This window comes from Ambystoma mexicanum, chromosome 1p, assembly GCF_040938575.1.
Source record: "Ambystoma mexicanum isolate Mex_15411 chromosome 1p, UKY_AmexF1_1, whole genome shotgun sequence".
In the NCBI taxonomy this organism is placed as follows: Eukaryota; Metazoa; Chordata; class Amphibia; order Caudata; family Ambystomatidae; genus Ambystoma; species Ambystoma mexicanum.
The window spans coordinates 103,373,628-103,517,806 of NC_090921.1; the positions used below are offsets into that span (position 1 = coordinate 103,373,628).

Genomic DNA, 144,179 nt, shown 5'->3' on the forward strand with positions numbered 1-144,179 from the left:
TCATTTGTCTCAGTCAGATGATGTCACAGGATGGCCTGATGACAATTTTCCAAGGTAGGGGATGGATTGGACTTTGTCTTACGATGCCATGGGGCAGGGTCGCAGTCTGATGATGTCACGGGTTGGCCTGGTTACGGTTCCCTAATAAACAGAGGATGGTTGGGACGTTGTCGTTTGAGGACAACGTGTGGCAGGGTCTCAGTCTGATTATGTCACAGTGTCCCTTGTACACACTGTTGAGCCAGAGTATGCTTGGTCTTTGTTTGGTGGTGTCTCATTCTGATGATGTCAGAGGGTAGCCTCGTTACAGTTTAGTGCGAGAGATGATGGTTCTGTTTAGTCAAATGATGGCTCAGTTCAATGATGTTAGTGGGTGTCCTAGTTACAGTGTAGTGGGTGAAAGCAAGGTTGGCATGCAATTACGCCCTTACGTGTGGGGTCTGAATCCCAGCTCAGCCCTCTGACACTCGTTGAATTTAGTCAAGGAACTACATGTCCTTGTTGCCCCATTACTCTATTGTCCAGATAGGCACCTCTGGATAAAAGAAGCGCGCCACGGGGTCGACTTCTGTCATGGTCCTTAAATGTACCCCACAAAGGGCATAACTTTTAATTGGCAGCCTGGCAGGCAATATCAGTCCTAGCTCACTGGCACAGGACAGAGTTCCACCGCCAGAACCACTCACAGGAGACAATTGGCGCTCAGCTGCCAAGACCTCATAGTTACCCCTCCTCTCCCACAAGCCACCACAACACCCCCTAGCAGCAGGGATGAGGCCCCTTTCAGGACACCCTTCATAGGGGTCTGCAAGCTATGGCTCGTCTGATGTTTTGGACTACATCTCCCATCAACCATGCTCAGCATAGTCAATGGCGAGGGATCATGGGAGTTGTAGCCCAAACCATCTAGCGTGGCAAAGGGTACTACATTTCACCCTTAATGAGCTTCTGGTGAAATTCGGGGCACCGTTTAAAGGAATTCCAAGCCCTTTTTTCAACAGAAACACAGAGGACTTGTGTGTCGATAATGATCATCACAAAAAACAGAGGAGACAACCCCTACATCCCTTGGCCAACAGAACTTGGAACAAACCCAGCCCTATCGTCGATTGTAAAAAACCTGGGAGTCCTGACGGACAACAAACTTACTCTAGAGCCACAAGTAAACGCTCTAACCAAGAAATGCTTCTTTCTCCTGCGAACGGTAAAAAGGATCCTACCATTCCTGTCATTCACCAACTAAACACTCACCGTCATCGCTCTCGTCATGTCGGGAGTAGACAACGCCAATAGCCTATAGTTGGGCACGCAAGAACGACTTCTAAAAAAACTCCAATGCATACAAAATACGGCAGCCAGACTGCTCCTCAAACTACCTCGAAGAGAATACATCACACTGGCAGAAAACGCTACACTGGATACCCATCAAACAGCAGATCAAGTTCAAATCAATGTGCATAACACACAGAGCAATCTACGGCCAAGGCACAGAGTTTCTTAGAGATAAATTAAACGTACACCGGCCAACAAGGCCACTCAGATCCAGCAGCGACATCGATTTGGAACCAAAACCATACAACAAAAGAAAATGTGGAGGATCCTCTTTCTCTCACCTTGCCCCAAAAACCTGGAACGAGCTACCAAAAAACATATGTAACACAAGAGATCACCTGCTATTCAGAAAATTCCTCAAATCTTGGCTCTTCACTCCATAACTAGAACGAGTGGCTATGGGGGCACATACACAGCTGAAACAATGCTGAGAGAGGAAACCGATCGTCCCTATCTCCCTAAACTACCGCCCATCAAGAGAAGTAAGGGAAGAACAATCTACGGCATATCACCTTACCTGTCGAAAGATAGATAAGCTAGAAGAATATCAAAGAACGATCGCGGAGAGATCGGGATGGAAGGGTAAGGACGATATGTCAATAACACCTTAGCCTACAAAGTAAACCCAGGCAGCAACGGACCACAGACAGGAAATAGATAGGAAGGGAGCGGTGATACCAGAGTGGGGGACAGTACACGCCTGAACCTGGTACACAAAGGTCGAAAATAACACAGCTGGAAACTTTCCAGGCCATCGTTCCTAACAATTAGACGGACAGGAAGGGAAAAGAGAAAGATAATGCCCGCCCCATAGGACGGCCGGACACACAGAACAGGAATTAGAAGGGCTAAGAGACATATAACCCACTAACCCAAAAGCTCACATCTCTGCATACCTAACTCACACAAAAAGCCACACAACCACCTCCTCGCACAGCAAACCGCACGCACCTCACCACACAGCAACAGCAAAAACATAAGTCATGCAAACAGCAGGACTCGCATCGATTCATTATTCACACCCAAGGTCAGCGCATGGCGAAAACAACCGCACTGAAGGTGCCAACAGGGCACCGCTTCTCTCACTTTCCTATGCCCTCTTCACCCAATTAACCCCCCCACGCCCCCCCCCCCTCCACCTTCCTGTTTGCAGATCCGCTTGAGGATCAATTTGTTGGTGACGGTGCGCAGTAAAATAACTTTAAATTAACATTCATAGCATTTATTTATTTAAAACACACATTTCAAGACAGCGGCGGAGGTTTGTGGGGGCCCGCAAAGGGACGCGCTGCTAATTACCCTAGACATATCCTTGCGTGCTATTCCGCGCTCATTTAAAGGACTCCTGCACACATCGTGAACAAAAGGCGCATTTCTTAAAGCGCCCGTGAAACGCGCCTGAGGCTTTGTTCCGAACGGTGCACTCTTGTGAAAAATAGTTGCACACATTCTGCGAGCATTTGAAAGAATTCGAGCCAGCGTTTCACAACTGTTATCAACTTTGAAATGTTTCCGGGCGATCGGTTGAATAATCGCGCGCTGCGCCGTCAGAGAAGGCTGCGCGCTCCCGCTGTTCCCGCAGCACGGCCCGCGTTGTCCGTGTATCGTTGCTCCGCTCGCCGGGTAAAGCCCGATCCCCAACTTCGAAAGGACCCCTCCCTGGAGGTTAAAAACAACAACACCCTTTCCGTAGGCACAGAACAACTGCATTTCACAGGCGTGTGCCTTCATTTCCACCTTCACTCGCCTCCTTCCCGAGTCTCAGGAGCGGGCGAAACTGACGCGACCCATGTAACTGACGACGAGAATAAGTCTGTTGCACGCTTCGCAGGACAGGGAAATAAAAGGTGCACGAGTGGGCGCCTAGGGACGTCGCTGAAAATGCGCGTGCGACGCGCCAAAACAGCCGCCAATGGACTCGAGGCGCATATTCCTTTCTTAGAAAAACCAGGTCACAATCAGCCTTCTCCAGAGGGACTAAATGTGAGATCATCACTTTTATTGTTACACACCAAGAACAAAATGATCTCGTGCCACGTTCGATGAGACGTTTTATTAATCCCTCGCGCGGACGTGTTCAGGTCACCGACCCCTGTTGAGTCGGTAGCTATGAAGTGGACTCCGGTGACCTGGAGGTTCCACGCAGACCTGTTCAACAGGCGCACAACCCCAAAGAGTTATCCTAAAACTGTGAACTGACTGATAGGCAAAGACCTCTGCAGCAGGCGCGTTAACCCCCTGAGGTGTATCTGCATATGACAGACTCTGCGGCGGGCACACCGCTGAGTTATCTTTCTGGGGCACGCATTTTCCTGCAGCAGGCACATCCATCCTCTGAGCTGTCTTACAGAGGCTATAATAACACGTATGCTGCTTAAAACACAGCGACCTCTGCATAGTAACCCTTCGCATGATCTTAATGGGGTGCACACACGTCTCCCGTTAGTGCCGGCATATTGACCACTTAGCTATGTTACTGGGACTGGATCATGCGCGGCGCCTAACGGAGCAAGTACACCAGCCCTCTGAGCTGCCTTACAGCACCGGAACTTCTGTCCTGCTTAATAAATACCCTTGTCTGTATCAGATGTAGCGCACCACTTAGATAACAAACTTGATCTGCGTTAATCACACTGATGCGTGGAGCAGGCGCACCCACCCTCTGAGCTATCTTATTGTGATTGGGACTGCGGCATGCCTCAAAGAAACAGATGCATATATGCGTTTTATCAACCCTCTGTACTATCACAGTGGAACTGGAAACTGTGAAATGGCTGATTTACATAGCGAGGGAGCAGGTGCACCAACCATTTGAGCTATCTTACTGGGACTAGAACATAACAGGCCCGAACTAGCGCACATATCTACAGAGCAGGTACAACAACCCTCTGAGCTACCTTGCATGACTGGAACATATGGCATTAGTATGGGTCAGTCATACCATCCTTATGAGCCGTGTGCTCTGCCTAATGCGTACATGTCCACAGAGCAGGCACACCAGCCCTCTGAGCCACGTTACATGATTGAAACCCAGACTCTTCCCAATAATCACAGATGTATGGAGCAGGCGCACCAGCCTTCTGAGCTACCTTACATGAGTGACACCCATAATCTTCCAATAATCACAGATGTATGGAGCAGGCGCACCAGCCTTTTGAGCTACCTTACATGAGTGACACCCATAATCTTCCCAATAATCACAGATGTATGGAGCAGGCGCACCAGCCTTCTGAGCTACCTTACATGAGTGACACCCATAATCTTCCCAATAATCACAGAGGTATGGAGCAGGCGCACCAGCCTTCTGAGCTACCTTACATGAGTGACACCCATAATCTTCCAATAATCACAGATGTATGGAGCAGGAACACCAGCCCTCTGAGCTACCTTACATGAGTGAAACCCATACTCTTCCCAATAATCACAGATGTATGGAACAGGCGCACTAGCCCTCTGAGCTACCTTACACGAGTGAACCCCATACTCTTCCCAATAATCACAGATGTATGGAGCAGGAACACCAGCCCTCTGAGCTACCTTACATGAGTGAAACCCATACTCTTCCCAATAATCACAGATGTATGGAGCAGGCGCACTAGCCCTCTGAGCTACCTTACACGAGTGAACCCCATACTCTTCCCAATAATCACAGATGTATGGAGCAGGCGCACCAGCCTTCTGAGCTGTACTAGCACAGGCGCTGTGCAGCACCGTGTCTGGACGTTGGGTGTACAAGGATGGGGGCGTTGTTTAGGCAGGCGGACCCTCCCTTCCCCCAACGGTCCCCGCCCCCAGTTCCCAGGACCTCCTCCCCAGTAGTCTCGGCAGCCAGAGCTCCCAGTTTGCACTTTCCCTGTTCCTGGAGAGGATAGTCCGCGGTCCCAGTGCGTCCCGCCTGCAGAAAACTTTGCGGGAGTGTCGGCAGAAGTTCCCCGACTTCCACCCGCAGCCGCAGCAAACTCCACCCGGGACCAGGCGGACCCAACGCTCCCGGACTCCGCATCCACGCGGGGGAGAAGAGTCCGCAGAGAGGCCAGATTCTTTGTATCGCTCCGACCCTCGGAGGGACTCGCTCGAGTTTCGTTTTTTTTGGCTGTCGATCCGGACTCAGGGAGTTCCATCGAGGTTTTTTTTTACAAGTTGTTGGCTTTGATTTTGGTGTTTTTTTCTCTGGACCCGGACCCACATGTTGCCCGGTTCGCGGGATGGACTCAACTCGGCGGCGACGGAACCGTGCGGGAATATCCGATTAGCGCACGGTGCAGGACGGATCACCCATAACCGCCGCGGAGCGAGAATAGACGGCGCTGACGCACGCAGCCCTACCCGGACCCCGAGTCTCCGCTTCCTGGATCCACGCCGGTGATTTTGGGATTCGTTTTGGACCCCCGATATTTGCGGATTTCTACCTGCGATGGCGCACGCTTTGCGGCTGTTCGTGTGGCTGCTCCCCCTCTCCCTGGCCCTGGAAGGTATGTAAGCCTGGGAAATGCTTCTGATATTCAAAGCGAGTGTTCACTGTCTTCTTGGCAGTTCTGTTTTGGTTTATTAACCCGCTCGGTCACAGATTCCAATTGCGACAAGATAGCACGGTGGGATCGTGCGCCTGCTGCAGAGGTATGTCTTCAGCCAGCAGGTCACAGGTTCAACTACTGGCAGGGTGTACCTGGCCTTTCACTCCTCTGCTGTGAAGGAAACGAGTACTGTGGAGTACTGGTACTGCACGGGCTAGGAGACAGCTCAAGTCGGTGTGGGTGCTCCATGGATTCTAAAAGAAGGGCAGCGAGCAACCTGTCAATGATGTCATGCGTTGTATGTGTTAATGTGTAGCTCATTCATTTTCATAAAGGATGTGCGCGTGCAAAATATCCACGACAAAATATCGACCTCCGAAAACAATACCCACACTGGGGAGGTGTGGGCGGGGGGCTATCCACCACTGTTCATGCCTTGACTCAGACAGTCACCCTGGTCTCCAGCTTTATCCATGCTTGGGGCCAGCGTATGGCACAATCCATATCTTGCTTTTAAGTTTGTTTTCTGGTTTTATCGATAACATCCACGCGAGGTGGTCTCCAGCTTTATTGCCCCCGCATGTGCTGTGTGGTCTCCAGCTTTACATGTTGCTTGTCGGCGCTACTGCCCGCGCATGTGCTGTGTGGTCTCCAGCTTTACACGTTGCTTGTCGGCGCTCTTGCCCCCGCATGTGCTGTGTGGTCTCCAGCTTTACACGTTGCTTGTCGGCGCTCTTGCCCCCGCATGTGCTGTGTGCCCTCCAGCTTTACCCTTACATTCTTAGTGTGACTGCCCCCCTGCCATGTCATACTCTCAGCTCATTGCCGCCTCAATACCGTTGGCCCCGCGTGCTCTGTGTAGTCTCCAGGTTTACCCCCCCTCCCCCACACTCCTGTCCTTCCTGGGCCTCCTGAATCCGGTGACTGGTTTCGCCTGAGCCCCTTCGGCTGCGGAGGTCCTTCGGCGATAAGATGCGCGGTGTTTCCGAAAGTCAGGCCCTGGCGCTTTTATATGAAACTCCGCGTCTCCTCGAGGCGCTGGCACGGGTAGGGCACAGTAAGGGAGGAAGCGGGCAAAGGGGCATGTGGGATAATGCACAGAAGGTTCATCCTTGACCCATCCATGCCTTGTCAGGAAAGGGGGTGCTGCCTTGGTTAAAGCTGTCGCGGGAGCGCCCAGCCAGGGCGCAGGCCTTCACCTAAAAACAAACGGTGCACCCTGCTGGCTTCTAAACAGGTTTTTACATACTGGGGGGGGGGGGGTGTCAGAATACTGGAGAATTGCATAGTGTTCGCTAATGAACTCGCGCGGAAGAGGGGGGTCCACTGCATGCCGAGAAGCGCTCGCAGCGCGGGCCTTGGTCTCAAGCTTTATCCTGGAGTTCTCAGAACTTTACCGGACACTGTTTCAGTCTGAAATTTCCAAAGAACTCCAAGGTTTTCGCCTCTTCTGGATTAAGTGGGTTGCTCCCCACAACCCCAAGGAAAACGTATTTTCTGTCGTCACCCCCCGCCCCCGCCTTCCGTTACCAATTCATGGCTCTGGGAGTTGAGGGGCGTCACACTGAAAAATGCAGTATTTTGAGCCTTTGTTCGTGACTTGGGAGTTTGGAGCGTGTTATCAGGTGCCAGGGGAAAGGAACTGGGCACTGGCTGAAGGCATGTGCCAGGCTTAGAACCCAGAGATGTCTCCCAGTGAAGCCTTCGTGTGCTTTGCATTTTTAGGTTTTTTTTTGTTGCGGTTTTACTGTTGTTTTCTTAATGGCTTGCTTCTGGTGCTTCAGGTTGGTTTAAAGGTTTGAATGTTTCCTGTTCCCCTGGACTGAAATACTAAGGTGTGGAGTATAAGGGGATCGGAAGTCAGAACACTTCCAGTGCACCTCTGCGGGGCATACACTAGAACTCTCATTGCAGGTCTATGGGGGCCTAAACTAGAACTCTCATTGCAGGTCTATGGGGGCCTAAACTAGAACTCCTGCAATGTAGGTGCACGGGGACATAAACTAGAACACCTGCAGTGTAGGTGCACGGGGACATAAACTAGAACACCTGCAGTGTAGGTGCACGGGGACATAAACTAGAACACCTGCAGTGTAGGTGCACGGGGACATAAACTAGAACTCCTGCAGTGTAGGTGCACGGGGACATAAACTAGAACTCCTGCAGTGTAGGTGCACGGGGACATAAACTAGAACTCCTGCAGTGTAGGTGCACGGGGACATAAACTAGAACTCCTGCAGTGTAGGTGCAAGGGGACATAAACTAGAACTCCTGCAGTGTAGGTGCACGGGGACATACACTAGAACTCCTGCAGTGTAGGTAGGTGCACGGGGACATAAACTAGAACTCCTGCAATGTAGGTGCACGGGGACATAAACTAGAACACCTGCAATGTAGGTGCACGGGGACATAAACTAGAACTCCCGCAGTGTAGGTGCACGGGGACATAAACTAGAACACCTGCAATGTAGGTGCACGGGGACATAAACTAGAACTCCTGCAGTGTAGGTGCACGGGGACATAAACTAGAACACCTGCAATGTAGGTGCAAGGGGACATAAAGTAGAACTCCTGCAGTGTAGGTGCACTGGGACATAAACTAGAACTCCTGCAATGTAGGTGCACGGGGACATAAACTAGAAGACCTGCAATGTAGGTGCAAGGGGACATAAAGTAGAACTCCTGCAGTGTAGGTGCACTGGGACATAAACTAGAACTCCCGCAGTTTAGGTGAATGGGGACATAAACTAGAACTCCTGCAGTGTAGGTGAAAGGAGACATAAGCCAGAAAACTTCCCCTTGGTCGGCCTTCACAGTTCACACACAAGAGGTTCCATGGCACTGCCCCTGGACACAGCTCTAAAATCTCCCGGCCTCATGCAGAAAGCCTTGGATGGCACTGCCCCGGACACAGCTCGAATCTCACTCCGCTTCACGCCTGAAGCGTTTTTATGCCACTGCTTCTAGACCCAGCTCTAACCCCCCCCCCCCCCCCCCCGGCCCTCGTGCACAATGGTACTTCCCCGGGACAAATGCTCTGAACTCCCCCATTTTCTCGGCCTGGACACACATATGATGTTATATGGCACTGCCATGGAAACCCCCACCAGTGGCGTGTCACCAGGACTTATTTATTTTATTTTTTACATTTGTATAGCGCACAAAAAGCCCTTGGGTGTCGTGGCGCTGTATCTCCTTAGACTGTGAGAGAACAGAAGCAAGCATGGGGGTGGGGGGTAAAGTGGAGGAAAGTTAAAGGCACATGAAAGGTGTGTACAGGTAAGAAAGGGGCTGGGGCAGGGGTGGCCCCAGTGTTTGGGATTGTTTGCAGGACTGTAGAGCCTGGGTCAAGGCAGATCTCAGCACAGAAAAGGGCAAATGTTTAATACTCCTGCCAAAGAAAAAATCAGGACGATGAAGTCAGGGGGCGCTCTTTGATGGATTTCAACCCAGAATCCTCTCCGCGATGCCATGCAATACGCGCTAATAAGGGACCTGGGGGTGACATAAGGCACACGACAAAAAACTAAACTAAATACACCCGCCTACATTTAAGGGGATGTAATGAGTGCTCTCCATGGAAGCCTGTGCGCATAGAAGCCCCAGTAGCCTGTATGTAGGTCAATGGGGATAGAAACCCAGGAGCTTTCCATGGAGGTCTGTGGGCATAGACACTCCAGCAGTCTATATGTAAGCCAATGGGGATAGACACCCGGGTGCTTTCCATGGAAGTCTGTAGGCATAGAAGCTCCAGCACTCTGTATGTAATCCAACGGGGAGAGAAATCCGGGTGTTTTCCATGGATGTCTATGGGCATAGCGGCTCCAGCAGTCTGTATGTAAGTCATTGGGGATAGAAACCCGAGCACTTTCCGTGGAGGTCTATGGGGATAGACACCCGGGTGCTTTCCATGGAGGTCTGTGGGCATAGACACTCCAGCAGTCTATATGTAAGCCAATGGGGATAGAAACCCGAGCACTTTCCGTGGAGGTCTATGGGGATAGAAACCCGGGTGCTTTCCATGGAGGTCTGTGGGCATAGACACTCTAGCAGTCTATATGTAAGCCAATGGGGATAGACACCCGGGTGCTTTCCATGGAGGTCTGTGGGCATAGACACTCCAGCAGTCTATATGTAAGCCAATGGGGATAGACACCCGGGTGCTTTCCATGGAAGTCTGTAGGCATAGAAGCTCCAGCAGTCTATATGTAAGCCAATGGGGATAGACACCCGGGTGCTTTCCATGGAAGTCTGTAGGCATAGAAGCTCCAGCACTCTGTATGTAATCCAACGGGGAGAGAAATCCGGGTGTTTTCCATGGATGTCTATGGGCATAGCGGCCCCAGCAGTCTGTATGTAAGTCAATGGGGATAGAAACCCGAGCACTTTCCGTGGAGGTCTATGGGGATAGAAACCCGGGTGCTTTCCATGGAGGTCTATGGGCATAGAAACCCGGGTGCTTTCCATGGAGGTCCATGGGCATAGAAACCCTGGTGCTTTCCATGGAGGTCTGTGGGCATAGAAGCCCAGCAGCCTGTATGTAGGCCAATATGGATTGGAACCCGGGCGCTTTACGCTCCATACACGAATGGGGACCGAGGCCCCAGCTCTCCCCGGGGAGGTCTGGGGGGCCAGGAGCCACAGCACTCTCCTTTCAAGCCTGTGGTACCACATGGCCGTTCTCAAAACAAACAATGGGATTTACAGAAACAATAAATCCGCAGTAAAACACCCCATTAAAACAACAGGGGAAGGGCAGCCATAACCGCAGCCCTGCAGCTTGGGGCTAATGGACCCGGGTCTCCAGCTTTGCCAGAGGTAGTGCCCGGGATGTCCATAAAATGGGGGCTTGAATTAGATCTCGCCGAGCCCTTGGTTTTCATCTCCCTTTTAATCGGGCACAGATGCCCTGGCATTGGACCAGCCCCGCACCCTGGCGCTCGCAATGAAACCCATTAGTAGCCCCTCAAGGGCACAACACACATTCCATTTGGCTAATTGGAGAGATACTCCACCGTAGACTACCAATTGGAGCCAGACCCACCCGAACCCCCCCCACCACCTGACCTCCAAAAATCTTGATAATTAACTTTAGTCTAATGCGGTGGTCTTCAAACCGTGGGGCTGGGCCTTACAGGAGCTCAGATGATGTGAGGGGGGTGGGCACAAGACTCCTGAAAGAGGGTAGTAAAAGTGTTTCATAGAAAATACAGGCAGTTCTGGCATTTGGGGGGTCGGGGGCGGTGGGGCAACAGTATTTTTATCCAAGGGGCTCAAATGTTTGGAAGCAACAGCACTGATGGTCCCCGGCTCCATCCTGAGCGGAAACAAGGAGACCAATGGAAAGACCCATCGGAAGGACCTCCATGTCAGGGGTCCAACCTGTGCCCTCCCGGCTCCATCCTGAGCAGAAACAAGGAGACCAATGGAACGACCCATCGGAAGGACCTCCATGTCAGGAGCCCAACCTGTGCCCTCCAGGCTCCACCCTGAGCTGAAACAGGGATGCCAATGGAACCACCCATCGAAAGGCCCTCCATGTCAGGGGCCCAACCTGTGCCCTCCTGGCTCCATCCTGAGCGGAAACAAGGAGGCCAATGGAACGACCGATCGGAAGGACCTCTATGTCAGGGGCCCAACCTGTGCCCTCCCGGCTCCATCCTGAGTGGAAACAAGGAGGCCAATGGAACGACCCATCAGAAGGCCCTCCATGCCTGCCAGGGGCCCAACCTGTGCCCTCCCGACTCCATCCTGAGCGGAAACAAGGAGGCCAATGGAACGACCGATCGGAAGGACCTCTATGTCAGGGGCCCAACCTGTGCCCTCCCGGCTCCATCCTGAGCGGAAACAAGGAGACCAATGGAATGACCCATCGGAAGGCCCTCCACGTCAGGAGCCCAACCTGTGCCCTCCCGGCTCCATCCTGAGTGGAGACAAGGAGGCCAATGGAACGACCCATCGGAAGGACCTCCGTGTCAGGGGCCCAACCTGTGCCCTCCCGGCTCCATCCTGAGCAGAAACAAGGAGACCAATGGAACGACCCATCAGAAGGCCCTCCATGCCTGCCAGGGGCACACCCTGTGCCCTCCCGGCTCCTTCCTGAGTGGAGACAAGGAGGCCAATGGAACGACCCATCGGAAGGACCTCCGTGTCAGGGGCCCAACCCGTGCCCTCCCGGCTCCATCCTGAGCAGAAACAAGGAGACCAATGGAACGACCCATCGGAAGGACCTCCATGTCAGGGGTCCAACCTGTGCCCTCCAGGCTCCATCCTGAGCAGAAACAAGGAGACTAATGGAACCATCCATCGGAGGGCCCTCCATGTCAGGGGCCCAACCTGTGCCCTCCCGGCTCCATCCTGAGCGGAAACAAGGAGTCCAATGGAACCACCCATCGGAAGGACCTCCATGCCTGCCAGGGGCCCAACCTGTGCCCTCCCGGCTCCATCCTGAGTGGAAACAAGGAGGCCAATGGAACGACCCATCGGAAGGACCTCCATGTCAGGGGCCCAACCTGTGCCCTCCCGGCTCCATCCTGAGTGGAAACAAGGAGGCCAATGGAACGACCCATCAGAAGGCCCTCCATGCCTGCCAGGGGACCAACCTGTGCCCTCCCGGGCTCCATCCTGACCGGAAACAAGGAGGCCAATGGAACGACCCATCGGAAGGACCTCTATGTCAGGGGCCCAACCTCTGCCCTCCCGGCTCCATCCTGAGCGGAAACAAGGAGACCAATGGAATGACCCATCGGAAGGCCCTCCACGTCAGGAGCCCAACCTGTGCCCTCCCGGCTCCATCCTGAGCGGAAACAAGGAGACCAATGGAATGACCCATCGGAAGGCCCTCCACGTCAGAAGGCCCTCCTGGCTTAAATGGGCCAGGCTCCTTCCGTCGAATTGGCACAAATTTGTCCCGCTGTAGCATCCCAAATGGATTGCAGCCCAGGCATTGCCCCCCGATGACCCAATTGTGCCTCCCACCCTCATCGCAACAAGGCCAGCATATAAGAATTAAATACGAACAAGTTAGAAAGGAAACCCTCCTTTATCGCAGTTAGAAAAAAATATGCATATACCACCAAAATGGTGGTTAGGCCATCTGTAGCCCCATTCCCAAAGTGACCCAACGGCAGCCCAGATTAGGGCGACATCTGATCTAACTTCACCCTGGCTCGAGATACAACTATAGTTGGAATCAGGTTAAACTGTTCATTTATTTAATTATTTGCACGGTTTTTGGCATGGTCTAGTATGTCGCCTGACTTCCACTCCAGAGCACTAGGCTACACCACTAGGCCACAAAAGGAGACACTGATAGCGGAGGGTAGTGGAGTCTTCGGAATGTGAAAAGAGATCCCCATCTGCTATTCTCCAGTCGCTAAACCTCTTTCATTCCTACTATACCCTCTATTGCAAATATATCAACTTGGAACGCTCTCAATTGGAGCCAGACCCAACTATGGACCTAGATGTCGAAAGGGACCAAACTATATCGTCCCAATAAGAGCACAATGAAACTATAGGCTACCAGTTGGACAGAGGCCCCACTGTTCTCTCCCATTTGGCATCTATAGTCCCACAATTTGAACGGGATCCCAGATGTTGAACAACCCCAGTCGAAACAAGACGCTTGTATAACCTCCCAAATAGGACGAGACCTAGCTGTACCCCCACAATTCGAAAGTGGGCAAACGTATAGAGCTCCGATCAAAAACTGGAACACGGCCAAACGATACTCTTCCAATTGGCTCAAGACTCAACAAGAGCTCCACATTTAGAAAGAGACTAAACTATAATCCGCAAAAAGGGAAAAGTTGGAACGAGACCCAACTTTTGCTCCACAATTGGGAAGGGACCAAACTATATCCTCCCAATATAGAACAAGACCAAACTATAAATTACCAGTTGGAACGACACCGAACTATTACTCCACAATTGGAAAGGGACCAAATGATATCCTCCGCTTAAAAAACAAGACTCAGCTATAACCTACCAGTTGGAACGAGACCCAACGATTGCCCCACAAATTAGGAAGGGGTCAAATGTATCCTTCCAATTAGAACAAGACCCAACCAACTATGACCGAACAGTTGTAACAAGACCAAACTATTGCCCCACAATTATAAAGGGACTATACTATATCCTCCCAATAAGAACGAGATAATCTACCAGTTGGAACGACACCCAACTATTTACCCACAAATTGGGACAGGGTCAAATGTATCCTTCCAATAAGAACAAGCCCCAACTATGACCGACCAGTTGGAATGAGACCCTATTATTGCCCCCCCCCCCAAATTGGGAAGTGGTCAAATGTATCTTTCCAGTAAGAACAAAATCAAAGTACGACAACAGTTGGGACAAGACCAAACTATTGCCCCACAATTGTACAGGGACCAAACTATGTCCCCCCAATAAGAGCAAGACTAAACTATAATCCACCAGCTGGACCGAGACCCAACTATTGCCCAACACATTGGGAGAGGGTCAAATGTATCCTTCCAACAAGAAAAAACCCCAACTGGGCGCGAGATCCAACTATTGTCCCACAATTGGAAGGGTACCAAACTATATGCTCCCAATAAGAACAAGACCTAGTTATAGTCCCACATTTGGAAAAGTACCAAAGGGAAATCCCCCTCCCCCATCCGAACAAGGCCCAATAGCCTCCTAACATGAATTGAACCCTAGTAGAGCCCCGAAATCGAATGAGACCCAGCTGTTGGACAACATGGAACTATAAACCTCGGAACTGGAAGCCCACCCCACAATGCCGTTGTGATTTGTGTTGCGTTTTTGCTGGCATCCGTTTAATTCCGAACGGTGACGATGGTGGAGCCGTGTGTCCAGCACCCCCTCCACCCCCACCCTCTGCAATTGGTATGCTTGGCCCGCGGTATATTATACATAAAATAAATGACCCCAGAACCCCTGGCCCCATAAAAAAAGAGGCTATGTAGGCTGTGTATATCCTACTAACAACTGTGCTAAGTAAAAGAGTAGAGCTGGAGACCACGTAGGAGCGCAGGATGACCTGGGCAGCCATTATCCCCCTTCACATGTTAGGTCACTTCCTAATCCGTAGAATGTTTGAACCTGTGCTACTGTTGCGAGTCACCGGTAAAGCGCTTCTCTGCCGCTGGCGCGGCCTCGCAGCGCCGGGCTCTGCACGGGAGTGATCTATTCTGCGAGGCGGCTGCTTTTGAAGATCATTCTGGGAGAGCCCCTCTAATCTGTTTTCCTGACCACTGCCCCACTCCCCGCCTCACACGAGCACAAATAGTTTCCAATTTGCCTCTTTTTAAAATGAGGGGAAGGGGGGATAGGTGGTGCCGGAGTCCCGAATTAGCCCCCCTGCCCATTATCTGAGCTCTGGGGATCAATGCGCCCCTCCTCCCTTAATCTCTGGTCCTTTCTGTCCCTCTCGCCCACTGCTGTCAGACCCCCTGGCCGCCTTCTGCTTCCATCTGCAGGTTTTAACGGGGGGCGTGGAGGGGAGGGCGAGAAAGGGGAGCACGGAATCTCATTCAAAAGGGATTATATAAAGGCTCTGCTGGGTTGGGGCCAGCCCCGCGCACCCCTTCTGTGGGAAGGCCTCTTTGTCGAGTGACATTTTAGCGGGCGCTCCTGCTGCCCGCCTCAGCTTTCGAACCCAGAAAAGAGATGCGGTGGCAGGACAGAGCTGGAGACTCCGCAGGGCCTGTGTCAAGATAAGGCTGTGTGAGGGACCCGGACGGGCTAACATGCCAGCGGTCCAGTGTGCTCCCCGTCACTGATTACTACAGTGCTTAGAAGCTGATAGAAGTGTGTATGGCGCGTGATTACAATGCTCACATTTGTATTAGGACCCCTGATGACATCCCTTGCATTGGAACCCATAGCCAATAAGGACACGTAGATTTAGGTTCAGGTCATGTTGTACTATGAAGAGAGAGAGAGGCCTGTATGTGTTCCCGGGCGCTTTGAAGGAGCTGAAATCAGGCATACAGCGCTTTACTAAAACTCTAAAAAATTATTAGTACCGGGGTATGATCTGTGCGACTCATTCAGGTCAGCAGAGACTTGGGGGAGAGGGGCCGGGCTATAATGGGTCTTTATATGTCTGTTATTGACCGGAAGGGCAAAATGAGGGCCTCCATCAGTCCAGAAGGGTGTGTTAATGCCTTCTGCGTCTTGTTGGAACAGCAGAGGCCTAAATGCCCCCTCGCCCCTTTAGCCTGAATGAATTCATACATTTTAAAATAAATGTATCTAGCGCGAAATCCGCACAGAGGGCTTTTATTCAACGTATGCGACCGGTGGCTGGCCAATCAGACTGCATCTTAGCATCTCAGCGGTTTATAGCTCGGGCGTAACATCCCCACAGTGTCCCCTTTACCCCTGCCCCCCTACCCGCTTTTCTGATCTTCCATTAATCCGATCTTTCCTTAATCCTCTGGGAATGTTACTTTTTTTTTATTCAGAAGTGGGGAGAAAACACGCCCACCCCTAGAAACCCAGGCTAAACACTCTCTGCGTAATTAGTCACAGGTCGGGATTTTTCGGGGCTTTGTGGCCCGCCGGAGCGTGTAATATTTTAATTGAATTTTCGACCAGTATTTTGTAGCAGACTTTCTCCCCCTTCTCTTTGGGGGCTCTGTGTCGGAAGAAAGGGGGTCCTCTTTTGTGGGGAGGGTGTTGGGCAAGGGTGAGGCGGCCCTGCATGTCTTTGGACGGCGGTACAAAGCGGCTAGGCCCGGGAGGGGGCACTCCTCTGAGCGTTGTCTCTGTGTGTGTTGTTTTTCTGCCTTTGTTGGGCCGCATTCCGGGGCCTGTGTCTGTCGCTGAGCCGCCTCCTCGCAGCTGTTGCGGCAAATGGCGCACGGGGTGCACTTTGGGCCTGTGTTGGGGGCTCTTCCGAAGGCTTTGAGAATAATGGACACGTTCCAGCCTGGTGTCAGGGGTTGGGGGTGTTAAATTCGCTCAAAGTGCGGATTGTGGAAGGTTTTGGGGTTCTTCTTGTAGCGTACGGGGAGAGAGGGACGCGGCCTCTGGCATTGTGGAAACGCGGGCTGACCCCTTCTTTCTCGCCCACGCTTAAATTGGGGGTGGGCTCCGTGCCTCTTATGGGGGCTAGGACTCGTACCTGTTATGGGGCCAGGCCTCGTGCCTCGTTTGGCGCTCACTTAAAACACAGACTGACTGCCCAAACTCATACACAGAAAACATGCTCCCTTCCGGAAATCGGGGGTAGGCCCCGGCCTTCAAACGGGCAATCAGGACCGGTCTTTAACCTCAAAGACACTAAGAAGTGGCTTCCGCCTCACTCGACAGCAACAAAAACAGGAACATACTTCTGAGCCTTAAACCAAGAAATCCTACACGTGCTCCAGCTCGCAGGAAGACATCACGGGACTGACTGCCTGCCATCCAAATTTACACCAAGACATCAGAGCAGAGGCCTCTGACCGAATCACTGAAAATCGAGGCCAGACCTCTCAGTTTACTGGAAGAAATCAGTCAGACTTCTCCTTTTATACTAAGAAATCAGGAACAGACTTCTCAAGGTATACTAAGAAATCAGAGACAGGGCTCTGAACTTATACCAAGGAATCGGGGATGGACAGCTCAACTCGCACTGAGCAATTAGGGACAGGCCTCTCAATTTCTACAAATAAATCATGGACAGACCTCTCAATGCACAGGCAGGAAAAGAGGACAGACATCTCAATTTACCCTAAGAAATCAGGACCAAACCTCTTAATTTATGCTAAGAAATCAGAGACAGGGCTCTCAATTTATAACAAGGAATCGGGGACAGACGTCTCAAATCTACTAAAACATTAGGGACAGACCTCTCAATTTACTGCAAGAAAGCAGAGACAGGCTTCTCTTTTTATACTAAGAAATCAGGAACCGACTGCCCAACGTATACTAAGAAATCAGAGACAGTGCTCTGAACTTATAACAAGGAATCGGGGCCAGGCGTCCACTCTACTAAGACATTAGGGGACAGAGGTCTCGACTCATAGCCAAGCAAAAGGGACATGCATCTCAACGCATACTAAGCAATCATGGACAGGCGAAATCAGGAAAACACATGTATATGTACACCCGATAAGCCTCTGAACTCAAGGCCAGGAAAGGGAGGGCATGGTGTCACCGCGCGAGATGAAACCTGGGGCAGGTTCCGTCTCGCAGTGGGACGTTTTGAGCGTGCAGCTCCGCCCTCACATGTGTGTCTCACGCGAGACCCGCGCTGACCTCTGGTCCCAGGGATGCGCCAGACATCTTGGCGACACGAGAACCTGGTGGATAGGTCAGAGGATGTCCAAAATTGGAGTAGCCGCCGAGTGCTGGCCTCACTTGCCAGGGTAGGTCAGAAAGGTCAGCAGACCGGCCCATGCCTGGCAAGATAGGCCCCTCCCCCTACCGCGGCAAGTGACAGCTGCAGGGTCTCCAATGTGCCCCTCCCCAGTCCCATGTCACTGCCTAACAGAACAATGCACCCCAAATGGACATTACATTATATTATAAATCACTGGGTTGTGTGCTGCCTATGCACCCCTTAACTCCAGAAGGGGCCTGCAGAGTACCCCCCCACATCCTATGGTTGCTTTGTGGAATTTCACTCCAAAAGATTCAAGGCCAGCCTTGCGTTGTGTGGGAAGCGCCTCAGTCTTTGAGGTAACGCATCTAAGCGCTTTACCTGGATGCTGGATAGGCCTCAGATGGCCACGTCATCTCCGAGGACGGTCCCGACTAGAGGACTATAATACATCAGCCAGGCAGTGCGAGCTGTGAAGTCACAGTCCGCTGATCACAGAACATCCAGCAATGACACTGGCACTATGCTGGCATCATGAATGCATAGGGTCCAGGAGTGGTGGCTTCGTTCTCTACTAGGCATGACGCTGCAATTGATATCACCAAATGCTAAGCAGAGATGCTCGGATGACTAATCAATAATCTTCATTACTCATAGTCTTACACTTACTCGTCCCAGTAGCTACTGGGACGAGGAAGAGGGACGTGGAGGTAAATCCCTTTCACAGTGATTATAAGAGGAGCTGTGCGTGAGCTCTCTCGTTGTATAGACGTGTCACTGCATGCTGGATATAGTATCAGGGTGACCAGACGTCCCGGTTTTCCTGGGACTGTCTGGGAATTTGGTGCTCTGTCCCCCTTTCTCAAGATTATTTTTCCTTTGGAAAATGCAGTGGTCCCGGTTTTTGGTAGTAGGTCGTCACAGAAGAAATGCTGCATTTTAGGAATCAAGATAGTGTTCGTTGGTGATGAATTAATTATAATATGAGTTTCTTCCACCAGTAACACTTGAACCCCCTTCTCCAACCGCTACTGCCGTGAAGCGCCTGGACAGCCACTTTCAACAGTTAGTCCTACTTTTATGTTAGTTGCCCTGTCCTGGTTTTTTTACTTTTCAAATCTGGTCACTCTATATAGCAGACGTTGCGCTTGATACATCCTGTGCTGTGGACATACCTCTCAACCTTTTTTGATACCAAGGCGGGTGAAAACCCAGAAAGGCCATAAACATAAAAGTAGGACTGCTGTAAAAACATGAAACGGCAGTCCTACTTCTATGTCGCTGACCTTTTACGGGAGGGGGTGGGGAGGAATGCTCCCAGGCACAATCCTCTCATTGGAGGAGAGCGCCAGGGAGGGGAAGGGGGAGGAAATGGAGGAGTGAAAAGCATGACACTTGCTTTTCACGCCTCCATTCGCGCAGGAAGAGTCGCGCCGGGACCCGATTTCGGGATCTCGAAATCAGGTCCTGGCAAAAATATGAATCGTAGCTCCCACCTTTGCCAAGGCGGGTGAAACAGATGAGCTGGCGGGTGGGCGGGTGTGTAGATGCTTTGGCGGGTGACACCCGCCAAAAGCGGGTGAGTTGAGAGCTATGGCTGTGGAACATGTCATCCCACGCTGCGTACGACTTAATCGAACCTGTTGGCAATAGGCGTTGAGGTACCATATCAGACTTTTATATATAGTAGGATCTGCCAGAAATGTCTGCTGAGATAAGAGGCATGTCGCTCCACGGGACTGAACGTTAATAGAACTGGGGGTGTTGATGCCTAAGGGGTGCCAGGCATCTCTTGCACTGATTGTTACAGGAGCTGCAGTGATGACGAGTATTCCTACCATGTGTCACGCATACATGCCAACATTTTTGATCCCCTGGGCGGGAGATTATATAACTGAAAGCGGGAGAATGAAATTTCCCCATTGAACTGCATTGGGGTTCGGCATATTTTAGGAGGGAGACAGTCAAAAATAGCAACATTTTTGACATACAAATTGGGAGTCTCCCGCCTAAACCGTGAGGGTTGGCACATATGGTCACGTGACGCGTCGGTCCTGCAGCCTCCGATTTCCCCGGCTGCTGCTCTGTGATCGCCTCTGATGCCTGGAGGCTAGGCCGATCGATCGATTACCAATCCTCGCATCTGCTTTGATGTCCCCACTTCTTCTCCGCTCTGATGTCTGCGCTTTAGTCTTTCTTCCCTCTCTCTCTTGGCCGTCCGCCCATCTACATTTTCTTTGTACAGAAAAGATTACCATCGCTGTTGCTCCCCCTGGAACCATTTCTTGGATGAGATATTATGGGTATATTGTAATCACTTCACTTCACAATTGTGTGAATAAATGAATGCTATTTCTTGCGACAAGGTTAAAGAATGTGTATTGTGCTAGAGAAAATATAAAAACTGAAACATATGGTACTGGAAAAGCAAGAGGAAAACACGTTTAAATAATTGCGACGCAAGCGTTATGTCTGCGACAGGTTGTAATATCGATGTTATAAGTTATGGTTATTAACGTCTACCAAAGAAAAGTACGTTTTCGGCCTACTTGATTATTGTAGCAAAGCGTGTTTGAAATAAGCAATTCTGTTTCTCGCGCTACCTGGCTTTTCCACGATGCCACATCGCGAGATGTCGAAACCACTGTTTTTCCACAAAGTGGGTCTATATACACCAGTGGTTAACATTTCCACCAGCGACCCGTGTGGAAAGGGCGCAGCCGTGCTGGATCTCCCTTACTCTGTTCGGTGGCGTTGTTTTATATATATTCATAAAATAATAAATTAGGTGTGTAGGATGAGGACAAACCCGTTTTTTTTGTTGAAAGGTACGCCGGGTTGCCAAAACATATACACCAGTTTAGTTTTGTTGGAAAATGTAAACTTAACGTGTGAGTGCAAGGCAGCGGCGGCCATTTTGCTTTCTTTCCATCTCACTTTCGTTAAATGATCCGTCTAATGCATTTCTAAAAGTGTCGGTTATAAACCTGGTTCCTGCACATGGGGGCCAACGGGGAGAGGCCTGCCTGGCCTACATGGCACCACAGAGGTTTAGCCACAGGCCTTTGGGCCTGAAGGGCAGAGTATGATAGGTTATTTATAACGCAATTAATACCCAGAGGTTTCTAAGCGCTGACCCGGGATCGAACCTGTAGTACTCCGTGTTGTCTTGCGTCCAAAGCGAGCACTTTGCCCCTTGCAGCAATGCATGGCCAGCCGCGGGCCTGCACCTTGTTGATGATGGGTGAATGTTTTTTAGGGGAAGAGCTGGTCTTTGAGTGACGTGTCTCGCTATGTCCGTTGTGCGCTCAGCAGAGTTTAGGATGTCCAAAACTTTGGTGGGGGTTGAGGGCTGGTCCAGTGAGGGTTTTTGGCGGGTGGTACAGGGCACTGAAGCTGTGGGTGGTCCTTGCCGGCTCAGGCCCTACCCTGTCTACACCCCTGGCTCCATACAACCTTTACAGAATGAGACCCACGAGCTTGTGGTGGGCTCCGAAACCTGTGATTGGCTCTGGGTTCTGTCGGCTTGTGGTGGTCACTGCTGAAGCTTGCACCCATTTAAGATGGCGGGTGCTAAGTCCTGTCTCAGCTTCTTCTGGTTTTTGGAGGGCGCTGGGGACTTTTCGTACTGAGGGCCCGGGGTGTGCAGAGGGTGCAGAGGGGCAGGGTTTGGCGACGAGGGAGAATGCTGAGGGTTTTTCAGCTGTATCTATTACTGTTGGGCTGTTTACACCCAAAAGGAGAAGTGGGCACTTGAGGGTAAGGGCATGTGACCCAAAGACTGACCTGGTTCTTGAAGGCTTGTGGTTGGCATCCGGAAGCTGGGGTTGGTGATGGTGGACTAGGATAAGTGCTGCAGGCCCAATGGCGCAACCAAACCTACATTTATGTGCAGTGGGGGCTAACCCTTCAATTGTTAGGTGAGGCGCTAACGTCAGAGATGGTCAGGGAAGGGCACACATATTTGTGTGGGGGGCATCTACATATACACATTGTAAATGAGACTATTCTAGTGCAGCTTTAATGTTACAAGCAGTTAACTCTCTCCTTTAGGTCTGACAGCACCCACTTACGGACTGCTGTGAGAATGAGCGGTCTCGCATCACTCCCACCATTCCAGTCACTTCCATGGCATGCCCTTACCCTCAACCCCACATCACCATTTCAATTGCCTAAAAGTGTATGCATCTGAATACAGGTGCTAATAGTGAAATGCTTTATGTTAATATTTTATTTATTTATTTAATTGATTGATGTATACCGCGCCGCAGCCCACAGGCATCGGGGCGCACCAATAAGGGAAGACATCTTACAGCCAACACGGGACAAAAGTTTACTCCGTTTACTGTTTCTAGCCTACTGTCAGAAGGTATTTATTTGAAAAGGTGTGCTTTCAGTTTTTGCCGGACCTTTGTTAGCAGGGAAGCCCAGGCACCATTTAACGTCTGCGTCCTTTTCTGTCTGCCCACGGCTCTGTAGGTCAGCCAGGCCGAGTCAACATAGCCCAACATTTTTTTTGGGGGTGGGGAGGTTAAGCCTGGTCAGCTCAATGGTGGTGTGCCACTGTAGAGGAGGCCCTGTATTTGGCACAGTAGCTTTTGGCGGGCACTGGGGTTTTTGTGGATTGTGGTGAATACAGATGCTTGCCGTGAGATCTGAGGTGTGGCACACAGGGCTGTCCTGGGTTCTGAGGACATGTGGTGGTGACCGGGACCTGTCCGGGCCTTGGCGGACCTGTGGTGTGTGCCGAGGGCCTCTAAACGGTTGCCCGGTGTAACATGGCAGTCCACGGTATTGATACTTCCTAACACCAATAGCGGATCCCCTTCATTTTAGGTTAAACACCCTTTCAACGCCACTGTTCTCGTATGACCCCAAGATTGCTCTCCGTGCTCAGGACCTCCCTGGGTGCTGGATATCAGGTATTTGGGTCCGATTTGCGGGTCTTGGGGATGGCAACTTTTTCCACAGGGTCGCCAGCATTTTCTCCAAACACGCCATAAAATATTGGGATCTCAGATTTCGTTTTTATACTTGCAGACCTGACAGGAAGTGTTTTATGGCCCCTGTCTATGTGGCTATATGGGGTACTGAGACAGTGTGCACGTTCCACGGTTTACGTGCACGTTACGCGGTCCATGTGGCTATATGGGGTACTGCGACAGTGTGCACGTTCCGTGGTCTACGTACACGTTCCGCGGTCCATGTGGCTCTATGGGGTACTGGGACAGCATGCCTGTTCCGCGGTCTATGTGGCTATATGGGGTACTGCGACAGTGTGCCCATTCCGTGGTCTACATGCACGTTACACGGTCCATGTGGCTATATGGGGTACTGAGACAGCGTGCACATTCCGCGGTCTACATGCATGTTTCACCGTCCATGTGGCTATATGGGGTACTGCAATAGCTTGCACGTTCTGCGGTCTACGTGCATGTTCCGCCATCTATGTGGCTATATGGGGTACTTGCAACACCATGCACTTTCCGCGCTGCAGTTTACAGTGGAGGGCCATCAGACCACAATCTGTACTCTTGTGTTTCTACGGAATCTGCCATGGACACACCTCAGAGGAAGCTAGGCAAAGCCACACGGTCCTGTGTATGCCACTCCCTCGCCCCCAGGTCTCGCCCTCTCAGGCCCTCCCACCCCCCTCCCTTCCCTACCCTCTGATGCCGCCTCTAATCCCTGGAGAAAGCGTCCCTTTACCGCCGCAGACCCTTACAAATCACCCCTGCTATCTGTCTATCAGAGATCACGGCGCTCTAATGCTTCCGCGGCTTTCGTGCTAATCCGCCCTCCTCCTGCGACTCCCAGGCCCGACTTTCATCTGCTCAAGACTTGGCAGCTTCCTCCCCGCTCCCTGCGAGCCGCCTTATCTTCCCCGAGCCTCTCTCTCGCTCCTTCCCTGCCCCCTTTCCCTTCCTCCTTCGCTGTCCCGCGTTTTTCTTTTTCCTTGCCCCATTCTCGCCCTGCCAGGCCTCTCCTCCTTCCACATCGGCCTCTTTCCCTTTTGCCTTAGTATTGCCCCGTCCCTTCCATTAACATCCCACTGCCTCCAACTCTGCTCTCTCGCTTGCCTTCTGGTTCCTCCTTACTTTTTGCGGCTCTTCCTGTGTCCCCCCTCCCTCTCTCCCCTTTGGCTTTTCCTACTCTCTGTCTCCCTTTCTCCGATTCGCCCCCTCACTTCCTTTCTACACAGCACCATGCGCCGTGCAGTTTCCCCCTTTCTCTTCCGGTCTGCTGAGTGTCTCCGCATCTCCCTTCCCCGAGGCTATGCCGGCATGAGGCCATTTCCTCAAAACGAACTAAATTACCCGGTCACTCACAAGCACTCCCTCCTTAAACTCTCAAAAAAGTTGCATTAAGTGTGAAACTATAATGAATAATTTTAGTCTGAAGCTGAGAGAAAAAAAAACTTTTTTCTCGGTGAGCCCCTGCTACCGCTGCCCCGATTGTGCTTTCAATGTCTTCTAGTTGTGCCCTAATTCTCCTTCATACCCCGACCCAAAAACACAAAATGAATGGCAACTAGGGGAATGGTCATGGGACAGTTGGCCTGGGACCAGGGTCTGCGACCTGTGGCTCTACTGATGTTATGGACTACACGTCCCATGATCCCTCACCATTGTCCATGCTGGCTGTGGCTGACGGAAACTGTAGTCCAAAACCTCTGGAGTGCCAAAACTTGCATTTCACTCCCAGGGGAGTCAACAGTAGCACCTAGTGGCTGCTGCTGTCAAGCTAACTCGCCTGTCCTGGGCTATATGCAGAAGCCAAATAAACAGCTCACAAAAATGAAGCTCTAGGCTGTATGCCTTGTTCTATAGGAAACAGACAATACAATGACAGCTATGCACTTACAGGTTTGATTGACCCAACTGATAAACATATAGGGATCTAATATAAATCATATCAAGCACCCCACAGATCCTGCAAGTGTATATCTCACGAAGTAGGACCAACTCTTGCTGGCCTGCAGAGACAGGCTGCTGCCTCGTTGTGTCTCGGATGCCTATCTTTCTTTGGTAGCCACTCTCTTCCCTTTCCTGCACTGGGAAGGTCCCCGGATGCTTTCGGAACATTAGATTGGTGTGTGTAGGGGGAGGAGTGTATCTGTTGGTTAAGTCATTCATGGTTAGTTGATAATCAGCACAGTGAAGTGAATAATCCCCGTAATCTATAGAGGGAGGCGGGTCCCTTCTCCCACAAGACCGCGTGAAGGTGTGAGAGGGACAGAGCATGCCTGCTAGGAATGCCCTCGAAAGGGGATCAGATCAGTGATGTAAGTTCCAAATAATCCATTTGCAGGTGCACACAGCATCAGAATGCTACTTGGGGTCCTGATGAAGCCATTGAACATGCGAAACACTTGTTGACTCTAGTAGAGTATTTGAATCAATTTCATAGGTAAAATGGACAAGTAATCTTAACAAACGTATTCATGAACACTGCTTCTCCTAATCAAGGATATTGTTAAACTGTTGAAAGGAAAATGGCGATAACAAACCCACTGGCGGCACTCTAGTGCTTGGGAATGAGATCTCTCATGAATAAGACACAGCTGTGTTTTCTCCTACTACCACCAAAGATAAAATTGTCAGTAGATCCAATTCACAGGGGCCTGTAACAGAGAATTCCTCTTTGCCAAAGCGGGCATGTGATATGTCTTGTGGCCAGGCCATGGCTTCAGAGTGGCTCCCTGCCTCCAGTGGTGGACTGGCCTGGATCTATGTGATTTTTGCCATAGCACGGAATGTCGATTTAGAAAATGCCGAATTCGAAAAGCGCGCTGCAGTGAAATCGAGCATGATGTCGGGCTCATTACACAGCATGATCCCCCACCCGACCCCCTGCTTACCTGTCGGCGGTACACCTCGCTATGTGCTGCCCGCTCCCCATCTTCCTGCGGCGCTGGTTCCCTTCACTTACGTGGATGGAAAGTGGGGGGGACACCCGCAAACCCCAGTACCACTGTAGCGAGCAAAGGTGCGGGGGACACCCCCACAACCCCTGCTCCCCTTGTTCGCAACAATGGTACCAAATGGTAGATTTGATCAAAATGTTCACCTCTACGAAATTTTCGTACAGCAGAAATTCGATCAAATCCACCATACGTTTTTTAAATTCGAGATTTTGTGGCGATACCGACTGCCTCCGGGGAACTTTGGAGATTTCCTGCGGGCCTCTGCACCACGGGCTTCTTTTGTGTGGAGACACAGGTTTATGCTCCTCTTAACCTCTCTCCCAGTCCCCACGCCCCTCCTTTCCTTCTCCCCCTCACATCCCTATGAAGTAGAGAATTTGCCAGGAATCTTGTAGTGTGCCATTCCTCACTCTGAACAAATCTTATATTGCAGCTTTTTTGTTTTATTACTTTTTAATCTTTCTATAGGGACACGTGCTCTAAAAGTCACAATTTAGACCCATTTTACCCCAAGTTTCTTGGGGGGGAGGGGGTGGTTGTGGAGGGGTAGACCTTCTGCTGCATTCGACAGCACAGTGGAATACTCGGCTGCTTGGAAAAACATGTTGAGGGACACACTTTTGGTTCCGAGTCCACAATTGCCTGGCTCCAAATACACCACCTTTGTTACCTGATCGCCCCCACTCCCCTTGCTCATGGCCCAGCCTCAAAGCCTGTTCCAGAAATATCCTTGGGGGGCAATTTGTGACCATTGCTAAGACCACTTCCCAGCTGACCAGCAGAGGGCACTGGTGGGCAGAGGGGAGACTGTTGACAGAGAAGGTTTGTGAAGGAGTTCTAAGTTTAGACTGGGTCAAGCGGTTTTGATGCTGACTTTCTTTCTACTGTGATTTTAGCTCTAGCCAGAGCGTGCTTAAGCTCTCTGATGGTGAACCCCCTACATGGATTATGATTATGCCAGCTGCTTTCTGGCTGCATTCTTCCTGTCCATTGGGTAGCACGTGACCTGCCTTCAGTGTTTGCCATGCAAGCCTTGAAGAGTCAAGATTGAAGAGTATAGGCCTCAGCAATCTGAAGGCGTGGACGTGCAGGGGTGTTGCTAGGTCTGGAAAAGATCCGGGGCTACGCTCATGTCGGGATTTGGGGCTAACAAGCCTTTTGGTTTCAGGCCCTGAGCTTCTATCCGGGGCTCCAACCAAAAGACCTGGGGCTATAGCCCCCTTAATACCAGGGGTGTTGCTAGGTCTGGAAAAGATCCTGAGCTACGCTAATGTCGGAACTCGGGGCTAGCTAGCCTTTTGGTTTCTCCCCCTGAGCTTCTATCTGGGGCTCCAACTAAAAAGCCCGGGGTTATAGGGCCCTTATACCACCCCCTCCCCCCAGCAGCGCCTCTGCTGTAGGGACTCTTTTACAACATTTCTCTAGGAGCTCTTTTCCTCGAAATTATGCATGGAAACTGCTGTGTATTTTGTGCTCAGCGCTAAACAGGCATTGCCTACAAATAGGAACATACAAGACAATCTAGGCTGCCCTCCCCAAACCCAGAAACGAGCTTAGTCTCCAGATCTGTCTCGACTTTTCGCTATGAATGTTGGCGCTCTATTTGAAAACCTTTGTCCACACTCGAATTCATAATCCTCTCAAATAACTCTTGGCTACACACGTGTCCGTCCTCTTTCAGTCTCACACATAGACAGAAACTGTAATACTAAACATTCTCTTACAAACAGTGCTTTGCACATTCCTCACCTTACACAAACAAAACAGAAAACACATTCTTCGTGTTCACCGCACAAAAGCCTTCTACAATAAAGGCGATTCCAGACGCATTGCGTTTGCCAATTCCTGCTTTCCGCTACTGTCTACATTTGTTTTACGAGTTGGTGCATTGTGGTCTGTAACTCCACTCCGTGTGATTGGTCGTGTGTGAATAGGCTCGTCTTTAGAAATGTCCTGTATAGATTTGGCAGTACTTGCGATACTTTCACTTGCCAATAAAGCAGGTTTCAACTGTTTTGAAAGTGATTTTCTGAAACAAGGGAGTTTTTTTTTTAAGTGGGGATGATCGTACGTTATTACCATAGTCTGGAGGATGCTAGTATATGAGTTCCCTAGTCTGGAGGATGATCGTACACGAGTTCCCTAGTCCCGACGATGATTGTTCCTGAGTTTCTAGTATGGAGGATGACTGTATCAAGGTTCTCTAGTCCGGAGGATGATTGTATGTGAGTTCCTTAGTCTGGAGGATGATTGTATGCGAGTTCCCTAGTCCCGACGATGATTGCTCCCGAGTTCCCTAATTCTGAGGATGATCGTACACCAGTTTCTAGTATGGAGGATGACTGTATCAAGATTCTCTAGTCTGGAAGATGATTGTATGTGAGTTCCCTAGTCCGACGATGATTGTTCCAGAGTTTCCTAATCCCAAGGATGATCGTACAGGAGTTTCTAGTATGGAGGATACCGTATCAAGGTTCTCTAGTCTGGAGGATGATTGTATGTGAGTTCCTTAGTCTTGAAGATGATTGTACGTGAGTTCCCTAGTCCCGACGATGATTGTTCCTGAGTTTCTAGTATGGAGGATGACTGTATCAAGGTTCTCTAGTCTGGAGGATGATTGTATGTGAGTTCCTTAGTCTGGAGGATGATTGTATGCGAGTTCCCTAGTCCCGACGATGATTGCTCCCGAGTTCCCTAATTCTGAGGATGATCGTACACCAGTTTCTAGTATGGAGGATGACTGTATCAAGATTCTCTAGTCTGGAAGATGATTGTATGTGAGTTCCCTAGTCCGACGATGATTGTTCCAGAGTTTCCTAATCCCAAGGATGATCGTACAGGAGTTTCTAGTATGGAGGATACCGTATCAAGGTTCTCTAGTCTGGAGGATGATTGTATGTGAGTTCCTTAGTCTTGAAGATGATTGTACGTGAGTTCCCTAGTCCCGACGATGACTGTTCCTGAGTTTCTAGTATGGAGGATGACTGTATCAAGGTTCTCTAGTCTGGAGGATGATTGTATGTGAGTTCCTTAGTCTGGAGGATGATTGTATGCGAGTTCCCTAGTCCCGACGATGATTTTTCGTGAGTTTCTATTATGGAGGATGACCGTATGCACGTTCTCTAGTCTGGAGGAGAGTGGTCGGGAGCGGTGCTCCTCTACTTTTTTAAATTACTTTTTACAGCTCCTATACTTTTATTTTAAAAAGTAACGGTTCCGGAATGGTTTCGTTTTAAAATAAAAGTGTAGGAAGAAGTTGAAACTTGCACTTTCAGTGCACTGCACTGAACATTCTCTTAAACAGCAGGCGCACGTGTTTGGTGGAGTGTATTGTGTGTGGGAGGGGACATGAGGGTAGGGTTTGTGGGGAGTGGGTGTAGGCCAGCAGGGAACATAGTTCCACTACTTCTTTTCGTACACTTCGACCACTGCTGGAGGATGATTGTATGTGAGTTCCCTGGTATGGAGGATGATCGTACACAAGTTTCTAGTATCGAGGATGACCGTAGGCACATTCTCTAGTCTGGAGGATGATCGTACAGGAGTTTCTAGTCTGGAGGATGACGTATCCATCCCCCAGTCTGGTGTCTGCCAATCCAAATTCCCTACATTTTTGTGGTTTTCTTGTGGTGAGATGTTTGAGCCGTGAGAGTGTAGGTGATCTGTGGTTGCACGGTGGTGTTCTGGACTTAGTTATACATATGGTCATGTGGGCTTTTTGGGTGGTCATAGAGGTCCGACCAATGATTCCACCTTCACACACGCTCGACGTGGGCTTCTGGGGTGGGATCTGAATGCTTTGTACCCTTGTAGTTTTCTTGGATGGACAAAGGGCCTTCTCTCCTTCTGTGGTCATGCACTTGCTCGTCTTTTCATTTTATTCAGGAATGCTTGTGGTTCACTAGGAGTCGAATGTTATCTGAGCTGCTCTGTTACCGGGTCTACCTGCTCCTGCACACCTATAGCTAGATTCGCATTGCACGCATAATGTTTTCAACTTGCCTTTATTTGTTGCTGGAATGCCTTTCGGTAGTGGTTGGGTTGCACAGGTGTGTATTTTCTGTGCGCGTGACTCTTAGGAGTTTGTGTAGCGTAACATAGCCATTTAGGATAAGATGAATCAAAGATTTAGTTGACAGGGAATATGAAGAACTGGTTGCCATGGGTGTGTGAGTGAATGACACTTGCGAGTGGGCCATAGATGGATTTTGCGGCGTACTCCGTGGTAAGGATTGGTGGGGGATTCATGGAGGACACCACTGGTGCGGGGTCGCACTGGGGCATGCAATTGTCTCGGGTGCCAATGAAAAAGTGTCCCACAGTTGCAAATGGAAATTCATTCCTTTTGTGACAGACTGTTTGAATAGTACCCAAGGGGTTTTTTTTTTGGATAAAATGTGATGCAAATTGTGCATTTTAAAGAATATTTATTCAGCAACACTGGTCAAAACTACTAGCCGCATAGTGAAGTAACTCAAACTGGACCACATTGGCCAAAAAATTGCCCCACTTTGACCAAAAAGAGCTGGCCCACGGCAGCATTTTGTGTTTTTAGTTCAGGCCTTGCCTTATTGCCCTATAGGCCAGTCTGAGCCTGCACTGGTGAAGGCGGTTTCCAGGGCATTGACTTCGCCATTGCATGTTTTAGATGCCCTGTTGAGAGAGGAAGGGTAAGACTCAATTATTGTGTATGCCCGATACTCCGACTATGTTTCATGAGTCCACTGTGACAAAGGCCACTCAGTGATAGGCCTTAAAAGCACAGGATTTATTTTATTTTGTATTTATTTATTTGCAATTTTTTAAAGCGCTCACACAGCCCTCGGATATTTGTGGTTTCCACTTATCGACATCTTTATTGGCAGTCACCCTCTCTGTATGAACAGAAATCCCTAACTTCTGATTGGAAGAGCGATGAAATCAAATCGAACTTCGTATAAGTACCAACAACCAAGTTATCGGATGAGGGGCAGTCGACTACTTTTATGTTCTACGGTTCACCTGCCGATGTACCTTAGTGTTGCAAAAGTATTCTTCGGCTTCCGATTATGGCCTAGGGTCTGCTGCCCATTGCACTGGCCCACCTTAACTTTATAATCACTACTGTTGCAACAGCATTCTTCTTCTACCTATGAGGGTCTAGGCACCACCAGTGCATGCTTCTCCTTACTTAGATGACCACTAGTGGGGCAACACCATTCTTTGGCTTCATTTTATGGCCTTGCGTCTGCTGGCTATTGTGTGAGGCTCCTTACCTTCAAGATCGCTACTGTTGCAACAGTGCTTTTGGACTTCCTCTGATGTCCTTTGGCTTCCTGGCCAGGATTCCCAGGGAATCCCTATGACGGCCTAGGCTCCGCTGGCCAGTGCACTGTTCATCTGACTTAGATGACCACGAGTGGTTCAACCCCATTCTTTGACCTTCTATGGTGGCATGTTGTCTTCTGGCCAGCGTACAGGGATCCTTACCTTCAAGATCACGACTGTTGCAAGAGTGGTCTTGGACTTCTTCTGATGTCCTTTGGCTTCCTGGCCAGGGCTCGGGGATCCTTTCCTTGATGACCACCAATTCCGTAACAGGCGTCCTCTTCCTATGGCCGCCTAGGCTTCGCTGGCCTTTACTGTTCTTCTGACTTGATGACCACGAGTGGTGCAACACCATTCTTTGACCTTCTATGGTGGAATATTTTCTTCTGGCCAGTGTTCAGGGCTCCTTACCTTCAAGATCACTACTGTTGCAACAGCATTATTTGACTTACAATGAACGCCTGGTTTACTCCTCGCCACCATGCTTCACATGACGTCCACGGCCTCGGACTGTGAAAACCTGAAAGGCGAGCTGAGGTGCCATCTACACATTTCACCTACCATAATAGCTCCTTGTGATGGCCTACTTAGGAGGCATATTTTTTGTTTGCTTTGTGTTGACAAAGCTGTTTGCTTTTGGGCCTTTGGCCGTGTCAGTCCTCATGGTGTCGATTTTGAGGGCATTTCTCTGCAACATTCTGCGGAGGGTGGCTGCGGGGGTGTTCCGCAGGTGATTACAATCCTGGAAATTCTTTTTTGAAGAATTTTCGCTAGATCAATTTTTCGGGTGTGGATCAGTTCTCTCCCTTCAGGTGTAAATTCCTGATGGCGTCTCTTTTTTAGGGGCGTATTGGTTGTAGAACTTTATGGTAATCGTAATAGAATTTCATTCTCGTTCTCTCTATTCCGCAGTGTCTCGTTTGCTTTTAGTTCTTGGGTGAACAGCACTTTGACTGAGTTTTCGTCTTTCTTGTGGATCCAGGCTTGCTGGAAGGCTGGGGCGGGATTTTTTTTTTCTGCGGGAGTTTCCGCTCCTTTGCCATCGAATGGATTGTGGGTATAGTTGGGTGAAATTGTCATACCATGAACAGAATGGCAGACAGGTAGAACAATCCACCCCTTCTCCTCCCACGGTTCAAAAACCGTGCTACTGTCATTTGGCATACTCGTCTTTTTTGTAGGGTTTTATTTTTTGCTCTCTAGGCGTATGATCATTTTGGCCACTCAACGAGCAATGAAATCTTTCTGCCTTTTAATTGCCCAAAATTCAAAAAATGTTACCAAGATTTCTTTACGGACCAAAACAGCGAAATCGGCATACATCGAGCTCTACTGGTCCAGAGGCATTATGGGTAGAATCTGCCAATCATGCTCTGACAGATATTTCACCCGCCCCTATATGGGTGTGTGGGGCCTGGGGGGTGGTTTAGTGGTCAGTAGCGGGAGATTCTTATGTTCTCTGCTCCTTTGCAAACCTTGCCTGCCCCCTGGGTGACTTTAGCTCTGTGGCGATGCCCCATGGGTGACTTTGATTTGATTTTGCATTTATAGTGTGCATATCTCCAAGAGAACCTAGCAGCCAACTGCCTCTAGGCGCAGATGATCACAGAGAAGTGTCTATCACTCCAGGTAGACGGGGGAACTACCAGCAGACATCTGTCCATCAAACACAGTGGTCGAAAAGGTTTATAGTTTTTGATTTTGGATATTAGATAGGCTGGGGCTAGATCATGAACACATTTAAAAACCAAACATAACAATTTAAACTGTATTCGTTCCTGTACAGGGAGCCAATGCAGGCTCTGCCGATAGCCAGATATCAAATCTTTACGAGACAGTAAAAAAAAAAAAATATCGCACTGCAGAGTTCTGTGTCACCTGCAGCAGTTGGAGTCGATATTTAGGTTGACCAACCAACACATCAATAAACAAACAAACAAACAAACAAAGCATTCAATACTTTAGCTCTGTGACGATGATAGTCGACATCCAGTTGGTTGGTTTGGGGCAGACCAGTTAATTGTTCATCCTGTGGGTTGGTGCTGTTTTTTCGTTTGGCAATGATAAGCCTGTTGCCTGCCCCTCGAGGTGTATTGCAGTGTTTTTCAGGTAATGTTGATGTGTGCTTTCGTATCTATTCAATGCTTGCAATCCATTCAGTTTGTTTTGGAAGCTCTAAAACCTAATCACTCACAAAGAGAATTATAAACCCCCGGACTATTGGTTTTGTCTAATTTGGGTTTTGACATTGGGGGGTTTCAGAATTCATGTCAAACCAATGAGAACTAAATGGTATCTGGTCATTACATCGAATGCAATACCATTGAATGCCTTTCCATCTAAAAAATTGCATCGAAAATAAAAGCATTGAATGCATGTTTTTTTAAGGTAAAGGGTTTAGTTTAATTCTAATGGGTTTTAAAGTGTAAAAAAGGGGATTTGAGGGAGATTCCCCATTAAAAAAAATGCATTCGATGCAATTTGTTTCGATGCATTTTTTTCGATGGAATGGTCTGTCAATGGTAAGAATTCGATGGAATGACTATAAACCGAACTAAATGGTCCTTAAAGTGGGCAGACAATATGGCTCCTGGTACTATAGCACTCTTTTCACAGTACCAGGCTTTGACTTTGCCATTTACAAACTCATTGGGTTCCCGAGTATCAGTCTAATAAATGAACGTCCAGGGAAGGAAATGGGGGTGCCTCGATGACATGGGGGTTCACTAGGCAGCTGGATGCAGGGCCGGACTGGGCATCCTATAGTCTGTGGCTTCAATACAAAAAAGAGGGCCACAGTCACAGAGCCAATTCATTCCTTTTGTGACAGACTGCTTGTGCAGTGCCTAAGGGGGAGCTCTTTGTAAAATGTGTGCGAATTCTGCATTTTAAAGAATATTTGTTTGGTAACTAACACTGGTCAAAATTGCTAGCTGCAGAGTGAAGTGACTCATGAAACTGACCCACTTTATCCAAAAAACGAGCCCACTTTGCAACAAACGTGGCCCACTTTAGGATGTGGGGCCTACACCTCGGTATTACCATGTTGCTCTACAGGCCTGCCCGACCCTGCTTGGAAGTGGTTGCAGGAAGGCCCGCTCCCTTCCCAAGCTGTAGTTTCACACCAAAAGAATCCAAATGCAGCGTGGAGGTGTGGGTTTTCGCCATCGGTCCTGAAAGTGCTATTTCAGCTTTACGGGGACATGTGCACTGTCAGGGAGCCTGGCTTTTTATGGGACCGTGGGGGGTCTTGGAAAGGGAAAGCTCCCTGACAGTTTGGGGGTGCACCTGGCATTCATGAGAGGAGTGTCTAACTTATCTGGGCCTTGCGGATGGGATAGCCTTCACCGTCACAATAAAATGCACGACGGTGAAGACTTAAGGACGATGGGAGAAGAAGAAGGCCAGGCTGACGCCACCAGTAACCCGTGCCTCAAATCTAACTCTAACCCAGGACAGCCGCTTCCAGCAGCGAAGTGACATTGTGACACCGACCGGATATCACACCAAAAAGCTCAGCGAACAGTGTTAACCGAATTGAAGCAGCCAACAGCACATCTTAGCGCCTTTGCTCTTTCTCCCAACTTTGTCCTACTAACATACCACACACCCACCCCCCTTTTTTTATCTGAAAGTGCACCAGGGATCACTCCGGTGGTGATAGCGCACTGTATAAATATCCTTTAACATTAACATTATTGCAGATGTTGTGATGACATGACAACTATGTGAAAGAGGCCCATGCTATACGAGGGCACACAATGATGTGTCACAAAAGTGGGGACACACACACCCTTGTCCCCCTGATCAAAAATTACACCCATGGCTTCCAGTCCAGGCATTGTGACATTCTCAAGACCCTATCTCTCCCCATCTCAAGGCTGCTAGTAGCTGTCCATAGGAAGCGAACAAGGCGGTGTACCACCAGCTGCCCTGCAGAGACCGCTATTGTGCAGCAGCGCAAGGGGTCACCTGGCCCGCAGGGGCCAGCATAGAGCTCAGATGTGAGGGATCCGCTGGGGCATATGGGCCAACATGCAGCTTCAGTGTGATGGAACGTCTGGCCCAGAGAGAGGAGGACAGTGTTCAGGTGAGACCTTTATGGTCCAGCACGGCGCTCGGTTGAGCGGGATCCCCTGTCCCTTAACATCATGGTGTTCAGGGTCAGCCACGCCTCTGGGATGCTGGTTAAGCAATAATGCTGTATTTCAAGGGCATCGCTGTCCTGTGACAGTGCATTGTCTGCAATGGAATTGCAACCATTCCAATGCTCTAACGTAGCATTAAGTACCTGTTTTGGTTTACCATGAAATGACCGAATATAAAAAATCAAAAGTAGAAATGACCAAATTTGTTTTTCTTCTATGAATGCAGGAGGGAGTGTTATTGGAGGATAGGGGTGGTCCAGAAGGAAAGGAATGAGGGCTCATAACAGATATTCATGCCTGCGTTCCAAGCCTCATCATTGGCCGGTACTACTCACCTGGGTGCTGGCTGACAAAATTAGCAACTTCATAGCAAGCGTGTTCCGTGGAGTAGCGCAGCACTGCCTGCGCGCGCTCCGCGTGTGCCACGAGCCCTGGAAGCTTTAGCTAGTCTTCCCTCTGCTTGTGATGTCCCAGTTGTTGCGGGACGCAGACACCCACTTTGGGTTTAATCAGAGCGGTACTCCATCTTTCACCAGTCCTTGGTTGGTTAAGCAGCACTAAAATAAATAAGCTCCTTTGGCGCGAACTAGTCATTTCTACCAGGGATGTTTTCACCCCATGTTGGTTTTAGGGTATGCTATTCCATTGACGAGCCCTGGGAGCCAAGCATGGCCCCGGTTACTAGCAGTTATTAAAACTGAAAGGAACAATTCAGCGCTCTGTGAATTATTTATATCATTATTGTCACTTAAACAAAAGCCCAAGTGTGCCTCTGCCAAGAAAGGAACACAACAGGAGACACAGCGTACATTGAAATTCACCTGAGATGAGGAGGATGATGCCAAGGGCAACATCAGTTCTTTCGCCCGCCCCCGCTTTGGCATCAACCCGCACAGCTGCCTCGCCTTTATCTATTTCTCTGGTGTCTTGTTTTCTTATAATTTGGGAGGGATTAGATTTGTATGATGTATGCCACTGCTTAGTGCACCTTCATGCTATCCTTGTCACTAGAAGCTGGTGGGCTAGCTCAGTGGGTTAATAGCCTGGCAACTGCAGGGCTTCCTCTAGGCAATTGATACATTTTTGTGAATAAGAAACATAAATAATTTAGTATTATTGGAATTGTTTGAGAGGATACCCATAGACACTTTTTGATTCATTGGAACTTCTTTTTGTATATGACATAGCTATCTACTGCAGAGTAAGACGTTTGTTTATCCCCTGCTGCGGTATATGCCGTTTTGAGAACAGAGCACTTATAAAATGCAACAACAAGGCAACACATCTGACTTCTGCATGAGATGGTGAATATAATGTAAGTCTGTGCCAATTACATGTGATCCATTATGCTCCAGGAGCCTTCTTAGTGTGTCGTAATGTCCCTTTAGACATATACATTCCTTTGCACCGTCCATCTCTGCCTCTGTGGTCCAACCTTTCTACTGCACCATCTTATCAAACATTGTCCCATCAGCATCTTTGCTGTTCCCGTCAGCTTCTACCCACAATCCACTGCTTCCGCTACTCCCTGAAAAGTGGCAGACCCTTCTCTGTGCCGGCTCCTCGAGAAAGGCATCATCTTCCTCTTCGACTTGGGCTCCTTGCATTTGCAAGAAACATCTCTAGACGTTTCCTTGCTAGCCATTGCCAGAGGATTATCTAACAAGTTGGGCCTGAAGCTAATGTAGTTGGGCCCACTGCAGTGACATTAACACCTGTAAATGCCCACATGGTGCTGCTGAGTGGGCATTTACAGATGTTAGGTGGGCCTTGCCAGCTCAGGCCCTACCTTGTCTATGCCTCTGGCCACTACACATTTCCATGAGTTTGCAGTTGCCTCAGAGCCAAGAAACCACTTTAGTTCTCCAGCGCTTTATCAAGGAAATAACATAACATTTCCAAACACACAGAGTTAATGTCACATGGTCATGTATGTATGGCACCCTTTGGCATTGCGAGGGTTACGTTGTAGGAGGGCGGTTGCGGCTCAGCCGGCCTTTTGACATTACTCTGCCATGCTTCCCTTAAAGCGTTGCAGATGTTACTATGTTCGAGTGCTACATTTAACATGTACACGGTGTCCTTCCTGTGGACAGCTGCAAACATGGTTGCTTAGCACCATAATGGGAGAGTTCTTGGTGGAGCAAGGATGGAAGTCAGGGGGTCCTTTAGATCCCGCTTGCAGCTGCAGTAAGATCCGGCTGTGGTTTAGATGGGAAATAATACAGAGAGAATGCAGATGTGACACCTCTGTGGTTAGACAGCGATTGCGATAGTGAAAGCTACAGAGAGAAAGCTGCTATGCGATCTCTCTGGTGTGCATTGCTTTACATGGCGAAATGCTACAGCGAGAGTGCTGAAGTGAGACTTGTCTGGACTGACAGTGGTTTAGAAGGGAAATGTTATAGAGAGTGGTTAAAAGTGGTTGAGAGTTGAGGTGGGGAAAGCTACAGAGCGAGCGCTGAGTGGAGACCTGTGTCACCTGACAGCGGATGAGATTGTGAAAGCTACTGAGAGGACGATGCTGTGAAACATCTCTGGTCTACCAGTCAGTGCTGCTGTTGAGACAGATTTTCCTGGATGCAGAGGCCGGCAAAAAATGGTCTCCCTGGATCTCGGAGCTGTGGAATCCATTTACCTCCTGAATTTATTTTGTGCATGATACGAACCAAGATTGGATCAGGGGAGAGGCACTTGTCCACAGTACCACTTCAGCAGTTTCGGCGAAGCTCTATGAACTTACTTGGGAAGATTGTACTCTGCTGGGGAAAATGTAAGTACAGCTTTTTAGTTTTAAAAGGTGTGCACATTTAATCCTTTGCTTGGAACGTTATAGGAAACACTCCTTTTGGTTATTTTGCAGGTGCTTATGATTTTAAAGTGTACATAGTTGAGACCGTGAGAGCTACAGGGAGATCCTGCTGTGAGACCCTCTCTTGTCTGACGGTCGTTGGGGCTGGTGAACTCTACAAAGGGACTGCTGCTGTGAGACCTGTGCGGCTAGAGAGGCAATGCTCCGTCCATATTGGGTTGGGGATTGCTACAGAGAGACTGCAGCCACGAGGCAGGCCTGAGGGCGCGTGCCGCGGCCGGGTCACGTGTGGTGGGGGGAGCGACGCACGCGCCACGCACGCAGTAGACGCAGCGTCGGGCTGACGTAATGCGTCATGGCCGGCGGAGTGTTCTCTTTTCGCCGATCTGAAAATGATCGATTTTCTTTTGTACTTTGAGAAGATGAAAGACATTAAGATGGCTTTGAACTCGCTACTCCCGTCTCTGTATTGACGGTGCTTTCGACGAGTCGATAAAACCTATATTTGAAGGGGATTTTTTCTTCGTTTTGAAGTGTTTCCCCAGCCAGTGTGGCGAAAGCTCCTCCGCTGCCAGCGGCAGGCGGGTCATTGCCCAGGCGCTATCTGGAAACCTTGGCTTCCTGGCCCTCGCGCCACCGGTGGGGGGTCAGAGGGAGGGGGGGGGTTAGTCCCCTGATGGCCCTGCGGGTGGCCTGAGTTTGTCAATCCGAAGTCCAAAACAAGCAGCTTTCACTGCAAATATTGAAACGCTCTTATCGAAGGCCCAAGGGATGGTGAAAGTTTGTTTGGCTGAAAAGGGGAAGGTTGTCCGAGGACCAGGCTGGGTCATTCCCTGTGTTTATTCAATGCTTCAAAATTAAGCTTTTAACTTTTGACTCCATGTCAACAGGGCTGCACATTGGAATGCTGATTCGCCCTTTGCGTTATTAATTAAATCCAGTGGATTCAACTGAAGTGAACCAAAACCATGCATCCCAGAATGTTCCTTGATGCCATATACATGGCCAGGGCTGGCATCCCCAAGTGCAGCGACATGGAGTCACATTGTGCCCATCAGCTGTAAGCTAAGACTGTTTTTATTTTTATTTTTTTTATTGTGAATTGGTTTAGAGTAAACCTGACACAAACATACATTAAACAAAAAACAATTATTTACATCTATTAGTACAGAAAACAAAACAAATTCATTTTTTTCCTTCCAGTAATACTTCAGTTTCAATCAAAAAGCGACATAAAGTGACATAAAGCAATAATTAACCACATTTCCCTGGACCACAGTAAGTCTCTAGAAAAATCCATATCAAGGCTTAGTCCAACTTTCTCAAATATTCTTTGCCTATTGATATTGATATTTTATTTCTATTGCGCTCGAGCACAAGTGTTTCAGAGCGCGACAAGGCAAGGGAGGGGAACAGGGGAGAACAAAACAACGATCCTACTAGGCCCAGTGACATTGAGAACGCACAAGTGCATGGGAGAGGGGGAGGAGAAAAGTGCATGGAAGGGGGGGGGGAGAAGTGAAAAGTGCGGAGCAAAGGAGAAAACATAAAAAATAAAATAAATAATAACGGCAACACACAATGGTTGTGCAGCCAGGAGTGGCAAATCCTGAGTTTAAGGCAGCAGACAGGGTAGGTCTGAAAAGTGCAGAAAAAAAGGGGCGGGAGACTGTATGGGTACAGATACAGACCCCAGTGCAAGTTGAGGCCCGGCGGCAGTGCGGGAGGGTGGCAGGGTGAGCAGGTACCTGGACCCGGAAGACAGAGGTTAGCCAGATGCACAGTGCCGTGGTTGGTAGAAAGGGACGGAAAGTCATTGACCCAGTGGTGTAACATGCCTGGCAAGACCCCTAGTCCTGCAAAAATTCAACAAATAGTATTTGATTCAAACCAGAAACCTTTTGCACTCAGAGGGCCAAACTAATGCACAAATGTCCTCGCAGAGACCTGTCAGTAACTAACTGGTAGAGCCTGTGCAAAGTTAGTTCAATGGTACAAATGTAAGTGTGCACTCATTTGATCAAGTGTGGTACTCATTAGAGTTCCATAATCTAGGATCATTTGTTTTCAATAGCAGGAATAATTTGCCTCATTTTTATCCTGTTGTAAAACGTGACAAGTGCACGGAGCAGTAGCTGCGGTGCACAAAGCCACACATCTGTTTGTGTGCTATTTCAATCCCCATTTTTGTACCAGTGTGTCAGCCTGGCTTCCCTAGTAATCTTAGGGCTCCACTGGTGCTATTTGAAGTTCTGTCCAATCTGATTCTCCAGCCTTCTTTTAATGCATACACCTTACATGGTCTCCAGCTTTACACTTCATTACTCTGTTCTCTGCATTCACTGCCTTTTGAATGGAGGGAAAAAAAACAATATTCAGCTTACTCCAGGGACTGAGCCTCGAATATCTGGTGTACGCCAAGATCCCCATGAAATCCTGACAATCAGTTAGGCCAACGTTGTGGCATAAGTACACCACGTTGGCGTTATTAGTGCTAAACCCGCTATCTGAAGTGCTATGGTGTGCTTAGGCCCGTGCATCTCCCCCGTAGACCCATTCCAGTTTTCGACCCACTGTGCATTATGGTTTCTGGTTGTCATAGGGTACAAAAAAACACAGCATCAAATAGGCTTATGGGAAGCGATTGCTGCTGGTTTGGCGTAAGCTATTTAGTGTTTTTTTTCCCTCCTTTTCAATCAATGAATCTTCTGTTCTTTAGATACCTGAAGTTGGCGCAGTGCCATTTTTTCTTTTTTTTTTGAAGTTGGCTGCGCACTGTTCAGATATCACTTTACGGAAGGGGACCTACTGGGGACTGGCAAAGGGATGGCAGAAACTGGAGCAGGAGGCAGAAAGCGAGACTCCCTTGGAATGGGCTGGGAGGGGTGTGGGTGGACAGGGGCATGGAGAGGCCGGCTCCAAGGGGCCCCGAGACACAGAACGGGACAGTTTTGTGTTTAAAAGGTATGGCTGTTCCAAAAAATCAACTACATCGATAGGAGGAGGCAAACGACTGTCGACCATGTTGTCAACCACAGGCCCTAGTCCCACTCCACAGGACCTTTGCTGCCCACCACGGGCCCTCATGGCCCCCACAGTCCTTCACCAACCACCCCAGGTTGTAGTCAACCAGCACAAAAATCTGATGCCCACCATAGATTTTGTTGACGATCACAGGCTCTCATAGTTATAATTAATTGTTTCTAACGCGCTTAAAACCAAAGAGTTTTCTAAGCGCTGACCTGGAATTCGAACCTTTGTTGCTCGGCGTCATCTTGCTTCCAGGACTAGCTCATTGCCACTGAGCTATACTACCCGTGTCATCATCTGCTGTAGACTCCCATTGCCCACGACAGGCCCTCGTCGCCTGCCGCTGGTCCTAGTAGTTCACTCATAGACCCCAGAACCCGTCTCAAACTTTAAGCACTGACCACAGGCTATCGGCGACCACCATAGGCTTTCAATTTCCACCAAATGCCTGTAAATTAGTAAACATAGTCATTAACGCTGTACGGTAAAAAGATTTGTGAGCTATACACAAAGTCTCGCGCTGTAGCATCAGCTTGCTCAGGCACTCTGTCATCTAGCCAAAATGCAAGAAAGGATTACGAAACCCCCGGAATGGCCAGAAGCCGCAAAATGGTGGGTGGGGCCGTACCGTCTATAGAGGGGAATCTGGGGTGCATTCAGCCATGTTCTTATGTGGAGGATGCCCCGGCCCTCTGGCTCCTAAAGGGCACAAGCACAAAGAGCTCCTGTGTGCTGCCCTGGTGACTTCCTCCACCAACTGACAAACGCTTCCCTGTCCCAGCCTTGGCATTGACTTTTGGGGTGCCTGTCTTCTTGATGGCATTTTCAAACTCCTCCCACATCCTCCCAAGCAAGTCGGCGTGGGAACTGCAAAGTTAACCAGCTTTGTTAAACAGACACTTTAGCATGTAGCGACTGCACCGGGCACACTTGATTAGCACTCCACACTGTGGATAGCCATTTTTTTAAATTTCTCCCAGTATGTGCAATGGGAACACTGAGACACAGGCACATATATCGATGCTACAGAAACCAGTTTGTTGACACCAAGAAGTTGGGACTAACACCCTGGTCTCTTGGTTCCACAGTCAATGTGGGTTACATTGGACCACATTTGCAGAAATGCTTGTGATGGTGGCAGCGGTGGGATGTCGCTGGCTGATCAGTCAAGCAAGGACCAAAGGCCGTGCAAGGCAGTCTAACCTTTGTCCGCAGGTTTCTCTGTGCGGAAATGATGTGTGATCTTGAACAATTGTTCTAAAAATGGTATAATTCCTTGGTAAACTGGACTTGTGGTTTGCTTTCTCGTTCATCTCATGGTAGGCGACTTGTGGAGCCGGAAGTAAATGTGGCCTAGGGGTTAAGTATTCATCTGTTGGGGCAGGCATTCTATCCCAGGCTTTCATCTTGAGCCCACTGCATAATCCTGTGCACCTCAGATCCCTATTTTGGGAGTGCTTTGAAACATACTATCCTGGGTTCTTGTGCAAGCGTTAGTTGGCCCTGGTGAACCGACCCATCACCTATGCTCATGCCGCACAAAGTACACAAGTACATTCATAGTTACACATTCCATTATGCCAGACCTGTGTGGAAATTGCAAAGAAGTACACTTCTGCTTTTAACGATTATCAAGGAATGGCTTAAAAGGGTCGACGGCTTAGTTGGGGTTTTCGTTTTCCAGGGTTGGGAGGGTTGTTTGGGGAGGAGTGTTCAGAAACAGTTGCGGGGGGCAGTCTTGGTTAGGTGGGTACATGTTGGGGGTTCGTTGGTCAGGATCACGCAGGACCTTGGTGTAGATCGAGCAGCACCAGAGACAAGATGGCTTCTGACTTCTCAGGGTGGAAGGGAAGGGTGTACAAGCAGCTAGTCTCAGGGATCCAGCGGGAAGTGGTGGCTTCAGGGACAGACAGTATATGGGGCAGGGTCTACTTCAGCTTACCCATGGGTTAAGGAGCTTGATGATGATTCAGCACCTAGGTCTCTGGGGGTGGGTAGTGGGAAAGGGGCTATATTCTGCGTGTGGTTCTTCTCAGAGTGCTATTCCCACTGTGCCAACGAGTCATTGTTTAACCAGTAATGCTGACCTATCGGCCACTTGGCTCTAGCCATCTCTTGTTCTTTCATCCGAAACACTCATTATCTTAATGGGAAAAAGCTGAGCCCGCTGGCGCCTCCCCTTACACATTCTGCGGTGTGTACCAATTTGCCCACTGTTCCTGAAAATTCCTAACTGCCAGTCTATCCAGCCTCCCTCCGCCCGGAGTAATGTAGCTCCAATCTGAGTGTTTTTCCACTTTTCTGCCGGTTTCACTTAAAATCGACATCCTTGGAGCTTGAGTTCATTTTTTGACCGCCTCTTTGGGGGCCATTTTGGCCTGGGACAGTCCACGGTACGACACGAGGTCCTTGTATCGCTTGCTTCCCATGGCCTTGTTATTCACATGAAATTCATGTTTGCACGCAGCATTTGCTTGTTCTGACGGGCAGGCCATGTGTTGGCGATTAGGGCCCTGACTTTTGAACACAAGAGATTTCAGGGTATTAACAGCGAGCTTTTGTTCTCTTGGATACTGTATCAAAACCAGACTCCATTTTATGTATTATTTTCAGCAAAATCTCTTTCAAAATACCGCTATTTTTCCAGTGTGCTAAGCAAGCTGTGACCTAGAAGGTTTCACGCTGCTTTGTTTAGGGTGACCAGACGTCCTGGTATTGCCGGGATTGTCCCGAAATTTTGGCCCTCTGCCCCCTTTTTTTCTTTATACGCTCCCATCCCCCCACACTGACAGCCCGGTTTTGAGAATAGGCAGGGTGAACCATTTGAAGAAACACAGGTAAGACTATTTAAGCAATAATTTATGGTACAATTATAAACGAAATGATTACTATTATAGTTCAGTAATTTTATATTAAGCTCTCCTGCAACGTTCGGGAACTCTCAACCTTGTGGTAAACAGCAACGTGCCATGGAGAATGCTAATGTAAGGTCTTCATAGCAAGGCCTTAAATAGCAAGCAGAACACAAGTTGCTTTGTTTTAAGCAGGCTTGCAAGCCACAACCAAACCTACACAATGGATATCCAAGGGAATGAGTGGACTCAACCTCCTCCTGCCCCCCCCATCATCCCACCACTGATGTGTATGCTTGGCAGTTAACTTTCAAAGGTGAGTCCTACTTCTATGTCGGTGGTCCCTATCCCAGGTTTTTATTTTTAAAATCTGGTCACCCTAGCTTTGTTGCTACTTCTCAGCCTAGGATGATCTTGGCACGTGCCGCCGCATCGTGTGTGTGCATGTGTGTGCTGCTAGGTGGTTTTGGGGATCCTCTCCAACTGTTATTCGATTGGGTAATGGCACCTTTCATCATGAAACATGCCTACTACATGTCCCATTTGTTTTTACCGAAAGCTAAGCAAGCTGAGACTTATTGGTATGCCACCTTTTCAATTTTTTTCTGTCTTAATTTCTCAAGATAAACTGTCCCAGCTGCTGCACCTCCTTCAGCAAGAGATAGGCCTTCTATGCCACCCTAATGCACCCTCCCCGGACAGTCTGTCTGCACTGTTCAAGTGTATATCAACAGTGCATTGCCAATGAGCTCTAAGACAGTGCAGCATATACTAATAAAATAATTGAGCTCATATGGAGCCATTGTCAGGGCCCCAGACTTAGCTGGGTGAGACCATCCAGCTTTTTGTGGATTAATGCAGCATATCCTCCCTTATCTGCCATGGAAACCTGCACAATCTGGCAGTGAGTAATTAGACATCTCTGCAACATCAGCGCACAGCTTTCACAGAACGCTAAGCAAGGTGGGAGCCAGCAGGCACGGCACCTTCGTTGCTCATTACCCTCACTCCTCGAGGCCTGCCTCAAAATCGAGGCCACTGCCTGTGTGCGCCTTCTTGGTGCTATCTTCAACTTTGGCAAATGGCGCCTCTTACTACTGGGCTTTGAAGGGGGAGGGATTATGGCATGAAACGCTGTTTAGGGGCATGATAATATTGGGGGAGTATCTCCCCTGGCCCGCCTAGTGCAGTTGTACAAATATGAAATTGTTGTTCTTGTTCCGATGATCTGTTGTTGTAAAAGAGTGGGCTGACAAGTTGCTCTTTGCTGAGCACTCTGGGAAGGAGCCCTTTAACATTGTCCAGCTTCAAACCAGACAAACAATTGGCTGCCCCTCCACTCAGACTTGCTTAGGGATTTTGTCCAGCCTGAAAACTCATCCCCTGACCTCCGGAATAATAATCCATTTGTATTTCATGGTTGTAAATCACACCTGTTAGGCCCAAAGGCTGAGTCTGCCCCAGCCAGCCTTGGAACTTGTGGCTTGCCATTTTCACCTGAAGCCTTGGGCAGCAGGCACATCAACCCACTGATCTATTTTTCGTTTCTACCAGCCTTCTTGAAATCCCTGTAATCCTTTTCTTATTTTTCTTCTGTGACATAACGTTGCCCGTATTTGTGTATGCTTTTTTATTTATATAGCGCGCCAAGCCCTTAGGCATCTGGGCGCTTTTCTTGCATTGGTGTAGCAATATGCCTGCGAGTTTATTGTGGGATATTTATTTACCCGTTCAAAAAAAGAATTATTTGCAATATTTGTTTTCGTTCCCGCTTGAAAATCTCTCCGCAGATTGCTCTTAAAGCACACATTTAGGGGCCAATTCATGGAATGTTTAGTGCGAGGCGAAGTGACTTTGCACTGCCAACAAACACTGTGAGCCTGGCCTAATTCACAGACCGGCGCAATGTGTATTCTTGCTGAGCATAGTGACTTTGCACTGCCTAAGTACTCTTTGCACCACGCTAAAAGGACCTAATTTACAAAAAAAAAGCACTAAGTCTGTGCTACTTGGTGCTTCTTTATTACACAGGCCCATTTAGCACGGTGCAAAGAGTACTTTTGCACTAAAAAGTCACTTTGCTCTGCAAAAATCCACTTTGCACTGCTCTGTGAATTAGGCCCGGCTCAACGTGTTTGTTGGCATTGCAAAGTCACTTTGCACCGCGCTAAACGTTCCATGAATTAGGCCCCTAGGGCCTGATTCATGGAATTCTTTGCACGGTTCAAAGTGACTTTGCACTGCTGAAAAGTGACTTTGCACTACTGACACAAACCCTGATTCATGGAACTGCACAAAGTGTATTTTTGCAGCGTAAAGTCAGTACAAAATGACTTTTCACCGACTTTGCACTGCGAAAATACACTTTGCTCAGTTTCATGAATCAGGGTTTGTGTCAGTAGTGCAAAGTCACTTTTCAGCAGTGCAAATTCACTTTGAACCGTCCAAAAAAATTCCATGAATCGGGCCCTTAGTGTCTTCGAAATCCTGGACCCTTTATGATGTCAGAGGAGCCCGGCACGGCCTGTCTGTAACCCCTACCGAACAGGTGGACGTGCACACACGCTGGGTGCTAAGCAAAGAGCACACATGCAAATGTTCATGTAAACTTTACTGCAGTCGGCGCACTGGTGTTCAGGCGGCCACCTGCAGAGGTTGAGTGGCAGGTAGGGAAATTGGGCCATCTTCTAGCAGGCTGGTGACTCTAGAGAAGGCTAGCGGGCGTGGGCAGGGTCAGTAATAACTCTTGTTCCCGTGACATGTGAGTGACTGTCCCAGTCTTGTACCTCATTCTGAGCCTCTGACCTACCCAAGAGAATCTTTTATGTTCCCAGTAGACTAGTCAGCCTCTGGACATTAGAGCAGAGTGCATTCTTTCTTTTGACTGCTGAGAACTTTAGAGAAGCACATCCCTAACTAAGATGGCCGACAAGATACTTGTCAAGACAGTCAATTGAGCTCTGCAGCAACAAAGATGGACAACGGAAATCTCGTTAGCCATCTTTGTTTTTAGAACTTGACCGTGTCTTTGTTGGCAAGTGTCTTGGTGGCCATCTTTCTATGCGAGAATCTTCGCACAAGTCTTTGCTGGCAGGGGTCTTTTCGGTGGCACTTTATTTGTCAAATTTGTCGCACGTATTTGTTGTGGTATGTTATTGGGATTCATCCAATGCACTGCTGCCCCCCATCACCACTCCCTCTCCCACGGGCAATGCAAACCCTTACACAAACGCACCTGCTGTTTAAGAGAACGTTCAGTGCCGTGGACTGAAGTACAAGTTTCAAGTGCTTCCTACACTTTTATTTTAAAACGAAAGCAATGGTTTAGTTTCAAAATAATAGTATAGTATAAAACTATACTTTTTTAAATTAGTTGAAACTTAATTTGAAAAAGTAGAGGAGCACCTCTCCCAGCCGCTCGCCCTCACTTGGACCACTGTCGGGAGGGTGTGTTTTCTAGCCTGGTGTTGATTTGTACAATGTGTGTTCGATTGGTTTCCAAAGTGATGACCTCCAGTGTTTGAGTTGTCAGAGTGCTTTGTCCGATTGGAAAGATTTGCACTTTGATTCTAGAGATGGAGTTTTGAGGGTATTGTAGGAGGGGGGGTTTTCTTGGTGAGCATGAGTTGAGTGGGTTTAGATGATCATGAAGTTGTGTGTGGGTTGGGTTATTTCTGGGGGGTGTGGCTATGTTCATCCCGACATGTTAAGTTCTTCCTTGCTGGCCAAGAGTGTTTGCGAAGGTGTTGAGTGATAGGTTCTTGCCCTTCCTCTAGCTTTCGGTTATCTGGCTTCATCGCCTGCGTCTGTCTATATGGCACGCTAGTCGCGTTTTGATGTTGCTGGCTTTTGAGTTGTCCTGCTGGCTTCTTCCTTGCTGCCTGTTTGTTTCTTCTTTTCTACTTCATAGAACCTTTGATTCTTTGTCTGGTTGTCCATTAGTGATTCCAGATGAGCGGCACCTGTGTAGCATGTGATTAGAGTTCATGGTTAAGCAAGTCGAGTTTTCTGTAGGTTTGTTCCAGGTTGAGTGTTTGTTCCTGGAGTTCATATCGTTGGGGATTCTGCTGTTGGGCAGGTGTCCGGTCATCTGACGGTGATGGGCTATGATTGCGTTGTGTAAATTTGTTTGTCTCTCACTTGGTGGTCAAGGGAGTTTGACCACCATTCGGAGTTTGACCACCATTCATTTGCCAAGTCTCTTTGCGGCCATGTAAAATGGTGAGATTCCCATGTGCCATTTTTGTTTCAGTGCACCATGCCAGCCATCTCAGTTGGCAAGTGTGTTGGCTTGTGTCTTGGCGGTTTGGGTCCATTTGACCTAAAACTTTTGTCCTAATCACATTTGATCGAATTTATTTGACCTTTTTTTTGGTCTAAAATGTGGGGGGTGACCTCAGCAATCCCCACCCCCCACTTCCGCTCAACCTAATCTATACCCTTACCCACCCCCATATATATATTTTATAAAATTGGACTGAAAAAAAGGTTAAAAAAATCGATCAAATGTTTTAGGTCAAATGTTTTTAGGTCAATTATGCTAATACCGTCTTGGCCTCATCAATCAGCACAAAGGAGTAGTAGCAATACCTGTTCTGGAGATTAAGTAAAAATGTTACTTCAATAGTGAGTAAAGTAAATGGATAAACTGAGTTAGTATATAAATGTGGTTTTATTTTGAAGCATTTCAATAACTTTGTGTTTTTTTCATAAATAAAGCATTTCAATTGCAAACCTGAACCGGGATTAACATGAGCATGTCTTTGCCGTTATGTAAAAGTTAACAATTTCTCTTTAAGAAAGAAAATCATTTTCCCATAATTTAGCTTTCTCTTTTGTGTGTTAAATAGGATGTTGCAGCAAAAAAAGGTCCTCCAAGAGAGGAAGTGTACTGTTGAAAGAAATCTTGCCTAGAAATTGCATTGTTTTTTCCCTGTCTGCTTTTAAAGACAAAGGGTTCAGAATGCAGTCAATGCCTGTAGTTATTAACTGCAGTCTGATAATTCTGATTGGCTGAGGGGAGGGCAATAACAATCTCTAGGTGCTAATAGTTTCTAATTCTTAACTTGTCAGAAAGGGAATGGTGGGTGTTTCTGAGATGGGAATACTATTGTGCAAAGGACAGTCTGTGCTTTACAAGAGGATAATGCCTGAACTCTGACCTCTCCATCTTTTCTTCCAGAAACGCTCATGAACACCAAGCTGGCCACTGCTGATCTAGATTGGGAGACGTACCCCAAAGGCGATGAGCAGGTGAGTGGTGGTGAGCTTGGACTGTTGAGCCTTTCACTGCCTTGAAATTTGGGGACAAGAACATGATGAGAAATTTGCCCCAGAGTTGCACGGGGGGTCTGGCATGTGAGTGGATCCCATTGTATGAGAGTAGCAACCAGCGTGGAGTTCGCTCGCTGTGGCAAAGCATGTGTGGTGAAGCGTAGGGGAGAGAGACCTTTTGGCCATGCTCCAGCCTAGATATCCTTTCGAAATCATTTAAAGTGGTGTGGGGGAGGCTATAACCGTTGATAGGAGGAAGGCAGTGGCAAAATGACACACTTTACTTAACGCATTATCCATTTGAAAAGAATTTGCCTGGAGTTTTTACCAGGCTTTGACCCAGCAGACCTGTGGCCACCTGCAAGACTTTATAATTTTTCATGACTCCTACATGGTAGCCAACTCGCTTTCAACAAAGATGGAAGCCAACTGAAAAGATGATTTGCCAACTGTGCTGCCGCTTGCTAAAGCATGATGGGAGCACCGTCTTAAAGAGACAGTGCGTTTAAGGAAAGCAATTTCATGAAGTTTCTAAAAATTAACATTTGAACATAGCAAAGTCAACTCTTTTCCCTCTGATCAACCCTCACAGGTACAACTTGGGTCCTTCCTATCCTCTATCTCCCTCTCTACATGTGGTGTTCCCCAGGGGTCTAACCTCTCACCCTGGCTTTTCAACCAATACCTGGCAACTCTTGTCTACTGCATTTCCATTTTCTGCTCAAATTTCCAGTGCTATGCTGACAACACCCAACCCATTTTCAGGGTTCCCTCAGCCACCTCCTCTCCTTCCCTCATCTCTGACTGCCTAATTGCCATTCAAAATTGGTGTATGGCAAATGATCTTTGTTTAAATGCCATTGAGACTGAGATCCTCCTCATTGGTATACCCCCTCCATTTTTTCCCCTCACAGTCTGGCCGGCCTCCCTTGGCCCTCCTCCTGCCCCTACATGCAAAGCTAAGAACCCCGGGGTCATCTTTGACTCCACACTTTCCTTCTCCGCACACATCTCTGACGTCTCCAAAAAGTCAAACTTCTTACTGCACCTCCATAAAGGCACTCTTCTGTTCCTCTCCTTCCCTCAGAAGCTCCTTGTCTCCCAAGCTCTGATTCTCTCTAGGTTGGACTACTGTAACAGCCTCCTTCAAAATCTACCTGCATTCACTCTCCGCCCTTTACACCTAATCCAGAACAGAACTGCAAGACTTGTCCTTGCCCTCAAGCCCTGGGATCGTATCTCTCCAGCTCTGAAATCCCTTCATTGGCTCCCTGTGGTTGCAAGGATTACATTTAAAACCCTTTGCATTGTACACAAGGCTTTCTAGGGCCTTGTTCCAAATTACCTTCAACTATCCCTCCGTAAATACCTCCCCTCTAGAGTCCTTCCCTCCTCTACCTCTAACTCCCTCAGGGTCAGTCGTTTTTCAAAGAAACGAGCTGGTGGTAGATCTGTCTTCAGCAGGGGCCTCCCTCTGGAACTGCCTACCTGCCACCTTGAAACTTGAGGAGAACCATCTACGGTTCCGGAAGCTCCTCAAGACCTTCCTCTTCGCCACTGCCTTTGTTCCTCTTCTCCCCTGCTGATCTGCTTTCTCTCTTGGCACTGCTGCACCTGGCCACCCTCTGCCCTTCGGGCCCAAGTACCTGCTCACCCTGCCACCCTACTGCACTGCCTCCTGGGCACCCCTTGCACTGGGGCCTCTATGTGTACCCATACAGCCCCCCCCCCACTCCTTTTCTGCACTTATCTGATACTCCCTATCAGACTAACCTTGCACTTGGCCACTCACAGGCTGCACTTCAACTGTTTTGGATCACCTGATTTATTTACTTATTATTTATCTTGTCCTCACTTATGCTCTGCACTTTCCAATTTCTCCCCCCTCCCATGAACTTCCCCCTTTTCCCTTCCCCACGCACTTGCGTGTTCTCAATGTCACTGGGCATAGTAAGATCGTTGTTTTTGTTTTCTCCTTGTTCCCCTCCCTTTGCCTGTTCGCGCTCTGAACACCTGTGTACGAACGCGATATAAATAAAATAACATATATCATAACTATGCATAAAAACAAGTGTTTTGTAAGCGATGTAGATTTTCCTCATACGATGTCTGCCATTGTTCTTCAAAAGTAGCTCTGCAAACATCCCTAAACAACTCTCTCTTTTTCTCCCCTGGCAGTGGGAGGAGATGAGTGGCCGAGATGATGAGGGCACCAGCGTACGAACCTATGAGATCTGCAACGTTCAAAAGCAAAACCAGAACAACTGGCTGCGCACCACGTACATCACGCGGCGCAGGGCCACACAGCTCTACGTGGAGCTTAAGTTCACGATGCTCGAGTGCTCTTCCATCCCCAAAGTGACACGTTCCTGCAAGGAGACCTTCAACCTCTTCTACTACGAGGCCGACTCGGACATGGCCAATGCCGCTTTGCCTGGGTGGATGGAGAACCCGTATGTGAAAGTAGACACGGTGGCTGCCGACTTCTTGACGCGCAAGAGGGTGGGGATGGAGGCGTCGGGCAAAGTGAACGTCAAGACTTTGAGGGTGGGTCCACTGTCCAAGGCGGGCCTCTACCTAGCCTTCCAAGACCAGGGGGCCTGCATGGCGCTGCTCTCAATACGTGTCTTCTACAAAAAGTGCCCGGCCACCACGGTCAACTTCACCTTCTTTGAGGAGACGGCACCGCGTTCGCTGGTGGAGCAGGTGACCGGCCGCTGTATCGCCAATACCGTCAAGCTCTCAACTGTACCCGTGGGCATGTACTGCCAGGAGGATGGGCGGTGGGCCGATCCACCCATTTCGGACTGTATCTGTGCGCCAGGCTTTGAAGCAGCTGAGGAGAACACCAAGTGCAAAGGTAAGGTTGGTGGCACATGGGGGGGAGGGGCTTGCGGGTGCTAAATAGAGCCCACTGGTTCAATTAATTACCCATGAAGCTTAATTCAAAGATGGTGCCAGAAATGTAACTATGGGTTTCAATTGGCCAATTATCAGGGCTAAGATGCTTGGGATATGATTTTACACCAAAACAGTGGAATATTTGATTTATTTACATTTATAAAGCTCTTATTCCAAAGGGTTGCAATTATGAAAAAAGCAGTAACAAAAGTACGAGCAAAAATAAAAAATGGGCTCGAACAAAATTATGTTACAATAGTGATGGGCAAGAGGTGAGGAGTTTGAAACTCTACACACAAAAAAGCAAGGGTGGAGCCAGACTGTAAGGAGGAGGGAGACATTACAGTGGGGCTGTGAAGGGACTATGAATGAAAATGGGACAGCGCCCATTGAGGGCGAGGAGCAGCCAACAGAAAAAGCCGCAACCCAAGGCCTGCGACGTCGCTCCTCTGGGAGTGCTGGGAAATGACAATTCAGGGATGTGAATCCAAGTCGCGAGACAAGCGCTCATGGGAGACTTGCAGTTTGGTTGGCCTGCACTTTCACCCCAAAGTGCTTTTCCAAGGGTCTCTCTAGCTTCCGGCATTGCCCTCCCATGAGACCGCTCCAAGAGCATAACGAGGGCATGTAAAAACAAGTGGCGGCCATTTTGTGACTGTGAATCTCTACACCAGGCTGCCATTTGCCACAACCTTAAATGAGGCTAGGTCTGCTACAGCTCTCTCTCTCTACAGCATCCCCTGTAAACGACTTTTCTGTGGTGTACCCAGATGCAGAGTTGGCTAAGCCCCCCCCTCCTCATTTGACAGACTCCTCAGCCTACTCTGAAGAGGCAGCCATGGGCCAGAGAGAGCCTCTTGTTAACTCTGCAAGGGAGCTGAGTGCAAGCTCTTTGGGCCAGGCCACGACACTGCGAGAGTTGTCTAACTTGAGGGGGCTATTCCAACTGTCCCAGGCCTGCAGCTGTGAGATGTGTGCATTAGAATCGCGCTGCTGTCTTCTTCCAGAACCAGTAACATGGGTGCAAGCTGAGTGATGGCGCTGCAGTCTCGGGCCTGGGGCTATCATTTCTGATGGGAAGGGTTGCTGTGTTCGGTTTACAGGTGCAGCCTGTGCATACTGAGGGGTAGTCCTGCTACTTTAGGCCCGAAAGTGTAAGATCTCAGTAGCCTATGGGCGTGCGTCTATAACCAGAGCCTCAGTACACGATTTGAGGGAGGACGTCGTTGCATATTTTGGGAGTCAAAGCACTTGCATGTTTCCTTGAAAGGAAATCAGAGTGACTCGTTGGGTAAGGGGACAGCTACACCGTGCCTGCTTTTTCATGTTCAAATCTGCCAGCACCACAGAAGACAAAGGTGCCGCTGGATTGGCAAATGCCCAAGTCTGGCCCCAGGGAGTGGCGCGAGGGACTCTGTTAGACGTGGAAGGAGCATGCGGGCATCTTGAGACTGTAATACTTCTGAAGCTCCACACTTGGAACCACACTGCAATCGATGGCTGTCTTTCACTTACTCACTTTTTAAAGACATCCAAAAAGGGCACAGGTGCCCACTGGTGCCGCAGGAGGGTAAACACTGATGACTAGCGCCCAAGTTGCCTAGAGTTCTGTGCCATGCTACGAGGGAAGCTTGCAGCATTGCTCGCCACACAAGTCTGAGTGCAGACAGCATGCACTCTCCTTGCCCTTCAGTTCATTACATGGAAGCGTGTGTACACGTCCAAAAGGGTTCTGTGCGGTGGAACATTGCCCTGCCTAATCTGCTGTGCTTAACTTGTAAGAAAATAAGTGGCAGGGCCCAAATGTTTTCCACCACGCTTGTGACACTGCTGGCGGGCAGTTCCCCACCATTGCTGCCACCACCCACTGCTGCTCCCCACAGTGTTGACACATTGGTGGCTAGGCTACAGCTCGCACCTGCTCATTGGGGCTTGATGGATGCTCTGGCCATCATTACTTCATAATCAATCTGAGACAATAAGTGCCAGGGCTGAGAAATAAGTGACGGGGCTGAGCCCTGGCAAACACCCCCGCAAATTAAGCACTGCTTTGCTGTTCAGATGGATGGGAGCTTGTCCTGCCTGTGCTGTTCTGTTTGATGTATGCTTGCCCTTCCTTTGCTGTTCAGTTAGATGGACGCTTGCCATGCCTGTACTGTTCAGTAAGATGGCTGCTTGCCCTGCCTGTGCTGTCCAGTTGCATGGAAGCTTATCCTGCCTGTGCTGTTCAATTAGATGGAAGTTTTCCCTTATAATACTATCCTGTTAGATGGATGCTTGCCCTTCCTCTCCTGTGCAGTTATATGGAAGCTTGTCCTGCCTGTGCTATTCTGTTTTATGTACGGTTGCCCTGCCTGTGCTTTTCAGTTAGATGGAAGCTTGCCTGTATTATACTGTTCTGTTCAATGGATGCTTGTCCTGCCTGTGCTGTTCATTTAGATGAAACCTGCCCTTCGAACACTTTTCTGGTTGATGGACGCTTGTCCAGCATGTGCTGTTCGATTGGATTGAAGCTTGCGCATATAATACTATTCTGTTTGATGGAAGCTTGCCCTGCCCGTGCTTCTCATTCAGATGGAAGCTTGTTCTTGCAATACTGTTCTATTTGATGGAAGCTTGCCCTGCCAGTGCTGTTCATTCAGGTGGAAGCTTGTCCCTGCAATACTGTTCTGTTTGATGGAAGCTTGCCCTGCCTGTGCTGTTCATTCAGGTGGAAGCTTGTCCCTGCAATACTGTTCTGTTTGATGGACGCTTGCCCTGCCCGTGCTGCTCATTCAGATGGAACTTGTCCTTGCAATACTGTCCTGTTTGTTCTAACCTTGCCCGGCCTGTGCTACTCATTCAGATGGAAGCTTGTCCTTGCAATACTGTTCTGTTTGATGGACGCTTGCCCTGCCTATGCTGTTCATTCAGATGGAAGCTTGTCCTTGCAATACTGTTCTGTTTGATGGACGCTTGCCCTGCCTATGCTGTTCATTCAGATGGAAGCTTGTCCTTGCAATACTGTCCTGTTTCTTCTAAACTTGCACAGCCTGTGCTACTCATTCAGATGGAAGCTTGTCCCTGCAATACTGTTCTGTTTGATGGAAGCTTGGCCTGCCTGTGCTATTCATTCAGCTGGAAGCTTGTCCCTGCAATACTGTCCTGTTTCTTCTAAACTTGCACAGCCTGTGCTACTCATTCAGATGGAAGCTTGTCCCTGCAATACTGTTCTGTTTGATGGAAGCTTGGCCTGCCTGTGCTATTCATTCAGCTGGAAGCTTGTCCTTGCAATACTGTCCTGTTTCTTCTAAACTTGCACAGCCTGTGCTACTCATTCAGATGGAAGCTTGTCCCTGCAATACTGTCCTGTTTGATGGAAGCTTGGCCTGCCTGTGCTATTCATTCAGCTGGAAGCTTGTCCCTGCAATACTGTCCTGTTTCTTCTAAACTTGCACAGCCTGTGCTACTCATTCAGATGGAAGCTTGTCCCTGCAATACTGTTCTGTTTGATGGAAGCTTGGCCTGCCTGTGCTATTCATTCAGCTGGAAGCTTGTCCTTGCAATACTGTCCTGTTTCTTCTAAACTTGCACAGCCTGTGCTACTCATTCAGATGGAAGCTTGTCCCTGCAATACTGTTCTGTTTGATGGAAGCTTGGCCTGCCTGTGCTATTCATTCAGCTGGAAGCTTGTCCTTGCAATACTGTCCTGTTTCTTCTAAACTTGCACAGCCTGTGCTACTCATTCAGATGGAAGCTTGTCCCTGCAATACTGTTCTGTTTGATGGAAGCTTGGCCTGCCTGTGCTATTCATTCAGCTGGAAGCTTGTCCTTGCGATACTGTTCTGTTTGTTCTAAACTTGCTCTACCTGTGCTGTTCTGAGTCATGCCTTTCGTCTGTGGAAGGTAAGTTACTCGGCTTGCACTGGACTGCTACTGTGTGTGGAAGAGTGAGTGCAGGGAATGAATGTACTTGGGTTGTGTTTTATTTGTTGGGAGGGGTGGTAGGTGCCACTGAGACTCCCTGCCCCTCCCTTAGTGAATCTTTTGATTTTCCCAGCTTACAGGAAAGCTCTTCCCAGGGCTGCGGGCTCAGGAGGAAGAGGCCGGTGCTGGGAGGAGAGCTAAAATTAAACCACAATTACACCCTGGGAGGGGTGGGAAAAGCACAGATTTGAACAAAGTGGAGCGAGAGAGGGCGTGGCGGAGGGGGTGCATAGGGAGAATTTGTAGACAGGAGGACTTAAGCAGGGGTGGGGACGTACAGAACGACCTACAAGTAGAGAAATAGAATGACAGTGAGAGAGGGGAGGGGGAAAGAGAGAGAGGTATGCTTAAAAGAAGCGCAGTGCCATTCGGGTGAATAGCTCATGGGTTAAGTGGTTGCCACTGATTTGGGGAAAAAGCAATACTTTGCAAGTTCCAGACCTCAAGCTGGGCCGGCTCAGCTCATTATCCTTTAGAAGTTGATACACGGAGAACAATTACATTGGGTAACACTATTAGCAGTTATTGCAGTGCTTAGAAGCCAGAGGGATCAGCATGAAGCACTACATAGATATCTCATTTTACGATTATTATAGATGGAAGGATAAGGAGAAAAGAGGGGAGATGTGAATGCTGTGTGAGGTGGACAGAGGGAGTTATAGGTAGCATAGCTAGAAACAGATGGGACACATGTGGCCACAGAAGTGGGGGCACCTCTATACTGAGAATGGTAGCAGACAGGGATAGGTATACATGGCCATGTAAGCAATAGGGTAGAAACTGACACTACTTAGGGAAGGTTTGCAGACAGGTAATCACGTTTTCCTGATGTTTGCGACCGCTAGGTTTCCGAATGCCTTACTTGACACGATGGCTATTTCAGAAGAAACTTTACAGCCTTAGCCAGCTGGGCACAACATTGGTGTCTGGTTGTATTTACATATTTATTGAAATATATGTCACATGACATTCAAAAAGATGACCTGGCTTTAAAAATACCCACACAGGTCCCAACCAACCCCCCGGGACAGATTTAGTGAACAAAACCCTTTTTACCCCACTAAGAAAACTCCTTCAATTTCTCCATGCTGCATAATAAAGGCATTGGAGGCATGGATTCCATTTGCAACTCCATACGCCTCTCCCAGGTGTGTTCACACAGGTTGCCTCTCTTATTCCCTCTCCATGAAAGGCATTCGCTGTAAATCCTCCAACCGGGCAGAGGCAGGGGGCGCTCCTGCTCACTTTTCCATCCCCGCGGTATTACTTTCTTCGCAGACATCATTATTGTGACTTGGCTGAGGATTCTACGAACGATTGCACATCTACGTTGCAAAGCTGGCATTCTTGGTGCTATTTGCCTTCTGGGCACCTGCTTCATGATTCGTCCTTAAATGATGCAGTGGTCTGATGAATTGTGTACCTAAAGAGGTTTTTGACTCGTGGCGAGTAAGAAATGGTGTGCTGTGTGTGTGTATGTGTAGAATTGAGGTGGCGAGTGACTTTCTTTATGGCTGGCAAGTCGTTTGCAACTTGAATGTTTGCACCCTGAAAATATATGTTAAATGTTAAAATGTTAAATGTTAAAGGTATTTGTACCGCGCACCGTCGCCAACGGAATTGCTCCCCAGGCGCTTTGGCGGATCTGTAAAGGATAAGGTGGGATGGGTTAGTAAGGTGAAGAGGGAGTAGGATAGTGAGAGGAGTGGTGTTCTGTCGGCAGCTTCAGCTCGGTATACCCCAGATACTGTGCTTTGGTGCGGGTATTAGATCGGTGTCAGTCCGTGTGTGCTGTTGCTCCGGCTTATGTGTTGTTGCAGTGTTGTGATGTGCGTGCGGCTTGTTGTGCGAGAGATGCTTGTGTGAGTTTTTTTAGTGAGATAAGTATGCAGAGTTTGAGCTCATATTGGTTAGTGGGTTACCTGACCTTTAGCATGCTACCATTCACAGTTCTATCCAAGTGTGGCACCTGTTGACCCTCACAATTCTGTCTGGATGCGGCGCAGGCCATTGCTTAGGATTCCATATAGGTGTGGGCATGCCAACATTCACAGTCCCATCCAGATGCAACGCAGGCCAATATCCACAATTCTGTCTAAGTGTGGACATGCTAATATTCACAATTCTGTCTGAGTGTGGACATGCTAGTATTCAAAGTCCTATCTAGATGCAACGCAGGCCAATATTCACAATTCTGTCTAAGTGTGGGCATGCTAATATTCACAATTCTGTCTGAGTGTGGACATGCTAGTATTCAAAGTCCTATCTAGATGCAACGCAGGCCAATATTCACAATTCAGTCCAAGTGTGGACATGCTAATATTCACAATTCTATCTAAGTGTGGACATGCTAGTATTCAAAGTCCTATCTAGATGCAATATATATATAGTGATCTACATAAAGATATGCTGATATGATATGGCATTTATAACGCGCCTATACACAAGTGTTTCAAAGCGCGACTAGATAGCTAACCACAGCGGAGGAGGTCTCCAGAGGAAGGAGGGATTCGTGTGAAGAGGTGGGGAGCAGGCGTGGTTGCGACCTAGTCCCCATCACGCCCCCTCCCCAAGGCCGATGTGTTGACCCCGCTACGCACTCTGTGTCATCCTTCCATGCTGTATTCACCCAGGAAGTGCCCCATTGCAGGCAGCATCATAGCTGTCCTGAGGCAGGGAGGTGACGTCGCCGGCCGGACTTTGCTTGCTGCTTGTGAATTTCCAGGTGTGCCAAGGGAGACCGATTATTCAGGGAAACTCCATGTGAAGTCTTGGGGATAGACACAGAACGTGCTAGAAGGCAAACCCAGCAGAGGAGAGCCACAGCAGTGCTCGCCACCTGACTCCCCGAAAGTACCGTGGCATCAGGGACAGCAGGTTCTTTCCTGCTCTTGGCATGACTCAGTCTTTGCCCCCACCCACTTGTTGAAGTACTTATCCATTATCTGGCTGTCTGTTCGCACCTGAACTTGGAAACCCCCTTTGGACAGCATCAAAACAGGAACCTTCCACCACTTCCATAAGAGAGGGATTTCTGACCCTATGCGTCTCACCTGCGATGAGGCAGCATCCAGGGTCCTCCCTCCCCCACCAGCCTTGCAAGCTGGTGGTATCAGTGAACGGGATCATTGGACCCCCCAAGAGACAGGGAAGGGTCTTTGCTGGAGGGCAGGGAATCCAGCCCCTACTGAAGGGCACACCACCCATCGAAGACTCTTGCAAAAGAAGATGCCTGGAAAATGGCACCCATTGAAACCTGGCACAGGGAACCACGGACACTTGGACCATTGTTCCCCAGCACTTTAACCGTTGTTGTGCCAGCACCTGTTGGCAGAAATAGACAAACCTCCAGCCTTGACTACCAAAAAGATTAAGCACAGAATCCCCCATCAACCCAATAAAGACAGTACCAAAGGACGCCATCCTCAGGTGGAACCAGAGGGAATGTTACGATCAGTGTAGCTTCGAGGGGGCCTGAATACCACATTGATGTTCCGAGTCAACTGCTAAAGACAGGTGAACGAACCAGTGGTCTAGATAAGGATGGACCATGCTGCCATTCAGCATCACCACCAACAGACCTGCCACAGTGTCACATTTAGTGGGGAAGCTTTGAGGCCAAGTTGAAGGACTGTGTGCTACAAGGATGGACTACAAGCCTCAGGAAGTCTGTTGTTATTTGCATGGAATCCAGGCACTCACGTGGCTCTGTAAGAAAAGTGGCTAGGGTTGGTTAGCGAGGGAGAAAGGGATAGGATGACATGTGTGCTCATCTGTTGATGTGTGCAGAGCCAGGAGGAACTGGTGCTTGGGCATGTGAGCTTGCTGGGTGTGCTTTGTCACGTGCACTGGACCTATTGCGTCCGTTGGGGGGGGCGACCCGTGTCTGAGTTGTTTGTAGGTATTGAGTTTGTAGCATGATTAGAGAGGAGTGTGCGGGTTCTACTTTGTTTGGTGGGTTGTTCAAATAGCCCTCTGGGGGCATCTGTAGTGCGTGAGAGGTGTTGAGGGTGTGGAGACGAGAAGGGGGTAGTTAGTTGGTTTCAGGTGATCTCTGGATGTTGAGTAGTTTTATTATTCGTGCTTACTTCTATATTGTCCCACGTTTGCTTTCGTCTTGTATTATGGTTTGCAGAGTGGCGTGCCTAAACTAAATCTAAACAATTCACGTGTGGCTAGATTCAAAAGCAGCAGACGCCAAATCAGTAGGGTTTTATGGTAGCCAAATTCAAAAGCAGCGGATTGCTTTTCTAGTGTGGCTAAATTCAAAAGCAGCGGGTTGTAATTCTAGTGCAGCTAAACTCAGAAGCACTGTTAACAAACTCAGTACAATTGTTGTCCGGCTAAATTCAAAAGTAGGGGATTGCAATTCAAGTGCTGAATTAAAAAGCAGCACGTTACAATTCTAGTGTGGCTAAATTCAAAAGTAGAGGGTTGCAATTCTAGTGCAGCTGAATTCAGAAGCAGCGTTCACTAACTCAGTACAATTCTAATGTGGCTAAACCCAAAAGCAGCAAGTTAAAATTCAAGTGTGGGTAAATTCAAAAGCAGCGTGTTACAATTCTAGTGTGGCTAAATTCAAAAGCAGCATGTTACAATTCTAGTGTGGCTGAAATCAAAAGCCGCGTTTACAAACTCAATTGTGGTGCAACCCACACAGCAGCATCATTCAAAAAGGGGTGACCAACTTTTGGGACATCCTGGTGGGCAAAATGTAAAAAGTGGTGAGATTTAATGTAACAAGCCCCTGTTGGAACATGTTGGGAAGCAATATGTATGCGTGGCACAATACAGAAGTGATAAGATTCAATGAAGAAGACACCCCTTACCTGGAAGTAGCCATAGATGGATAGATGGGCGTCTGGTAGGGCTAGAGCACCAGGCGAACAGGCAAACAGGGATGGTAGGCGCCCTAGGGAAGGTGCCCTTAGCCTATGCCCTTTGCAGGCTGCCCAGTCAAGGCTGTCATGGAAGCGCTGCTTAAGAAATGGAGGATGGGAGGGGAAAGGAGAAAAAAAGGAAACAAGCAAAGGACTAGACCCCAAATACAGGTCATCTAAGAGAAGACCAGCTCAAAAACGGAGTGGAAATCAAAGTCAAAACACAGAAAAATCCCTCCAAAAAGCACCAAACAGGCCAGAAAATGGATTGGAAATCAAAGTACAAACACAGAAAAGTCCCTCCAAAAAGCACCAAACAGACCAGAAAATGGATTGGAAATCAAAGTACAAACACAGAAAAGTCCCTCCAAAAAGCACCAAACAGGCCAGACAATGGATTTTAAATCACAGTAAAGCCACAAATAAATCCCTCAAAAAGGCAGCAAACCGACTCTAAAACTTATTACCAAGTGGTTGTTCTGCAAGATGGCTACAGATTACAATCAGGAAAGGCAGGGGAGGGCAGTAGGAGAAAGCTGCAGAGACAAAAGGACACGGACACCCGCCTGCCTTAGCCAATTACTACGTGAGTGGGAGGGGAAAGGGGAAAAAGCAGAAACAAAGTACTAGACAACAAAGACAGAGCACTCTAGAAACAGACCCAGCCGGCCGTTCAAGACCAGAAGGCCATATCCTCTGGACTGCTCCTGAACGGCATGGCAGAGGCTGTGAAAGATCACTTCTGAACTGGCTCATCTCTAGGTTCACGATTAAAGCAGCATTCATTCATTCATCTCTTGGTTTCCTTCTGAATCGCTGGGCATGTTTCCAGTCTCCACATGTAAGCCTCTTCATCGTGTCCACCTAAGAGCGGCATTTCCTGCTGACCAATGTCTTCGATCTCAGATGCAGGGTGTCCTCCTGCAATCACTTACGCAACCACTGTCAATGGGCCAGCCTGAAGACCATTAGCAGGAAGATCAGCGATGAACTGAAGATGGTGCTTCCTCACTTTCAGTAACGTTGATCCCTCTGAGCCCTCCTGCATGGCCGCGGTGAGGGCCTGAAAGGCTGCTTAGGTATGAGTCTTGTTTGCCAGACGCATAGCATCATAGGACTTTGTCTAGACAAGCTTTGCTTGTGTGCAGTCTATAAATATAGGCACTGTAGAACATCTGGAAGTGCCATCTTAGTCCTTTTAGAGGTTGGATTGTGATGATTAATCTGGAAGACGGTGTTTTATCCAAGTCTTTTCGTCTTCACAAGCTTGATGTTGTGGATGAGCCTGATGGATAGTCGGCTTGAAGGATGAAAGCTCTTGGTATTGCTGAAAGAGCTCATCCCTTGGCTGAGCCAGAATCCCAGGCCTTAGGAAAACCCATGATTCCCACTCCAATGGGAAAAGGACAGTTGCTGGAATGCTGCGGCAGGAACATTTTCCTTCTGCCTCAGATTCTGGATTACAAATTCCCCTCTGATATGAGGAGGACGTACCAAGGAGGAAGGTGTGGGAAAGGCATCAACAATCTTACATTTTACCAGATTGAGTAGCAGGTTCTGCTGGATTTTATTTGAGCAAAGTAGGGCAAAGCATCACCTTTACCATCCGCCCCATGGACCGATAGACTTCAGTGGTTGAAGCAGGGGGTTCATCGCCAGTAGGCCTGACGGGTCTAGTGGACCTCTTGTGCCCATTATTCTGAACAGAGAGAGAAGGGGGCATGTGGAGGACTCCAGGTGGCATGGTTTGCACCTCCTGCTCCCGTCTCTAGAGGAATCTGTACTATGGATACTGCACAAACTTCACCATCCACAGAGTACTCATCCGCCCAGGCCTGCGGCTTAGGAACATTGACCTGTACCAATGACCACGTGCATGGTAAAGGGCCGCATAAGTGGTTCCCTGAACTCTGTCTCACTGTGCTCTGCCCCGGACAAGAACTCCCCACCCCCCACCCCCTGTCCCCCGCAACGGCTCCTGTCATACACACATATTTATGATGTCCCCAGAGCTCCATGGAGGGTGTGTACAACATTTGTCAACCAATTCACACACATCAGTATACAGCAAGGACTACAACAAAATTTGGTCGTGCTGGTCACATAAACTCTCTGCAGACTTACACTGTACCCCAACGGTTCTATTTGATATTTCCGCATTTCAAAAACCGAACAAAAAAAAGACCAATGTGTTTCCGTCATTTTTGTTGCGTTTTAAAATGCAGGAATATCACTTTCTGCACAACCCCCTCCGCATGTAGCAAGGTGTATATTTGGACCTGTCCACTAGTCCACTTTTTCTTTATTCTGAGACAGGTTTTATGATTCCCCTAGAGTAGCATGACATGGCGGCTCAGAACCTCCGTAGGGTCTGCACCCCAGACATTTTCTTTTGGAGTGACCATCTAGTGGCTGTGTACTTGGACTTGTCCACCAGTCCACTTTTACCTTATTCTGAGACAGGTTTTATGATTCCCCTAGAGTAGCATGACATGGCGGCTCAGAACCTCCGTAGGGTCTGCACCCCAGACATTTTCTGCAGTCAACATCCAGTGGCTGTATACTTGGACTCATCCACTAGTCCACTTTTTCTTTATTCTGAGACAGGTTTTATGATTCCCCTAGAGTAGCATGATGCAGCGGCTCAGAACCTCCGTAGGGTCTGCACCCCAGACATTTTCTTTTGGAGTGACCATCTAGTGGCTGTATACTTGGACTTGTCCACCAGTCCACTTTTACCTTATTCTGAGACAGGTTTGACGATTCCTCCAGAGTAGCCGCTGTAGAGCCGGCTCCTCGGACTACTTAGTCTTTGCTATTGACGGTGACAAGATACAATGTTAGAGGAGGGGCAGCAACAGGAAGAGCCAGGACCTGCAGTTGAGGAGCCGGCCCCACCACCAAAGTCACACATAGCCTCGCAAAAAAGCACATGCCGGCTACCGACTGGAAATTCACACCTGCGCTCCACGAAACTGAACTGGAGCTGCCAACGGCACATCACAGCTCTCTTGCTCTTAATCCCACCCAGTCCTACACCTTGCCCTCTAGCTTTACAGATCCGCCAGAGCGCCTGGGGACCACGCAGGTGGTGGTAGTGCATGGTATAAAAATCCTTTAACCTAACATAGCTATTGCCGTGAATGCCAGTGGCCCCCTGCCACCCTGACCGTCACTGTACCCTGGTCCCAGACCATGCCCATGAGGCTAGAGGACCCAGATTAATCCTGAGTTACCCCTCCCTGCTGGGACATCAAGAGTCCCTCTTTCTCCTATGCTTTGGGATTATTTCCTTAGCTCTCTATTCATGGGGACCATTTTGTGTGCTGCAATTGTAAAGTTGCACTTTTCCCTGATATGGCCAGTGTAAACTCCATCACTGCCTTGTTGTTTCTGAAGCCCTGGACATGGACAAACCGGTGATCTTCAGAAAATGGAGGCTATAAAAGGCAGCGCTATGGTATTGCTGTGAAAAACATTGGGCCTCATTACGAGGTTGGTGGTATCTGGCCGGTAAATCCACCCAGATACCACCAAACTGAATTACCATTTCCTCCACTTGGGCCGGCTGGATTACCGTCGGATTACAAGTGTCGGTGGCAGTGTAAATTCCCATTTTTTTTCGAGTCCATAGGACTCTATTGATCTTATTTGGTGGAATTACTGCAGCAGTATTTCCTCTGCAGTAATTCAGCTGATTTTGCCAATTTTTCAGAGGAGAGTTGGAGGATTTAAATCCAGCATTTTGCTATAGGTAAATCATCAACTCCAGGACCATACCTGTAATATGGCGGAGTAGGAAAAGTGGCGGTAATTCTATTACTGCCAATTTTTTCCCGCTCTCGCATACTTGTAATGAGGCTCTATAATGTCTTGTACTGGTTGCTCACCCCGGTTGTCCCTCGTATCCAAAAGGGCCTTCCCTGCACTGTGCCACTAGGAACACATTCTGCAGCCGAAGACCACCTTTCAACATCCTGCCAAACTGCGCTGGCCAGCTGGTTACTAACAACTGGGTGGGACTCTCATGAGATGGCCTTCCTTCAATTTAAAGCGACCATGTCATCGCACAACACCCACTTTTTGATGTTCTTTGTTTTTCTTGCTATGTCCTTTTTCTTGCTATGTTTTGCTTTTGCGATTTCTGTGGTATGTAGCTCGGCTAAGGATATGTTTCATGCTTTTTTGGGTACCCCTGCAGTGCCCCATTATTTCTCCCCGCCTGCTGGTCCACATAGATCTTAGCACTTTTCCTGACTGTTCCTCACAGTAGCGCTTCGAGTCTGCATGGCTGGACTTCAGACTGCTAGAACATAATAAAAATAATAATAATAATAATAACTTTGCATTTATATAGCGCTACGAACCCTCAGGCATCTGAGCGCTGCTTATGATTACCCACGGATATCTGGGAACTAGGGTGGCCTCGGGCTGTGGAGTGGGCTCATGGCTCCCTGATGGATGCTGTCCCTTGTCCAGTCTTGCTCTGGCAGCCTGTAGGGTGGCGATTGTTAAACAGGGATGCCGCTCTCACCCCAGAACACTCGCTCTGTAACATTCACTCTCACCCCCAGCCGTGCGGGCCTCTGCTTGTCATCTATGGGAACAATAGGGCTGTCCCCTGCCACAGCTCTCTTCTTCCCTTCAGCCCCCCCCCACCCCCACAGAGTCATTTATAAAGAGTGGCAGCAGCTGTTGGGGGAGGGAGTTAAGGCCCACTTTCCCACTTATTCCCCTTCGTCCTCCTCTAACCCCCGGGTTTGGTGCCAGCCAACAAAAATTGGGGGACTTCAGAGACTGTCACACCCTGGGCTTTGGGGGCAGGACCAGTTTGTGGACCCCCTTTAGAATCTACCTGTATTGCTAGGGAGTGGGGCAGATGGGTCTTTTGGTTGTAGCCCCGGACAGAAGCTCAGGGGCTATAACCAAAAGACTAGCTAGCCCTGAGTCCCGACAGTCCCACCAGTGGTAGAAGTGTACCGAAAAAAATAGTGGAACTTGTGGTCTCGGCAGGGGAGAGGGTAGGAGGAAACACAGTGTGACCTGTGACAGGGTGTTGCGGCCGGGGCGTTGCAATAGTCTAAGTGACTAGTAACTTAGGCTCCTATTACAACTTTACACTTGCACAGGGACATGAATGGACAAATCGTCTGTATAGAATGGTGACTATCATTGTAAAAAGTAGAGGAATGGTAAACAGAAAAAAAAATAAAAGTAGTGGAACGCTGTTCCCGACCGTTCCAACTCCCTTCGATCACTGGTCCCAATATTAGCAAAGCCCCAGATCTTTTCCAGACCTAGCAGCACCCCACTTCACTGGGGTTCCTCTAAGATTTGTGCAGAGAATACACAAAGATGGTGGAGAGGATGAGACACAGGAGCGGAGTAAAGTAGAAGCGGCAGAGAGCTGAGAAGGTAGGAAGGGCAAGGAGAAAGAGTGAGAGGGGGAGGGTACGAGGAAAGGGAGCAAGAAGAAGGAAGTAGACATGGAAGAGGGAAGAGCTTATTGACAGCATTGGAGGGTACGAGGAAAGGGAGCAAGAAGAAGGAAGTAGACATGGAAGAGGGAAGAGCTTATTGACAGCAGTGTTTCCTGCTCGCACTGTTCATTTTATCCAATCAAATGTCCAGCCAATTATCCTAGCAGCCAAACTCATTGCACACATATATATATATATATATATATATATGTGTGATACTGACGTGCATCCAGGCCACACAAATACAGAGTTTTAAAGAAGCCTACTCCCAGTTCTGAAGTTCATTTCTGGCTAAAGTACATTTAGTGGAAAGCAAAACGCGCAGAACCACATTTGCTGAAAATGATTACGCCCAAAAGAAAACCTGCATAGCCTTCTTTGCATCCCATTTGCACATTTCTAGGCCTCCCCAAATGTACTACTCAGTTCTGTTCAATGTAAATAGGAATTAACGGTGTTTGATTCGAAAAAATCGAATGAGAACACAGCAGACCGCAGGGGGTCTCCAGATTCTTCCAGTCACGCGCATGTAGTCAAACACCATTCCCAGGGAAGTCCTGCGATAACAACAGGAAGTGGAAGCAGTGGCTACTGTCTAGCCTTCCGCACAGGGCATGCTAGTTTCCAGCCTCCTATTTTGACCTGGAAGTAATTAGTTTGCGAGAAGTAATTTCAGCCAATATTGTTTTGCAGGAATATTTCTCTACACCCACTTCTGTGGTTTGGCGGGTGTAAGTTAGCAGGCTTGACTTTTCAGATAAAGCTGTTTGTGGGTTGACATTGTTGACCCAGGACTTGAATGCAGGGAGGGCGGACTTATTCTGAACTCTCGTGACTTGGCTTTATAACGGAAGAGGGGGTCATTTGGGACCCGGCCATGCCTTGTTCTTAAATGTCTCTTTTTTTCTGTTTTTTTCAGCCTGCCCGCAAGGATCCTTCAAGGCCAACCAGGGCGAGGGCTCATGTCAAGCCTGCCCAGCGAACAGCCACTCGGCGACCCAAGGTGCCACCCTCTGCTCCTGCCGCACCGGCTACTACCGGGCCCGGATCGACCCTCCGCACAGGCAGTGCACCAGTGAGTAGGGCAGGCGGGGAGCCTGCTACCCTATATCTTTTACCGGGATCAATTTCACACATAGAGCAGCTATTTATTTATTCATACCAAACGTATAAAACGCACAGTCACCCGAGGGCTTCATGGCGCTACCAAACAAGTAGAAGGGAAGCTAAAACAGATAGATCTTCAGGGATCTCCTAAAGTACAAGTAGTCATCCATCCTCCGAAGGGCCAGAGGGAGGGAATTCCACAATATAGCTCCTGCCACCGAGAAGGCCCGACCGCCAACCCAGGACAGTCTGAAACAGGGAACCTCTACCAGAAAAGCTGCGGCAGAGCGAAGAGAAAGGCGAGGTACATAAAACCGGCACTTAGCCCACAGATAGACCATGCACAGCTAGTCGCAAGCAGGCAGTTTGGCAGCAGCTGCTCACATGCATTTGCACACTGACCCTCTAGAGAACAACCACATGCAGAATAACCGCTCGAGAGGAGTATGCAAGCAGTCGGGGAACAGCCTAACAAGGCAGCACAGAGATCGTCAGAGCCACATAGTGAAAAAGACACTTGCACATGCGCACATACAGGCAGCGGGGAAGAATTATTTTGGGTCTGGTTAGTCCCACCTTAGTGCACAAGATTGCTACTTGTGGTCCATGTCTAAGCTTGATGCAAACCCCATCTTGTGTTTTCTCCATATACACAGGCCCACCGTCGGCGCCCCGGAGCATAGTGGCTAAGATCAATGGCACATCCGCCATACTGGAGTGGAGCGAGCCGCTGGAGAATGGTGGCCGGAACGATGTCACATACACCGTGCTGTGCCAAGAGTGCCCGGAGCGACAGCTGTGTCGTGCCTGCAGCCGGGTCTCCTTTGGTACCCGGCCGGTGAGTCTGACCGAGCGCCGGCTTCTCATCCAGGGACTGCAGCAGTACATCACCTACACCTTCGAGATCCAGGCCCTTAACGGGGTATCGGGGGAAAGCCCCACGGCACCCCACTCTGAGTCTGTCAACATCACCACCAATAAAGACGGTAAGTGACACAGTGGTTGTGTGCCCCTGGGAGCCGTAGGTGTTTGCTATGCTACAGGGTTCTGTGTGTGTGGGTCACTGGTAACTTCAGCAGAGGTGCGAGCCCTGGGAGCTGTGGGTCCTAGTGGGTCCCTGCAGAGTTCCCCTGGGAACTCTGCAGGTTACCTGGTGAGATGTGGTTGAGGGCCCCTCTGACCTTTGATTGGTGCACTAGAAGCTGTGTGTGAAAGCTGGATGAGGCTCCCGGTAGTTGTGGGTGACCGCCTTAAGAGGTGTGGTCTAGTGCCCTTGGGAGGTGTGGCTAATGGCCCAGTGAAGTGTGGTGACAGGATCCTGGGAACTGTGGCAATGGGAGGTCCCTTTAAAGTTGAGGAGAACTCCTGCGTCAGCCTCCTTGCTCCCCTCTGCCATGCACCTGCATGCGCCTGGAAGCCCCTTCATCCTCCATCTTTTCTCACCATCCCACCCGAGGGTGAGAGAGTAGAATGGAACGCTGTCAAGGAGGTTGAGTGAAGAGAGGGTAGCAAAAGAGCAGGGACTGTGTTATCGTACGTTGGAATTCCTGCATGCATAGTCTGTGGTCTGTTGCAATTCCCGCGTGTATAGTTTGTGATATGTTGCAATTCCCGCATGCATAGTTTGTGATATGTTGCAATTCCCGCATGCATAATTTGTGATATGTCGCCATTCCTGCATGCATAGTTTGTGGTATGTTGCAATTCCCGCATGCATAGTTTGTGATATGTCGCCATTCCTGCATGCATAGTTTGTGATATGTTGCAATTCCCGCATACATAGTTTGTGATATGTCGCCATTCCTGCATGCATAGTTTGTGGTATGTTGCAATTCCTGCATGCATAGTTGGTGATATTTCGCCATTCCTGCATGCATAGTTTGTGATATGTTGCAATTCCTGCATGCATAGCTTGTGGTATGTTGGAATTCCTGCATGCATAGTTTGTGATACGTCACAATTCCTGCATCCAGAGGTTTTGATACGTCGCAATTGCTGACTGAATATTAGGGGAGTACGATGGTTGACAACCCAGTGAGTTCCAATGCCGCAGTACTGAATGGGATTCTGGGGTTCCGGTCTGACGCTACTCCCAAGCATTTCACTAGGGGATGGGGCCATCATGTATACAGGATTTGGTGGAACGCGCAGCCTCAGCCTTCCCCATTGGGGTGTTGGGACTGCCCTCCAAACCCAGGAAGTGGCAGACACCATTCCATGGGATTGGTGAGATGTTGTTCTCACCATCTGGAGGGCCAGGATCTGAAGGTGCTCCCCAAGATTTTAAATATTAGGAGTGGTGCAGTGGTTTTTGTGTTATCCAAGTCTAAAATGAATACATTGTCGTTGTTCAATGAAACTATGTCTGAAAGTGTTTCGACGCGGGGAGTGTTGGCCCGTCTTACTCTGCGCCTCTCAGCCATGTGATCATAAGGGGCGGGCATCCTTCAGGCCAATGCTTGAGTTAATGCAGCACCTTCTGTGGACCTGTCCAGTTTAAGGGGGGCTGGACAGTGTGGCCTCCTGCTATGCAGGGTGGGCTGCCTTCACCAGCTCTAACCACCTGGCTGGCTCCACTAGACGAGGGATTTGAAAGGGCGAAGTCCTGCCCAATGGCCCCTCTGTGACACACACTGTGGCTGCACTGCCTCACCTTGAACCTGCGCTTGGTCCAGCCAAAGGGTCATCACTTACTGGGAAATCAGAAGCTTAGGGTGTTAAATTGTGGGGGGCTTTACAAAACTTCACCCATATCTCAGTCATTAGTATCACATTGGGAAACCTCCTATGCCCCCCTCTGTTCCCCCCTCTGTTCCCCCTTTAATCACAGCTTTTCTCTCCCACCATCCAGTGCCCCTCCCAGTGTCCGGGATCCAGCAGACTATGGCTACTCACAGCAGCATCGCCTTGACCTGGCCGGTCATCCAGCCACCAAGCGGCAACGTACTGGACTATGAGGTCAAATATTATGAAAAGGTACGTACATTTATACAGAGGGCCTGTATGGCGAATAGGCGGGGGGCTTCTCTCTGTAGCAAACAAACCACTCCCAGCACCAGGTCCTATGCAGTGTCTGCACACCTGAGGGGCAGGTGGCTTCTCTCAAGAGCAAACCATCCCAGCACCAGGGCCTATGCAGTCTCTGCACACCTGAGGGGCAGGGGGCTTCTCTCAATAGCAAACCATCCCAGCAGCAGGGCCTATGCAGTGTCTGCACACCTGAGGGGCAGGGAGCTTCTCTCAATACCAAACCATCCCAGCACCAGGGCCTATGCCGTGTCTGCACACCTGAGGGGCAGGGGGCATCTCTCAAGAGCAAACCATCCCCAGCACCAGGTCCTATGCAGTGTCTGCACACCTGAGGGGCAGTGGGCTTCTCTCAAGAGCAAACCATCCCCAGCACCAGGGCCTATGCAGTGTCTGCACACCTGAGGGGCAGGGAGCTTCTCTCAATAGCAAACCATCCCAGCACCAGGGCCTATGCAGTGTCTGCACACCTGGGGGGCAGGGAGCTTCTCTCAATAGCAAACCATCCCAGCACCAGGGCCTATGCAGTGTCTGCACACCTGGGGGGCAGGGGGCTTCTCTCAATACCAAACCACCCCCAGCACCAGGGCCTAATGCAGTGACCGCTCACCAGAGGGGCAGGGGGCTTCTCTCAATAGCAAACCACCCCCAGCACCAGGGCCTATGCAGTGTCTGCACACCTGAGGGGCAGGGGGCATCTCTCAAGAGCAAACCACTCCCAGCACCAGGTCCTATCCAGTGTCTGCACACCTGAGGGGCATGGAGCTTCTCTCAATAGCAAACCATCTCAGCACCAGGGCCTATGCAATGTCTCCACACCTGAGGGGCAGGGAGCTTCTCTCAATAGCAAACCATCCCAGCACCAGGGCCTATGCAGTGTCTGCACACCTGGGGGGCAGGGAGCTTCTCTCAATAGCAAACCATCCCAGCACCAGGGCCTATGCAGTGTCTGCACACCTGAGGGGCAGGGAGCTTCTCTCAATACCAAACCACCCCCAGCACCAGGGCCTATGCAGTGTCTGCACACCTGAGGGGCAGGGGGCATCTCTCAAGAGCAAACCATCCCCAGCACCAGGGCCTATGCAGTGTCTGCACACCTGAGGGGCAGGGGGCTTCTCTCAAGAGCAAACCATCCCCAGCACCAGGGCCTATGCAGCGTCTGCACACCTGAGGGGCAGGGGGCATCTCTCAGCAGCAAACCACCCCCAGCACCACGGCCTAATGCAGTGTCTGCACACCTGAGGGGCAGGGGGCATCTCTCAGCAGCAAACCCCCAGCACCAGGGCCTAATGCAGTGTCTGCACACCTGAGGGGCAGGGAGCTTCTCTCAATACCAAACCACCCCCAGCACCAGGGCCTAATGCAGTGACCGCTCACCAGAGAGGCAGGGGGCATCTCTCAATAGCAAACCACTCCCAGCACCAGGGTCTATGCAGTGTCTGCACACCTGAGGGGCAGGGGGCATCTCTCAATAGCAAACCACTCCCAGCACCAGGGCCTATGCAGTGTCTGCACACCTGAGGGGCAGGGGGCATCTCTCAATAGCAAACCACCCCCAGCACCAGGGCCTAATGCAGTGACCGCTCACCAGAGAGGCAGGGGGCATCTCTCAATAGCAAACCACTCCCAGCACCAGGGCCTATGCAGTGTCTGCACACCTAAGGGGCAGAGGGCATCTCTCAATAGCAAACCACCCCCGCACCAGGGCCCAATGCAGCATCTGCACACCTGAGGGGCAGGGAACTTCTCTCAATACCAAACCATCCCCAGCACCAGGGCCTATGCAGTGTCTGCCAACCTGAGGGGCAGGGGGCATCTCTCAAGAGCAAACCATCCCCAGCACCAGGGCCTATGCAGCGTCTGCACACCTGAGTTGCAGGGGGCTTCTCTCAATAGCAAACCACCCCCAGCACCAGGGCCTATGCAGTGTCTGCACACCTGAGGGGCAGGGAGCTTCTCTCAATAGCAAGCCACCCCTCGCTCCAGGGACTATGCAGTGTCTGCACACCTGAGGGGCAGGGAGCTTCTCTTAATACCAAACCATCCCCAGCACCAGGGCCTATGCAGTGTCTGCACACCTGAGGGGCAGGGGGCTTCTCTCAAGAGCAAACCATCCCCAGCACCAGGGCCTATGCAGCGTCTGCACACCTGAGGGGCAGGGGGCTTCTCTCAATAGCAAACCATCCCCAGCACCAGGGCCTATGCAGCGTCTGCACACCTGAGGGGCAGGGAGCTTCTCTCAATAGCAAGCCACCCCTCGCTCCAAGGACTATGCAGTGTCTGCACACCTGAGGGGCAGGGAGCTTCTCTCAATACCAAACCATCCCCAGCACCAGGGCCTATGCAGTGTCTGCACACCTGAGGGGCAGTGGGCTTCTCTCAAGAGCAAACCATCCCCAGCACCAGGGCCTATGCAGTGTCTGCACACCTGAGGGGCAGGGGGCATCTCTCAAGAGCAAACCATCCCCAGCACCAGGGCCTATGCAGTGTCTGCACACCTGAGGGGCAGGAGGCTTCTCTCAAGAGCAAACCATCCCCAGCACCAGGGCCTATGCAGCGTCTGCACACCTGAGAGGCAGGGGGCATCTCTCAAGAGCAAACCATCCCCATCACCAGGGCCTATGCAGCGTCTGCACACCTGAGAGGCAGGGGGCATCTCTCAAGAGCAAACCATCCCCAGCACCAGGGCCTATGCAGCGTCTGCACACCTGAGGGGCAGGGGGCTTCTCTCAAGGGCAAACCACCCCCAGCACCATGGCCTAATGCAGTGACCGCTCACCCCCAGGGGCAGGGAACTTTTCCCACTTTCTAACCACCCCTACTCCCCAACGTGTTGCAGTGTGCCGCGGCTGCGCAAGGCCTACTCTGTGGCCATCAGACCATCCCTTGATTCTGGCGAGGGGGGAGGAGCTTGCCACCACGCAGCACCATTGCACAGCATGTGCTCTGGCAAATAAAAGGGCAGGCTTGTACTGCCACACGGCCCTGTCTTGCCCATCCAGGCCCAGCTTGGCTCCTCGTGCTGTCCGTTTGCCATACCATGAAAGACCTCTTTTGTGTCGTGCCTGCACCCCCCCTCCCTCGTGCCTCCCCCCAACCTCCCTGTCTGCATAAACGGTTCCTTCATAAAACCTGGCATTGGTGAGCAAACCCCGGCCGGCATCACTTCCTGCACCCGCCCGATCCCGCTTTTGTCAACACAGCCTTTGTTGGACCCATTATTATTCCTGCTTTATTTTGGGCTAGGTATGTTTTTTTAAATACATTTTTTTTGGAGGGGTTGTCTTCCCGCAGGCATTTCTGGGCCAAACTGAAGACATGCTAAATTGGGAATGGGCAGGGTTGCTTTCTGTTAGCGCTCAGAAAAGGAGCATCGCTGCCAAGATAAAGGCAGAGGTGGTCCTGTGGGGCTGCGGCAGAGACAGTGGCATGCTTAGACCCGGCTAGCGCCACCTATTCCGTGCCAGGTGAGGCTAGGTTCTGTGCCGCGCACATGGGCCAATTTATGAAAAAAATGGTTGCTGGTGAGTGCGTGGAGCTGTGATTGGCCAGTTTAGGCCTCATGTCCGGCCCGCGACGCGGCTCCGACAGAAAGGGACGTGTTTCAAGATGGAGCCTGGGTGGGATCCAAAGCTTGACCTGCGCACTCGGCCATTCTTGACTTCCGAGTCAGCCATCTTTATTTTGATCAATGAGTCAGCCATCTTTATTTCGATCAATGAGTCAGCCGTCTTTATTTCGATCAATGCCTATGTGACTGAACGACGGGCACTATGAGCTGTACAGGACGGAGGTGTGATTGGGGAAAGACGCCCTCTTCTGATAGGGCCACTGAGGATCAGAGTGTCAGGGTCTCCCCCTCTTTCACCCAATTAGTGTTCTGTTGGTGTGGGTTCTTACTGGTTCGATTGTGAAGATGAGAAACACCAGCTACTTTTCTTTTGAAAAAAACGTCCTCGTTGCTTTTTATCCGAGTTAATCACTTGAGCCATGCGCATGCGCGCCTATGCTGGGCTAAAGGGTCTGGACAGCACTTTCCCCAGTCGGGACCACGTCGAGGATGACTACCCGAATCCTGGGGGGCTCAGACTGGCCCATACGGCAAGGGCCAGAAGGCAGGGCTCCTGGGGGTGGGGGGGGAGCATTGTAATGATTGTCCCTGGGCAGCTGGTTCTTTTAAAGAATATTACATCGACAATCCAATGAACATAATTAATTTCAAACAGGCAGGTATTTGTATTTGTATTTATTTGTAAAGCGCACCAGGCCCGAGGGCTTCCGGGCGCATCCCTTAGTTACAACATGGTAAAAGGTGCACAGTCCAGAAAATGAACAGTGTAAATTACAGTTATATACATAAGGCACAAAGCATGACAGTAAACACGACTAATCAGGAAGCTATATACATAAAGTGAGGCTGAAAATGATTGCAAGGAGAGAGGTAGGCCAGTAGTGCGCGGTGAGTCATTATATATACGTAAAGTGAGGCTGAACATGATTGCAAGGAGAGAGGTAGGCCAGTAGTGCGCGGTGAGTCATTATATATATACATAAAGTGAGGCTGAAAATGATTGCAAGGAGAGAGGTAGGCCAGTAGTGCGCGGTGAGTCATTATATATACATAAAGTGAGGCTGAACATGATTGCAAGGAGAGAGGTAGGCCAGTAGTGCGCGGTGAGTCATTATATATACATAAAGTGAGGCTGAAAATGATTGCAAGGAGAGAGGTAGGCCAGTAGTGCGCGGTGAGTCATTATATATACATAAAGTGAGGCTGAAAATGATTGCAAGGAGAGAGGTAGGCCAGTAGTGCGCGGTGAGTCATTATATATACATAAAGTGAGGCTGAACATGATTGCAAGGAGAGAGGTAGGCCAGTAGTGCGCGGTGAGTCATTATATATACATAAAGTGAGGCTGAAAATGATTGCAAGGAGAGAGGTAGGCCAGTAGTGCGCGGTGAGTCATTATATATACATAAAGTGAGGCTGAAAATGATTGCAACGAGAGAGGTAGGCCAGTAGTGCGCGGTGAGTCATTATATATATACATAAAGTGAGACTGAAAATGATTGCAAGGAGAGAGGTAGGCCCGTAGTGCGCGGTGAGTCATTATATATATACATAAAGTGAGGCTGAAAATGATTGCAAGGAGAGAGGTAGGCCAGTAGTGCGCGGTGAGTCATTATATATACATAAAGTGAGGCTGAACATGATTGCAAGGAGAGTGGTAGGCCAGTAGTGCGCGGTGAGTCATTATATATATACATAAAGTGAGACTGAAAATGATTGCAAGGAGAGAGGTAGGCCAGTAGTGCGCGGTGAGTCATTATATCTACATAAAGTGAGGCTGAAAATGATTGCAAGGAGAGAGGTAGGCCAGTAGTGCGCGGTGAGTCATTATATATATACATAAAGTGAGACTGAAAATGATTGCAAGGAGAGAGGTAGGCCAGTAGTGCACGGTGAGTCATTATATATATACATAAAGTGAGGCTGAAAATGATTGCAAGGAGAGAGGTAGGCCAGTAGTGCGCGGTGAGTCATTATATATACATAAAGTGAGGCTGAACATGATTGCAAGGAGAGAGGTAGGCCAGTAGTGCGCGGTGAGTCATTATATATACATAAAGTGAGGCTGAAAATGATTGCAAGGAGAGAGGTAGGCCAGTAGTGCGCGGTGAGTCATTATATATATACATAAAGTGAGACTGAAAATGATTGCAAGGAGAGAGGTAGGCCAGTAGTGCGCGGTGAGTCATTATATATATACATAAAGTGAGGCTGAAAATGATTGCAAGGAGAGAGGTAGGCCAGTAGTGCGCGGTGAGTCATTATATATACATAAAGTGAGACTGAAAATGATTGCAAGGAGAGAGGTAGGCCAGTAGTGCGCGGTGAGTCATTATATATATACATAAAGTGAGGCTGAAAATGATTGCAAGGAGAGAGGTAGGCCAGTAGTGCGCGGTGAGTCATTATATATACATAAAGTGAGGCTGAACATGATTGCAAGGAGAGAGGTAGGCCAGTAGTGCGCGGTGAGTCATTATATATATACATAAAGTGAGGCTGAAAATGATTGCAAGGAGAGAGGTAGGCCAGTAGTGCGCGGTGAGTCATTATATATACATAAAGTGAGGCTGAACATGATTGCAAGGAGAGAGGTAGGCCAGTAGTGCGCGGTGAGTCATTATATATACATAAAGTGAGGCTGAAAATGATTGCAAGGAGAGAGGTAGGCCAGTAGTGCGCGGTGAGTCATTATATATACATAAAGTGAGGCTGAAAATGATTGCAAGGAGAGAGGTAGGCCAGTAGTGCGCGGTGAGTCATTATATATACGTAAAGTGAGGCTGAACATGATTGCAAGGAGAGAGGTAGGCCAGTAGTGCGCGGTGAGTCATTATATATATACATAAAGTGAGGCTGAAAATGATTGCAAGGAGAGAGGTAGGCCAGTAGTGCGCGGTGAGTCATTATATATACATAAAGTGAGGCTGAAAATGATTGCAAGGAGAGAGGTAGGCCAGTAGTGCGCGGTGAGTCATTATATATACATAAAGTGAGGCTGAAAATGATTGCAAGGAGAGAGGTAGGCCAGTAGTGCGCGGTGAGTCATTATATATACATAAAGTGAGGCTGAACATGATTGCAAGGAGAGAGGTAGGCCAGTAGTGCGCGGTGAGTCATTATATATACATAAAGTGAGGCTGAAAATGATTGCAAGGAGAGAGGTAGGCCAGTAGTGGGCGGTGAGCCATTATATATACATAAAGTGAGGCTGAATATGATTGCAAGGAGAGAGGTAGGCCAGTAGTGCGCGGTGAGTCATTATATATACATAAAGTGAGACTGAAAATGATTGCAAGGAGAGAGGTAGGCCAGTAGTGCGCGGTGAGTCATTATATATACATAAAGTGAGGCTGAACATGATTGCAAGGAGAGAGGTAGGCCAGTAGTGCGCGGTGAGTCATTATATATACATAAAGTGAGGCTGAACATGATTGCAAGGAGAGAGGTAGGCCAGTAGTGCGCGGTGAGTCATTATATATACATAAAGTGAGGCTGAACATGATTGCAAGGAGAGAGGTAGGCCAGTAGTGCGCGGTGAGTCATTATATATATACATAAAGTGAGACTGAAAATGATTGCAAGGAGAGAGGTAGGCCAGTAGTGCACGGTGAGTCATTATATATATACATAAAGTGAGGCTGAAAATGATTGCAAGGAGAGAGGTAGGCCAGTAGTGCGCGGTGAGTCATTATATATACATAAAGTGAGGCTGAACATGATTGCAAGGAGAGAGGTAGGCCAGTAGTGCGCGGTGAGTCATTATATATACATAAAGTGAGGCTGAAAATGATTGCAAGGAGTGAGGTAGGCCAGTAGTGCGCGGTGAGTCATTATATATATACATAAAGTGAGACTGAAAATGATTGCAAGGAGAGAGGTAGGCCAGTAGTGCGCGGTGAGTCATTATATATATACATAAAGTGAGGCTGAAAATGATTGCAAGGAGAGAGGTAGGCCAGTAGTGCGCGGTGAGTCATTATATATACATAAAGTGAGACTGAAAATGATTGCAAGGAGAGAGGTAGGCCAGTAGTGCGCGGTGAGTCATTATATATATACATAAAGTGAGGCTGAAAATGATTGCAAGGAGAGAGGTAGGCCAGTAGTGCGCGGTGAGTCATTATATATACATAAAGTGAGGCTGAACATGATTGCAAGGAGAGAGGTAGGCCAGTAGTGCGCGGTGAGTCATTATATATATACATAAAGTGAGGCTGAAAATGATTGCAAGGAGAGAGGTAGGCCAGTAGTGCGCGGTGAGTCATTATATATACATAAAGTGAGGCTGAACATGATTGCAAGGAGAGAGGTAGGCCAGTAGTGCGCGGTGAGTCATTATATATACATAAAGTGAGGCTGAAAATGATTGCAAGGAGAGAGGTAGGCCAGTAGTGCGCGGTGAGTCATTATATATACATAAAGTGAGGCTGAAAATGATTGCAAGGAGAGAGGTAGGCCAGTAGTGCGCGGTGAGTCATTATATATACGTAAAGTGAGGCTGAACATGATTGCAAGGAGAGAGGTAGGCCAGTAGTGCGCGGTGAGTCATTATATATATACATAAAGTGAGGCTGAAAATGATTGCAAGGAGAGAGGTAGGCCAGTAGTGCGCGGTGAGTCATTATATATACATAAAGTGAGGCTGAAAATGATTGCAAGGAGAGAGGAAGGCCAGTAGTGCGCGGTGAGTCATTATATATACATAAAGTGAGGCTGAAAATGATTGCAAGGAGAGAGGTAGGCCAGTAGTGCGCGGTGAGTCATTATATATACATAAAGTGAGGCTGAACATGATTGCAAGGAGAGAGGTAGGCCAGTAGTGCGCGGTGAGTCATTATATATACATAAAGTGAGGCTGAAAATGATTGCAAGGAGAGAGGTAGGCCAGTAGTGGGCGGTGAGCCATTATATATACATAAAGTGAGGCTGAATATGATTGCAAGGAGAGAGGTAGGCCAGTAGTGCGCGGTGAGTCATTATATATACATAAAGTGAGACTGAAAATGATTGCAAGGAGAGAGGTAGGCCAGTAGTGCGCGGTGAGTCATTATATATACATAAAGTGAGGCTGAACATGATTGCAAGGAGAGAGGTAGGCCAGTAGTGCGCGGTGAACATGATTGCAAGGAGAGAGGTAGGCCAGTAGTGCGCGGTGAGTCACTAGCAGATAGCCAAACTTTGGTTAGGTTTTTGAATCTGTGGAAAGAAGGTTCCACTCTTAGCAAATTAGGGAGCGAATTCCACAGTTTGGCCGCCATGACTGGGAAACTGGTGCCGCCTGATCTTTGCAGGTTGGAACGTGTTATAGTAAGGCAGTTGGTCTGGGCAGTTCTGCGGGGTCGGCTCGGGTTCAATACGGTGAATCTGTTAGCTAGGTAGCAAGGTGCCTGGTTGGCGAGATATTTATGGGCGAGAGCGAGTGTTTTTAGAGAAATTCGTTGAGGGACTGAGAGCCAACGAATATTGCGTCTGGTGTATGAAATGTGATGGCTCCTTGGGATGTTAAAGGCTGCTCTAATGGCATTATTTTGGATAATTTGCAACTTGTTTAGGTTACATCGGTTGGTTCCTAAATAGAGGGCATTACAATAATCGATTTTCGACAACACAAGAGTCCTGGCACTATCATTCCTATTCTAAAAAAAACTCAGCTAATCCTCTTATTGTCTCTAACTTTCGTCTTACCCTGTGTTTCTGAGCTTCTAGAGCTCCTAGTTTACCCACAGACCTCTTCTTTTGTCAATCATCTATCCCTTCTTCCACATTTTCAATCAGGGTTTCGTCCCCGTTACTCAACCGAACTGGTCTGACCTGCGTGCTTAATGTTCTTCCTTCAGCTCGTTACTCTAAACACTCCTCCTTTCTTATTCTTCTTGATCTATCGGCAGCTTTCGACACCGTGGATCACTCTTTACTCTTGGAAACTCTTTCCTCTTTTGGTATTTGGGGATCTGTTCTCTCCTGGTTCTCTTATCTGTCAAACAGAACTTTATCTCTCTCGGGTGATAAAACCTCCTCACCTTTCCCTCTTGAGCATGGTGTCCCCCAAGGGTCAGTCTTGGGTCCTTTTCTGTTCTCATTATACACTGCACTTCTTGCTCCTGTTATTTCCTCTTTTGGACTCTCATCACTTTTACGCCGACGACACACAACTCTTTCTATCTTTCTCTGGAAATACACCACACTTATACAACCTGTCTTTCCGCCACCAAATCTTGGATGGCGTCTCACTTTCTTACTTTACATGCCGGGAAGAGTGAGGTTTTATTCTTTCCAGCTAATACTCTTTCTCCGTCTACTGCACGTAATCTTGGCCTTTACTTTGACTGTAATCTTTCTTTTACTCACCACATTTGTCTTACCTCTTGCTCCCGTCGTTTTCATCTCTACAATAGTCGTAAAGTCTGTCCTTCTCGTACTTTCCACGCTACTAAACTTCTTATCTCTTCTCTTATTTTCTCACAGCTCTTCTATTATTCTGTCACACTATTTGGTCTCCCATATTCTCATCTTGAGCCTTTAAAATCTAGTCATTCTTCAGTCCATGTACTCTGTTCACTCTCCTATTTCTCCTATCGTGACTCTATTTAAGCATCACTTGTTTCACTTGGCTGGTTACCCTTTCATTCTCAACTTAAATTTCATTTCCTCTGCTTAGTCTTTAAATCTCTTTATGGTTTAGCTCTTGACTATCTCACTGCACGTGTGTCCTTTTATACTCCTTCTCGCTCCCTTCATTCCACTTCATTCTTTAGGCTGAATATCCCCCCGCTCCCCCCCTGTGCTCAGTCCTGCTTTTGGTCTCTTACTACTTTTTCAGCTTCTTGCTCCCCTTCATTGGAATGCCCTCCCCCTCTCGCTTCGGTCTCTTACTACTAAACTACTTACTCTCTCTTTCAGCCTCTTTCTTTGCACTGCTTATGATTTTTAGCTCTCAGTGCAGTTGCTGCTTGATCTATTCATTACCATTTTCTGTTGTAATGTTTAATTTTAACTGTGCAGCGCTTTGGATAAAAGCGCTTTATAAATACAATAAAAATACAAATACAAAATATATGCATTTCTCATATTTTCACCCCAGCTACAACTCAGCTGACTGTGCTTCATGAATGTGGGACAGATTAGTTTTAGTGCTAGCCTCTATTATTTGTACTAGTTCATCCCTGCTGCCAGGACCACATCTTGCAGGTTGCTAGGCTTTTACTCTGCAGGCTGCCAGGACCACATGCTGCAAGTTTCTAGGCCTACACCCTGCAAGCCGCCAGGATCACATGCTGCGCGTTGCTATGCATTCTCCCTGCAGGCTTCCAGAACCTCGTCCAGCAGGTTGCTAGGCCTACACCACTCAGGCTGCTGGGTGCATACTCTGAAGGGTCCCAGACCCACACCCTGCAGATCTCCAGATCCGCAACTTGCAGTCTGTCAGTTCCACCCCCATCGTGCTCCTGGGCTTATGCCTTGGAGGATGCCAGATCGACATCTTGCAGGCTGCTATAGCCACACACAGTGGACTGCTATACCCACATCATCCGGACTGCTTCCTCCACACCTTGTGAGCTTCTATACCCACATCTCTCAGGCTGCTATATCTACACCTTGTGGGCTGCTATATCCATACATTGTGAGCTGGTACATCCACATATAGCAGGCTGATATATCCACATCTTGTGAACTGCTATATCCACATATTACATGCTGCTATATCAACACCTTGTGAGCTGCTATATCCACATCTTGCAGGCTGCTACCTACACGCCTTGTGAGCTGCTATACCCACATCTTGCAGGCTGCTACTTACACACCTTGTGAGCAGCGATATCCACATCTTGCAGGCCGCTACATCCACATCTTGCAGGCTGCTACATCCACATCTTGTGAACTGCTATGCCCACATCTTGCGGGCTGCAATATCTACACATTGTGAGCCGCTATATCCACATCTTGTGGGCTGCTCTATCCACATATTGTGGGCTGCTATATCCACATCTTGCAGGTTACTATATCCACACCATGTGCGCCGCTATATTCACAACTTGCGGGTTGCTATATCCACATCTTGTGGACTGCTAATCTACATATTGCAGACTGCTATATTCACATATTGCAGGCTGCTATATCCACATCTTGGAGGCTGCTACATCCACATGTTGTGGGCTGCTAATCTACATATTGCAGGCTGCTATATTCACATTTTGTGGGCTGCTATATCCACATATTTCAGGCTGCTATATACACATCTTGTTAGCTGCTATATCCACATGTTGCGGGCTGCTACGTCTGCATCTTGCAGGCTGCTACATGCACACCTTGTGAGCTGCTATAACCACATCTTGTGGTCCACATCTCGTGGGCTGCTATATTCACATCTTGTGGGCTGCTATATCCACATATTTCAGGCTGCTAAATACACATATTGTTAGCTGCTATGCCCACACCATGTGAGCTGCTATATCACATTGTGCGGGCTGCTACATCCACATCTCACACCTTGTGAGCTGCTATATTCAGATCGTGTAGGCTGCTATATCCACATCTTGTGGGCTGTTATATCCACATAGTGCAGGATGCTATATCCACACCTTGTGAGCTGCTATATCCACATCCCGTGGGCTGCTATATCCACATATTTCCGGCTGTTATATCTACATCTTGTGGGCTACTATATCCACATCTTGCAGGCTGCTACATCCACATCTTGTGGGCTGCTATTTCCAAATATTGCAGGAAACTATATCAATATCTTGTGGGCTGCTATATCCACATCTTGCAGCCTGCTACATCCACACCATTTGAGCTGCTATATCCACATTGTGCGGACTGCTACGTCCACATCTTGCAGGCTGCTACATCCACACCATGTGAGCTTCTATATCCACATCGTGCAGGTTGCTACGTCCACATCTTGCAGGCTGCCAGACTCGCTTCCTTCCAGACCATGCACCATGCTTTTTGTCATAGTAGTTTGACACCCTCCTCCTCACACATTACTAGACCCAGGCCTTTTTGGCCACCACGTCGCCCCTGCACACTGCCAGACCCCTGCCTGGCAGAGCGGCATCATTATCTTGCAGTCTGCCAGGAAGACATCATACAGTCTGATAGCCCACTCCCTATCCTCCTCCAGACCACCAATCTGCTAGGCCACTTTGCATGCCCTGATAATCCTCCAACGTGCAGTTCGGCAAGCCATTAGTACACACAGTACTAGCCCCATAACATGATGACATGCAGACCGCCATAGTTATTCCCACGTGATCAGATCCGTTTTTCTCCCCCCCCCCCCTTGCAGGGAGCGGTCACTGGCACGACAATGTTCCTGAAGACCACCAGCAATCGGGTGCAGCTGGACAACCTGAAGAAGGACACCCTCTATGTGGTGCAGGTGCGGGCACGGACTGAGGCTGGCTACGGGGACTTCAGCCACGACATGGACTTCCAGACGCAGGCTAGTGGTGAGTGCTGCAGGAGGCAATGGGGTGCAAGAGGGGAGGGGCAGAAGCACACCAGCAAGAGAAGAAGTGGGGCAGAGGCAGGAGGAAGAGTAATTGAGGTGCAGAGGAGGATGGGCAGGGTGACAAAGTCAGGAAGAAGAGGGGGAGCAGAGGGGCAGAAACTGAAGAGAGTTGGGACCTGAGGTGAAGAGCAGAAGTGGAGGGAAAGGGTAGGCCCAAGGAGGGGTGAAAGTGGCTAGAGACAGGGGGACAGATAGAGGGAGAGGAGAGGTGGTGCCTATGGCAGGAGGAGAGATAGCAGTAATAGGTTGGGGGTCTATGGTGTGAAGGAATAAGTCTGGAAGCAACAGAAGAGAACAGGCAGGCACAGGAGAGTCCCTTAGGTTGAGGCAGGAGCGCGGAAGCAAGTGGTAGGGGAGCAGGAGTAGGATAGTAGAGCAATGAGAGCAGAGTTTACGAGGCTGAAGAGCAGAAGTAGCTGCAGTGCAGGGATAGAAGGACCCATAGGAGGCAGAAGCAGGGCCGAGGTGAAGATGGCACAGAAGGAGGACAGTGGCAGCGCGCAGGGGTTTGTGTGGCGGAGATCAGGATGCAGAGGCAGGAGCCATGCAGAAACAGGAGGCAGAAGCAGGGTAGAGGAGAACATGGCATAGAAGGAGGACAGTGGCAGTGTGCAGGGGATCGCGTGGTGGGGAGATCTAGATGCAGAGGCAGGAGCAACGCAGAGACAGGAGGCAGAAGCAGTGTAGAGGGGAAGATGACATAGAAAGAGGAAAGTGGCAGTGCGCAGGGGATCACGAGGTGGGGAGATCAGGATGCAGAGGCAAGAGCCATGCAGAGACATGAGGAAGAAGCAGGGTAGAGGGGAAGATGACATAGAAAGAGGATAGTGGCAGCGCGCAGGGGATCACAAGGTGGGGAGATCAGGATGCAGAGGCAGGAGCAACGCAGAGACAGACAGGAGGCAGAAGCAGGGTAGAGGGGAAGATGGCATAGAAGGAGGACAGTGGCAGCGCGCAGGGGATCAGGAGGGGGGATCTGGATGCGGGGGGCAGAGACAGGAGTAAAGAGAGCGTTTTTTTTGGGGGGGGGATTCCGAGATCTATTTACCAGTGGGTAAAGCATCTCTGTGAATGCATGATTCGCCGCCCAGCTGAATACGCCCAACCCCCATTAATAAAGCGTCCATCTCACAAAGGATGAAAAGGTTCCCCGCAAAGAACGAATTAATCTCCTAATGGAGGAAGCCAGTTTGGGGTCAAGGGTCGGCGGTCTCTCAGGGCGCCAGACTAAAGCGTTCCTCCTTTCACCTCAGAATGCCCAGACAGCTCCCACTGGAGGACAGCCGTGAATTTGATCTTGTGTGGGGGTGGGGCTGCGCTGAAGTACATTCCCAGTGCGGGAGATCTTGAACTTCGCCTAGCGCCCCCCCACCCCTCTCTGCTGCCCCCCACATTAGGGCTCCCTCCTCAGCAGGGCCTGGCTCCTGCCCTTGTCCCCCACACTCCTCGGCGCAGGGCCTAGCGGCTGACCTGGATCTCCCGAGCAAGGCCCCGAGGGAGGAGCTGAGACAAAGGGATCCTGAGAGGGGTTGGGGGGCGGGGTGCGAATCCGACCTGGTCGCTTCGCCGAGAGGCCTGAATGGCAGGATTTCCTCCCTGCTCGACACCCCCACCCCCACCCCCAACATGCCCCTCCACCCATCCCTCGTGACGGGAAACTCGGAGCTCCACAGTCCAGGCAACTTACCCTCTCTCCGCAGCCCACAGAAGCTGCAGGCCATGCGCGCTTGGAGCACTCGGCCCTCACCACCCCCGAGTGCAGCCTGTCCTATGGGGGGGTGGGAGAAACATTCGCCACCTCCCCACAGTGAGGGTGCGAGGAACACCCAGCCCTTTGCACCGTGCCTCATATTGAGGGTGTGAGGAACACCCAGCACTTTTCAGCCTGCCCCATAGTGATGGCCATTATGAGGCACGCCCAGCCCCTTTGCACCGTGCCCCATATTGAGGGTGTGAGGAACACCTAGCCTCTGTGCACCGTTCCCCATAGTGAGAGTGTGAGGAACACCAGGCCTCTGTGCACCGTGCCCCATAGTGAGGGTGTGAGGAACACCTGGCCTCTTTGCACAGTGTCCCATAGTGACGGTGTGAGGAACACCCAGGCTCTTTGCATAGTGCCCCATAGTGAGGGTGTGAGGAACACTCAGGCTCTTTGCATAGTGTCCCATAGTGAGGGTGCGAGGGACACCCAGGCTCTTTGCACAGTGCCCCATAGTGAGGGTGTGAGGAACACCCAGGCTCTTTGCACAGTGCCCCATAGTGAGGGTGCGAGGAACACCCAGGCTCTTTGCACAGTATCCCATAGTGAGGGTGTGAAGAACACTCAGGCTCTTTGCAGAGTGCCCCATATTGAGGGTGTGAGGAACACCCAGGCTCTTTGCACGGCTCTTTGCATAGTGCCCCATAGTGAGGGTGTGAGGTACACCCAGCTCTTTGCACAGCGTCCGATAGTGAGGGCTCGAGGAACAGCCACTTAACACACACACTACCCTTGAAGGAGGAAGTGAGGCACACAAAGGCCCTACAGTTTCCTTATGCATAGCCTGCATTATTTAGTTGCTATGAAATGTGGTATGCTTGCGGTGGGCATGAAATGTTTCTCTAGACTCGCTCTCTTTGTTCCCCCTGGCAGAGCACGTGCGCGGGGAGCAGCTGGCGTTGATCGCGGGCTCCGCGGCAGTGGGTGTGGTCCTGGTGATCGCTGTCTGCATCATTGCTGTGGTCTGCATCAGGTAAGGAAACTCAGGGGCACTGTTGCGCCTGGAGAGGATAACATCACGCATTTGAGTGTCACCCACTTCTGAAATCACACATTTGGAAGGGGTGGGAAAGAGGAAAAGAAACCCAAAATCAAATTGTCTCCCCTGATACCCACCCGACACACGGTCCCCAAACACAAGGGAGTGGAGTGACCCCCAGATTTGTATTCCACCCAGTATCCAGACTCCCTGTGCCACCCCTCCATGTATGGACCCTTCTGCATCTCTAGAAGGGTGGTGTTTATGTTAGCCACCCTGCCCACCCCAAGAGCTATAACTAACTAACAGGGGTTGAATACTGTTAAACCTTCTTAAGTGCAACTTTGCCTGCGGACTGCATTTCGAACATATACTTTTCTTCCTCCCAGTCCAAGCCATTTCTGTTTTATTAAGGACTTTTCCTTACTAACCTCTTCAACATAGCATGCATCTGAAGTAAGATAACTATGAAAAGGGGCTGAGCCGGCTAAACCGCAGCGTGCTTAGCAATATCTGTGTGCGGCTAAACCGCAGCGTGCTTAGCAATATCTGTGTGCGGCTAAACCGCAGCGTGCTTAGCAATAGCTGTGTGCGGCTAAACCGCAGCGTGCTTAGCAATATGGCCGAAGACATGAGTCATATCTTTGATAAACAGATCCAGAGCTACACTTACTAACTATTAGTAGTGGAAGGCACTGAGGTACAGGGAGACAGTGATTAGGCCAAGATCGCAGTTAATTGGAGGATGTGAGGAGATTAAAATTCGGGTGTTCTGGCCCCTACTGAACCACGTGACCACCTTGCATCGCTTCTGAGGAAAACTTCCCACAGCCGGCGCCTTCCCGGCTCTCAAGTGTTCCCTTCCTGGATTCAAATCAGTTCCCGCCCAATTGGTGCGTGGCAGCAGTTGCTGAACCTTCCTCTCTGGCTCTCATACCTGTCATTTATTATCTTTCGCTGTTGGGGCGGGGCCTCTGAGATTCACGATGAAGGTGTGTGTTGTGCCTATGTCCCCGCATTTTTAGCCTCGTGTGCAAGGGTCCCTTAAAACGGATGCGGTAGGACAGCAGTCGGGAGTGAAAGATTTTTGGCAGGGGCTCACAGTGAGCACAGGTGGTGACTTTAAAATCCACGCCGAATAGATATTTCAGCTACTTATAGCCAATAACATAGCTCCGTGGGTTGAGAGCTTGCTGCTGCAATCTGTGTGTGATCTGCAGGGCGCAGGTCTGAATCCCTGCAAGGCCCACTCACCCTTTCATCCTTCCGAGGTCACTCACCCTTTCATCCTTCTGAGGTCGATAAATGGGTACCAACTTCAGTTGGGTGATATTTATTGTATGTAAACATGTTCTAAATAAACTGCTTTGGTGCAAGCACTGTATACATAACATATCGCTGTGGATTAATTCATTACTTTTTGTGCCATGTCTTTTCTTTGATTTTTCCTAGAACACCTTGTTTATTTGTAATGCTTAATCGAGCCTAGCCAGCCACCTAAGTCCTAGACCGGCCAAAATGCACACATGCATCTCCTAACCTAAAACTCTTAGAACCTCCAGCACATTGACTACGGTCACCAAGGGCGTTCCAACCACAAAGCGCATTGAGGCCATACAAATGGGGAAAGAGCGCTATATAAATAACCAAATACAATACAATATTAACACCATGATTTTCCATTGACGTATATGAAAAAAAGGTCTGACTTCTGTTTTGGGGTGGATGTCAGGTTGTCGGACTGATGTCACAGTTTACGATTGCGCCCTGTAAAGAGTGGCCTGCTCCTGACACCTCTTCAGAAACCTGTTGGCAGACTACATCAAATCCCCTTGAGCAAAGGCAGTCCTTTGTGTGCATGAGGCTTGGTGGAAAAATTGGAGCTTGAGCTGCCTCTATGAAAGTCTATGAAGCAATAATCCATAAATCGCTCCAAATAGTTCCATGGAAAATAGAAAAGAAATACACTGCAGAATGCGACCTTACAAACAGCAGCAAAGAAAGGGGAAAAAGAGGGGAAGCAACAGTGTACATTTCAAAATGCTTACTTACTCATAAGTCATTAAAAAAAAGTGTATGTGAAAGGCAGAGAGATTATTTTTAAACAGTGCTCAGGATGAATGTGTTGTGTGACGTCCGGTACCTCAACCCTCTTGCAGGACATTGTCTCAGGAATTCTTCTGTCCTATTGTTTTTCACAGGAAGCAGGGAAATGCCAAAGAACCCGAGGCCTGCGATAAGCACAGCCAGTACCTCATCGGACACGGTGAGTGGAGAGGGGGCGCTTTCCTCCCCGGCGGGGTCTGTATCCAGCTGCCTCTAGGTCAACTGCACTTCCCTTGGGCGGGGATTATCGAAGGCGTTAGGTCAGTGAGGAATTTATAGTCATTCTCCGAGCACACCAGACCTAGATGTGGCTTTTATCCAGACAGTGTAGAGGGACATACGTCCTTAAAGCAAAGGAGATTCTGAAGGGTCCGTCATCCCACCGCTGACACCAAGTGTGAGATTTTCAGTGTCCCTGTTAAAAGAACCAAAGACTCAGGAGAGCCTACTATCCCACTTCTGCAACCAGTTCAGAGGTTTTGTGCTCCTTCTCTGAAAACACAAGTGTGAGGAGGTAATTTTTCCCTCTGCTGCCACCAGTTGTGAGGTTTTCTGTCCAATGAAAATGACCAATCACATCCCAACCAGGTCTTCTCAGAGAATAAAGAAAACCTTACTACTGGTGATAGTGGTGCGGAAGAGTTTTTTTTTTTTTTTGCAGATACCTCCATTCTTTTTTAGGGGTGCTGGAGAGTGTAGAGGAAAGAGTGAGCTTAAGGCAAAGCAAAAAGAAAGGGAGTAGGCAGCCTTAATTGTGATAGTGCTACGTCTGCACCATTTGCCCCATTGGATGATTATTTCTTGCTGCCGCTGTCAACATATCCCCTTGCATTTATGGTGGGCCTGTTCTTTCAGAGGTCCCAAACCCCAACACTCTTTAGATCATTTCTAGAACATTGTATTTTGCATGTATGTTTACTCAAAATGTTCACAATAGTGTCTTTTATATTTCAAATTGTTTGATATAGAAAAACGAGACAGGGTATTATGTATAACAATTCAATAATTGGGGACATTTTCTCACGTGAAATTGCCAGGAAATTGTTGCTTGGGTATTTCCTTTTGGGCATAAACCTTTGGGAATTACTTTTAGTTTTCTGTGTTGTATTTTCATTTGTTTGGCCACTTACTATTTTAAACTTTTTGTCTCAAAGTCCATTAACTAAACTAGCCTTTAGTCCTGGTGTTCTGACACATCCTTAGGCTGTCCTTAGGGTCTGTTCAGTATGACACACAACAGGGGCATGAGGGAGGGAAGACATGCAGTCATAGCTTTGGTTTGGGAAAAGTCTGCGTATGCCCAACCCCCACAGTGACCCCAAAATTAATTGAGCTAAATGTGCCCTTGCTGTTTGCTCCCCTCCTCAGGCACCAAGGTCTACATTGACCCCTTCACATACGAGGACCCAAACGAGGCTGTCCGCGAGTTCGCCAAGGAGATCGATGTCTCCTATGTGAAGATTGAAGAGGTGATCGGGGCAGGTGAGTGCCTGGCGCGGAGGAGGGGGCACGGCGAAAGGGACTGGAGGGTGGGATTGCCTGCATTGCAGACCAGTGTGGGGGCTCAAGTGCCATTTCATGCAGCCCCTCCACCATCCAGTGACCGCCCCAACCACCAATCATTCTTCAACTCATCCACAGCTCATCTTTCCATATCCACCGTCCACGCTTTATCCTTGCCATCTACCCATGCACCCATCACCCATTAAGGTCTCTCATCTACCCAGGCACCCATCACCCATTAAGGCCTCTTATCTACCCATGCAGCCATCACCCATTAAGACCTCTCATCTACCCATGCAGCCATCACCCATTAAGGCCTCTGATCTACCCATGCAGCCATCACCTATTAAGGCCTCTAATCTACCCATGCAGCCATCACCCATTAAGGCCTCTCATCTACCCATGCAGCCATCACCCATTAAGGTCTCTCATCTACCCATGCGCCCATCACCCATTAAGGCCTCTCATCTACCCATGCAGCCATCACCCATTAAGGCCTCTCATCTACCCATGCAGCCATCACGTATTAAGGCCTCTCATTTACCCATGCAGCCATCACGCATTAAGGCCTCACATCTACCCATGCACCCATCACCCATTAAGGCCTCTCATCTACCCATGCAGCCATCACCCATTAAGGTCTCATCTACCCATGCACCCATTACCCATTAAGGCCTCTCATCTACCCATGCAGCCATCACCCATTAAGGTCTCTCATCTACCCATGCACCCATCACCCATTAAGGCCTCTCATCTACCCATGCAGCCATCACCCATTAAGGCCTCTCATCTACCCATGCAGCCATCACCCATTAAGGCGTCTCATCTACCCATGCAGCCATCACCCATTAAGGTCTCTCATCTACTCATGCACCTATCACCCATTAAGGCCTCTCATCTACCCATGCAGCCATCACCCATTAAGGCCTCTTATCTACCCATGCAGCCATCACCCATTAAGGCCTCTCATCTACCCATGCAGCCATCACGCATTAAGGCCTCTCATCTACCCATGCACCCATCACCCATTAAGGCCTCTCATCTACCCATGCAGCCGTCACCCATTAAGGTCTCTCATCTACCCATGCACCCATCACCCATTAAGGCCTCTCATCTACCCATGCAGCCGTCACCCATTAAGGTCTCTCATCTATCCATGCACCCATCACCCATTAAGGCCTCTCATCTACCCATGCAGCCGTCACCCATTAAGGTCTCTCATCTACCCATGCACCCATCACCCATTAAGGCCTCTCATCTACCCATGCACCCATCACCCATTACGGCCTCTCATCTACCCATGCAGCCATCATCCATTACGGCCTCTCATCTACCCATGCAGCCATCACCCATTAAGGTCTCTCATCTACCCATGCAGCCATCACCCATTAAGGTCTCTCATCTACCCATGCAGCCATCACCCATTAAGGCCTCTCATCTACCCATGCACCCTTCACCCATTAAGGCCTCTCATCTACCCATGCAGCCATCACCCATTAAGGCCACTCATCTACCCATGCACCCATCACCCATTAAGGCCTCTCATCTACCCATGCAGCCATCACCCATTAAGGTCTCTCATCTACCCATGCACCCATCACCCATTAAGGCCTCTCATCTACCCATGCACCCATCACCCATTAAGGCCTCTCATCTACCCATGCACCCTTCACCCATTAAGGCCTCTCATCTACCCATGCAGCCATCACCCATTAAGGCCACTCATCTACCCATGCACCCATCACCCATTAAGGCCTCTCATCTACCCATGTACCCATCACGGCCTCTCATCTACCCATGCAGCCATCACGCATTAAGGTCTCTCATCTACCCATGCAGCCATCACCCATTACGGCCTCTCATCTACCCATGCAGCCATCACCCATTAAGGCCTCTCATCTACCCATGCACCCATCACCCATTAAGGTCTCTCATCTACCCATGCACCCATCACGCATTAAGGTCTCTCATCTACCCATGCAGCCATCACGCATTAAGGTCTCTCATCTACTCATGCAGCCATCACTCATTAAGGTCTCTCATCTACCCATGCATCCATCACCCATTACGGCCTCTCATCTACCCATGCAGCCATCACGCATTAAGGCCTCTCATCTACCCATGCAGCCATCACCCATTACGGCCTCTCATCTACCCATGCAGCCATCACGCATTAAGGTCTCTCATCTACCCATGCAGCCATCACCCATTAAGGCCTCTTATCTACCCATGCAGCCATAACCCATTAAGGCCTCTCATCTACCCATGCAGCCATCACGCATTAAGGCCTCTCATCTACCCATGCACCCATCACCCATTAAGGCCTCTCATCTACCCATGCAGCCATCACCCATTAAGGTCTCTCATCTACCCATGCACCCATCACCCATTAAGGTCTCTCATCTACCCATGCAGCCATCACCCATTAAGGCCTCTCATCTACCCATGCACCCATCACCCATTAAGGCCTCTCATCTACCCATGCAGCCATCACGCATTAAGGCCTCTCATCTACCCATGCAGCCATCACCCATTAAGGTCTCTCATCTACCCATGCACCCATCACCCATTAAGGTCTCATCTACCCATGCACCCATCACCCATTAAGGCCTCTCATCTACCCATGCACCCATCACCCATTAAGGCCTCTCATCTACCCATGCACCCATCACGGCCTCTCATCTACCCATGCAGCCATCACGCATTAAGGTCTCTCATCTACCCATGCAGCCATCACCCATCACGGCCTCTCATCTACCCATGCAGCCATCACCCATTAAGGCCTCTCATCTACCCATGCACCCATCACCCATTAAGGTCTCTCATCGACCCATGCACCCATCACGCATTAAGGTCTCTCATCTACCCATGCAGCCATCACCCATTAAGGCCTCTTATCTACCCATGCAGCCATCACGCATTAAGGCCTCTCATCTACCCATGCACCCATCACCCATTAAGGCCTCTCATCTACCCATGCAGCCATCACCCATTAAGGTCTCTCATCTACACATGCACCCATCACCCATTAAGGTCTCTCATCTACCCATGCAGCGATCACCCATTAAGGCCTCTCATCTACCCATGCACCCATCACCCATTAAGGCCTCTCATCTACCCATGCAGCCATCATGCATTAAGGCCTCTCATCTACCCATGCAACCATCACCCATTAAGGTCTCTCATCTACCCATGCACCCATCACCCATTAAGGTCTCATCTACCCATGCACCCATCACCCATTAAGGCCTCTCATCTACCCATGCTCCTATCACCCATTACGGCCTCTCATCTACCCATGCAGCCATCACGCATTAAGGTCTCTCATCTACCCATGCAGCCATCACCCATTAAGTTCTCTCATCTACCCATGCACCCATCACCCATTAAGGCCTCTCATCTACCCATGCAGCCATCACGCATTAAGGCCTCTCATCTACCCATGCAGCCATCACCCATTAAGGCCTCTCATCTACCCATGCAGCCATCACCCATTAAGGCCTCTCATCTACCCATGCAGCCATCACCCATTAAGGTCTCTCATCTACCCATGCAGCCATCACCCATTAAGGCCTCTCACCTACCCATGCATCCATCATTCATTATTTATTTCATTTGTAAAGCGTACATACAACCCGGAGGCATTGAGGTGCTCTTGCAGGTACAGGCCAAGGAGGCAAACTAGTCATACATTCAAGTAAGGCCTCTCATCTACCCATGCACCCATCATTCATTATTTATTTCATTTGTAAAGCGTACATACAACCCGGAGGCATTGAGGTGCTGTTGCTGGCACAGGCCAAGGAGGCAAACTAGTCATACATTCGAGTAAGGCCTCTAATCTACCTGTGCACTCATAATCCATCAAGACGTCCCATCTACCCATGCGCCCATCATCCACTAAGGCCTCTCGTCTACCCATGCGCCCATCATCCACTAAGGCCTCTCGTCTACCCTTGCCCCCACAATCCATTAAGGCCTCTCATCTTCCCGCGCACTCAAATTCCATTAAGGCCTCTCATCTACCCATGCGCCCATCCTCCATTAAGGCCTCTCATCTACCCATGCGCCCATCCTCCATTAAGGCCTCTCGTCTACCCATGCGCCCATCCTCCATTAAGGCCTCTCGTCTACCCATGCCCCCATAATCCATTAAGGCCTCTCATCTACCCATGCGCTCATCCTCCATTAAGGCCTATCGTCTACCCATGCGCCCATCCTCCATTAAGGCCTCTCGTCTACCCATGCCCCCATAATCCATTAAGGCCTCTCATCTACCCATGTGGCCATCATCCATTAAAGCCTCTTTTCCCGAAAAGGCATTAACTTCGAGCATCCTGCCACCCTTAAATCCATCCCTCCTTCATTCTGTGTCAGAGCAATGCCAGGAATCCACTGTACAGGGAGTAGGCAGAAATGATCCCCTTTCGCTGGTGTGTTAAAAGGGGGTCCCTGATTAAGAGAATGATTGCTCCAGACATTGTGTTGTTAGTTTCCAGGATGGGCTGGTGGGCTTCCGCGTGGAATGTCTTGACAAGGTCAAGGTGTCTTAAGAGGAAGATATTGCTTTGGGGGTTGCTTTATTTACAGGTGTGGTGTACCCCCTCTTTGTTGAACAATGGGTTTCTGAAAATGTAAAGAAAAATTAGTTCCTGTAGGAACCCCTTCTAGCAAGGCTAAGAGGGTTACACTATTTCCGCATGTAACCCTCATTTTTCCACTTGTCCTCCCCATTCTTAAGCACCTCGCACTGCCTCTTGGTTCCCCCAGAACTTGTGGTCTGTATCTGTAAGCCTACAGTCCCCTCTCTCTGCTCTTATGAGCCACCAGTTGGCTGCACTTTCTGATTACCTGCACTTAGTCACCTGCTGGCTGCACTTTTGATTACCTGCACTTCTCCCCTTACCTGCGCCTGCACGATCTGAATGACACAAGGCCTAGTAAGACCGTTGTTTTGTCCTCCTTTCGTCTCCCCTCCTTGTCTTGTCCCGCCTTGAAACACTTGTCTACAGGTGCGTTATAAATGCCTTTTCATATCATATAGTGACCATGGCTTGGATTTTAAATCTACAAGCCTCTAGTGTTTTATTAAACATTTATTGAGTTCTGGGAGCCAGCAATCTCATTTCTTTAAATCTTGAATTAAAGATGTATTTAAGTTTTACTGTGTTACGTTTCTTTTTCTTTATAATATTGGTCCTACATTAGCAGTGAGTCTGTAGGTTAATTATACAGTACATGGCGCCTCTAGAAAGATTGATGATGCACATTGCCAGAGTGGGCACATTGTTGGCACATTTATGTGTGATAACAAACTATTGGGCTAGTGGAGATCCTATTGAAGGATCGGATAACTTCCCGAAAAGCTGGTGCATCCGAGCGCCATGATTCAATCTACTTTGGTCACCTTACACGAATGAATACAGAAATCGACAATTGTTTCGGTCGCACAAATTAATCACAAAGGCCATCATCAGGGCATTGAAAATGTCATGGTATCATCAGCAAAGACAGATGTGAAAATACCGGCAGCAGAGGATCTCGTGGGACTGCGGTGGCAGTGATGCCAATACTTGCAGGAAGGCCACCTTGCCATGGGCAGGCTCGGGAGGATAGCCAAGGGGCAACGCGCTTGCCTTGGCAGCAAGACTACGCAGAGCAACACAGGTTCGATCCCCGGGTCCACGCTTAGAAACCTCTGGGTATTAAGCGCATTATAAATAACCAATTAGATAGAAAATTTGTGATGGGCGGCATTACTGGCGGAGCTTCAGAATGGCGTTCATTGAGGTATCATGTGCAACCTCCTTACCACTGGCACAGTTAATGTTAATAGATCTGGTGTGGGGTCATTAGTGTGAAAAACAAGGGGAGTCCTGGTCCTGGGAATCCCTCTGCCGGACATTAGTCCCAGTTACGAGAGTCTTACTCAGATTCTATAGCTCACTATCTTTCACAGAGGAGAAATATCCAAAACATATCAGTCTTTGTCCTTCCCTGGGGCACTCCAGCACCGAAATGCTAGGCAATCTCCTCCGAACAAGAGTGCCAAGGTTGAAGAGTGAGTGGTGATGCACAGAGAGCCACACTGTGCTGAGGGGATGGGCAGAGTTGGGGGGTGAGTGAGGAAGGTTGAAGAGTGAATGGTGCTGCCCACAGAGCCACACTGTGCTGAGGAGATGGGCAGAGTTGGGGGGTGAGTGAGGAAGGTTGAAGAGTGAATGGTGCTGCTTAGAGAGCCACACTATGCTGAGGTGATGGGCAGAGTTGGGGGGTGAGTGAGGAAGGTTGAAGAGTGAATGGGGCTGCACAGAGAGCCACACTGTGCTGAGGTGATGGGCAGAGTTAGGGGGTGAGTGAGGAAGGTTGAAGAGTGAGGGGTGCTGCACAGAGAGCCACACTGTGCTGAGGTGATGGGCAGAGTTAGGGGGTGAATGAGGAAGGTTGAAGAGTGAATGGGGCTGTACAGAGAGCCACACTGTGCTGAGGTGATGGGCAGAGTTGGGGGGCGAGCGAGGAAGGTTGAAGAGTATACCATTGTAGAGCTGTGCCACAAAATGCCTTCCGCTGGATGGTGGTGGAGTAGGGTCGCTGCAGCCATTGGGGTCCTTGGCCCTTGTCATCTAATGTATTGTGTTTCCTTCCCCCTTTTCCCCCAGGTGAATTTGGAGAAGTCTGTCGAGGACGATTAAAGGTCCCGGGCAAGAAGGAAAACTACGTTGCAATCAAAACCTTGAAAGGGGGCTACACCGAGAAGCAACGGAGGGAGTTCCTGAGTGAGGCGAGCATCATGGGGCAGTTCGACCACCCCAACATCATCCGCCTCGAGGGGGTGATCACCAATAGCTGTCCCGTCATGATCATCACAGAGTACATGGAGAACGGGGCCCTGGACTCATTCCTCAGGGTAAGCACTCGAACGCAAGACCTGATCACCAAACTCACTGTTGCGCAGTCTGTACATCACACTGTAGCCCGCTCAGTTCTACGTGCCCTGTCGGGTAGCACACGCTTTAAGCACTGGCATCTCGCATCGGGGCAGTTTGCAGTCCGCAAGCCTGAATCCCACAGCGGGTTGTACTTAGCCCTTCACCCTCCCGAGGTTGATAAATTGAGTACTTTTAAATGGGGTGATAATAACACCTGTTATTACAGCGCTTAAAAGCGGGAGGAATCTGGCATGAAGCACAGCATGAGAGCACACATTATTATTATTACTACGCAGTGACTAAGTATAAGGGCTGAACGAAACCTGAACTAGTCAGGGCTGTCTAATCCCTCTGTGTCGGAGAAGGGGCTGTGCACCTTACCTCTGCGCAGGTGAGATTCTCCTGCCAGGTGAGGAGAAATCCCGCCAGGACTGTGAGGGTTTTCCGATCTTTGCTGGTTCAACCCTGACTAATTCCCAGCCCAGCTGAAAGCTCTTCAGAAAGTCGCTGTGCCGGCTTGGTCACATCTTGCTTAGCACTGGATACTGATGTGCTATGACTGGTGCAGTCACGTCTTTGTCATCGGCTGATTCTCTTACTTTTATTAACTGCACAGCTCTTCTACAGCGCCGAGGCGGCCTCAAGGTGCTGAGGGGGGAGAGGATAGGGAGGGAATGAGTGCCAGAGAGACAGAAAAGAGTGAAAGGGGAATGAGGAGTGGGAAGGAGGCACACATTTTTTTTCATGCACTGTTGGTGCTGCATGGTGCTGAGGGGACAGTGAGCGAGGGGGGGTGGCGAAGGATGGGGAAGAGTGAGCAGGACAAATTGGAGATATACATGGGAGGGTATTCTTTAAGGTTGTGTTAGGGTCTTTTGGGTGAGCTAGCTGGTGGTTCTTTCTGTAGGATGTGTGTGGCTCGGTGGTGTCCGGTCAAATGGTAGAAAATAAAAGATCGAATTTTTTTATTTATTAATTTATATATTTTTTTAGTTTTGTTTGGTAAAAAAAAATTCGTATAGAAAAAGGGGTTTTGTTGGGGGAACCCCCATAAAAAAAAGATAATAAAAAAAAATCGACCATTTTTTCGCCCATTTGACTCTCGATCAAATGGCATTCGACCAAATGACCTACAACCTGGCTCGGTTACATGATGGTCTATTATTCTTGGAAAGGCTCCCAGTTTCATGCAGTCTAGGGAGAGAAGCATCTCAGCAGGGGTGCATCGGGAGGATGGAAGGATGGTATGGGTCAACGGCGGCCAGAGACACCAGTGGTAAAGAATGCTTTAGGTGGGGCAACATGAAATGAGATGATGCGAATTTGGAGAGTTTTGGATACAGGGTGGAGATTTCCTTCAGCAAACGACAGCCGCATGCATAGCCGGTCAGATAGCACAACGAGCTAAGCGCTAGCCCCTGACATATGTACCCAGCCTGCTGTGGCAGGTTTGAATCCTGGCATGGTCAACTTAACCTTTCACCCTTTGGAGGTCAATACATTGAGTACCACCCTGTGGGATAATTATGTCTTCTGTTATTTCAGTGCTCTGAGACCTATGAGTGTGTAGCGCTATATAAGAAATACATTATTATTATACAGGCCCAAGATTGCTGGCTGACTCGGCTCTCCTTACCTCCCGCTGCCCTCCACCCACCATTCACCCCGCGCCTCTATCAACAATTCCACTACTCCCAGTCTCTCTATTTCCAAAGGATGCTTTGGCCACTATGAAGAGCCATCCAGAACCGGAATACATTGGATTTGGAGAGGCGTTCATTGCAACCATCCAACAAACGTGCCAAGCATAAGCCAGGCGCGCCAACTGTTGGGCAGGGGGGTTCTGTGCCTGTACTTCAGAGGCAGTTGTTGTCCCTGTGCTTCGAAGCTCTGCGTGACGCAGACAACATTAGCCACAGAAAACAAAGCATCCATTTTAGATGGCGCGCATTCCAGGTGTAGTGCGTCAATGCACTAGATACCATTATATTTGGCTGCTCAGATTTCTCTTCTCTGGAACATTCTTGAAGCATTCGATTACACAGCAACCTTGACGCTGAGCCAGAAAGTGACACGAGCATTTACCATTTCAGGCTCAGCATTACAGCTTGAAGCTCCAGACATTTTGGTTTCACTTGCATCGGAGCCTCGCTCGCGTCTGGACTTAACTATAGGCCCCTCTGCTCTCCAGCAAACACTGAGGCTTAGCTATTTTGTTTTGTCATGTGTAAATCAAAGGGGAGCCTGTGGTGAGTTTTGCTCCAGTCGAAGTTACTTTCAAGCTTTTTTTTAGGTGAAGAAAAATGTAATTCCTATATACAGGGGAGTAGATCCCTCCTCAGCCCTGCAAACCCCAAACTAATGATGGCAGTTAGTAGTATACAGAGGTAATAGAGCCAGGGGTGGACTGTCCAATGGGGAACTCTGTAGATTTCCCAGTAGGCCTCTGCAGCCTGGCCTCTTTTGTGTGGTAAGGTATTTTATTTCCAAATGTTCTCATAGGAAATAGGTTGGGCTTGCTGAAAATGTGTAATATGGGGCCACTTTGAAAATTATTTTCAGAGCACCCCTAGATAGAGCTGAGAGTCCCTGTTGAATTGTAGGGTTCTGCAACCTTTGGCTCACCGGATGTTTTGGACTACAAGTCACCAGCTGCACCCCTCCACCAAAAACATAAACAAACTACAGATTGTCCAAAATAATGCCCTCTGGGCAGTCTGGGGCTTGAAACGCTCCAACCATATCTCACTAGTAATACGCGAAAGAAACTGGTTACTGATTAAGGCGCGCATTAAAGTTCAAAATGCTCTCTATCACTCAACGCTGTCTCCACAATACTGCCCCCTCTTACCTCATCCATCGCATTGCTAAGAAACTCCACCCTCACCTCCTGTGATCCTCCTCTTCCACCGCTCTGATCACCCTGAGATATGCCAGAAAAAGGGCAGAGGTACCAGCTTCACTGTCATCGCCCCCACTCTCTGCACCCCAGACGAACCCTCCTATCTGATCTTCCGGAAAAAAGCAAAATCTGCACTGATGTACCTAACCACTATTACTATGCACTGATCACAAGGACGATTCGCCTCCTTGTCTCCTCGTCTGTCTCTTCATTGCTACAACGTCTGTACCTATCACTGACTGCTCTGTGACCCAACTTTAACCGCATGTTGCTACTCAGTAACGAATACTCTACTGACCGTGACCACATTGTCCCCCCACTGTCAAAATGCATTTACTGTAATGTAATCACCACTAGCACCGTGATATCTCTGGGCGCTAGATATCAAATAAATTAATTACCTCCCATCAGCTCTGGCTAACACAGTCAATATTTATTAATTACATTTGTTGATAGCGCCCAGACCCGGAGGTATCATGGCGCTAGCTACAGAAAGTGCATGGTACAGTTCAAGAAAGTGTAAAAGTCGGCATGCGGGTTTCATCGTAGTGGTGGGGGGTAGAAACAAATTTGGTTTAGCCTCACCTCATGGTACAGGGGGCTAGTTCAAGCGTCCAGGCAAACAACATATACAGCCAAGAGCTGCTAAGGTCATGATAGGTGGGCTACATGTAATATCCATATGCAGCTACGGTTGTGGGTAAGAGGGGTGCACAATCTGGCAGCGACACGCATCATGGTACGGGGGCTACTTCAGGGGTCATGGGATTCAGAGTCCAACACATCTGGAGAGCCGCAGGTTGCAGACCCCAGAATGAGGGTATCTTTTGGTGCAAAGGGCCAGGTGACCGCCCAGCTGTTCAGTGGTTGATAGGAGGTTATATGTAAGAACAGCACGTGCGCCGCTCCTTAACCCATGGGTAATGTTTCTCTCCCATTCAGTTGAACGACGGGCAGTTCACCCCCATCCAGTTGGTGGGCATGCTGCGGGGGATCGCGTCTGGCATGAAATACCTTTCGGACATGAGCTACGTCCACCGAGACCTGGCTGCCCGCAACATTCTGGTCAACAGCAACCTGGTGTGCAAGGTGTCCGACTTCGGCCTGTCGCGGTTCCTGGAGGAGAACTCGTCGGACCCCACGTACACAAGCTCTCTGGTAAGCCATGAGTAAGAAAAGGGGTGCTGGTGATTGTTGTGGGGGAGGATTCGGGAAGTTCTTGGGGGCCAATAGAAGGGTCTGGTGGTTCCCATAAGAATAATTAAGACATTGAAGGTGATATGGACATGTTCGGAAACTTGTCACTCATTCGATGACCTTGGACCTGTGTCATTGTGAAAGATGAGGGACCTATTTATTTATGTGCCGCCGCTCCCTCTTGGCCAATCTCATTTTCTTCCTCTCGCTCGCCCTCTCAATATGTGATTTTTGTTTTCTCTATCCACGTGTTGCTTCCATTCCTCTCCTCCGTTCTCTCCATCCACTTAATACCTTCTCTAGTTCTGCGGCTATTCCTTTCTCTCCCCTCTCTACTGCTCTACTGCCTCTCCATACCTCCCCCGTCATTCTGTCTCTCCTTCACACCGTTTCCCCTCTCACAAGCTACTATTTCTTCTTCTGGATGCACTCGCACTTGGGTATAGGGCAGTATATGTTGTGCGGCACTTACTCTGGGGTTGTACCACTTGACAAAAGCAGGGGTGTTGTCCTATTCCTCCACCTCTTGTGTCGTCGGGGAGGGTAGTGTGTCTATCGCTCTTTCCCAGAGCCCTCTCTGAGCTAGACTGGGATATCTGGACCCACAGATTGAGGAGGATGGGGCACATGGGCAGGCTGATGGTGGAGGCGGGGCCCATGGGCTGACCGTGGACCGACTTGGCTCGTCCATAATGGGTGGCCGATCAGTGCCCTAACATCAAAATTTGTACAACCAGTCCAGGTGTGAGGTGCATGGGGAGAAAATGTGAGGAGTCTAGGGAGGATGGGCAAACAGTGTGGGGTGGTTGCGGGTGGGGGGGCCATACCGGCGGTAAGCCCGATCATCATTACTATGTCACCTTTCCTAAGTGGCAAGGCCCAAACCTCTAAAGAGGACCCGTCCTCAGTGAGCAGAATATGGAAAATATATTCTTGAATTGGTACTGGCCCGTGCGACACATTGTGGTCATACCCAGGCTGTATAGATCACGAAGTACCCACTGCTTCTGCTAGTGGATGCTTTGCCGGAGTGACACTCCTGTCCGAGGTCTCTGCACCTTTAAGGGAGAGACCGGGACGCCAGGCTGGAAGCCGGAGCGAGGAAACAGAAGGGGAGGAGTTAAAGAAGGGAACGTTAGATCCAGTGAGGTATTTGAATAGACGTGTCCCTCACATCTCTGGTGTTGCGTCCTTCTTCTACTTGTGTGTGCCGATTAACAACTCCCTTCTTCTGGTTCTTTCCTTAGGGTGGAAAGATCCCAATCCGGTGGACTGCGCCCGAAGCAATCGCTTTCCGTAAGTTCACATCGGCCAGTGACGTCTGGAGCTACGGCATCGTCATGTGGGAGGTGATGTCGTTCGGCGAGAGGCCATACTGGGACATGTCCAACCAAGACGTAGGTGTCCCATTAGCTTTCCTCATGCTGTTCTGTTGGGCTTTGCGGGAGGACAGAGGGGTGCTTTCAGCTTTGCCCGTTTGTTGATTGTCCTGTGTGCCTTGATGTAGGTGATCAACGCCATTGAACAGGACTACCGTTTGCCGCCCCCCACCGATTGCCCAACCTCGCTGCACCAACTCATGCTGGACTGCTGGCAGAAGGACCGCAACGCCCGTCCCAGATTCGCCCAGATCGTCAACGCCCTGGACAAGCTGATCCGCAACCCAGCTAGCCTGAAGGTGGTGGGCCGCGACAATGGCGGGTAAGCCGCACGCATGCGCCGTGGTACAAGCTGCATCGGCTGAATTTTACGGGATGTGTGCATCTACTTGTTGCTCTCCTCGTGTTTGTGTGCTTGTGTGTGTACCTGCCCGTGTTCCTGCCTGCTCGTGTGTGGTCTAGCACTGTTATAATGTAGCAGAGGGGTTGCTTTAGTGCTGAAATGTTTTTTCCTGTACCTTTGTTATTCGGAGGACCGTTGGGTACGAAGTTTATCAAGGTAGGCATCAATAGGGATATTATATATAGTATGTATTCTCTCTGGTAAACTTGACTTTACTTTAAAACATTTGTAATGCGCAAACCATGGACCCATGAGCTTTAGGGCGCAGACATAACACTAAGACTAACATAGAGAAACCGTTGTCTGAGGATGAGGGCACATTTTGTAACTCTAGGCCTCCCCTCAAAAACTGAAGAGGAGGGGCTCCTTTTGCCACTCCAGGCCTACCTACAAGACCATGCTGTCTGTGTCATATAAACCACCCTGCCTGAGGAGGACAGAGTGTGCCACCGGCCCGTCTGTGCAGGGGGGGGGCACGTTGTACCGCGCAAGGCCTGCACGGATACAACCCTTGCAGATGATGAGGACATTGCGAGCGCAATCCTTCTCGCAGGCTGAGGAAGATAGTGACCTGTGCCACTTCTTCAGTTCTGGGTTCCTCCCACCTGTCCGCTTAGGTGCACAGTCGGGATAGGAGTGTTGCCTCATTTTGCCTCAGCCACAGAAACCTTTTACTCAAAGCTGCTTGCCCTTACCCTCCCCAAGAGCAGTAGAATTCTGATTGTGGAGTCAGACTGTTCTCTTCACCCCTCCCCCCCTTTTTCGAAGTAAAGAGGTCAATTTTGGGTCAGACTTCCTAACTACGGGTTCATAAAACCTAAAATGGCGCCTGCAACTTCCTGCCTCCATTTTGAAGACGTCCAATGATAAAGACGCTTTATGAAAAGGTGGGGGCCAGCCGTGCCGTAAATCCCCACAGCGCTCTCTTCGAAGGTCCTTTGCTGCCATCACTTGCCCTCATGACCGGGGCCCCTGCCCAGCCAACTCATTAGCCAAAGTTGAGTGGTCAAGGAAATGGCGAACAGGAAGGGTGGGTCAGGCAGGCAGGGGGAAGCGTCTGTCAGATTCTTGCCCTTCAGGCTTTCGAGCCGGATCGGCGGACGTGAGAGAAATGCTGGCACTGCGCCGACTGAGGGTGGGGTACTGCTGAGATGGACAGCACATGAATAACACAGAGCAAAGCAGCGTGTGTGGGGGGCTGATGTCTTGTGGTGTCCAGTACACGGGAATGTAAATGTCGGAGATATATATTTATTTTGGCCTGCAGTGTCCGAAGCATCTGCAGTTTTTAAGTCATGGATGTGGCTATGCCCAGGCTGCATGAAATGGAGAAGTGTCCTGCCAATGTTGGATCGTGTTCGTGAATGGCACTGGAGGCGGGCCTGTGCTTGGAGTTGGTGCTTGACCTTGTATTCTGCACCTTAGTTGGGACTTGGGACTTGGGCTTGGTGCTGTAACATAGCCCACTTCTGCTGCGCTTTGGGGTTCCCATTAGAGTAATACTTACATTTGTTTCGGGGGTCTTGGGTTTGGTGCTGTAACATGGCCTAGGTTTTGGTGCCAGAGTTGGAGCTTGCGTTTGGCTCTGGAGTTGCTGACGTGTTTAGCCCTGGTGCTGGGCCTTGTTTTTACCACTAGAACCAGGCTTTGCATGCGGTGCAATGTGCAGGCCTTTGTCTTGGCGCTGGTGCATGGACTAATTCTCAGTGCTAGAGTTGGGCTTTGTGTTTGCCACTGCAGCTGGAGCTTGCATTTGGCTCTGGAGTTGCTGACGTGTTTAGCCCTGGTGCTGGGCCTTGTTTTTACCACTTGATCCAGGCTTTGCGTGCGGTGCTCGAGTGCGGGCCTTTGTCTTGGCGCTGGTGCATGGACTAATTCTCAGTGCTAGAGTTGGGCTTTGTGTTTGCCACTGCAGCTGGAGCTTGCATTTGGCTCTGGAGTTGCTGACGTGTTTAGCCGTGGTGCTGGGCCTTGTTTTTACCACTTGATCCAGGCTTTGCGTGCGGTGCTCGAGTGCGGGCCTTTGTCTTGGCGCTGGTGCATGGCCTAGTTCTCAGTGCTAGAGTTGGGCTTTGTGTTTGCCACTGCAGCTGGAGCTTGCATTTGGCTCTGGAGTTGCTGACGTGTTTAGCCCTGGTGCTGGGCCTTGTTTTTACCACTTGATCCAGGCTTTGCGTGCGGTGCTCGAGTGCGGGCCTTTGTCTTGGCGCTGGTGCATGGCCTAGTTCTCAGTGCTAGAGTTGGGCTTTGTGTTTGCCACTGCAGCTGGAGCTTGCATTTGGCTCTGGAGTTGCTGTTGTGTTTAGCCCTGGTGCTGGGTCTTGTTTTTAGGAGTACAGGCCTTTGTCTTGGTGCTGGTGCATGGCCTAGTTCTCACTGCTGGAGTTGGGCCTTGTGCTGGCTCTGGAGTTGCTGTTGTGTTTAGCCCCGGTGCTCAGCCTTGTTTTTAGGAGTGCAGGCCTTTGTCTTGGCGCTGGTGCATGGCCTAGTTCTCAGTGCTAGAGTTGGGCTTTGGGTTTGCCACTGCAGCTGAAGCTTGCATTTGGCTCTGGAGTTGCTGTTGTGTTTAGCCCTGGTGCTGGGTCGTGTTTTTAGGAGTACAGGCCTTTGTCTTGGCGCTGGTGCATGGCCTAGTTCTCGGTGACAAGAGTTGAGCCTTGTGTTGGCTCTGGAGTTGCTGTTGTGTTTATCCCTGGTGCGCGGCCTTGTTTTTAGGAGTGAAGGCCTTTGTCTTGGCGCTGGTGCATGGCCTAGTTCTCAGTGCTGGAGTTGGGCCTTGTGTTGGCTCTGGAGTTGCTGTTGTGTTTATCCCTGGTGCTCGGCCTTGTTTTTAGGAGTACAGGCCTTTGTCTTGGCGCTGGTGCATGGCCTAGTTCTCAATGCTGGAGTTGGGCCTTGTGTTGGCTCTGGAGTTGCTGTTGTGTTTATCCCTGGTGCTCGGCCTTGTTTTTAGGAGTACAGGCCTTTGTCTTGGTGCTGGTGCATGGCCTAGTTCTCAGTTCTAGAGTTGGGCCTTGTGTTGGCTCTGGAGTTGCTGTTGTGTTTAGCCCTAGTGGTGGGTCGTGTTTTTAGGAGTGCAGGCCTTTGTCTTGGCGCTGGTGCATGGCCTAGTTCTCGGTGCTGGAGTTGGGCCTTGTGTTTGCTCTGGAGTTGCTGTTGTGTTTATCCCTGGTGCTCGGCCTTGCTTTTAGGAGTGCAGGCCTTTGTCTTGGCGCTGGTGCATGGCCTAGTTCTCGGTGCTGCAGTTGGGCCTTGTGTTGGCTCTGGAGTTGCTGTTGTGTTTATCCCTGGTGCTCGGCCTTGTTTTTAGGAGTACAGGCCTTTGTCTTGGTGCTGGTGCATGGCCTAGTTCTCAGTTCTAGAGTTGGGCCTTGTGTTGGCTCTGGAGTTGCTGTTGTGTTTATCCCTGGTGCTCGGCCTTGTATTTAGGAGTGCAGGCCTTTGTCTTGGCGCTGGTGCATGGCCTAGTTCTCAGTGCTGGAGTTGGGCCTTGTGTTGGCTCTGGAGTTGCTGTTGTGTTTATCCCTGGTGCTCGGCCTTGTTTTTAGGAGTACAGGCCTTTGTCTTGGCGCTGGTGCATGGCCTAGTTCTCAGTGCTGGAGTTGGGCCTTGTGTTGGCTCTGGAGTTGCTGTTGTGTTTAGCCCTGGGCCTTGTTTTTAGGAGACTTTGCACTGTTGCCTGGCCTCTTTCCTAGGGCCTAGGTACACGAGGACCCCCTACTTCCCCCTGCCACTCCAGGCCTTTGCAGGACTGTAGGCGGGGTGACTGCGCAGGACGCCCTGCAGTATGAGGGATTAACTGCAGACCTGCAATGTCTGCCCTCAGTGCCCTGGACCAGCCCCCCGTCCCCTCATGGGACTTCCACGTACCTCTCCACGGCTGTTTGCCAGCAGCCTTTGATGGGGTGCAGCTGTCTGTGGGCTCTGCCTGCATCACGGACTTATTAAAAACTCGTCTCTCTTTCCAGCACCATCTCTCCTGGGGTGGGAGTCTCCTCTTACAGACGCCCCTCTCTATCGGCGAAAGTAATCTCGTCCATCATCCAGCCCCCCCTCACCCCTGGCTTTAGTGAGTCCCTTTGGAGTCTGCCGACATGTGTGTTGCTGTTGAACGTCTCTCTCCCTCTGGTCTCACTCGGTCCATCTCTCCTCTACACTCCCACCCACTCTCTCCCCCCTCATGCAGAGCCTCTCTTTCTTCCTCTCATGCTCTCCTCTTGAACCCCACACATCCCTAGACTTACCCTTCGCTCAACATCTCCCCCTTCCGCCCGCTCTCACTACTTTCCCCTTTTCTCACTACTTCCGCCCTCTCTCACTACTTTCCCCTTCTCTCACTACTTTCCCCTTCTCTCACTGCTTTCCCCTTCTCTCACTGCTTTCCCCTTCTCTCACTACGTTCCCTACTTTCCACCTCTCTCACTATTTTCCCCCTCTCTCACTACTTTCCCCTTCTCTCACTACTTTCCCCTTCTCTCACTGCTTTCCCCCTCTCTCACTACTTTCCCCTTCTCTCACTACTTTCCCCCTCTCTCACTACTTTCCCCTTCTCTCATACATATATATAGTTTTGAAAAATGCGTTATTATTTTTTTGTTAAAAATTCAATTCGTTATTTTTCATTCTTTAAAATCACTGCATACCGTTGAACGTGGCACGAGAAGTTGGGAAAGGTACGATGCATGGAATGAGGTATCAGAAGTTCAACTTGGTACGATAGGTTGAATGTGACACGAGATGTTGAGCAAGGCACGATTGGCCGAATGCACCTTGAGAAGCTGAACAAGGTACAATAAGTTAGATGAGGCAGGAGAAGTTGTACCGCGGATGATAGGTTGACGGAGGCACGAGAAGTTGTACAGCGGTTGATTGGTTGACGGAGGCACGAGAAGTTGTACAGCGGATGATAGGTTGACGGAGGCACGAGAAGTTGTACAGCGGATGATAGGTTGACGGAGGCACGAGAAGTTGTACAGCGGTTGATTGGTTGACGGAGGCACGAGAAGTTGTACAGCGGATGATAGGTTGACGGAGGCACGAGAAGTTGTACAGCGGTTGATTGGTTGACGGAGGCACGAGAAGTTGTACAGCGGTTGATTGGTTGACGGAGGCACGAGAAGTTGTACAGCGGATGATAGGTTGACGGAGGCACGAGAAGTTGTACAGCGGTTGATTGGTTGACGGAGGCACGAGAAGTTGTACAGCGGATGATAGGTTGACGGAGGCACAAGAAGTTGTACAGCGGTTGATTGGTTGACGGAGGCACGAGAAGTTGTACAGCGGATGATAGGTTGACGGAGGCACGAGAAGTTGTACAGCGTTTGATCGGTTGATGGAGGCACGAGAAGTTGTACAGCGGATGATAGGTTGACGGAGGCACGAGACGTTGTACAGCATTTGATCGGTTGATGGAGGCACGAGAAGTTGTACAGTGGATGATAGGTTGACGGAGGCACGACAAGTTGAGCAAGAGACGATACTTTGAATGAGGAATGAAGAGGTGCACACGGTACGATAGGTTGAACGGGGAACGAGAAGTTGCACGGGCACGCCTGGTTGAACGAGGTATGTATGATACATTGACAGAGGGTGGGGTCATTGAACACATCGTAAAAAGATAATTGCAGTATCTGAGCTACTTAATGTTCCTGTCGGTTTGGTGGATTAAGCTCCATTTCAGACACTGGCTGCCCCCGGCCTGTTGACTGACAAGCAAACCCGAGTAGCTACTTCTACGGCATGCCTGGCTTTCACTTGGGGACTGGGTTCAGGTTTTCCTCCATCTTTTCTTTGCCTCCAAAAATATTTGTAGTGCCAGCCATATTTATTTCTGAAATGTCTCCCCTCCTTTTTGGGGGTTATTAGTTTGTTTTTGGTCTCTCTGAGGTACATTGTCGGGTGAATAGCTCAGGCGCAACGCACTCACCTCGGAAGCAAGACGACGCAGAGCACCATAGGTTCAATCCCCGGGTCTGCGCTTTAAAACCTCTGGGTATTAAGCGTGTTATAAATAACCAATAACAATTGAAATATTGAGAATTTGGTAGGCTTGCCATTCGGTCAATGCCAAAGACTGGGCGTTCTAAGCCAGAGTCACTGACGTGTCCAGCTTATCCCTATGCCTGTCGCACGGTGATAAGCCAGGCATGTGACGACACTCTTGTCGCACTTTTTGCAAAGGCCAACTGGCTTACTGTCAGCTGATTACCTACTGGGCCAGGCTGACACCTGGGCGCGTAGCTCACACCTTCAAAGGTGGGCTCTGACATGGGGGCAGCCTGCACTTCGCAAGTTCGAATCTGGCAGCCTTTCATCCATGTGAGGCCAGTGCTATTAATTGGGCTAATAATACCGGTATGAAGCGATACGCAAGAATACAAATGAGTCTTTATTTGTGCTTACGGCTCGAGAAGGTGATTCTATAGTTGAGTACACAGATGGAGCTCAACCCTTCATAACAAAATGTGTCCTATATACTCCATGAGAACACTACAGATAGCAAAAGTCCCTTTGATGGGATTTGATGTAAAAACACCCACATTGGATTTTTAGGCCATTTCAGCAATGTCTTGAACAGGTGAAATGCTTTTAAATAGCAGAGCGATTAAAGAACCTCATAGTTCAAAACTGCAAACGTCGGATCAGGGGTGGACTGGGAACCAAAAGAGACCCTGGGAATAATGTTTAAAGAGGCCCCATATTGCACATTGTCAGCAAGCCAAACCCTTTTCCAATGAGAAAGATTGAAATAAAATAGGTCACCACTTGAAAGAGGTCCGGGCTGAGAGACCTACTGGGAAATCTCCAGAGTGCCTAATAGGCCAGTGCACCCCCTGCACAGGATAGCTCAGCGGCAACGTGCTCGCCTTGGATGCAAGACGACAGAGAGCAACACAGGTTCGATTCCTGCGTCTGCACTTAGAAACCTCTAGGTATTAAGCGCGTTATAAACAACCTATCATATCATATCACAGAGTGTAGAGGCCTACCGGGAAATCTCCTGAGTTCCTTATAGGCCAGTCCACGCCCTGCCCAGGGTGTAGAGGCCTACCAGCAAATACCAGAGTTCCTTATAGGCCAGTCCACCCCCTGCTCAGGGTGCAGAGGCCTACTGGGAAATCTCCAGAGTTCCTTATAGGCCAGTCCACCCCTGCACAGGGTGTAGAGGCCTACCGGGAAATACCAGAGTTCCTTATAGGCCAGTCCACCCCCTGCACAGGGTGTAGAGGCCTACCGGGAAATACCAGAGTTCCTTATAGGCCAGTCCACCCCTGCTCAGGGTGCAGAGGCCTACCAGGAAATACCAGAGTTCCTTATAGGCCAGTCCACCCCAGACTGAGATAACGAAAACTTGACATGTTTGCATCATTCGGGTCTAGTGGCTCCTAAATTGGCCTTTTGCTGATGCGCCCGCTAAGGCTCATGGGAGATGAGTGTGACTGGGCGATAATACTTTTAAGGATGGATCACCTACTCCCACACTTATCTACACCACCTTCTCCTAGCTTAGTCTTTGCTCCTTATTCTCCCGTCATCAAAGTGAGATGTATCGAAAACTGTGGTAGGTCCTTGACCGGACTTCTCGGAACTATCACTCTCAGTCTATAAACCAGCTATTCGAACTCTCAGGGACCTCCTGGTTGGGGAGTAAGAAACAGTGACCAGCGAATACCCCAGGTCTCCTTTCTCCACCTGTGGGGTTGCATTCCATATATCATAGGAGGCTTTTTTTCTGGAGGGACCTCCTTTATCCTATGGTACGGTCACTGTAGACCCCGGAACAAGTGGTGACTGCCCCTTATGTTTATCACACCTTCCTGCTGGTCTGATGAGGTATTTCTGTTTGCTGATAAAATGGACCTGTACGTTTCTTGCCATTTCTGTCTTCACTATTGTGCTATAATGTTATTACTTTTCTGCTTCCTTTTAAAAATTGTATATAAATTCCTATAGGCCAGTCCACCCCGTGCCCAGGGTGAGAGGCTGACCAGGAAATCTCCCGAGTTCCTTATAGCCCAGTCCACCCCCTGCCCAGGGTGCAGAGGCCTACTTGGAAATCTCCAGAGATCCTCATAGGCCAGTCCACCCCATGCCCAGGGTGCAGAGGCCAGTCCACCCCCTGCCCAGGGTGCAGAGGCCAGTCCACCCCCTGCCCAGGGTGCAGAGGCCTACTTGGAAATCTCCAGAGAGCCTCATAGGCCAGTCCACCCCATGCCCAGAATGCAGAGGTCAGTCCACCCCCTGCCCAGGGTGCAGAGGCCTACTTGGAAATCTCCAGAGATCCTCATAGGCCAGTCCACCCCATGCCCAGGGTGCAGAGGCCAGTCCACCCCCTGCCCAGGGTGCAGAGGCCAGTCCACCCCCTGCCCAGGGTGCAGAGGCCTACTTGGAAATCTCCAGAGATCCTCATAGGCCAGTCCACCCCATGCCCAGAATGCAGAGGTCAGTCCACCCCCTGCCCAGGGTGCAGAGGCCTACTTGGAAATCTCCAGAGATCCTCATAGGCCAGTCCACCCCATGCCCAGGGTGCAGAGGCCAGTCCACCCCCAGCCCAGGGTGCAGAGGCCTACCGGGAAAGACGCTTCATTGGAGGCATACAAATACTTGAAAAAATAAAAGTATAATAATCAATTCGCGACAGTGTTCAAATGATTAATGCGGCCAAGAGACAGCTGATTATACGGTGGTTACGAATGAGAGTAACAGCAGTAACATTCCAGGCGCCAGAAGAAATTCAAAACCCTCTCTATCGCCTAGCGATGTCGCACCGATACAGCCCCAGCACACCTTTCACAAAGGCTCGATAAAGCCAAATCGATGAGGCCCACGCGCCCAGCCTGCTGCCACCGCCTCGCAGTTCCCAGATACAAGAGATCCAGAGTAGGTGGCGCGAGCTTCCCAGTCACTGCCTCCAAGCTTTGGAATTCCCAGGCAGCCTAACCCTTCGCTCTGAACCTTCGGACTGGACATTCAGAAAACACTTGGAAACTGGACTCTTTGCCTACTGGGCTACGTCTATCCACGGCCGCCAATCGGACTCTAAGCATGCCTTGTCCTGTGACCAGCGCCTCGATGCCTCTGGCTAGAGCGCGCTTTTCAAATGCAGACAATTAAATAAATAAATAAAAAAGTACACACGCATGTGATATTTAGATAACACAATCAGCACAATCAAATGTGGTGCGTCTTTGCTTAACCTATGACTGGTATTGGGGGCAATTATTGGTCTTTGCTGCCTCGTTTAAGTCCCAGTGAGCTGCCTTGTTCCAAGTAGTCCTTTCTCGAGGGCCTGCTGGTAACGTTTGAACAGCACGTTCTGTGGAATTAAATTTCACGGTCGTGACTACATGCATAATGCGGTCTTTGGAAAGGGTAATGATCGTCTCCAACATCAGAACCATGTTTTTATAAATCAGCCATTCCTGCTCTGGATGACAGAGTTGTGGTCTTGGGATACATGCAAGTATGCAGAGTTTTTCTTGAAGTGTTTATGCAGCTATGGACAAAAGCTACCTGATGTGCCAAGACCAAAGAACACACTGTCTGCAATGTACCATAGGACTGGTTCGTAAAAGTCTGCTTTTGATATGGTATTTTTTTCTCATTCACCAGAGTGCACGATGTTTGTCTTTGTTCAAGGTTACTAGCTGGGTATAGTTATTTGTAGAACGCCCTAGAAGGTTTATGTAGGCATACCTGGGGAGATTGAGCAGTTAGCGCTCTTACAAATCTTGACTAGTGAGCTGCACATCAAGATCCCCCTGGACACTCTGAGCAACCTTTGGTCAAATCCCTTTACCTGATGGAGATATTCTTTCCAAAGCGCTATACACGTTTACTTTTGAAATCTAAAATGCTGTGCAACAATGCATTAAAAATCATATTTCTGTTGATTCTTACTCTTTTCCCTTCAGATCTCTGATGTTTCCTTCTGATCCACTGATGTTTTCCTTACTTATCCCACTGCTGCCACCATTTTGTAGCCTCTTCTACCTGTGTGCGTGTGTGTGTGTAACCGTTGGCTCCCCTCTCTCTCCTTCCCTGCAGACCCTCCCATCCCCTCCTGGACCAGCGCCTCCCTCACTACTCCACCTTCGGCTCAGTGGGAGAGTGGCTTCGGGCCATCAAGATGGGGCGGTACGAGGAGAACTTTACCAACGCGGGTTTCAACTCCTTCGAGTTGGTCAGCCAAATATCCACTGAGTGAGTAACCAAGGCATCCAGAGTGCCTATTTGTCCAACCCTGCCCCTCCTTTCTGCCCCATCCCACTTCATAACCGCTCCACCCACTCCAGCAACCCCAAATCCTCCCCAATTCAAAGTGTGACCCATGATAGGGCTGGAAGCATCACACTACCTTGCCTAGAAATGTCAGTGAATCTTGTCTAAAACTAACCCGAGTGTTTGTAAACTCTTGCGTGTCTGTTGTCATTCTTTCACTCCAAGCCTCTGTCCATGTTTTCAATCTTCTCCATCCTCATTTGTATGATTAGTATTTTATTTTCTCTTTGACATTTATGTTTCGTAGTAGTCCATGTTTCTCTTCTATCCAAATCTGCTCATCATTCTCTGATTTCTACAGTTCAGTAGTCTTCCTCTTCCCATCCCTCCATTTTGTTCTTTTTCTAGTCATCCTTTTTCACTACTATCACTCTGCTACTGCACTTTTTACCATCATTTTTTAAATTTGTTTTTCTCTCTTTCCTTTATCATTTTCTTCTTCAAGTAGAACAACGTCTCCTTTCTGTGTCGTTTCAGGAGGTCTACCTCCACTCGCTTCCACATAGGCTGTTGTTCTCTTCTGTTTGTCTCATGACTTTTTGTGTTGCTTCAAGTAGGACAACCACTTTTCTCACACTCTGTATAACATCATTTCTAGTTACACTGAGTTGGACACCCTCTTCTGTGTCTCTCAAGAAGTCTTTTTTTATTGTTTTCAGTTGATGACAATCTTTGTTTTCTCTTATATCTCATCTTTTTCTAGTTCGTCCTGGCGGCCTTCCTCTTTTCTCCCTCTCTCTTTATTGCTGTTTTCTCTTAGGTGGTTTTTGTCCGCTTATATACCTTAATATTTTTCGGGTGATTTAACGTTGTCATTATCTTATCGCTCTGCATAACCTTTTCATTTTTTGAGTAATCCTTCGTCTTGTAACAGCTTCCGTTTCCTATCTTTTTCGTTCTTAAGTCGTTCTTATTGCGCACTTTCTCGTTCCATCTTTTTCTGGTTCTCCAAGTCTGCCATTCTCGCCTGACCCTCTAGACGCCACATCTGTTTGTTTCCTCTACGCTGGTCTTCTCTTTTCAGTCATTACCTTTCCTTCCCCCTATACATCTACCTTACCTACTTTTCAGACTCCTAAATGTAAGTTGTCTTGGGAGGATAGCTCAGGGGCAATGTGCTCGACTTGGACGCAAGACGACACGGAGCACCACAGGTTCGATCCCCGGGTCCGCATATAGAAATCTCTGGGTATTAAGCGCGTTATAAATAACCTAACATATCATAGATGCCTCTTGACTACTTCTTCCTCAGCTTTTTCTAGTTTCTTTAAATGTGTCTTCCTGCTATGTCTCTTTCAGTCCCATAGCATGTCTGTTTTCCGCAAGCCAATCATATATTTAAGTCCATCTCATTTTTTTTCGTATTCATCAGCATTTCTTCCTTTTCTATCTTTCTCTGTTCCTTATGTGTTCTGGTTCCCCATGTTCGCTCATGCAAATTGCTGGGAATTGTATATATGCTCCTATTACTGTGAAAGTTCCTCTAAGTTAGTCTTTTCTGTCTCTTGTTCATTTTCCACTGCCCCTCTTTTCTCATTCTTCGGTTACTCCATTGTCTTCTCTTTTTTGTTCCTTCTCTAGTCTGTCTACTCTGCACTCTCATACATCGCTCTACTTCCCCTCACTCTCCCCACTTTCTGACCTAGCTTCCCTCGCTCTTTCTTCTTCTGATTTGTGTTCTGTTTTCATACTTCAATCTGATTCCTGACTTCAGACTATGTGCAGCTGTTCAAACCGAGGCACCGGATGCTAAAGAGGCTTGCTGAAGGTCACACAGAGTTCCAACCAGAGCTGGGATTAGACCGAGGCGCAGGGTGCTGCTAGACCGACTTGCGTAAGGTCACGTTTAACCCTTGATCGACACGCAGAGACAGAGCTAGGGCGGCTTTAGAAATTAAGCCCAGGCTGAAAATGTTCTAAGAATCTGGGAAGCTTCTCCAACCCTGTTAATTGTTTTCCAAAAGGGAGTGAGATTAGATTCCCATGCACACCAGGCAGTTGTCATTTTAACTTGTTAATGACCAACCCAAGTCCAGTTCGTGGCTCAGTAACACGTGCAGAGCTCAAAGCGGCATGCTGCTGCAGCTGGCGGGGTCAAAGTTGACTCTAGCGATATTCTCAGTGATGCAGGTGCGGCAACCACCCCTCCCTCCCACCCCCGACCCAGTGTCAGTTTCAGTATAGCAATATAGCATTAGCTGAGAGCACCAGACCCCAGTGCACCAGTGACAGCTAGTGGGCAGTAAGTCGATGTGACCAGCTCGCTACCTGCAGTAGCAGTGACACCTAGTGGCCAGTAAGTAGATGTGACTAGCTCGCTGCCTGCTGTAGCAGTGACACCTAGGGGCAAGAAGGCGCGTGGCACAGACAGAACTGGCGCAGCAGTCACATGGGGCCTACTGTAGTGTATGCGTTCGTTTATTGGGGAAACGGACCAACCTTGAGTGCTGCATTGTAATTTAGTGACCACTCAAAGTAGGACAGTGACTCTTACCCCTACTGGCAACAGACAGACCAGGGGTGCTGCTGGCACCGACTGACTGCATGGCATTGGGTGATTACTTTCAGGCTGGGGTGTTGCTAGGCCTGGAAAAGACCCGGGCTACGCTAATGTCGGGACTCAGTGCTAGCTGGGCTTTTGGTTGTAGCCCCTGCGCTTCTATCCGGGGCTACAACCAAAAGGCCTGGGGCTATAGCCCTCCTGTATACCCCCCCTAGCAACGCCTCAGCTTTCAGAGAAGAGAATAAACAGCGATGCCCAGCGGTCATTCAGAGTATGGTAGTGGCTGAATTATTGGAGGGAGCAGACTGGCATGGTGGGCTGATGGCAGCAGCAGGATGGACTAGAGTCTGACTGTAGCAGAGTGGGCACCGCCATGCCTCCCTTTCTTTTGGGGGTGACAGGGGAGGCATGGACGGTGCAGTCAATTTCCTACATCAAGAGATCAATGCATGGTACCTGATGCTCTAGAGGCAAAAGTGTCTGCTTTGGGTTTAGCATGGCTTAGGCCAGACCAGAGAAGTTTAATTGGTGAAATGCTTTATAAGGACTGGAATCTAACCCAACATCTCTCTCTCTCTCTTGTGCAGGGACCTGCTCCGGGTTGGGGTCACGCTGGCGGGCCACCAGAAGAAGATCATCTCGAGTGTGCAGAACATGAGGGCGCAGACCAAGCCGACCTCCGTACGATACTGACTCACCGACCAGCGGCAAGGAGGAACCCGCTATGAGATTACGTGACTCTGCGTCAAAGAGCAGACCTTGCTCCAAAGCACCGGCACTGCCAGGGTCTAGGCTGCTGCCAGCACTTCCAGGGGCCGTACTGGTGGTAGGGTGGAGAGGATTTTGAGGGATGCCCAAGGTGGAGGATCCCGGCAAGGATTCAGTCGCCTCCCTTGAGGCGCGCATTGGAGCCTATCAGACTTGGGCATTGAAGATGTCAATGGGGACTTGTGAAAGCCATGTATGTGGATTTTGAACACTCTTTTGCAATGTAGGAAGCAGTGACTGTGACATCATCCCCAAAGGAAGACAGATGTTGTCAACTGTCATGCCACTGATAGGACTGCACGCCTCCTCAGGTGTTCGTTGACTTCCGGGTTATTTGCTGGACTCAACCCCAATGCCTTGACGATTGCCTGCTTGGAGCATCCACCTTGTCGTACTAAATCAGCCATGCTGGACTCAACACTACCCTCTCTCAACCTTTTGCCATGGCTGCCAGTGCCTGGTACTCCAGTGTCATCCAATGTCGCTGTGGAATCCACCGTTGGCGGGTTGGTGCAACCCCTACCGCTGGAAATCAAGAATCATCCTCACTGTGAAAGTGCCATTGAAAGCACCACGGGTCTTATGGTGCTGACCGGGGAAAAGGGCCCTGCATCCGGCGGCGGGGAAAGGGACCCAAGCACCTCCGCCGCCACCTCAATGCCAAAGAGACAAGAAACAACATGGCGGCTTCCATTAACGTCAACGTCTGAGGAAGCAGCTGTGATATTGTAACCATGTCGCCAAAATGACACCATTATAATGGTAGGAGGGCCTTCATATTGAAGACCCCCCTGCTCTTTCCTAAACCAAATTCAACTCAAACAGGTGACTTTTTGGGTGGGAGGATCCAGAGTGGGAGATATGAATTCTTTCTTCCCTCCACCCAAATGACCAGGTGTGCTTTCGAAGCAGCAGTCAGAACTGAAGAGGAAGGCTTTAAACATTGGGGAAAAAGCTTTCTCTGGAACAACAATCTCCACTTGCTCTTTCTACGAAACACAGAGAAGGACTTTGTATTCTGAAGCTCTTTGCAATGCGCCAACTTGTCAGTGTCTGGTAGCAGCCAGGGTTCAAGGCATTAAGATCCCACTTGGGTCCTATGCCCATAACAAGGCTGCTGTTACCAAAAATATGTTAGAGAGGTCAAAATGGTGGAAATGGCTGCCCCGGCTCTTCACGGCCTGTTCCCATCCCCCCGAAGATACATGCTGAAGTAAGGAAACGCCACGGTGCGAAGAAACTTTACACTCGGCCCCTAGCCTTTGTGCACAGGTTGACCATCATTGTGTTGAATGGCACTCTATTCACCTTTACCCTCTTTCTTTTAAGATGTGCATGTCGCCATTTTGTCAGTGGCAGCCATTTTGTGCATGGCTGCCCAGCCTTCACTGCTTGCATATTTGGCAGCATTTGAAGGCCAGTAGATTCAAGGATGAAACAGCTAACCACACCTCTTGGGTACCTAACCTTTTTAGTGCTGGCCTACCCCACACCCTTCTACCCTCGGTGAAGAACCAGAATTCTGGGGCAAATAAACTGTGAATACGGGCCCTTGTAACTTGGAGATGTCTGGGGGAGGGGAGCGCTAATGTTTCTCTGCCCTCTCCCCTATGTAGAAACAAGGCCACTTTTTAAGGTTGGGTCTATACGTTCTAAGGGCCCCACAAGGGTCTGTGTGGCCCTAAGACTGGAAAGGGAGACAACAGAGGGTTGACTTAAATATCTTGATTGACCATATAAATATTGACTACCTCAACATAACCCGTTTGGCCAACTGGGTTTGTTCATGCATTGGCCAGTATGATTGTCAAGTTCTATGCCTTGTGATTGGCATTTACTGGTTGAATACCACCAGTGAATTTCAAGTACACTTTCCGGTTGCCAATTTACAGCCGAGCCATCTGAAAAGTACACGGTTACCCTTCCTTATCAATGCAATGGATTGGTCATTTCATGGTTTCCATGTACCAAGGTATAGAACTGCTTATGGACGCAATGCTTACTGGGCTAGATCAAGTCATTCGATTGGAGTTTTCCACTAACCTGTGACCAATGGAATTTAGTGCTCCCCGTCCTCGCCGGCCGCTTAGCTGCTCATTTTGTTCGGTGGTTTTATGTTTGCCTGTCTTGGCTGTTTCCGATTGCACCTGCTGCTCTTCAGGGCCCATTGACATGTCTCCTCGTGTTTCCAACCCATGAGAATTGAATGTGCCCGAAAGAAGCTCCACCACTGCTTTTCAATGCAGGGTCCCTCGCTGAAGGCCTTGCAGAGGAAAAAGGCGGGGGGGGGGGGGGGGTGGCGGGCGGCTAAGACTTAAAACCGATTTAATCTGCGGCCACTATTTTACACACAAACATAGGTGATTTCTCACGCTAACTTTCAACACAAATGTTTAAGCTTGCACAGATGCAGACACACACGCATGCACGCTCCTACCCTTGCATGCATGCATAGACACACACATACAGTTTCAAACACATTCACGTGCACCGCAGTTCTCATACGCTCAACTGCACACTCTCACACGTACTCAAACATTATCTCCAAAACACACTAAGGGACGATTCATAGAATTGTTTGCACGGTTCAAAGTGACTTTGCTTCTGAAAAGTGACTTTGCACTGCCGACACAAACCCTGATTCATGGAACTGTACAAAGTGTATTTTTGCAGTGCAAAGTTAATTTTGTGCTGCAAAAATTGCCCTTTGCACTGACTTTGCACTGCAGAAATACACTTTGCACAGTTCCATGAATCTTGGTTTTTGTCGTTAGTGCAAAGTCACTTTTCAGCAATGCAAAGACATTTTGAACCGTGCAAAAAATGCCATTGGGCCATAATTCGCGATCTCTCTCTCTCACGCACGCACGCACACGCACACACACGTGTTGAATACACGCTTTGTCCTGTTTGAGACCTGTCTTACTCCCAGTAGGTTCCCCTCCCTTCCTTCCCTGTGCCCCCACCCTCTCCCGGTGTCCCCCAGGTGGATCAGTTTAAAGGGGAGGGGACGAGGAGGTTGGCAGGAAATAACAGGGGAGGGGAAGGAAGTCCAGGCCCTGGTAACACAGCTAGAATAAACAACGCCTGATTGTCGAGCCACGAAGCATTTGGAAGATGCGGGGCCTAATTTTGGGGGACAGCCAGAAATGTGCACAGGTCAAAGGTTATGGGCGGGGAGACGGGGTAATGGGATTGGGCTTCTTTCCTGTCAATTAACCCTCTAATTTTCAGAGAGCAGCCAATCGGACACCTCCATTTCCTGGCACACGCCAAGGTACGTGTCCTGGCACGTGGGCTCTTGCGTCATATTCGGGTAGGGATGTGGGACGCATGCATTATAATACAGGCACATGAAGGTATCTTGGAAAAGGTCATTTTTCAAAAATAGACATAGTGGCACAATCCATCACCCCCCACCTCGTTTTACCCCCTCTGCCCCGCTTCTGCATGGTGCTGTGGGCTTCAAGGAACTACCCCCTCGTTTGGAGCCAAAGCTTCTAATGCGACCAACTCCTAATTCATCCGAAGAGTCGTGGCTGCTTCCAGAGGAACTGACTTGTACAAAATTCTGTATATACCTTGTTCATAACAATTAGTAATATTTTTAAATGTCTCTTTTTTTAATTAAATTATTTGTTAATAAAAGAAAAGAGTTATTTCTTTTTGTGGGTGCTGGGGTCCTTTGAACAAGGAGCTGATTTGTGGCTTAATGTGTGAAAACTCTTCAGTGCTCAGCGGAAATGGGACAAGGCAACTCTCCCTACTAAGGCGGCTTAGTTGGTTGAGCACTTGCTGCCGAGTGCATGGTCCAGTCTGGAGAGTGCTGCGGTTTAATGTTTGCCAACTCACACTTTTACCCTCCTGAGATCGCAAAAATGTGAATAACTGAACTGCTTTATACAAACAAATGTTATTACATCACACAGATACCCCCGGTGTTTACACATTAAAAAGAAAATTAACCTATTACCTTTCTTATAATTCACTTTGACCCAGATCAAAAATGTTGTTCCTGTCCTTTCCCTGTTTTCTTGAAAGCCTACCATGCTGATCCTTTCACTGAGCCATTCTCTGTTCGGCAGCTGATCCTTTCACTGAGCCATTCTCGGTTCTGCAGCCAGCTAAGCAATCTACGACACAGCACGCCCAGTTCCGTTCTGCGTGGTTCGTAGTGGTGAGGTGCCTTGCTTACAAGGAGTCCGTGCAGGAGTACTCCCAAAGCGCTCTGGAAGTCATTTCACCTCCAGTTTTAGCTAGTACAAATTTGTGTACTTAAATCGTTGGCTTGTCAGTTCGACAACTGAACTTTTTATCCCACAATTGATAAAAAGATAGGTGTTATTGAGTGGAGTGATAGTAACATCCGGTACTACTTTGCCGTGGGCCTAGGACAACAAGCGCAATAACAGAAAAGTTTTAAAAGCATTACATGAGCCGAAGCAACATCTTACTGAAATGTAAATGAAGGCATGAGACTTGTTCAGCCGTGTTCCTTTATTTTGCTGCCATTGTTTCGCCCAATGTCAAGTGCCTCCGAGCTCAAATAAAACAAATGTACTTATGGTCCTAATCTTATAACCAGGGCCCCATTTGATCTTTGCTGTCCAATCAAATGATGTGGCCAGTGAACATTATCTCGGTTTATTCTATGTATCCCACTTCTAACACCAATTGTGGAAATTCAAATCCAGTCTGCAATGCCTCAACAAAAGACTCATATTGTGACCACTACATAGGGCTGCCACGAAATCCCCAGAATTCTATGGGATGGTAAGTGGGTGATGTGCATAACCAGGAAAACGGAGTGACATTATCAGCATTCCGCCCGTGAGGTCTCCAGCATGCTTGGAAAGCCCAGTTACTTCAGGACACTCTTCTGCAAACATATTAAAGTAGTGTCCTGGCTTGAAAAGAAGCCAAAAGCCTGGAAGAGAGCTCAGTTTCCACCATCTTGAGTTGCATTGCCAAATTAACACAGCCCTTTCAGTCAGCCATTGTCATGAATGTTTATCTCTGTGCATCTGATTGTCTTGCGCACAGCTGCGCTCACTTGTTAAGCCTACTCCCTTTCCTAGTCAAACAACTTCAGATATTATAATACTAGCTGCCTGCCTTGTCATGCTATCATTGAATCACGTAGAGCCTGAAATCACTACACTGGCTGTCCGGCGAATAAAGGCAGAGAGCCTGGCATGCTTCCTCTAGCTACCAGCCGAAAACCGAGAGCCTGGCATAGCTCCACAGACTGTCCCTGGAGATCTGAGAGCTGGGAAAATGGCTACCAAATCCTGAGAACCTTAAATTCCTTCCCTGCCAGCCAATGCCCAAAACCCTAAAACCTCTACCGCTTCTACCAATTGAAAGCGAAGAACGGCAACTCAACCAAAGCCAGAAATGTACCATTAGATGCCAATTCCAGGACAAGAGCTTGAAATCCTTATGTTATGTTATATGGCACTTATATAGCACCCAGTGCCATTGGCATGGCCTAGAAGTGCTGTTGGGTTGAACACCCTATGGAAGACGGTAGCCAGAAATGTAAGAGGTGTAGAAAGGAGTTCTAAAATGTGTGTGTGCATTTTTAGCCAGCACACACATAAGTAGGGAGTGGCTAAGTCCCTGCAGCAACCCATAGTTGTCAGGTGAGAGAATGGGTGCCGTGACAAATTGACGGTGCAGTGGGGTTAGTCAGAAAGATCGATTATGTGAACGGCTGTCCGAATGTTGCGTGGGTCTCGGCTGTATCCTATTGGATGAGGTGAAATGCATGTGTGGTAACCAATCATAGACTGAGAGTCTGAAATCGATATGGTGTTGACAAAGTTACAAATGAGTGTGGGAGCACCTCTACTGGGAACGAACATGGGTCAAATACCCTGTGCAATGGAATTTCTTTCACTCAAGAGGGTCTACAACCACGGTTTAGCTCACTGCACCCCTCACAGAAGAGAAATATTCATTTGCATAGCAGTCTTTTGTCCCACCCACAAGGGCAGTCCAGCACTGAAATGCGGTTTTGTCCAATCACAGACGGAGAGTCTGAAATCCATACCCTGGCAGAGCCAATGAAGGCCGCTCATTGAAGGTCCATGGCAACAGGAGAACCAACGTTTTAATCCGATCCAGGAAGTGGTAAGGGCACGCCCCAGGAAAGCTAGGGAGGCATGAAGAGGACTCAGGACGACGTACCCTGCTGCAAATTAGCCACAAACTCAGAGCAGGATAAAATGGCGGAATCAATAAGGCCAATGTAGGGAGAAAAGGCACTAATTGTAAGGGCCAGCCTCTGGCTCATCGGGGCGACTAAGAGATGATATGAATGCCAATTACCCGCCGAACCTCCTCCGAATAGATGTGATATGGATGTCCTGGGTGCTAATTCTAGTGCAGGTCTGACTGCCATTAATCGCTAATTCACCCAATGCCAGTAAGACAGAGATTAACCCACTACTGCCTCATTTGTACAGATCTAGGGCTTGACAACATAGTCTTCAATTGCGGCCCAGGCTTGTAGTCTTAAACTGCATATACCACACCACAACCCCCATTTCTGATCAAATCACAATTAACAGTCTGGCACCTTCAGCCCTTTATTAGGGACACCAAAATAATCAATATCGAAGATTCCGCAGATTTAAAACACTGCTCACAGGTTATTGCTAATGCTTAATTCTTGGGACCACATCAGTTTAGCTTTACATTCACCCCACTGACCTGCCAACAACTATATTGAGTTCAAGACCCTATTCCCGAAGAGACAAAGGGAGAATTGTGCATGCATGGGGCAGCCAACGCGTGCTCACACGTGCTGCTGGCTCACTGGCATGGTCTTTGCACCACTCTTAGAGCAGAGTGGCTGACTGAGGCAAAAATCACCTTTACTCTTTAGTTTTATTTATTTATTTATTCCATTTATATAGCGCACAAACAGCCCAAGGGCATTGAGGCGCTGTTACTTACAGGGAACTTAGTTACTGGGGTGGTACAGTTGGTAAAAGCATTTGCAGGTTAGTACATAGATACATTGGTGTGCAACATGAGGTATGGTTGAAGGTTACACATTATGTAAAGAGAACAGTTTTTATGGCCTTGTGGGAAGAAGTGAGGGAAGCCTCGGCCCGGAGAGTAGGAGGTAGGGCATTCCAATGCTTTGACAGAAATTGACAGCGTTTTATTATGGATTCCATTGGAATCTGCCTGCTATTGAGCAGGTCCTAATCGGAGGTGCATTCCAATGAAATCTATCGATTTAACGCTTGAATGAATAGCTCAAGCAGGTCTAATACTCTGTACTCTGCAAAATAAGGCATGGCATTAAATGGGGTCACAAACATATTACATCTGGCTTCTTCGGCTCCATTAGACTGTCAGATAGCACAGCGAGTTGAATGCTCGCTTTGCCATCTGTGCAGAGCCTGCCGATGCAGGTTCGAATCCCGGCAGGGCCAAACCCAGCCTTTCATCCTTCCAAGGTCGATAAATGAGCACCACACACCGTGGGAAATAAGCAGCGCTCAGATACCTGAGGGTTCATAGATATATATATAAAAAATAGTGCTGATTATTATTAATAATATCAGCAATGACCCCCAAAATGTATTATTATCAGTGTCTGGCATTTCTCACAAACCAACTGGCCCCCTAGAGTGTTCATGGTCCTCTTCTACAGAACTCAATCGTTGCCGATACCCGTGCCTGGGTGACCGTGCCTTGTTGTCCAGGTCACACATCTATAGAATTTAGAAGGCTTCCAGAACGTATGTTTATTCCCTTTTGGTTTCCTTGAGCTAGAAGCATGCCGGCTGGTGTATTGTTTATTTCTATCTCCAGGATACCAGACACGGTGACAATGATTCTTGGTGAAAATGCAAGAGACAGACTTTCATAAAGCCTGCAACACCACAAGCTCCCACCTGGACACACATGCTTCTATGCTCTTGTGGTGGATTGTGTAACAAAGTGGACCTCCAGTACTTCAGGTAAGTTACAGGTTCCTTTATTGTCCATGTCCAGTACTCTTCCTCAAGACACAGGGATGGTAGGGGACACAAGATGACAAGGAAAAACACCGGGCTCACCCCCACACCCATCTTCTCAGCTCACTCTTCTCCTCTCCCAACCGTCACTTCCAGAACCCTCACACCAACATTCCACCTCAACATTCCAAGAGGTGATGTCACACACTCACCTAACCTGAAAGCAGATTACTACACATCTCCCCCCCTTAGAAACACAAAAGCCAAATACTACGCCAACGCTTCCCAGGGAAGACAAAGAGGAATGACAAGGTATGTGACCAGCACGGGACCTTAACACCCCAAGACACCACGCTACCAGAAATACCACAACACAGCGGCCGCCTATGTGTAGAACCTCTGGCTAAACCAAAAAGAGGAAATCCAACAAAAGGACAGCATTAACTGGACACCAACGGACCAAGAAGGAAAGGATTGCCAACGGCACGCAACCAAACAAGACAACACCACTCCCTCGGTCACACCTCGAGGCCACAAAAATAAAAACAGAGCACTTACGCCTGTCCCGAGCTGCCCCTCAGGACCTAGAGCTGCCACCCCTAGCCAAACTATTGTTAGTTAACACTAACACAACTAATGCCTAACCAACCTAGCCACCTTAGCACAAATCACCTTCCACTTCGGTCTGCCACCCCAAAGTCTCAGAGCTGCCCCTCCAAGCGCTAACCAACCGCCCCCAAAGGAAGCAACAACAAATGCCAACAAACCGAGGGACCACTTAAACCACTTGACAACAGTATGGGGAAGAACCACAACACCACGCTGCTACTCTGCATAAAACCGTTGGCCATTCCCTCTATCCACAAAATCCATTTCAAACACACCAGGAGACAACCTGACTTACCATACACGGAATCAGGAAGCACACTGGCAAAGCAATATACAGAACACCACCTCGTCCAAAATGATAACACTATGGACAGTAAGAAAAACTCCACTCAACTCAGGCATAGCGATCAAATCATAGATAACAACGCTATGTATCACTACAGCAACAACTGTCCTGAGTATAAACTCCGTCAAAAGTGACCTACCCTGATTAAAGCCCAGGCACTAATGACCACAACATACAGGCCACAGTGACCAAACCTGAATTATCAGGCATTAATCACCACAGTAATGAGGGAGATACTGAATCTAAAGTGACCTACCCTGGAAATACCAGGCACCCAAGAACATCTAAAGTGACCCACCCTGGACAGACCAGGCACCCAAAACCATAATCACACCTCACTCCAAGACACCTAACCTGAAACCACTCAGGTAGATACAACCAAAGGTCAAGAGATCAACAACACACGCTAACATAGTGACCCACCCTAGCACAACCACTGCCAGGCACTAAGAACCAAATGCAGTTGAAAACACTTGACCTCGAATGCGCCAGAACACTCGCACACACCCATACAGTGCACTACCGGACCAAACACTGATAACATTTACCATATGCAACATGACATAGCAATAAGCATTAATGCAGGCATCATAAAACACATTTCAATATTGGAAACACATGTTGAAAACATTGCACAAAACATGTTAATATTAAATGAAGACCCCCCCTGCACAGTCCTCAGATGTAAATAGCACTAAAAATGTGTGCAAAGACAATGTCACTGTTGCTTGCTTGAAATCATTGTTCCCGATGAAGGTTGACACGTGGACCACCACCCTCAAGTCCATGAAAATTCTAGACGCTACACTTTTACTTAATAAGTAAGAACGCACCCCAATCTACATCAACAGGGTTAACTTCCAAATGGTGGTTAATCAGTACACCTCCGAAGAGCATTTAATTACAAACCTCCCACACCAACCCTTCAATTTCAGAAAGGGACCACCCCGAACGCCCTATGCTAGGGTACAGATTTCCCACAGGGCCACAACACAGTGACACCACAGGAAACAAACAACGGCCTCAATAACATACTAACTAAGGGCACCCCACAGGATTAAACTAAGGCGCTTGATACCCTACAGGTTACATGGGCCACTACACATAACATGCACCATACTCATGCACACGGCCCAAAACACTAACCTGACCAAGATAAAATGTCAGATAATATGGAACTCCTGGACGTCACCACCAAAAGGGGCCGGCATAACAGCTGTCAGGATACATGTTCTCCTCTCCGGAAGTACTTCCCGGCACAGACTTGTTGTTTTTTCTTTTTTTTTTCCTTACAAGTATGCAGCTGTAGCCACGTCCATTCGGCACTCATATGTGCAACATAAGGCAGTTCATAGGCATCCACGTACATATGGGGTGTTCCGAACACCCCACTCCCTGGCGAGTTCCTGCTTCCTTAGGGCCCGCTGGAAACGAGGCTTGTAACGCAGGAGACCAACGTCCGCGACCTTTGGTTGTGACTGGGCAAGCCTCTTCCAGCTGAAACGTCACCATTACTGTTAGTTCGCGAGGCACAACAACCAAGGATCACGTGACTGCTGTAGGAGCAGCGCCCCCAACTGTGACGTCACCACAATAAAGGAAACACTGGCCAGGCAACACCTCAGGGACTGCTGCCTCACCGACATAAGGCGCATCCTGAATGGAGCGCAGGCAAGTGCTCGATCCCTCGACGGAGACGGGACCGCCTCCTCCTCCTTCCTCCAGACCGCGACCACGGACAGCTGTTCACACGCCGGATGAAGAGCGGGATCATGACACGATGCCGCTCCGCCCACCGACGCCGCAGCAGGAGCCTGCACCGCAAACCACACGAACCGCGGGAACATGTCCTGCCCACACATCAAGGGAAACACCACTACAAATTCGCCGCCGTGCCATAAGGGGGAACAGCGGGGAAATAATCCTCTGCGCTACGCCGCCGAACGCAGCCTCCTCCTCCGCAGCTCAGCGCCCACGCTTTGGTGCTCTTAAAGAGCCGCTTCCCCCTCCTGGACCAACGCAACACGGCAGGGTCTCCTCCAGCCCGGACTGAGGAACGCTCCTTCTCCTGCCGATTCTGCAGCACAATAGTAGCGCTCCAAGTGAGCGGCAACCACATGGCCCTGGCTCCTCCGCGACTCCAACACCAGCTGAACTGGAATCGTGGCAACAGCGCTCACCCCAAAGGAGCAGGGGAACACTGGCACATCAACGGCTCACCAATCAACGCCGCCACCGTACAGCAGAACAGTCCTTGATGGCATATGCAGCGCTGATGTGGCCCTGCGAAGGCCAGCCTCCATACAAGGGACTCCACCGGCCTACAAGTACAGGCCCACCTGGGTGTGGGGGGAATCTCGGGGGCGGTGTTTAGGAAGGCTGCACCCCCCCCAGCAGCGCCAGATCCACCTACCATCCCATCCTCGTCGCCAGTGTAACAAAGTGGACCTCCAGTACTTCAGGTAAGTTACAGGTTCCTTTATTGTCCATGTCCAGTACTCTTCCTCAAGACACAGGGATGGTAGGGGACACAAGATGACAAGGAAAAACACCGGGCTCACCCCCACACCCATCTTCTCAGCTCACTCTTCTCCTCTCCCAACCGTCACTTCCAGAACCCTCACACCAACATTCCACCTCAACATTCCAAGAGGTGATGTCACACACTCACCTAACCTGAAAGCAGATTACTACAGATTGCCATTTGGCAAGGGTGAAGGAGCCCTGGCTTTTTGATTTTTATTAAATTAATAAAATGATGCGGGCAATTCCATGTCTGAATGGGTAACCTGCTGTCAGATTCCCCTATCATAAACTCCATGCCAAAAGCAGGGTGTGTACCTGTGTCCTGCTGTATCAGTGTCCTGATTTGCATCGCCAGTCCTACCAGCGGCACAGAGCAGGTTCAGAGGTCACAGGGGCCCATTTGACAGCTGCAGTGACATCCACATTTCTGCGGCACAGGGGCTGCATTTAAGATATGCACCCCTGTACCAAAACCCTATACCTCTTTGTGGCAGAATAATCTTTAAATATAATCCATACCGGAGTTAGGGTATGGTGGATGCTATGGTATTCTCATGATTATTACAGCCACATCCAATTTGATATAAAACCTGCCAGCTCCTAAGAGCCAAGTTCATCTGTGGAAGGTGGTGTGTATTCCGGCCAGACGGGTTCAGCCTGACAGGACAGGAACCTGAATGGCCAGGCCTCTTCTTTGATCACTCTGTGAGGGCAAATAACAACTAATGCCAGTGACAGCAGGCAGCTAACCTGGGCCCAGGCATCAAAGATGCACACCCATTCATAGGGAATAGCCTCACATCAGGGTGCTGCATATCTAAAGATCTTTGTTCCTAGTGAGAATGGGAGGGGGCACGATGTGAGTAGGCGGTTGTGACCTTGTCAATGGGAGGAGACTTCCACCATTTTGTTTCTCACAGTCCCTCTTTCCTTTTGCTGTTCGCTTCACTTCCTTCGAGCAAAGCACTTGGAGTTTGACATAAGAAGGACAAAGTTCACTACGATCAAGAGCAGGGGTTGGACCACTTAGGCAGGCTAGCTTTAGTCGAATCACCTGGACACTTTTGCCTTTAAAAGAAGGGGCGTTCTACCCCTTCTTCAGATGCTCTCAAGACAACCTAAAGACTCGCTCTGAAGCCCCTGAGAAGAACTCATTGGATTATATTTGGGAAATTTGAACTTTCCAAGTCCTCAGCCTGAGGTGAGGAAAGAGCCATCCAGGGCAGAAGAAAGATCTACCCCCTACCCACTCCCAGGGCACATTGTCAGTGAACCTTTGCTGGGGCCCAGGACCTGCCGAATAGCAATTCATCTCCTAATGCTGGGAGAGCAGACCCTGTACGCCACCATCCTGTCCTTGAGTCCCTATGAGTGGGCCTCACAGCAGCTGGTGGACCAGACCAGGTGTAGCTTCCTGTTTTGCTGGACTGAATCAGTCACTCCGTGTTCACCTCAACAAGAGGTAAGACGCCAGTGCTGGCTTTTGCATCCCTCCGCAATTCGATCTCTTGCTTGCACATCGACCAGCCCAACGTTGCATCATGCCCTAGCCGTGCCCGCCACTTGCTAGGCCCAAAGCTACGGCTCGATGCCGGGACCCGACCTGAATCACTGGCAAGCTACGCACCCACTCTTACCACGGGTTACAACCATGGCTTTGCATAGCCAGCCCTCGAACGGCTGCCTCACCTCACCGACCTGCACATCAACGCACCCGAAATCACCACCTTTGATGACCCCCTCCTAGCGGCTAAAAGACTGACTCAGTCTAGTCCAATTGCAAAGAGATCCTGGGACAGCCCCAACCTGCACTACTGACAGCCCCCCTTTGACCACAAAGAGCAACCACATTGGCGCATAAATGACGCCTGCTTATTGTGTGGGCACGCATGAACCAGCATGCTTGAACTGAGTCTGATCCGCTCTCATCTAAGTTCTGTTGACCCCAAACTGCTCCCTTGGTCCACTAGGTCCCTAGAGACTGATTAGGTCACCTCAGCACCTTCTTTCACCTAAGAAAGAAGATCCTTCCTTTGGTTGGTATTTGCCTATTGCCCCTGTACTCCTGCTCAGAGGACGTCTTTCTACAGTGTATTGATTCCTCTCTATTCTTCCACAGGGATGCATTTGTGTACAGTGTTTTCTATTTCGTTCTATTGCAGATGGTGTGTTTAATTAAAGTATATCTTTTTTTATAGAACCTTGAAAGGACATTCCCTTTATTTTGGACTGTTATACTTTGGTGTTTGGGTCGGTACTGAATCACATTCACACCCCTCTTAAGAGCATAACCTTTGCTTGGGCCACGTTACCACAAAAGGAGCTATATCTCTTAACTGTTCCTGTTTTACCTTTATGATTGCCTTTATGGTTGGGTTTTGGTTTGTAAAAGTATGAGGGCTGAGTGGGCATTTTTATCCCTACTCATTCTTGTACTCCTGCAGAGCACAATCCAGTTCGTCACCTTGGTGGCAGTGGGGAGATTTGAGACAGACTGCCCCTACGGTTTGGTCAACCAAAATAAAAGTGTGCAACTAACATTAGATTCACTGCCAAGGCATTTTTTTAAATGACCACAATGTGTCTGTCCATGAACATAGTGCAGGGCCTAGAAACAGGCTGTCTGCACAAGCTCTGAGAGAAGTTGGGTTTCTCACATGGCCGTAAGGTTAGAGAAACCAAATTGCTGAGAAGTCTTAGAGCATTATTAGGATTTAGGAGAATTTCATTTGAGTGGAAAACTCAGAAAACCTCCAGTGGGGAAGGAAGTATCCAAGGTGGTGGCACTCAAGGACAACATAGGCACCTCATCCACAAGGACATAGTCCAACCATCTGAGGCAGAGAGTAAATCTTTTGAGGTATTTATACATTAGTCCTTAGACTCTCCATGTGGATGGGCCACAGGTAACTAAGTTTGCATAACTCAGGGGATATCTAATTCGGACGTGTGCGTGAATATCCTTGAAAAGTGTGAGATGAAGTTACACCAGTGTTTAGGGGACACGAGTGACAACCCAGCCTGTGGAACCTGAGAAGGCTGCAGACAGGTAGGTGAAGACGCAAGTACACAAAAAGGCTAAGGCACATGCACCCAAATCAATGGAAATTGATCATGGTAAATGCATGAAGGGAAAGGACAAAGGATTTGACCCTTCTTCCAAGAAAGATCTCCAAAAATCCAAATGGAACTCCGTGACCCATGGCAGGTCAACTCCCGCCGGAAAGCAGAGTACCAGCACCTCTAACACTGAGGCACCTACACACTCAAGAACCACGGACTGTTTTCAGTGTGGAGATTTGACACATACTAAGGGAAATCCTGCCTGCAAATGTAAACCCAAGCAAGCCATTGTGACTGATGATCCCCTCGAGCAAGCGACCACAGTTAACGCGGTCATCTTTACAGATTAAGTCTTACTTGGCCAGGTAGTTGCAGAAAGTTCCCACTCTCTGAGTTGGAATGGTACCCGTTCCTTTGAGGGGGGCCCCAGTTCCTGCCAAGACTCAGATGTTTCTGCCGGAGAGCTTCCGGTTGAGAGCTTATCCCTGTCTCTAGAAACAGTGAAAAGACTCCTATCTTGCATGGTTCTGCTGCCAGTGTCGCAGCTGTCCAGCAACAGGGCAGAATACCACCAGACCAAACTCTACTGTCCGATGGAAATTATAGGGCTTATTCAGAGGGGTGCACCCTCCCTGCACCATATTGCAGTCATGGCCTCCCTTCCAGTAGGGTGTCTGTTAGGTAATGACCTCCCTAACCCAGATGTAGTCATGACAGTTACAGGAGCAGACGCTCTGGGAGCAGCACAGGAGGAAGTACTTGAGGAACCTGGCCCTAAGGCTTCCTCAACCAGAGAGTGCATGGGACTGGTGTGACCAGTAGCTCCCCATCTAAGCCTGAGGTCCTCAGTGGCCAGCAAGGTGACTATTGTGTTAGCACCAGGTTCAGTGATCTCAGGGTTGCCTGCTGGCATAGAAAGGGAACCTGAGATGGTGGACAGGGCAGTTTCCAGCTTGAAGGGTACCCCAGGACTGAGTGAGTTGTCACCGGCTGGAATCCCAGATCAGGCTGACTGTTGCCTGGACTACTGTAATCATGTAACCTACGCTGTGATACCTCCGGGTTTGGGCATATAACAAATGCAAAAAATAAACATGGCTGTTACACTCGTAACAGGTCTGTTGAGGCTGACCGCGGAGTAGGTACAGCGCAGAGGTCCTGAACTCCTCCCACAAAGGGCTCAGGCGCAGAGCGGAAGCCCTACCCTCTTCCAAAACCCAGATCTGGTGCAAGGTGAAAGACCTGAACAGCCCAATGTCAAGGAGTCAAAGTATTTTGGGTTAGGGCACAGCCAGGAGGTGGTTGTTCACCCAGGCCTCCTGACACCCTTGCTGGTCACTTAGATGGGACTCGGACACTTCACGATTCATGGAATTATTTGTGCAGGAAATAGGGAACTTGCACGCCAAACTGTGTGCAAACTCACGTTCATCGATTCATGGAATCAAATGTGCAGGACTTTCCAGGACTTGGGTGGCGTTTGCGCAGGCTTGGCACATCTATGTGAGCCATTGAGCACCTTACGTGAGACACCACGCCAAGCTTGGGTGTAGTTTACACAGAGGGCTCGGAAGGAGACAGAACACAGATAATGGGGAAGAACATACGAAAAAGTGGACGTTGTGGGGAACGGGCCACAGGCACAGTCTCTCGCACGCCCACAATAGCATCAAACACGTATTCATGGAATCACCAGCACAGCCTCTTGGCATAGAAATTGCCCCACCAATCCTTCGTTCTCTACGCCACCCGAAAGCAGGAGTAAAGACACTTGTGCACAGGAATCGCAGCACAGAGGTGGGTTTGCATGTCAGATTTAGGGGGGCGTCTGCAACCGGGGTTTCGATCCAACTTAGGGGTGTGCATACGCAGTGTAGCAGAGTGCAGGAACGGTTTACAGGGGTTCGCATGCAGATTCTCTGTGTTTAACCCGAGTTACGAAGTATCATACACATGTTGTCTGGATGCCAGAAACAGTTACGGGGGACTCTGCGCAGGGTCCCCGAGATGCATGTCTGCTTATGGGGGACCCCACACATTGTTTGAAGGGTATGTGTATTAGCGCCCGGGGGAGCACGCAAAGGTTCTGGCTGTGTATGCTTTGTGTGGGGGCGTGTCGGGGCCGTTCCGGGCATGGTTTGTGAATACGGTTACTTTGCGCAGCAAAATTCCATGAATACCTGGGGCACGCATTTTTTATTCTACGTGCAGGCTTGCACAGAGTGCAGCAATTGCGTGAGAAATACACAGTTTTCCATGAATGGGGCCCTTGGTTGGTCGACACTTCATGCATGCGTTATGTGCTCAGCGCATGCAACTGCAGAATTTGCAACGGCGTTGGTGTTTCTTGGGTTGCAACCCTTCTTTTTAAGCAGCAGGTCTAATGCCCAATGCCAGCCACTGATAGTATATTTGCGTGCGTTTTTGGGTTGACGCCGACCCCAGTTTCCCAACCAGTCGCAATTCCTTGTCCCAGAGCGTTACATGTGTGTTTCCCGCAGAGCAGGGGTGTTGCTAGGTCTGGAAAAGAGCAGAGGCTAAGCTAATGTCGCGACTGGCAACGCCTCTGCCGGAGAGCTTCCGGTTGAGAGCTTATCCTCTTGCCTTTTGCACAAAGGGGGTGTAACTCTTGATTCCTGCAGGCCTCACCTGTTGGGGCATCTTCTGGGATGGGAGAGAAGCCGTTTCATCTTGAAAGAGTGGCTCAGACTACAAAAGAAGGCCGGCGAAGGCTCAGCGCGGGAGATTAGGGATACGGCTCCCTGGGCTCCCAGGATGGAGATGAAAGCGGTGCTGGGCCAGGAAAGGGTTTCTCAGCCTCAAGGAGGGCCAGAGTCATCAAAAGGGCCAAGGAGAGCACGAGGGTGGATGGAGGCAGAGTAACGTGGATGGCATCGGTCAGGGGAGTCAGATCTGGCAGGGAGGCGATGGGTGCCAGAACAGGTACATGTATGTGGCACAGAGGATTACAAGAATGCACAGTTATGCCAGGGAGGCTATCCTGTGCTGAGCAGTGCAGTGGCGTGTCCAGACTGGGGTGGCCCAAGTGGGGCTCTGGCTTATGCAGGGGTGGCATGAAGTACAAGCGCACACACAGAGAATGATCAGGGTATGGATAATGGGGAGGCCAATCAGATTCCATGGGTAACATGTGCCACTGCCTGGATACCACTCTGGCATTGACGCCCTGTCCCAGGTTGCACATGGTAAGCTCTAGGATGGGAGTGCAAGAGCCGGCCCCCACCGGGGTAGAACAGATGTATCAGAGCGGCAGACCGGGAGGGGGTTCAGTCACGCGTGTAGGCTTTCTGTGCAACACTTACTACTACCTTGCGAAAGCATCAAAGTCCCACAGCGGAGCAGAGGGAGTGTAAGGGGAGGGATAGGAGACAGACGGGAGGGAACAGGATGGATTGATGTTGGAATAAAGTCGTAGGAGGCCTGGTAGGGGGCCCCATGAATGTAACTCTCTCCCTCTACTTCCCAACCCGGCAGGAAGACCTTTCCTGGTCCCTAGCGATCCCCTAACAGAATTCCATGACCTCGGCGAAGCTTTGCAAGATATCCCTCTGGAGGGGCGTCAGCTTGGGTCTGCTGTGCTGGCGCGAGATCTTTCTCGGCCAGGCTCGGACTGGCCAATAGGGCAAGTACGAACCCTAAACGCAAAATGCTAGCGAGGGTCTGTTTGTGTCGTCAAAGTGGGGCACCATTTTGGCCAATGTGGGCTATTTTGATGAGTTACTTCACCATGCGGCTAGTAGTTTTGACCATTGTTGCCAAACAAACTTTTTTTAAATGAACAATTTGCATCACATTTGATCAAAAAACTCCCCCTTGGGTACTGCTCAAACAGCCTATCACAAAAGGAATGAATTGCCATTTTCAACTGTGGAACACTTTTTAATTGGTGTCCAAGACAATTGTATTCCCCAGTCCCACCCTGCCATCAGCCTTGGTACACTTCCGCAACGGTAGCACCCACAACACCCACTGTGTGGGCTGTTCCACGGGCCCTGTGCTCAGGGGGGCCCAGAGAACTTTGTCAGCACCTTAAAGCACTACTATGAGCCAGCCTGTGTGCCAGCTTACCCGCGTTGGAAGAAAAAAAAAGTCAAAACAAAAAAGTGTTTGAATGCGTGAGTGTTTGAATGTGTTGCAGATAGTACATGCATGTGTTTGTTTGTGCATTGCATGCATACATCTGTATGTGTGTGTGTGTGTAAGATTTGTGTACACATGTGTACGTTTGTGCGAGTGTGTGATGCATGCGCAAAAGAGATAAATGTATTTGGTATTTTTATGAGTAAGGTGAAAAGAATAAATGCTTTTCAGTAGCTGTGACTGCCATAGGTTGTGTCTGCACCTTTATAGAACATTTACAGTCACCATACAGGCATAAGATGTAGCTGTTTGTTCATGAAATTGATTTACAATCACCATACTTGCATAGATTATGGCAACAGGTTCATGAAAGCTATTTACAATTACTATTACTCCCATAGATTGTGGCTACAGCTTTATGGAAGTTGTTTGCAGTAGACATTACTAGCTAGTATTATTACAAAGATAAATTGTGGCTACAAAGTCATGAAAGTGATTTAGAGTGACCTAGATAGATTGTGGTTGCTGCTTCATGAAAGTGATTGATAGTGGCAATGCTAGCGTTTGTTGTGGACACAAACATCATGAAAATGTTGTGAACTATTCCCCTCACCCACAGCTCAAGTACATGTAGTGCGCAGTATTGATTTTATTTACTTTTATGCAATGCATCTTTCAGTTATTTTTGTGGTTCCTTAGAGACGTGGTCCCCACCGACCCTCACCACACACCAAACATTGTAAAATGATTTAATCAAGATAATATATTTAGGTGAAATGGGAAATCTGGGATTTGAGTCCGCTTTCCTCATGTCTCAGTGTGCAATTTGACAACAAGCTACATCTCCTCCAATCCCATCCCATCTTTATTTAGACCAATTTAAATGGATGGGGAAGCTAAAGAATTCATTGGTAGAGCCGAGACATTGTTGAAGTATGGGGTCCGGAGATTCCTAACACGAGGTGGCATGGCAAAAGACCCATACCTCGATTCCTACCTCCACTCCCCACACACACCTTGCACTCTGTCCACCCCCACCACCTCCCCCCACACACACACAACAAAAGACCCTCACTTACATCCTGCATCCCATCCCACAACACCCACACCTAACCCCCTGTCTGCCATACTACCCCCCACCACACACAACAAAAGACCCTCCATTGGGATCCTGCATCCCCATCCTACAACATCCACACCTAACCCCCTGTCTGCCCATACTACCCCCTCCCCACCACACACAATAAAGGACCTCACTTGGCATCCTGCATCCCCATCCCATGACACCTACACCTAGCACCCTCTGTGCCCATACCACCTCCCTAACACCAAACACAATAACAGACCCTCATTTGGCATCCTGCATCCCCATCCCACAACACCCACACCTTGCACCCTGTCTGCCCATACCACCTCCCCCACACCAAACACAATAAAAGACCCTCACTTGGCATCCTGAATCCCCATCCCACAACACCCACACCTTGCACCCTGTCTGCCCATACCACCTCCCCCACACAACAAAAGACCCTCACTTGGCATCCTGCAATCCCCATCCCACAATACCCACACCTTGCATCCTATCTCACCCATACCATCTTTCCCACACGCACACACAACTAAAGACCTTCACTTGGCATCTTGCATCCCCATCCACAACACCCACACCTTGCACCCTGTTTACACAAACCACCCCCCACGCACACATAACAAAATACCCTCACTTGTCATCCTGCATCCCTGCCCACAACAACCACACCTAGCAACCTGTCTGCCCATACCAACTCCCCCACACCACACACATCAAAAGACCCTCACTTGTCATCCTGCATCCCCACCCACAACACCCACACCTAGCAACCTGTCTGCCCATATCACCTCGCCCACACCACACGCATCAAAAGACCCACACTTGTCATCCTGCATCCCCACCCACAACACCCACACCTAGCAACCTGTCTGCCCATATCACCTCCCCCACACCACACACATCAAAAGACCCTCACTTGGCATTCTGCATCCGCATAAGAACGCATTATATAAATGGGCATTATAATTACTTGTGGAGTAACACTATAGATCATTAATCAGCATAAGTGAGAATTTCACCACAGATAAATAAGCAAAATAGGGCAAAGTGATCAAAAGTGATTTATCAAGGATCTCCTAATGTGTGAAGTGTGAAAGGCAGGGATTTGAGCGCTGATTTTCTACTGTCACAGTTGCCAATTTAAACAGCAGGGGAGACCTGATCTTCTCCTATGCCATCTGCCGTATTAGAACCCACAAAATGCTTTCTACAAAGTTGTTATTCAAGGGCTAAACTAGTACAATGCTCAATAAATCTGGCTTTCAAAGCACCAAGTCCCATGATAAAGCCTCCTGACAAAATATAAGAAAAGTCTTTCACTGAAACATATGTTCATAAAGCAAGTATGCATCACTTCACCAGAAAGAAGAAAGGCTTCAAACCAGTCCCACAATTAGGTGCAGTGGCATGCAGGTCAGACACAGATCTCAGCAAAAGCCAAACAATCTGCTGACCTGCCGTTTCAAATGTGTACCTCTGTCACATTTACCCTTATTTTCCTTACCCATCACCTTCTAGGGGACCTTCAATTGCACAACATTCTCTGTGCCCTTCATGATAATTGAACACAGACCTCTGTTCCCATTTTGTTCCCCTTAACTCAATCCCCTTCCCTTAACTCACACGCAGCCCCTTCCCTGGTCCACATTTCCCAGTCCCCAATTCCTTGTCACTCATCCCCTTACATTACCCTGGCTCAGACCTCCCTGATTAGCCAGTCAGCCTCTGCCAGACATGATAAGAAGTTTGGTGTTGCGATCTTGTTGGTAATTGTGGCTCTGTGGTCTGCACTTGGGCAACACAGGTAGAAAGACGAAGAGGGAACTGGGCTCCCAGCTTGCACTTCCTTGGAATGTCGGCTGCATATTTCATTCCATTGAAGCAGAGGGAACTGAGAGTGGAGTCTGCCTGGGATATGGTGTCTGAAAGGGAGTCAGAGCAACCTCTTACTTATTTTAGTTTTAAATTAAGGTAGATTGTGTATGTATGTGTGTGTGTGTCTATGTGTATGTTTGTGTCAGCGTGTGTGACAGTGGTGGTGTTAGAGTGTATTTGTGACTGTGTAAAGTATATTTGGCCGGGTGTATCTGTTCATGTGACTATGTATCGATACATGTAATTATGCTGTTGGTTTGTATGTTTGTCTTTTGTAGGTCACACAAGAGTGTTCTGGATGAGGCAATGAAAATGAATCATAGACTTAGGGGGTCGTTCAGAGTTGGATGGTAGAGATAAAATCAGTAGTATTTGGCAAATACCGCCCATTTTACTATTCACCCAATTCAGGGTTCAATTAAATACCACCAGCGATGTTCCACGGGAATACAGGCAGGCGTTTTTTTTAAAATCAGTGGTATTTGGAAAATACAGCACATTTGACTATTCACCCAATTCAGGGTTCAATTAAATACCACCAGAGATGTTTCAAGGGAATACAGGCATAAGTATTTTTAAAATCAGCGGTATTTGGTAAATACTGCACATTTACTATTCACCCAATTCAGGGTACAATTAAATACCACCAGCAAAGTTCCATGGGAATACAGACAGAGGTATTTTTAAATTTAGTGGTATTTGGCAAATACCGCACATTTTACTATTCACACAATTCAGGGTTCAATCAAATACCACCAGTGTTGTTCCATGGGAACACAGGCAGAAGTATTTTAAATAAAAATCACCTCTTTTCATCTTTATGTAATAGGTGAAGGAGAAGAACTCCGTAGAGGAGCAGCTGTATACATCTGCAGGAGACCCCCCCTACCTCCTCTGTATTGAAGACATGAGACTGTGCCTTTCCTAATAACAGCTATCGTACCAATACCACACAGAGTATTTGGAAGGAGATACCCATTGAGGCAACCCTATCGAATGTACCCCCGAAGTGATGACACCTTACAGGAGGAACTCCCTGGAGGAATATAAGAAAGAGCAAAGTAAATGAACTGAGGACGTCATGAGAAAGTGTGCACAACGTCTTGAGATACTGAATGAAGATACGTCTTGAAATACTGAATGAAGACCATGTATGAAGATGACGTAAAGAATTGAGTAAACTATGAACGTGGAAAATTAGAAGATTACACGTTAACAAAGTGATGCAGAAAACAGAAGTTCAATAAATGTGCAGATGCTGAAACGCAAGGTAGATCAAGTCATCATAGAGGCTACCTATAAGTAGTAAATAGAATGCAGGCAGAGCCGCCATTGTGCAGAAACTGGACATTAGTATCATGAAATAAATAAACCTGAAACATGAAGGGATAATGGAAAACGGTATCTCAGGAGAATAGTAGGCTCATGGAGCTGCGTAGCGAGGCTGTCCGGCCTAAAGTCAAGATCTTAGAAATTGAGGTCAGCTATCTACCCTGAAGAAGAACGAGCGTTTGGAGGATGAATTTTCTCACGTTAAGGTGCAAGAAAGAACACAAAGGATGCCAAATTGTAATTCCTTTAGAGCTTTTAGAAACTGCAAAATGGACCAGGTCGTGGTCTCCTGTCATGTGAGCCAAGGATGGAAACAGAGCTTAAACTTGGAGTTCCAGACACGTTAGCGAGTGCCCTCACACCCGTGCATTCCCAAAGATAAGAATACTCTACAAGGCCAAGTACAAAGACAATTTCATGGCAGAAGGCATGGGCGATGAGAGATGCTGGGCTAATTCGGTGGTGAGGTAGCTTCATGGCCTATCTCTCTGCACCTGGGTCTGGGCTTCAGTGCTGCTAAAATGAACTGAATGTTCCAGACATGGCACAAGCGTGCCAACCAATTGTATTAGTTCAAATAATTAAGGACCTTATAACAAGACCAATGAGAAACTGTGTGTCCAGAGTTTCTGAAATTACATGTTTTAAGAGGTAGTCATACGTTGTCCATCTGATAAGGGACAGCCAATAACAATCATAGCTCCTGAATAGGTGTGTATCTAGATGTTTCCCTTAACCAATCCCGACTCTTGATAGGTTTTTTACGATTGTTAAGTAGTATGATGTCACTCTGACACATAATTGATTATAAGAATTGTATTTTTTGTGGCGATCATTGGGAGACTGAGCGTACGTCCACTGATGTTCGTTGTATCCTCCCTGATTTGGATAATTGTTAATAAAACAGTGATTGCCATCCCAGTTAAGTGGTCTCAGAATTATTCTGCTGTAATCCCATCCATCACATATGCACGTTCCAAAGGGCCTTAAACTCAAATCCATATTGGGTGCACTTCTTTAAGACTTTCTTTTTTACTTTGCAGAAGGGAAGCGCAGGTGCTTCCCTACAATACAGTGGAACACATTTTTACAGAGTGCCATGGTAAGGGGGTGAAATGGTGACCATTGCTGAAGCTTCCCTTCACACCCCCTTACCCATGAAATGCATAAAAGAGTCAGAAATGACCCTTTTGTGCATACATTATGTGAAGTAGCCGTATGTATCAACAATGTAAAAAATCTCATTCCACCTTCACCGTGAAGGTGGAAATGCCAGAAAAAACCTATTTACATTACCACCGGTTGGGCAGGTGTTTCTGAAATCCCAGAAATATAACCTGCGCCGGTGGTAAACTCTGATTTTCTGATTTGGGGTGGGGGGGTACAGAAATTCCACAAGAGGTAACTTTCTCTGTTGTTAGTTTATTTTAAAAAGTCCATCAAACTCTGACCCCCTTAGTTTGTAGTCGACTGATATTGAATACCTGAATGTTGCATCGTTCTGCGTGTTTTTAAACAGTGGTCCAAAAGTATTAACAAATGCAAGTTATTTCTATGTCCGTCATATGGTAGCATCCATGGGTGCAGTTCCAAGAATTCACTAGTTGTGTTATTTTATTTAATATTTGTTTAGCGCCTACTGCTGCTGGTATGGCCTTGAAGCGCTGTGGCCGATGAACGCCCTTCGGAAGACCATAGTCTGAGCAAACATGTAAATGAAAGGAGCAGTGCAACGCGTGAAAACATTTATTGCCAGATCGGTGATAAGCAGAGGTGACGAGGTTAAAGCAAATGTTTTTATTCATACAGTGGATATTACAAAGACATACGGGAGAGTGCCCTGTCCGTGACTATGTGACAGCTAGACTGAATTGTTAGTGGAGCTGCGCTGTTTTCTATGGGTTGCAGTGCAAGAGAGGGCGAGCGCGATTTAAGAAGCCTGTCAATTTACCAGGGCAACTGTCTACAGTTGAGGGCTCTGCTGTATGTTATATGCAGGGATCCGGCCTCGATGGCTAACATGCAGCCGACATGCAAAGTACATGCACATATATAAGATAAGACCGAGATACCACCAGTTTTTTTGTTGAGTAGAAAATATTAAGTTGGCTTCAAGCGTGGGGGTGATAATGCATAGTCACCTATGGAAAATCGAGCTTGTTGTCCATGCCATTGCCGGTCTCCTGGAGTACCCCGGCCTCTAGAGAGAAATCTCTTGCTAAACCCCCTTCGTTCAGCCACCTACCTGAGTCCCCTGGGGGTCCGGTTCCCTGCATGGGAGAGCTCTGACTGCCTAGTCCATATTGCTTGGTGAGGTAGGGGAACGTGATGGAGAGGCTGAGTACCTACGGGTGTAAACTGGGGAGTGACAGTTCGCGGAAAGGCTTAATGGTCCAGAGGTTGCATCGGGGGAAAGAGAAGCTTATGTTTAGGAGCGCCTACTTCATGAAATACTGGAACACGAGGGCTCGATGAGGTGCTAGGGTAGCTTGATTTAAGAGATGTATTATATCACATATATATATATATATATTATATTCGGCTAACGGGTGGGCTCTGGGAGGGGCTGCAGAGGGTTATGCTGAGAGAGCCTGATTCCAGTCAGTGTCATTCACTGGCTATAGTCGAGAGGCCGGGTCTGAAATGAAAAGGTGGGTAGGACGATGAATGGGTTGTGGAGGTTGTGTGTGGGGAATGGGGCGCTGAGAATTAGTAGGGCGGATGGGGCTGATGAGGGGGTTGTTAACTCCCCAGGTTCTGATGATCAAGATTTCACCAGAACATGGGGGACGCGCTCTTACAGAATGAAACCAAGGACAAACTCTAATGAGAGAAGCACCCTTACATTCATTGCAAGTAGTTGTAGTGATGAGCGACGGAGGGTTGTAACAGGTCAGTGGTGTATGGGCCACAGTGGTGCCAACATTAACATCCAGGGCCACAGCATATGCCATTTAGCTTTGCACACTGACGCTGGTTGGCATGAACTTACACCTGCAGCTTAGTCTCTTTTCTCTAATGTTCACCCCGACGTGTGGGGGCCACCTGTGCACATCTGCAACATCGCTGAAATCAAAACGAGTGTCTCACCGCATTGCACTGAAGCTGAGCAGGCGTGCGGCACTCAGTTCCTTCAAGGCAGGATGGATTTGGAAGGATTTTCTCTTTTTCGATTGTTTTATATATTGTTGCTCTGGCTGAGTGAGCAACTGCCCAGACAGCCGGGGGGCGCAATTGCCTCCTTGCCCCCTTTCCAGCCCATGCCTGGTTTTGGTACACCTCTATCAATGGCAAAGCCCCGAGACTCAATCAATGTATTAGAGAAGCCCAACATGGAGGAATCGGCTTTCAGGTCCAGCCTGGAACCACTCGCCCCGTTCAAATTGACCAGGATGTCAGTGATGGTCCAGGTGAGGAGTACTTCCCGACTGAAAAACAGTAGAGACACGTCAGTGCAGAAACTCATGAGAGCCCCAGTCCTAACCAAAATCAATGAAGGGCTTGTATTGCTTCAAAGGGTGGGTACTTTGGGTGAGGTTCTGGGATATGAATTCATACATCTTGCTCAGGCTTTCTCTAGGACCGTAATCCGCAGTCTTTCTCTCTCCCTCACCCTCAAGCAGATCCTCCCTCTTGCCTCTACAAGAGCTACTGAAAGTCCCATGGCTTTGTAGTGTCGTGAACCCCTTTCTTGCCTTTGGATGGGTCTATCCTGGCTGATATTAGACCTGTGAGGAGGTCTGGTTGCTACTCCGGGATGTGAAAATGATCTGGCACCTCAAACCCTGGTGCTTTGGGTCTTCAGGGCAGGTGCCAAGAATCTGACTCTTTCAGGATTGTTGCACCCTATAGATGTTAAGCTCTCTCACCACCAACTGGCAGTGGCAGATAACCCAAACTGGGTTTCCTTCCTGACCGTCCGATGTCCCATGAGGCCTTTCCACTAGCATATGATTCTACCCAGGATTCCACCCAGGATTCTACCCAGGATTCTACCCAGGATTCTTCAAAGGATTCTACCCAGGATTCTTCCCAGGATTATACCCAGGATTATACCCAGGATTCTTCAAAGGATTCTACCCAGGATTCTTCAAAGGATTCTACCCAGGATTCTTCCCAGGATTATACCCAGGATTATACCCAGGATTCTTCAAAGGATTCTACCCAGGATCCTTCCCAGGATTCTTCCCAGGATTATACCCAGGATTATACCCAGGATTCTTCCCACCCTACCCAGGATTCATCCCAGGATTCTACCCAGGATTGCAATGCTTTTATCTGTCCTCTCTTTCTCCTCTTCATCTCTTTGTTGTTCCATCACACTCCCTTCCTCTCGCTCTTCTGCCTCCATGTTGCTTCTCAATGCTCTTCCTTCTCTCTCCTACTTACTTTCTCCTTCTCCCCCTCTGCTTTTTTCCCTTTGTTTACCATCTCCGTTGATCTTCTCTCTGCTGCGTCCTACCTTTTCCACTCCTCTGCACCCCGTCTGCTCTTTTCTCTCTCTTCTCCTCCTACTCTTCTCTTTTCTCTCTGTTGTTATGTTATTTTTTTTAATTATTTATTGGCATGTTATGCTTAGTATGTTACAAACCTTTTTGTC

General features: G+C 49.0%; 1 protein-coding gene across 2 annotated transcripts; it reads left to right on the forward strand.

Annotated features, from left to right (window-relative positions):
- The first annotated feature begins 5,153 nt into the window (after positions 1-5,153).
- Positions 5,154-120,311, forward strand: LOC138566692 (ephrin type-B receptor 4-like). Of its 2 annotated transcripts, XM_069644271.1 has the most exons (16): positions 5,154-5,804; positions 49,409-49,479; positions 51,679-52,360; positions 67,647-67,802; positions 68,491-68,820; positions 70,686-70,810; positions 83,725-83,887; positions 86,582-86,681; positions 88,889-88,953; positions 90,162-90,275; positions 96,956-97,203; positions 101,070-101,285; positions 102,572-102,721; positions 102,832-103,025; positions 113,154-113,309; positions 116,478-120,311. In XM_069644271.1, exons 1-16 carry the CDS (start codon positions 5,747-5,749, stop codon positions 116,581-116,583), a joined length of 2,934 nt encoding a protein of 977 aa, XP_069500372.1. In that variant the 5' UTR covers positions 5,154-5,746; the 3' UTR covers positions 116,584-120,311. The 2 variants fall into 2 exon arrangements, with proteins under 2 accessions (XP_069500372.1, XP_069500380.1); XM_069644279.1 differs by lacking the exon at positions 113,154-113,309.
- The last annotated feature ends 23,868 nt before the right edge of the window (positions 120,312-144,179 follow it).

Coding starts and splice junctions, on each gene's coding strand:
- LOC138566692 (XM_069644271.1), top strand. CDS start 5,747: ATGGCGCACGCTTTGCGGCTGTTCGTGTGGCTGCTCCCCCTCTCCCTG. Junction 83,888..86,581: donor CTTCCAGACGCAGGCTAGTG/GTGAGTGCTGCA, acceptor TCCCCCTGGCAG/AGCACGTGCGCGGGGAGCAG. Junction 86,682..88,888: donor ATTGCTGTGGTCTGCATCAG/GTAAGGAAACTC, acceptor TGTTTTTCACAG/GAAGCAGGGAAATGCCAAAG.